This window comes from Salmo salar, chromosome 13, assembly GCF_965601325.2.
Source record: "Salmo salar chromosome 13, fSalSal1, whole genome shotgun sequence".
Classification (NCBI taxonomy): domain Eukaryota; kingdom Metazoa; phylum Chordata; class Actinopteri; order Salmoniformes; family Salmonidae; genus Salmo; species Salmo salar.
In genome coordinates this window covers 90,168,723-90,312,901 of record NC_138303.1, presented here as the reverse complement: position 1 = coordinate 90,312,901, position 144,179 = coordinate 90,168,723, and the positions used below count along the sequence as shown (strand labels likewise).

Genomic DNA, 144,179 nt, shown 5'->3' with positions numbered 1-144,179 from the left:
TTGTTTCAAGCATACAATATAGCTCAGTATTTGTATTTGTTATTTTGAAGTAGTTTTTGGTCATCTTTATAGAGGGATCCAATAATTCCAGACCCCACTGTATGTGATCAGCTGGCAAAATGTGACATTTTAGAATTTTCGAAAGAAATCAAGACTGGACAGCTGAACTCATATTGGTCTTAGACGTCACATATCTCATTTAAGGACACACTCCAGTGACTCTGGCAGGAGGCGAAGCCAAGACGAATAGTATCAGGCTCGTTGTGTTTGGGTTGTTGTCAAGTCTGCTTACGCACTGAGGAGTCTCCTTTCACAACCACATCCCACTGTACATAATTGCAAAGTGGTGACATTCACAGCTTTGGAAACCACCGCCACACCAAAGACACCTTTTGTAATCAATATGGATCTATACTTAACACACTTAAAATCATGCAAGACTCAAGGGGCAAAGGAAATGCAAGAAACTACATCCAACCATTCATGATAAAACTGCATGAAGTCTAAATCATGAATGCTCCAATGCAATAGAGAGCCAGAGATATACAATGTCATCTAGTGCCAAGTTATTGATCCAACCCAAGGCCTAGACATCTGTCTCTTTAGAACAGACTCCTACCCCAATTAGTGTGTCACAAATCCCCCAAAAAAGGCTGAAAGCTGCAAACAACCATACTGTAGAAATACCATCCTCCCCATACAACACTTGCCAGTCACATTCTGTTAAAGGTCCCCAAAGCACACACATCCCTGGGTTGCTCCTCTTTTCAGTTTGCTGCAGCTAGTGACTGGAACGAGCTTCAACAAACACTCAAACTGAACAGTTTTATCTCAATCTCTTCATTCAAAGACTCATTCATGGACACTCTTACTGACAGTTGTGGCTGCTTCACGTTGTTGCCTCTACCTTCTTGCCCTTTGTGGTGTTGTCTGTGCCCAAGAATGTTTGTACCATGTTTTGTTCTGCTACCATGTTGTGCTGCTTTCATGTTGTGTTGCTGCCATGTTGTTGTTATGTTGTGTTGCTACCATGCTGTGTTGTCATGTGTTGGTGCTATGCTATGTTGTTGTGTTAGGTCTCTCTTTATGTAGTGTTGTCTCTCTTGTTGTGATGTGTGTTTTGTTCTATATTTTTTATTTAATTTTTAATCCCAGCACCCATCCCCGCAGGAGGCTGTTTGCCTTTTGGTAGGCCGTCATTGTAAATAAGAATTTGTTCTTAACTGACTTGCCTTACCAAAAAATAAAAATACAATCCATCAAGCTGATCATTTCATATTATTCTGTAGCGTAAATCCAAGACCCTCCATTTAGTATCATATGTTACATTTCGTACCTCATGGTATTCATTTGTGGAGGATCATCATCCATTTCGTATGATTTGTGGAATTTGCAAAACGTACAATATGTTCCGAATTTACAAAACGAACAATATGTTCCGAATTTACAAAACGAACAATATGTTCCGAATTTACAAAACGAACAATATGTTACGAGTTTGCAAAACGTATAATATCTAACAATATCTAATCTAACATTAGCTAGGAAGCTAGGTGGCTGACACTAACATTAGCTAACTTGCTAACGTTAGCTAGACGAGGGTTTAGGGTTACGTTTAGGAGATAGGTTAAAGGATTACGGTTATGAGTAGGAATTGCCAACTAATTTGTTACTACTACTACTTCATTTACATTTACATTTACGTCATTTAACAGAAGCTCTTATCCAGAGCGACTTACAAATTGGTGCATTCACCTTATGATATCCAGTGGAACAACCACTTTACAATAGTACAGCTATATATTTTTGGGGGGGAGGGTAGGGGGGGGAGGGTTAGAAGGATTACTTAATCCTATCCCAGGTATTCCTTAAAGAGGTGGGGTTTCAGGTGTCTCCGGAAGGTGGTGATTGACTCCGCTGTCCTGGCGTCGTGAGGGAGCTTGTTCCACCATTGGGGTGCCAGAGTTTTGACTGGGCTGAGCAGGAACTTTGCTTCCGCAGAGGTAGGGAGGCGAGCAGGCCATAGGTGGATGGACGCAGTGCCCTTGTTTGGGTGTAGGGCCTGATCAGAGCCTGAAGGTATGGAGGTGCCGTTCCCCTTACAGCTCCGTAGGCAAGCACCATGGTCTTGTAGCAGATGCGAGCTTCAACTGGAAGCCAGTGGAGTGTGCGGAGGAGCGGGGTGACGTGAGAGAACTTGGGAAGGTTGAACACCAGACGGGCTGCGGCGTTCTGGATGAGTTGTAGGGGTTTAATGGCACAGGCAGGGAGCCCCGCCAACAGGGAGTTGCAGTAATCCAGACGGGAGATGACAAGTGCCTGGATTAGGACCTGCGCCGCTTCCTGTGTGAGGCAGGGTCGTACTCTGCGAATGTTGTAGAGCATGAACCTACAGGATCGGGTCACCGCCTTGATGTTAGCGGAGAACGACAGGGTGTTGTCCAGGGTCACGCCAAGGTTCTTAGCACTCTGGGAGGAGGACACAATGGAGTTGTCAACCGTGATGGCGAGATCATGGAACGGGCAGTCCTTCCCCGGGAGGAAGAGCAGCTCCGTCTTGCCGAGGTCCAGCTTGAGGTGGTACTTGGTTGAAAATGTAATTGGAAACACTTATCTTTTTTCTTTAATATTACAGAACATAGAAACGCAACATCTTCACATACTGTATGTTGACGTTGGGATGGTGCTGGAGATGATGAATATGAAGTTGAAAAATTGTAACGCCTTTGAGACCAATCTTTACTTATAGGTGCAAATGGATAATCCATCTTTCTCTCTAATCTGTTACATTCCTCATCATTGGCACAGAGTTGGGTTTTTACAGTCCAGCAGCAGAGAATAGATATGCTCATGAATTTATACAGATATTAGCTCCTAATCTGGTCTTATTTTCTATGTCACAGACAGATATAGCACTGCACCCCCCACAGCAACTCGCCCAAGCCTTCCCCATTTCTCCTTCTCCCAAATCCAGTCAGCTGATGTTCTGAAAGAGCTGCAAAATCTGGACCCCTACAAATCAGCCGGGCTAGACAATCTGGACCCTTTCTTTCTAAAATGATCTGCCGAAATTGTTGCAACCCCTATTACTAGCCTGTTCAACCTCTCTTTCGTGTCGTCTGAGATTCCCAAAGATTGGAAAGCAGCTGCGGTCATCCCTCTCTTCAAAGGGGGGGACACTCTTGACCCAAACTGCTACAGACCAATATCTATCCTACCATGCCTTTCTAAAGTCTTCGAAAGCCAAGTCAACAAACAGATTACCGATCATTTCAAATCCCACCGCACCTTCTCCGCTATGCAATCTGGTTTCAGAGCTGGTCATGGCTGCACCTCAGCCACTTTCAAGGTCCTAAATGATATCTTAACCGCCATCGATAAGAAACAATACTGTGCTGCCGTATTTATTGACCTGGCCAAGGCTTTTGACTCTGTCAATCACCACATCCTCATCGGCAGACCCAATAGCCTTGGTTTCTCAAATGATTGCCTCGCCTGGTTCACCAACTACTTCTCAGACAGAGTTCAGTGTGTCAAATCGGAGGGCCTGTTGTCCGGGCCCCTGGCAGTCTCTATGGGGGTGCCACAGGGTTCAATTCTTGGGCCAACTCTTTTCTCAGTATACATCAATGATGTCGCTCTTGCTGCTGGTGAGTCTCTGATCCACCTCTATGCAGACGACACCATTCTGTGTACTTCTGTCCCTTCTTTGGACACTGTGTTAACTACCCTCCAGGCGAGCTTCAATGCCAAACAACTCTCCTTCCGAGGCCTCCAACTGCTCTTAAATGCAAGTAAAACTAAATATATGATCTTCAACCGATCGCTGACTGCACCTGTCCGCCCGTCCAGCATCACTACTCTGGATGGTTCTGACTTAGAATATGTGGACAACTACAAATACCTAGGTGTCTGGTTAGACTGTAAACTCTCCTTCCAGACTCACATCAAACATCTCCAATCCAAAGTTAAATCTAGAATTGGCTTCCTATTTCGCAACAAAGCATCTTTCACTCATGCTGCCAAACATACCCTCGTAAAACGGACCATCCTACCTATCCTCGACTTCGGCGATGTCATTTACAAAATAGCCTCCAATTCCCTACTCAATAAATTGGATGCAGTCTATCACAGTGCCATCCGTTTTGTCACCAAAGCCCCATATACTACCCACCACTGCGACCTGTACGCTCTCGTTGGCTGGCCCTCGCTTCATACTCGTCGCCAAACCCAATGGCTCCAGGTCATCTACAAGACCCTGCTAGGTAAGGTTCCCCCTCATCTCAGCTCGCTGGTCACCATAGCAGCACCCACCTGTAGCACGCGCTCCGGAAAGGTATATCTCTCTGGTCACCCACCAAAGCCAATTCCTCCTTCGGCCGCCTCTCCTTCCAGTTCTCGGCTGCCAATGACTGGAACAAACTACAAAAATCTCTAAAACTGGAAACACTTATCTCCCTCACTATCTTTAAGCACCAGCTGTCAGAGTAGCTCACAGATTACTGCACCTGTTCGTAGCCCATCTATAATTAAGCCCAAACAACTACCTCTTCCCCTACTGTATTTATTTATTTATTTTGCTCCTTTGCACCCCATTATTTCTATTTTTACTTTGCACTTTCTTCCACTGCGAATCTACCATTCCAGTGTTTTACTTGCTATATTGTATTTACTTCGCCACCATGGCCTGTTTTGCCTTTACCTCCCTTATCTCACCTCATTTGCTCACTTTGTATATAGACTTATTTTTCTACTATATTATTGACTGTATGTTTGTTTTACTCCATGTGTAACTCTGTGTTGTTGTATGTGTCAAACTGCTTGCTTTATCTTGGCCAGGTCGCAATTGTAAATGAGAACTTGTTCTCAACTTGCCTGCCTGGTTAAATAAAGGTGAAATAAAATAAAAAAATGTATATATATATTTCTGAAAAAGCTACCAACACGTGAATAAGACATAAAAAAACATGATCAGCATTTGATGCACAATACGTTTGAACTCCGAACATAGTATTCCCAGATGTTTTAAATGTTTTGCTATCCCATCTTTCTATGTGTCTGCTTGTCAATGTTTTAAAGTGATAGATGAGCTATTTCTTAATTTTTTTTACCCCTTATTTATCCAGTCAATTAAGAACAAATTCTTATTTAGCTAGATGCCATGATGGACTCAGTCTAATTCTCAGGTATCTAAGTCAGGTGAAGCACCACTGACCGCGAGAGTACAGGAAATGTATCTAAAACAAGGCAGCTCTGTCTTTTATTGATTAATGCTTATTTTTTGCTAATAACTGTCTTACACCTTCCGCATAAAACTTTTTTTTCCATGGACTGTTATTGGCTGCTATCTTCTGAATGACACTGTGGCAGACATGAACCTGTTTATCTCCACTAAGACCAGCAGGACAAGGGACAAAAAGGGAAGGGAGTTGGGGAAACTGATTTTGTCCCAAATGTCAAGTTTGTAACCATACATTTTAAAATCCCATTAGCCTGTTGTCCTCAGGATCTTTATGCAAATATGTTGGGATGTCCCTGTCTTTTAGAACATAATTGCTACTAGTGCCTTGATGCCTGTAGGTTCTCCATTCCTAAGGTTCTGACCTTTCAATGCATTGTTTTGTGGTTGAACTGTGCCTCCAGAGACCCAGAGATCCTATCAGAGCTGTAGCCAAAGCTTTCCTCTCTCACCTGGGTTTACTCCGTCACACCCAGCACACTGACAGAGAATATATTGTATTTGTAATGGGCACAATGGGGATAGTGTCCACATATAACATGTTTCACACAACAATACCTAACACAGAAAGGCCTGCGGCGAGATTCCATTCTGATGCACAGAGAAGGGGAGAGACGGTTATAGGACTGAGCAGGACTTGTAGGCGTTCGGCACAAACAGTCCCTTGACAGAAAGAAACAAAAGAACATCTGCCAATTTTCAGCCACGGTCCTTCATGTGAATTTTGGCACTCAAGTCTGTAAATTGACAGGTGATAAGTTCACAGATATTCCACCTGACAGGCTGTGAGGGACAAAGAGAGGAATGACCCTTTCAACAGGTATCCTTGGACCCAATGAAGGCCTCCTCTAGGCTCCAGGCCATGGCAGGTACTCTATGGTGGGGGGTCACGTCGCTCTGGATGTAGAGACCCCACTCTAACACACACTCTGAGAGGCCAGTCAGCCTAACACACATTGACAGCTGTCATATGGTACATGGCATCATTAACACACAGACTACTAGATCTATGTCATCTTCCTTACAAGTCCCCTAAAACCAACGTGTACAGCAGGAGAGAGCCCCAAATTCATCATGACACATTTTCATCCTGAACAGGAGAGAATGAATCCTACTGAGGTTATTGCCCAGAGCAGAGGTGTCCGTCACTCAGGCCGAGAGAGAACGTCATAAAAGGCCACTAGTTTCCTGACGAGATCTCATCCGTCTCTGTGACACCAGCAGGGACAGGACGTTGAGAGTAGGGGCACAGGGGGAGGGAGGGGGCAGGGGGAGATTTTTCAAAGGAGAAGGCCTGTAGCCCAAGGGCTTGGTGTCATTTAGATCCAATCACAATCCAGCACGCAATCAAAACTGACAGGTTGCATATGTTAAAAAGCCAATCTTTGCTGCCAGCCAAAGATCCCCAAAAATAACAAAACCAAAACCTGGAAGGGAATAGCAAAAATTTCTTTAGACAAATGTGGGTTTTTTTCTCTCTGACTTTTTGTTAATCTTACCTGGTCATCCATGAAAACATACAGTTAGCCACAAGGCATGTTTGGTGGCTGAGCCGAGCGTCGGACAGTGTGGGAGAGTCGGCCCTGGGCCCTCAGCGGCCATCTTGTGTCTGTCTCAGAGGTTTCAGCATGCTGTATCTGGGTGTCTGTCTGGGCTGAGAGGATGCAGTAGCTGAGGCCCTGATATACTGAGGCAAATCTGAGTCTAGTTGACCAACTCTGCATCTAAACATGTGTGTTTGGAAGTGAAACCATGTTTTACTTCTTATAGAGACTATTACAAATAATAGTTTATTTATTTGGATAGGAACAAAAAAAATTACAAAAAAGTAATTGCACATACTGTTGTTGGACATGTGCATTTAGTATTTGCTTTCATCAGATTCATGTTTTTTTTCTGAATGTGCAAACTATATACAGGTAACTGCCAAAATAAAGGAAACACAAACATAAAGTGTCTTAATAGGGCGTTGGGCCACCACGAGCCGCCAGAACAGCTTCAATGTGCCGTGGCATAGAATCAAGATTCTACAAGTGTCTGAAACTCTATTGGAGGGATGCGACACCATTCTTCCATGAGAAATTCCATAATTTGGTGTTTTGTTGATGGAGGTGAAAAACACTGTTTCAGGTGCTACTCCAGAACCTCCCATAAGTAGTGTTCAATTAGGTTGAGATCTGATGACTGAGACACGCACGCACACCCTTTAAACCCACTATGCTCCTTTGAAACCATTCTTTCAAAGTCACTGACATCTCTTCTTCTAGCCATGGTAGCCAAAATAATGGGCAACTGGGCATTTTTATGCATGACCCTAAGCATGATGGGATGTTAATTGCTTAATTAACTCAGGAACCACACCTGTGTGGAAGCACCTGCTAAGGATGACTACCCGGAGTTCGGCTAAGGACGACTACCCGGAGTTCACCCGCCGCTTCCGGGCGGTATTCGATCATCCCCCGGAGGGCAAGGCGGCGAGTGAGCAATTGTTCCACCTGAAACAGGAGACGAGGAGCGCTCAGGACTTTGACTTGGAGTTCCGGACCCTCGCCGCTGGATCGGGGTGGAATGAACGGGCCCTGATTGATCACTACCAATGTAGTCTGAGAGAGGACTTCCGCCGGGAGCTGGCTTGTCGGGACACTATCATCACCCTGGACCAGCTCATTGATCTGTCCATCAGGCTGGACAACCTGCTGGCTGCCCGGAGGCGTTCAAATCGGGGCCTTTTTGTTCCACCTCCCAGTCCTCCTGCCCCAATGCCCATGGAGATAGGAGGGGCTGCAGCTAGGAGGACCGGAGGGGGGGGGCCTCTCCTGCGCCCACCATGGTCGCAGAGGGCACACTGCCGACCGGTGCTGGAGAGGCTCACTCAGGAGTTCAGATGGCAGGCAGAGCACCACTTCGACCCCCCAGGTGAGTCAGCACCAGCCACACCCAGAGCCCCCTGTTGGCCACATGTACGCTTCAGTTTGTTTTCCTGAGTTTTCCCCTCACTTCCAGCATAAGGCACTAGTCGATTCAGGCGCGGCTGGGAGTTTTATGGACCGTGGGGTCGCCAAGAAGTTAGGGATTCCCCTGGTTCAGCTGGACCAACCCTTCCCCGTGCACGCCTTAGACAGTTGTCGTGTCTTTGGGGGTACCATTAAACTGAAGATATGTTTATCAATTAGCTCCCTGTAATTATTATCACGCGATTAAACTGATTAATCGTTTAATTTTAATCAACTAGGAGATCGGGGCACCAAGGAGAATATTCAGATTACAAAGCTATAATTTTCCTAATATAACTTTCCTGTACTATAATATTATATTCTATTATAGTATAGGCCGATTATCTTCTGGTTTAAATGGTGTATTTTACCTCGAGTCCAGTCTCATTCCAAACGTCGTAAATTGTTGTATCTGCACGAACCCAGTCTTTACTAAAATGATCCATACATCAATTGTCTTAAAATCATTTATTTACTACACTAAGTAATTAACAGAAAACATACAAACAGTAATTATCGTCACAAAGGATTGGTAGAGGAATGTGCCCTTGTGGGCTAAACAGGCAGGTCGGCCTGTTGAACAATGGATCATAAAAGGTCAGCTGTGGCACACAGAGTTCATTAATATTAACAATTGACAATTGAAGGCTCACTCATTCGGGAACAATTGCAATCAATATATATTTACGCTCAGTGTGTCGTCGTTCTTTGTTGGAGAGTTCGGTTCTGTTGGGAAGTTTTCTCCGCGTTCTCTCTCTCTCTCGGTTAGAATGGATCTTTCAGAGCGACATTCATTAATGTCGTCATAGAATGGTTGTTTCGTTGGTCTTCGCGTTCGATGATATAATTTACTTAGCTGCAGACTAATAATTAATATCAAAGACTTGTTCTTATTCTGTCGGTATCAATAGTCTAAAAGTTAACCACGTGGTATGGTTCACTTTCAGTAGAGGAATTGGATGGTAAAACCTATTGGCCATGGAGTCGAGGCCTGGTCTGAAGAAATGTAAATCAAGGGGTGTTTTATAGTGCCCATCGAACAGGCTTGTCAAATGACGCCTGGTCCTGTATGGGTCCCTGGGGGCGTGCTCATGACTGAGCTAGACTTGGTTACAGAAATACAATTCTATCACATTACATCAGTACATAGCATCTCAATGTCTTACAAAAGCTTTATCCTTATTAATACATTCTATACAACCATTATGATGCAAGTCTCAAGCTGATGCTATTATATAAACAGTTTTATGGTAATATGGCTATATTGTCTCTTCTGAGTATCACAAAATTGTACCAAGCGGATCAGTTCGTAGCTGGATTCTTCACCAATCTTCCATACCTTCTCCAGCACACACATGTCGCTCGGTTCTCCAATTCTATGAGTTGGAAGAATTTCCTTTGTCTCTCTATGGGCCATGTGGCCAGAGACTCTACTGGAATTTTAGAGTTTTTACAACCCTTTACACACAGGGTGGATTGGGGGGAAGGTAGGTTGGGTGGTGGTGCAAAAGGGAGGGGGTCAACTTTCCTCCCTGTACCAAAAGAGGCCAACGTCATGACACAGTCGACCACTAGGTTCAGGCCAAGTGAGGGAAGTCACAGTGCCACTGGTTATGGTGACGCGGGGGGGTCATGAGGAACGTATAAGCCTGTTCCTCATTGATTCCCCGGCGTTTCTGGTGGTACTGGGAATTCCACTCACAACCCTAAGATTTCGTGGAGGCAGAGGGCTCTTAAGGGGTGGTCGAGGGAGTGCTCAGGCAGGTGTATAGGAGTTTCCATCGGTGCGACTATGGTGGAGAGTCCAGACCAAGTCTCTTCCGTGCACATTCCCTCAGAATATGCCGATTTGGCTATCGCCTTCAGTAAAACGAAGGTGACTCAATTACCCCCTCATCGACGAGGAGATTGTGCGATAAACCTCCAGGCTAACGCTGCACTTCCCAGGAGTCACGTGTATCCTCTGTCTCAGGAGGAGACAGCGGCTACGGAGACATACTTCACTGAGTCCTTGAGACAGGGATACATTCGGGCCATCCAAATCACCTGTCTCCTCAAGCTTCTTTTTTGTGAAGAAGAAGGAGGGAGGTCTGCGCCCGTGCATTGACTACAGAGGTCTAAATTCCATCACGGTGGGTTTCAGTTACCCGCTACCTCTCATCGCTACGACAGTGGAGTCATTTCACGGGGCGTGCTTCTTCCCAAAACTAGATCTCAGGAGCGCGTATAACCTGGTGCATATCCGAGATAGGGACGAGTGGAAAACCTCATTTAGTACCACATCTGGCCATTATGAGTACCTCGTCATGCCGTATGGGTTAAAAAATGCTCCCGCCATCTTTCAATCCTTTGTGGACGAGGTTCTCAGGGACCTGTTCGTTCAGGGTGTGGTGGTGTACATCGATGACATTCTGATCTACTCTGCCACACGCGCTGTGCATGTGTCTCTGGTGCGTAAAGTGCTTGGGCGACTGCTGGAGCATGACCTGTACGTCAAGGCCGAGAAATGTGAGTTCTCCAAACGAGCCATCTCTTTTCTGGGATATCGCATTTCCACCTCCGGGGTGGTGATGGAAAGTGACCGCATTGTGGCCGTGTGTAATTGGCCGACTCCAACCACGGTGAAGGAGGTGCAGCGGTTCTTAGGGTTTGCCAACTACTACCAGAGGTTTATCCGGGGCCTTGGTCAGGTGGCGGCTCCCATTACCTCACTGATGAAGGGGGGTCCGGTGTGGCTGTGGTGGTCAGCAGAGGCGGACAGAGCCTTTTGTCATCTGAGCCAGACTGAGGCTCCTGCGGTGGAGGAATGGGTACAGCGCTCAAAGGAGACCTAGAGTGCCGTCCAGGAATCCCTTAAACGGGCTGTGGGACGGCACAAGGAAAGCACTGACCGCCGCCGCAGTGAGGCCCCCGTGTTTACCCCGGGAAACAGGGTCTGGCTCTCGACCCGGAACCTGCCCCTCCGTCTGACCTGCCGGAAGCTGGGTCAATGATTTGTGGGGCCGTTCAAAGTCCTGAGGACAATAAACGAGGTGTGTTATAGGTTACAGCTCCCGTCATATTACCGTATTAACCCCTCGTTTCATGTGTCTCTCCTCAGACCGGTGGTAGCTGGTCCACTGCAGGACGCTGAGGTGCGGGAGGTCCCTCCGCCCCCCCCTGGACATCGGGGGGGCCCCGGCGTACACAGTCCGGTCCATCTTGGACTCCCGGCGTTGGGTAGGGGGCCTGCAGTACCTCGTGGACTGGGAGGGGTACGGCCCGGAGGAGAGGTGCTGTGTCCCGGTGGAGGACATTCTGGATCCAGCGCTGTTGTCGGGAGTTCCACAGCCTCCATCCGGATCGCCCTGCGCCTCGCCCTCCGGGTCGTCCTCGAGGCCGGCGTCGGTGCACTGCGGGAGCCGCGCGTCAGGGGGGTTACTCTCACAACGTCCACGGAAGATGGCGCCTTTCCCCGGTCGGGCAGTGCTCGGCGGTCGTCGTCGCCGGCCTACTAGCTGCCACCGATCTATGTTTCTGTGACTTTTGGTTATGTCTGTTTAGGTCTGCACCTGTTCTGTGTTAGTTAATTAGTGGGGTATTTAGTTTGTCTGTTTTGTTTGGGGATTTGTGTGGGATTGTTTATTGTCATGCCTTTTGGGGCACGAAGGGGAATTGTGGTTCCTTATTACGCTGCGTGTTTTAGGCATTAGGGTTGCCGGGCTGCGTCCCGTCCCTCAGTATTTTTGGAGCTGTTCTCCTCTTGTGTATATTGTGTACCCTGCCTTGTTGCAGCATTTTTCAAGGATTTATTAAACGTGTGTTTCACAGACCTCAGTCTCCTGCGCCTGACTTCACCCCTCCTGCTATTGAAGTGTTACGTGACACTTTGCTAATGACATCAGTGATCACTGTCCTACTGAATGTATTAGAGATACCAAAAATAAAACATTGATCCTCGTATGATTATGAAGACTACCGCATGTATTAGAGATACCAAAATTGAAAACATTGATCCTCGTATGATTATGAAGACCACAGTTGTGGCCAAAAGTTTTGAGAATGACACAAATATTAATTTCCACAAACTTTGCTGCTTCAGTGTCTTTGGATATTTTTGTCAGATGTTACTATGGAATACTGAAGTATAATTACAAGAATTTCATAAGTGTCAAAGGCTTTTATTGACAATTACATGAAGTTGATGCAAAGAGTAAATATTTGCAGTGTTGACCCTTCTTTTTCAAGACCTCTGCAATCCGCCCTGGCATGCTGTCAATTAACTTCTGGGCCACATCCTGACTGATGGCAGCCCATTCTTGCATAATCAATGCTTGGAGTTCATCAGAATTTGTGGGTTTTTGTTTGTCCACCCGCCTCTTGAGGATTGACCACAAGTTCTCAATGGAATTAAGGTCTAGGGAGTTTCCTGGCCATGGACCCAAAATATCGATGTTTTGTTCCCCGAGCCACTCAGTTATCACTTTTGATTTATGCCAAGGTGCTCCATCAGGCTGGAAAAGGCATTGTTCGTCACCAAACTGTTCCTGGGTGGTTGGGAGAAGTTGCTCTCGGAGGATGTGTTGGTGCCATTCTTTATTCATGGCTGTGTGCTTGGGCAAAATTGTGAGTGAGCCCACTCCCTTGGCTGAGAAGCAACCCCACATATGAATGGTCTGAGGATGCTTTACTGTTGGCATGACACAGGACTGATGGTAGCGCTCACCTTGTCTTCTCTGGACAAGCTTTTTTCCGGATGCCCCAAACAATCGGAAAGGGGATTCATCAGAGAAAATGACTTTACCCCAGTCCTCAGCAGTCCAATCCCTGTACCTCTTGCAGAATATCAGTCTGTCCTTGATGTTTTTCTTGACACCAGGCCATCCTCCAAAAGTCTTCACCTCACTGTACGTGCAGATGCACTCACACCTGCCTGCTACCATTCCTGAGCAAACTCTGTACTTGTGGTGCCCCGATCCCGCAGCTGAATCAACTTTAGGAGACGGTCCTGATGCTTGCTGGACTTTCTTGGGCGCCCTGAAGCCTTCTTCACAACAATTGAACCGCTCTCCTTGAAGTTCTTGATGATCCGATAAATAGTTAATTTAGGTGCAATCTTACTGGCAGCAATATCCTTGCCTGTGAAGCCCTTTTTGTGCAAATAAATGATGACGGCACGTGTTTCCTTGCAGGTAACAATGGTTGATAGAGGAAGAACAATGATTCCAAGCACCACCCTCCTTTTGAAGCTTACACTCTGTTATTCGAACTCAATCAGCATGACAGAGTGATCTCCAGCCTTGTCTTCGTCAACACTCACAACTGTGTTAACAAGAGAATCACTGACATGATGTCAGCTGGTCCTTTGTGGCAGGGCTGAAATGCAGTGGAAATGTTTTTTTTGGGCTTCAGTTCATTTGCATGGCAAAGAGGGACTTTGCAATTAATTGCAATTCATCTGATCACTCTTCATAACATTCTGGAGTATATGCAAATTGCCATCACACAAACTGAGGCAGCAGACTTTGTGAAAATTAATCTTTGTGTCATTCTCAAAACTTTTGGCCACGACTGTACATGACCAAAAGTACGTGGATACCTGCTTGTCGAACATCTCATTCCAAAATCATGGGCAGTAATATTGAGTTGGTCCCCCCTTTGCTGCAATAACAGCATCAACTCTTCTGTGAAGGCTTTCCACTTAATGTTGGAACATTGCTGTGGGGACATGCTTCCATTCAGCCACAAGAGCATTAGTGAGCAAAAATCACTGAAGCTGGAGTCTTATACCTCCCTCTCTAACTTTAGCATCAGCTGTCAGAGCAGCTTACCGGTCATTGCACCTAGACACAGCCCATCTGTAAATAGCCCACCCAACTACCCCATCCCCATATTGTTATTTATTTTTTGCTCCTTTGCACCCCAGTATCTCTACTTGCACATCTTCTGCACATCTATCACTCCAGTGTTTAATTGCTAAATTGTAATTATTTCACCACTATGGCCTATTTATTGCCTTACCTCCCTAATCTTACTACATTTACACACACTGTATATAGAATTTTCTATTGTGTTATTGACTGTATGTTTGTTTATCCCATGTGTAACTTTGTGTTGTTTTTGTTGCACTGCTTTGCGTTATATTGGCCAGGTCGCAGTAGAAAATGAGAACTTGTTCTCAACTGGCCTACCTGGTTAAATAAAGGTTAAATAAAATAAAACAAATAAACAAACAGGAAAATGCTCATCCAGAGGTGACGCTCCTGGTGGCCGGGGACTTTAATGCAGGGAAACTTAAATCAGTTTTACTTCATTTCTATCAGCATGTTAAATGTGCAACAAGAGAGGAAAGAAAATCTAGACCACCTTTACTCCACACACAGAGACGAGTACAAACCTCTCCCTCGCCCTCCATTTGGCAAATCTGACCATAATTCTGGCCTCCTGATTCCTGCAAAAATTAAAGCAGGAAGCACCTGTGACAGTCTATGAAAAAGTGGTCAGATGAAGCTGAAAAAAGTGGTCAGATGCTAAACTACAGGACTGTTTTGCTAGCACAGACTGGAATATGTTCCGGGATTCTTCTGATGGCATTGAGGAGTACACCACATCAGTCACTGGCTTCATCAATAAGTGCATCGATGGCGTTGTCCCCACAGTGACTGTACGTACATACCCCAACCAGAAGCCATGGATTACAGGCAACATTCGAACTGAGCTAAAGGGTAGAGCTGCTGCTTTCAAGGAGCGGGATTCTAACCTGGAAGCTTATAAGAAATCCCGCTATGCCCTCCGACGAACCATCAAACAGGCAAAGCATCAATACAGGACTAAGATCGAATTGTACAACACCGGCTCCGACGCTCGTCAGATGTGGCAGGGCTTGTAAACTATTACAGACTACAAAGGGAAGCACAGCAGAGAGCTCCCCAGTGACACGAGCCTACCTGCCGAGCTAAATAACTTCTATGCTCGCTTGGAGGCAAGTAACACTGAAACATGCATGAGAGCATCAGCTGTTCCAGACAACTGTGTGATCACACTCTCCGCAGCCAATGTGAGTAAGACCTTTAATCAGGTCAACATTCACAAGGCCGCAGGGCCAGATGGATTGCCAGGACGTGTACTCCGAGCATGTGCTGACCAACTGGCAAGTGTCTTCACTGACATTTTCAACCTGTCCCTGTCTGAGTCTGTAATACTAACATGTTTCAAGCAGAACACCATAGTCCCTGTGTCCAAGAACACTAAGGTAACCTGCCTAAATGACCACCGACCCGTAGCTCTCACATCTGAAGCCATGAAGTGCTTTGAAAGGCTGGTCATGGCTCACATCAACACCATTTTCCCAGCAACCCTAGACCCACTCCAATTTGCATGCCGCCCCAACAGATCCACAGATGATGCAATCTCTATTGCGCTCCACACTGCCCTTTCACACCTGGACAAAAGGAACACCTATTTGAGAATGCTATTCATTGACTACACCTCAGCATTCAACACCATAGTGCCCTCAAAGCTCATCACTAAGCTTTCCTGATGGGCCGCCCCCAGGTGGTATGGTTAGGTAACAACACATCTGCCACTCTGATCCGCAACACATAGGCCCCTCAGGGGTGCGTGCTCAGTGCCCTCCAGTAGTCCCTGTTCGCTCATGACTGCACGGCCAGGCACGGCTCCAACACCATCATTAAGTTTGCCGATGACACAACAGTGGTAGGCCAGATCACCGACAACGACGATACAGCCTATAGGGAGGATGTCAGAGACCTGACCGTGTGGTGAAAGGACAGCAACCTCTCCCTCAACGTGATCAAGACAAAGGAGATGATTGTAGACCACAGCAAAAGGAGGACCGAGCATGCCCCCATTCTCAACGATGGGGCTGTAGTGGAGCAGGTTGAGAGCTTCAAGTCCCTTGGCGTCCACATCACCAACAAACTAACATGGTCCAAGCATACCAAGATAGTCGTGAAAAGGGCATGACAAAACCTATTCACTCTCAGGAGACTGAAAAGATTTGGGATGGGTCCTCAGCTCCTCAAAAGGTTTTACAGCTGCACCATCGAGAGCATCCTGATGGGTTGCATCACTGCCTGGTATGCAACTGCTTCGCCTCCGACAGCAAGTCACTACAGAGGGTAGTGCGTACAGTCCAGTACATAAGCTTCCTGCCATCCAGCACATCTATACCAGGCGGTGTCAGAGGAAGGCCCTAAAAATTGTCAAAGACTCTAGCCACCCTAGTCATAGACTGTTCTCTCTGCTACCGCATGGCAAGCTGTACCGAAGTGACAAGTCTAGGTCCAAGAGGCTTCTAAACAGCTTCTACCCCCAAGCCATAAGACTCCTGAACATCTATTCAAATTGCTACCCAGACTACCAACTGAGCCACACGGGCCTTCTACTCTGCTGATACTCTCTATTAGTATCTATGCCTAGTCACTTTAATAACTCTACCAACATGCACATATTACCTCAATTACCTCGACACCGGTGCCCCCCCCCCATTGAATCTGTACCGGTAACCCCTGTATATATCCTAGCTATTGTTATTTTACTGCTGCTCTTTAATTATTTGTTACTTTTATCTCTTACTTTTTGGGGGGTATTTTCTTAAAACTGCATTGTTGGTTAAGGTCTTGTAAGTAAGCATTTCACTGTACCCAGCTAAATGAAACTAGTTCAGACAGGACAAACCGTTCAGTAAGGGAGAGGAATGGTTAAAAAAACAAATCTCACTTAAAGGGAATGTTTCCGATTATGGGGGAGGGGAGAGCTTAAGGGAGGGATAGAAGGAAGGAGAGGTTGATGCTGTTGTTTTCGGCACATGTGACAAATAAAATGTGATTTGATTTTGATTTGATTTGATTTAGTATATAAAACGAATGAAAAAATGTAGGCTATTACTGGCTATAAACTGTAAATTATTAGGTGTATCACTTTTGTATCAACTTCGATTATTTTTAATGCATTTGCTCCTAGTGTGGTTGTTTTGTTTTTAAAGTGGCAAATAAATCAAATCATATTTAAATCACAAAAAAATGTAGGCTAAGGTTTATAGATCACAATGAAAAGAGCTTGCAGCCTCTGGCTGGCTGTGTTTGGCTGGAAGGTGGAAGAACTCATTTGAGATTAGCAAAACTCCTGGCTATTATCTTTCAAATGAACTCAGGGCTCGATGGCTTGCCTAGGGCATATAGCAGTCCGCTGAGTGGAGGCTAAATGCCAGAGATGCAAAAGCGGCCTGCCGATGGCTTATAGTGGTCCTCTGAATGGGGGCTACCCGCCAGAGATGCAAATCACGTCTTGAGCGGCAAGCTCCATTCGCCTGCTGGCAGTAGGAATTTATAGCCTTGGTGGTAGCATCAGCGAGAAATAGCAAGCAAGGGGCCATTTTTTGCTATCAGAGTAGCATAAAACTGTTAGAATTGCTATTACACTGTTGTGTAATACACACTCTTTATTTTTTCTCCATTACAGAAAACCCCTTCCACCATTCCTTCCTTTTTCAATTCTGTTTGTGTGTCTGTCTTGAGTGTGATATGAAAAGCATGAATTGTATCTCCTACTGATTATTCTACATTCTCTAACCGGGACAGTTGTACCTATATTTTAAACCGGCACCTCTATCAGTGGCACTCTCTTTGGTCCGAGTGACAGCAGCAGTCCTCCTGTCATGGTGACCCTGTTTGTGAAGATGTCCTTACCAGTGGTACCAGCCAATGTGGATCCCGAGGAAGACCCCTGCACGCTGGTCCTGCCCCCCAAGAAACACTGGAGAGAGGCCCTGTCTGACTGATGCAGCTAATTTACCTAGTTTAATAAGCTATCTATGAACAATCTGCTTGTGACCTGTCCTCTCATCATGTATCACCAAATAGCTGCAGAATAAATCTAAATAAAATCACACAGTCAATATACAACAGGAATGGTCTGATATCAAATTTTAAGTTCATACCAAAAGGCTGACAAGTTTTTAGTTTATAGTGCAGTACCAGTATTCTCAAGTGTGGAATGTGCATATCAACCTCTTTTTCTTCATTTCAATAGTGCCCTCTCTAAAAGAGCCACAGTGTTAACATTTCATGCTACTCTGTGATTGCGACACACAATGTAGTTGTCTTTTCATCCTACAAGAACTCCTATTAGTTATCGCAGGACTAATTCTGTGCTCTTTATTTCCTCCTAGCTCTTGACAGAGGAGCTAGTGTGTTTTAGCTCTCCCCAGCATAGTAATAAAATCAGTGTGGCTGCCTCGCTACGCTCCGTGTGCTGACTAGAACTGGTGCAGGCGGTCTCCAAGGAGGAGCATTGATCTAAAAGCCCTCTTCCACTCATGTCTCCTCTGGGTGGATTTTCTCCTCGGCTGAGCGTGGCTTCACACTGAAAGAGCATCTCTACTGGCTTGGAAACGTGGCGGACAGGTCAACCACAAGTTCTTGCAGTCAGCAGAAAACTTCTTACTGCAGGGTCAGTGAGAGTGTTCTGCATGGTGGTCAGAGGAAGGGAAGCAGTGGGCAAAGAAGAGCTCGACTCCTGGCGCCAGAGCCCTCTCTTTCTCTCTCCCTCCCTCCCTCTCACCCTCAACCATCTACTGCTGTGGGCTGAGGCGGCTGGGGAAGCAGAAGGAGTAGGGATGGGAGAGAGAATGATATCAGCTCACACTCTGCTGTGTGTAGAATACTCACTGAGCCGCGATAAAGAGACAAATGAGAGAACTAGCACACAGAGCAGAACTCTGCACGCCTGAGCTGGATTGTGAAATCAAGCGAGGGCATACTTCCTCAGGTCTGTAAAGGTGATGACAGGAAAACTGGGATATGACTTATTGATTAAACATCATCCTTTGCATGCTGTAACGTCGAAGCGACAAAAAACCCTGTTTGTCAACATTTGCCAGGGGTCCCCATAAGAATGTTTGCCTCACAAGTGCACTCCAATTCCATAAAGCACTGTCTTGAAATATTCATTATACAGAATTTACTTTCATCATAATAACTGCAGTCACTTCAGCTTGTCTAAACGTTAGCACATAATCCTACAACAACACAGATGGCAGAGAAATACACTTAGTGAAGGCCTGTGAATAATGCATAGCTCAACAATTTCATACAGTAGGTAAGCGGTCCAGTTACAGTGTCTTACACATAAAACCGCCTAGTGTATTTTTGGGAAATTTATAATATACAGATCAGAGAGAGATGGGGCTTGGCAAATACAATGCCTTCGGAAAATATTCAGACCCCTTGACTTTTTCACATTTTGTTCTGTTACATCTTTGTTCAAAAATGGATTAAATTAATTGTTTTCCCCATCAATCTACACACAATAACCCATTATGACAAAGCGAAAACAGGTTTTTAGACATTTTTGCAAATTTATTTTTAAAAACAACAGAAAAATATGTTATTAACATAAGTATCCAAACCATTTGCTATGAGACTCAAAATTGAGCTAAGGCTTATCCTGTTTCATTGATCATCCTTGAGATGTTTCTACAACATGATTGGAGTCCACCTGTGGTAAATTGATTGGACATGATTTGGAAAGGCACACAACTGTCTATATAAGGTCCCACATGTGACAGTGCATGTCAGAGCAAAAACCAAGGAATGAGGTCAAAGGAATTGTCCGTAGAGCTCTGAGACAGGATTGTGTTGAGGCACAGATCTAGGTGAAGGGTACCAAAATAATTCTGTCACATTGTAGGTGCCCAAAAACACAGTGGCCTACATCATTCTTAATTGAAGAAGTTTGGAACCACCAAGACTCTTCCTAAAGCTGGCTGCCAAGCCAAATTCAGCAATCAGGGGAGAAGGGCCTTGGTCAGGGAGGTGACCAAGAACCTGAGTTTGCCAAAAGGCACCTAAAGGACCCATGAGAAACAAAGTACTCTGGTCTGGTTATTGTTATGTTTTTTTTGTTTTTTAACTGCATTGTTGGTTAAGGGCTTGTAAGTAAGCATTTCACTGTTATATTCGGCGCATGTGACAAATAAAATTTGATTTGATTTCATGAAACCAAGATTGAACTCTTTGGCCTGAATGCCAAGTGTCACGTCTGGAGGAAACATGGCACGATCTTTACGGTGAAACATGGTCGTGGCAGCATCATGCTGTGGGGATGTTTTTCAGCGGCAGGGACAGGGAGATTAGACAGGATCGAGGGAAAGATGAGCTGAGCAAAGTACAGAGAGGTCCTTGTTGAAAGCCTTCTCCAGAGCACTCAAGACCTCAGACTGGTTCACCATCCAACAGGACAATGGCCCTAAGCACACAGCCAAAACAGCTTCGGAACAAGTCTCTGAATGTCCTTGAGTGGCCAAGCATGAGCTCGGACTTGTACCTGATTGAACATCTCTGGAGAGACCTGAAAATAGCTGTGCAGCAACGCTCCCCATCCAACCTGACAGAGCTTGAGAGGATCTGCAGAGAAGAATGGGAGAAACTCCCCAAATACAGGTGTACCAAGCTTGTAGCGTCATACCCAAGATGACTCGAGGCTGTAATCGCTGCCAAAGGTGCTTCAACAAAGTACTGAGTGAAGGGTCTGAAAATGTGATATAAATTTTCTATTTGTAAGAAATTTGCAAAAATCTATAAAAATATTTTTTTTGTTGTCATTATGGGGTATTGTGTGTAGATTGAGGGAAAAAAAGATTTAATCAATTTTAGAATAAGGCTGATGTAGAAAAAGTCAAGGTGTCTGAATACTTTCCGAATAAACTGTATGTCCCAGAAAACCATATCAAATGCATGCATGACTACACTGCTTTCACAACACTACATAGCATTTACATAGCCTACAGTAACTATAGATTACTGTATTTTCAATGCAATTCAATGTGGTGCAATTCATCAAGCAAGGTGCAGGCTTTTCCAAACAAAACTGATCAAAATGATCAAATATTTTAACAAGTAGCTTTCTTCTGGATATACATGACAATATATTTTCAATGCAATTCAATGTGGTGCAATTCATCAAGCAAGGTGCAGGCTTTTCCAAACAAAACTGATCAAAATGATCAAATATTTTAACAAGTAGCTTTCTTCTGGATATACATGACAATGTATTTTCAATGCAATTCAATGTGGTGCAATTCATCAAGCAAGGTGCAGGCTTTTCCAAACAAAACTGATCAAAATGATCAAATATTTTAACAAGTAGCTTTCTTCTGGATATACATGACAATGTGTTGTCTGGTTATGACGTTACATTTTCTTTAGCTCTCTGACTGCCATAAGTTGCATTGCTGTTTTTTCCATCCCTTTAATAATGGAGGGTGTCAGCAGCACAATGGCCACATAAATGAAACATAGAGAAGAAGCCTTTCAGAGGCACCAGATAACAGGACGCACATGGAGATGTGAATTATTCACAATCTGTACATCACAGCCATGATCACCCCAAGGATGGTAGGTAGGGCCCAACTACCTCTACCATGTTTGGACAAGAGAGTTGTGGTATGATGTTACATTTATTACAACCTATGGACAACAACATGATTTGACCAATAAACATCAAATTACAAAAAATATGTAAATATGTCCCCAAATCAGTGTTGGAGGGGGCACTTATGTGTACAACCACAAATCCAGTAATAGTTAGGTGGGTGTTTATATTTGTCCTATTTCACACATGTTCAAGTGTGTATTATACACATGTGAATTGGAAATGTGTTTTTTGCATATCCCAACTCTGCTTCAGACACCCTCAGACAGTGGGGTCACGGCCAGGCTCTGCCATTATCAACAGCAACCCTGGAGTAATTAGGGTTAAGTGCTTTTCTCGAGGGCACATCAGCAGATTGTTCACCTTGTTGGCTCAGGGATTCAAACTAGCAACCTTTCAGTTACTGGCCTAGCATTCTAACTACAAGGATATTTGCTGCCCAATCTATGAACAACAGACAAGAGTGAATTAAGCTTTAGACAAAAGTGTCTACATAAAAACATTGTCTGTTACAATGTGCAATAAGGACTGTATATGAATTGACCTGAAAATATGAGAAGGCTTCCAAAGCATTACTGTAGTAGAATTAGCACTGATAGACAGCATGAAAGATACAAAATTATTAATCTCAGTAGCAGGACAGAACAAAGCGGAAAACAGAGTATTCATCAATGGGCTCCTATGGTAAACACACAGAATGTAAACTGAAACAAAGGAAAGTTAAATGTGAATTGTAAACTGAGGTTTTGGACGTCATGTATTATACATGCTAGCTGCTTATTATCACTGCTTTGAAACCTACACCCACCTTCACAATGATGAATTATATGATGCATAGTAATATGACAGCATTGTATGGGCAACATTTTTACAGAAATGTACAAACAAAGATGGTAGCTGAGTTGTGTCAAACAATGGCCTCTGTAGACATCTAGTGGATCATCAAGGCAATGGCCTCTGTAGACATCTAGTGGATCATCAAGGCAATGGCCTCTGTAGACATCTAGTGGATTAGCAAGGCAATGGCCTCTGTAGACATCTAGAGAATTAGCAAGGCAATGGCCTCTGTAGACATCTAGTGGATTAGCAAGGCAATGGCCTCTGTAGACATCTAGTGAATTAGCAAGGCAATGGCCTCTGTAGACATCTAGTGGATTAGCAAGGCAATGGCCTCTGTAGACATCTAGTGGATTAGCAAGGCAATGGCCTCTGTAGACATCTAGTGGATTAGCAAGGCAATGGCCTCTGTAGACATCTAGTGGATTAGCGAAGCAATGGCCTCTGTAGACATCTAGTGGATTAGCGAGGCAATGGCCTCTGTAGACATCTAGTGGATTAGCGAGGCAATGGCCTCTGTAGACATCTAGTGGATTAGCAAGGCAATGGCCTCTGTAGACATCTAGTGGATTAGCGAGGCAATGGCCTCTGTAGACATCTAGTGGATTAGCGAGGCAATGGCCTCTGTAGACATCTAGTGGATTAGCAAGGCAATGGCCTCTGTAGACATCTAGTGGATTAGCGAGGCAATGGCCTCTGTAGACATCTAGTGGATTAGCAAGGCAATGGCCTCTGTAGACATCTAGTGGATTAGCAAGGCAATGGCCTCTGTAGACATCTATTGGATTAGCGAGGCAATCTCCTCTGTAGACATCTAGTGGATTAGCAAAGCAATGGCCTCTGTAGACATCTAGTGGATTAGCAAGGCAATGGCCTCTGTAGACATCTAGTGGATTAGCAAAGCAATGGCCTCTGTAGACATCTAGTGGATTAGCAAAGCAATGGCCTCTGTAGACATCTAGTGGATTAGCAAGGCAATGGCCTCTGTAGACATCTAGTGGATTAGCAAGGTAACCGTTTTTTAGAAAGGAATGACAAACCAAAAGGAATTCATTGCAAAATAGTATCTTTGTGTTCTATTTTTTGTCTTGGGAGAGAAGGCTATCCTTTGGCCACAGAGCGAGGAGCCGCTGTCTGAGTGAGAGGTGGATGTGATTGCACCAGGTAGCCTTAGCCCTTGATCTCTGTGTAAAGTGTAGGGCAATGTCTAAATTGGTTCTCAGAAGCTGTCCTCATACTCTGCAGCAGTTCCACATCCCAGTAATGTATTGCTGTGGAAACACCAAAAACATACTGTACACAGGCACTCACATATCACTCACTACACACATTCAATTCATCAGTGTATCAAAGACCCCAGCTCAATGGATCTGGAGTCTCCTTCAGAGAGGTGTTCTGGTACTGAAAGCAATTCACAGCAGTAGACTCAACAGCATGGAAGGAGGTGCAATTCAACCAGAGAGTACACTTATCAGAGATCTGAGCTTATTATGTTAAAATGGGAGCTCAATTTGCTCTCTTACATCAAAGTGATGACCCCCCCTCACTTCAGACACAAAAGCAACACAACTTCTGAACTACATCAAGGAGAAGCCACTATCAGTAACGTCCTCAAATAACAAATCCTCAACTCTATTCGGCCCTCTCCTTTTTCAACCTTTCTCTTTTCAAACTATGATCAGTAAGGCTATATCCTTTATAAACAAATAGTAAGCCAACGGCGTGTGTTGCACCACAATACCAGGGATCAAGCTGCCTCCTTAGCCTCCCGTTGCGGTGGAAAGGACAGACTCTGGTTACCTGCTGTCCTTCTCAAGCTTGTTTGCCATTAAATATTACAATGCGTGATAGAGTGGAGGTGAATGTGACCCCTTTTCGAGCTGTCAGTCAGGGAGAGAAAGAGCGCTCGGTGGCAGGTAGGGTTACGGCCCTGCTGGAATTGGTACACACTCGGCTCCAGTTGCCCGTGACAGGGGATCACTTTACCTACGGCTGCCACATGAAATAGTCCATTCCAAGTGCCCGGCCTCCGTGATGGGATAATTACTTATTCATCACGGTGGCGAAGAAGGGGAGAGTTGTGAATGGGGGTCCTTGTCAGCTGCAGCGCAGGACACAGCTGACACAAGAGTATCTGTTACCCGTCCCACCACTCCCCCCCAGCCCAACCCAACCCTCCACCTTGGAGATGCCTGCCACAGTCTCAGCTTCAGTCACACCGGCACAGCAGCAGGCCGGGAGTCTCCTCTGGAATGTAGATTACAATCCCACATCAGAGTGAACCCTCCCATCCCAAAAACGACTGCACCCACACTAAGCGACCATCATAGATCCTCATACCACCTGCTGTTGTTCATCTCATAAATTCATGAGGTTAAAAGGATAAGATAGGGAGCATTGTGCACTGTGGTAATATCTGAGGTGATAGTGAGATGTTCAGGACATACTGGATTACACAATCCACAGAAGTGTATCTGAGGGAGGCTAATGTGGCTGAGATAAGGTATTTGCCAGTGTCCTTTACACACAGGGCTTGGTTAACAGGTTATCAGTCTGTCTTTTCACTCGGCGGAGGTAGCCTGATACCCAGTAGCTCCTGGGCTGTGAGGAGAGAAAGTGGCTCGGCCTGTGTGAGCCTGAGACCTCTCTCTCCCTCCATCTCCAGAACGGCTGTTCAGACACCTGAGAGCGGCCACGGTGTTTGGGCGGTGTGAAATCTCACACGGCCGGACGCTCCAGGGAACCTCTGGCTCAGCTGAGCTGGCACAGCCTCACAGTGGCTCCAGCAGCTCTTCTCTGGTTCCCCTGGTCTCCTCTCCCCCAGACCCCACTGCATGGCTCTCATGTGAGCCCCTCTCACAAAGCATCTGCCTGTATCCTGGGAGTCATGCACTAACCAGAAGGTGAACTCCATTCAATATTTATCACGGGGGCTTTCAGATCACTGTGAAGCCGGGCAAACGCTTTAATTAAACTGGAGCTTGCCTCAAAAGCTGCATTCAAGGATGTCAATCAGCGATAGAGGGATGGAGTGAAACCGTATCCGGCCACTTTCCTTCTCGCCGTGGCAATAAAGGGGCCAGGGCCTCGGTGCCCATTGTAACAGTCTGCCAGTCTCCAGGAACGTGTAACTGAAGTCACCCCGAGCCCATTGTACCGATTGTAAGCAATATGTTCCTCTGTGTGATGGGTGAGCACATTAACACAGATTCTTTTCACTGCAGGACTCCAGAAACCCAGGGTGTTTGTTACAATGCATTTGATTTTCAGCGACTCCTGGCATAGAGGGACAAAGAGCGACGATAGGCTTCCACTGGTCTTTTTAGTCATTTTATTACAGCATTTTCCACAACATTTTAGACCCTTTATTGTGAAAAGTGATCTATGTATTCCTATCAAAATGAATCATAATTACTGGTAATTTGTTGACATCTTGTTGAGTGTTGTAGAAAAGGGCTATGCGATACATTACTCTACTGCCAGAAAAAAAGTACAGCTTTTTTTTCTTACCCCCCAGACCTTTACTCACAAGGTAAAGCACAACCTCCCCAACCTGAAACCCCACCTCTTTAAGGAATACCTAAGATAGGATAAAGTAATCCTTCTAACCCCCCCCCCCCCCCCCTTAAAAGATTTAGATGCACTATTGTAAAGTGGTTGTTCCACTGGATATCATAAGGTGAATCCACCAATTTGTAAGTCGCTCTGGATAAGAGCGTCTGCTAAATGACTTAAATGAAATGGTAATTTGACATTTGGATTTGACTATTTCCAAGCCATTTCCCTTGATCTGTGCATGTGGTTCTGTAGATATCCAGAAGACATTACTGCTGGGCAAATACTGGCTGGATTCTGCTGCACTCCAGACAGGAGACAACAGAGCATGCAAACACAGATTAAATCAGATGGAGACTCTTGCAGTGTTAGTAAATATCCACTGGGTGGCAGGGTTGTACTGTGATCTTTATGTGGTTACCAAACCCTATCGTCCACTTTTTAGTCAAGACTACATCACCTTCTGTTTAAGGAGGGGAATGACCTCAACCTTAAGGCCTAGAATGTTCCCTGCACAGTTCACAACAGATCACCAGATGAGGCAGTTTAAGAAAAAGCAAAATGGCAATTTTATTACAGCGTTTAAATAGTTTCACAAGGGTTAAGGAATGGGTGATGGTTATATATTTAAAATACTCTATCCTGTCTAGCCGATCACCAGACCCATCCCGGGGAGCTGGAGCCTGCTTCCAACCCTCGTCCCCGCCTCAGGCATCTGCAAGGGAAATAGTGATGTGAAAAGGGAGAGAGAAGGGAAAGCACAGCAAACCAGGGCGGACTGGCCCTGGTTAATTTTTTGCCTAGTGGGCTTGTCTAACTTGTTTTTTTTAATGCAAAATTATCATTATCTGGCTAATAATAGAAGCCTCAAGGGAGGGAGGAAAAAATGGGCCGTGTGGGGGCCTCAAGAAAAAAAAATGGGCCGGTGTGTTAGAAATGTCAGGGCCGATTTTTGTTCCCTGTTGTCCCTGCAGCAAACCACAAAGAATACCAAAAAGGAGGACGCATGTAAATTCCCCCCCCCCCCCCCCACCAAAAAAAATACTACAAGCCAAGAGCATTTTGGGGCGGCAAGTAGCCTAGTGGTTAGAGTGTTGGGCCAGTAACCAAAAGGTTGCTAGATCGAATCCCCGACCTGACAGGGTAAACATCTGTCGTTCTGCCCCTGAACAAGGCAGTTAACCCACTGTTCCTAGGTCGTCATTGTAAATAAGATTTTTTTCTTAACTGACTTGCCTGGTTAAATAAAACATTTTATATTAGAATGTGCACAAAATCGCATCACTACAAAAACACCCGTGACAAAATCCCCCACCAAAACACCGAAATGTAAGCAGTGATTGGAGCGCGGGAACATTACCCCAGCTTGCCCTCCCAAGACACTGTGGGGTGGTGGCTGACTAGAAGGGAAACAGACAATCCACAAGATTAGTGCAGAGGAGCGAGAGCTGTGATAGATGAAATCTGACAGTACTTTGTTTCCGCTCCCGTAGCCAACTATCTGGGCAGCACTGTTAATTCAAGCATTGAAAACATACACCATTCAGTCACACATCTACATTGTATATATGCATACTCTAAAGGAAATAGTGTTTGGTACACGCTTTGCAAGCCCTGTACATGCACCTAGACTGGCTCCCTTTTCACCATCCCTCCTATTGGGTTGGAGCTACGAGATGAGATAAGGGACGAGGTTTTGTAACTAGATGTTGGAACATTGGTGTAGGAACTTGCTTCCATTCATTAGGGCACAAGGTGAGACCCTAATGCAGACACAGGAGGCAGATGGTAGAGCTCTGATATTTATTATAACAAAGGGAGTAGGCAAAGCCAGGTCGGGGACAGGCGAGAGTTCATAAACCAGGTCAGAGTCCAAGCAGTACCAGACAATAGACAGTCTGGTACAGAAACCAGATCCGAGTCCAAAAACAGTACAAGGGGATAGGCAGGCTGGTAGTCAGACTAGGCAGATTGGTCAGGCAGGCGGTACGGAGTCAGTACAGGCAAGGGTCGAAACCAGGAGGACTAGAAACAAACAGAGACTGGGAAAAATAGGAGCAAGGAAAACCGCTGGTGAACCAGATCAGGGTGTAACACCATTCAGCCATAAGAGCATTAGTGAGATCAGGCACTGATGTTGGGCGATTAGACCTGGCTCGCAGTCGGCATTCCAATTCATCCCAAAGGTGTTTGATGGGGTTGAGGTCAGGGCTATGTGCAGGCCAGTCAAGTTCTTCAATGCCGACCTCGACAAACCACTTCTATATGGACCTCGCTTTGTGCATGGGGGCATTGTCATGCTGAAACAGGAAAGGGCCTTCCCCAAACTGTTGCCACAAAGTTGGAAGCACAGAATCATTAAGAATGTCATTGTATGCTGTAACGTTAAGATTTCCCTTCACTGGAACTAAGGGGCCTAGCCCGAACCATGACAAACAGCCCCAGACCATTAATTCTCCTCCACCAAACTTTACAGTTAGCACTAGGCATTCGGGCAAGTAGCGTTTTCCTGGCACCTGCCAAACCCATATTAGTCCTTCGGACTGCCAGATGGTGAAGCGTGATTCATCACTCCAGATAGAGTGTTTCCATTGCTCCAGAGTCCAATGGCGGTGAGCTTTAGACCACTCCAGCCGACATTGCAGCATCCGGGTGTCCACTACAGAGGACATTTCTTGATAATCTCTTATTTAGCTCTTATTTAATGTGAAAAATGTATTACACTGTCCCGACAACTCACTTAACTATTCCTGAGATATTCACTTACTAGAAACAATTTGAATACCAAACACAAAAATTATAATTAATAATTGCACACTTATTTTCAAATTTCCATAACATTTTCTAAAGTTGTCAGGGTCATACCCCCACACTTATTATCACAGAAAAGCCACAAATGTAATCTCAAAGGGACAACAGTGGCTTGTATGGCCTCAGAAATATGACCAAGAACTGATGGGAAAAAATGTATTGCTGGGTCTCAGGAGGATCTCTTAATTGCCAAGAAACATTCACTGATGCAGTCTCAATTACCATTGGGTCTTCAATGCCACTTGCTCCTTCCACTCTTCTCACTGCCTCCAAATAGGAGACCCACTGGACAACCCTTTTTCTCACCACCTCTGTCTCCTTCAGCCTAACAAGGCAATTTGGGGATTTGGGCACATGTTCGTCAACACAGTTGCAGCATATAACCTCAGCTGGCATACACTCAAAACATTTTGAAGAATCTTAGGGTTCTTGGCACTGAAATGGCCCCCAAAAGGTTCTTCCAAGAACCCCATAGGAGGTGGGGTTCATTGAGGAACCTCCTTATTTGGTGGGGGTTCTTGCAGGCAACTGAACCATTTGGATTTGAATTTGAAAGGATTGCAGGTTAAGGCACTTAACTGAAAAATGTAAAGATCTCCTTAATTTAAGGTCCCTTGTATGATCTAAATTGATATTGTTTTATGATGATTGTTTTATGTTTTCATATTTGTGCAAATCTTTCTAAAACAGAGAATGGACACAATTCAATGGATATGAATCAACAAAGAGGTAAGAATGTAGGCTATATCCAGGCTGTATCACAACCGGCCGTGATTGGGAGTCCCATAGAGCGGCACACAATTGGTCACCAGCGTCGTCCAGGTTTGGCCGGTGTAGGCCGTCATTGTAAATAAGAATTTGTCCTTATCTGACTTGCCTAGTTAAATAAAGGTTAAAAAATAAATAAAAATAAGAATATGTTGAAGGCTAGCTGTACTGGGTGCAGATGACTGAACTGCTCACTTTTCTGTCTGTGTCTGCAGGTATACAGACAAGGAGGCATACAACGGTATGTCAATTGGTATTGGTATGTTATGCAGATCACATTTACCATCCTCCTCCTTTACCTCTTCAATGAATATCCCATAGGCCTCTACAAATTCACACTCACCCCAGATACCAAAGGTATGAATACTGTTGTGTGTTTTGTTAATCATCTGTATAATCATCTGTATAATTATATTTTGGGGATTCCCAGAATTCACCCTCTCTACACCTCTAATTAATATAACAGGAAACCTGTTCAATCACCATGCACTGCAAAATCATTCTGGCTATGGATACGGAGAACATCAACACATTAACATCAACACACCAGAGGATATACTCATTGGACTTGGGGCTCTGCTGGGAATTTACCTCATATTTAGATTTTTAAATGCTGCTTTGCCACTAAAATCATAATAAACACTGAGAACTAAAATATTTTGTTATTGTTGTTATTGTTATACATATTATTATAATTAATAATAACAGAGGGGTAGTTTAAAAATTAACCCCAAAAGGGTCTTCAAAAGGTTCTTCGAGGATCCATTAAAAGGGGTTCTTTGAAGAACCCTTTTAAACGGTTCTTTGAAGAACTTATAGGGGTTCCCCCACAGTTTCAATTTGAAGAACCGCTGAAGGATACTCCAGGAACCTTTTCTTTTTAGAGTGTACATTATTCTTCCCTATCTACATACACTGGATACATGACCAAATATTTAGCGTTTATAACACTGGAGGGGCTTATGCACAAAAGCTCTTGCAGGGTATCTCATAAAGCCTAGCTTTACATGAGAAAACAGTAATATGGACAAAATGGGTTTCCTTAGTCCATCCACCATACAGTCGACATGTACCAATCACTTCATCTACTTCTTCTGCGTACACTTCATGCGCAACCCCAAAAATAGCCCCCTTGAGAGGGGCTCTGCTTCGAAAATCCATACACAAAACATTCCAATCGCAAAGCATGCTACTTTTGTTCCACGGACACACAAAAATCTGAATAAGATCACCTCTTGTGACTCTCACCCAAGCCACCTTACCCAACGCCTCCATGATACTCTTTGAGACTTCGAACAGATCCCCCAGGTAACATTGATCCAAAACCCTCACTATAAACAAATCTAGGGAATTTCTTAGTTTCAATCACAACTTTACTTCTTTTGTTTCCTTTCTTTTTCACAACTGTTACCCACTCGTTCTCAAGCTCTGTACTCTCATCGTCACCCGACCCACCATCAATTTCCAACAGAATATCTGTTTCCGCAATCTTCCCTGAGCTCTCAAACCAAAGCAGAAATGCCTTTCAAATACTCCACACTGCCCACTCATCTAGGCTATTGGGTCTTGGGTGACTTCTATGGGTGCACTACTGTGTGGGTACTGTAGGTGTCAGCCTGGTAAACACTCATGCTGGACTGGGCTTCTTCTTTAAGGTTTTATTGCAGACCTATTGGTGTATTACCACCACCAACTGTACACTTTCTTAACATGCAACATGTCAGTGTCCTTCTGTTGACAGGGAATATTCTCTGGTGTCTCTTCTCCTACCACCATTATTTCTTCAACATCACTCTTTTCATTGACTCTTCTCACCACCGCCAGATAGGAGACATGCTGGACAGACTATTTCTATTTAATTTATTTAACATTTAACTAGGCAAGTCAGTTAAGAATAAATTCTTATTTACAATGACAGCCTACCAGGGAACAGTGGGTTAACTGTCTTGTTCAGGGGCAGAACAACAGATTTGTACCTTGTCAGCTAGGGGATTCGATCCAGCAACCTTTTGGATACTGGCCCACCGCTCTAACCACTAGGCTACCTGACACCCCTTTATTCTTGCCACTTCTCTCCTTCACCCTAACAGGGCACTTCAGGAATTCGGGCGCATGTTCGCCACCACAATTACAGCATTTAGGCCCCATCTACATACCTTGACACATGACTGTCACGGGAATTTTCGAATCCCAATGATAATAATTAACAATCAATAAGCCTTGACTAATTCCCAAGGTTTGTAAGACACTGGGTAAAGAATAATTAGGCAAAAGGTCTGTACAGTTTATTCAGAGAACGTTCTGGAGTACAATTACACAAAGAAGTTAATTTTATGCTCCCTCCCCGCTTACGCACATACCTCCACACAAACAGTAGATATCCTACGCACACCCATACACACGAACAGTGGGTGAATAGTATCCCTCCCCAGACTTCCCACCACTGTTAATCACTATCCTGCGCTGCCTGTTCCTTTCCCCCGAGATTAGGGGGACCTTGAAAGTTACTCCCTGTTGCTTCCAAGCCTCTTCAAGTCGGGACACACACACACACACGTCTACAGTTCCCTTAGGCCCACTAATCACACACACACACACACACACACATTTCTCTCCCTTCCGGGTCTCTACTAGACCTTATGGGACTTCCGTTCAGTACTTTAATTATTCATTACCCATGCTACATAACTACTAATTGGTTACGTGACAGGGTCGAATTATTTATTCATTTACCTTTATTATATAATTCTCTTATCAATGACCAAATACTGTAATTTGCATTTATCACACTGCATGGGTTTGGGCCCAAATGCTCTTACAGGGTATCTCACAAAACCCAAATACACGTGCGAAAGGAGAGACTTTTCTTTAAAAAAACAATGGAATGGATGGAGTCAGTCGGTGTGCACCAACCACTTGATCTAATTCCTCAAGTTTATCCTGTGCATTGTACGGATACATAGAAAACCAAAATAAGCTCACTTCTCGATACTCTCACCTACGCCACGTCAACCAACGCATCCACAATTCTCATAGAGACTTCCAACAGATCTCCCAGGTAACTCCATTGATCCAAACCCCTCACTCTGACCAAAAAATAATCAGCACTAAGCTTGGATTTACTAGATTCCACTATCACTTTATTTCTCTCATTTCCTTTTGTATTCGTCACTGTAATCCTTCTTACTCCCATCTCCACTCAACGCGCCATCTGATTCAAACTTCCAATACCTCCGCTCCCTGGACTGAGCTTGGGCACCACACTTAGCTTATTACAGAGTTACTACACCACATAGATCACATCCCTGTAGCAAGGACTATTTATAATCAAATTTATAACAATCCTGTTAGGTAGACTGCTCTAAAGGTTTCACTCAGTAACATGATGGGGAACAGGAAAAAAGTACTGATCAATTAGACAGACAAGGTATTGCAGTGTCTCTAGTCACCCAATTGGCAATATATCTGATCTTACCATAATATGTCTGCCGGCTCTGGGTAAGTCGTTAGGGTCAAGGCTGCATGTTAAGTGGGGACACAGCGGCCTGTGGCCAGCCAAACTGTGGTGCATCCGCCATGTGGTTCCAAAGTACAGTTCAGGTTCTGTAAAGAGTAGGACAAAGGGATAAATACACCAGGGAAAATATAAGTGATACCAGGAGGGGGTGGAGACAATCACAAGGACAGGTGAAACAGATCAGGGCGTGACAGTACCCCCCCCCCCCCCTCTAGGGACGCCACCTGGCATCCTACCTGGGCGCATACCTGGCTACCTGGCTGACCGGGGTGTCAGCGGTGAAAATCGGTGATGAGGGCAGAGTTCAGGATGTCTTTAGCCAGAACCCAGCACCTCTCCTCCGGGCCATAACCCTCCCAGTCAACCAGATTCTGGAAACCCCTGCCCCGTGGTTGAACCCTCAGGAGGCGTCTCACCATATATGCTGGCTGGCCATCGATGACACGGGGGGGAGGGATGGGCCTAGAAGCAGAAGATAGAGGACAGTGAGACAAGGGTTTAATCCTGGAAACAGGAAAGTAGGGTGAACATGGAGGGTACGGGGCAACAGCAGACGGACAGCAGTGGGACTAATGACTCTAGAAATGGGGAATGGACCAATGAAACAGGGGGAAGGTTTTCGGGATTCTACCCGGAGGGGTAGGTCCCGAGTGAACAGCCATACCCTCTGCCCGACACGATAGCGAGGAGCCAGAGTCCGGTGCTGGTCCGCTTGTCGACGATACCTGGAGGTGGTCTTGAGAAGAGCCGCCCTAGCTCTTTTCCAGGTACGCCGACAGCGGCGGACGAACATCTGGGCTGAAGGTACTTTGACCTCAACTTCTTGCTCTGGGAAGAGCGGGGGCTGATGCCCCATGTTGCATTCAAAAGGGGATAGTCCAGTAGCTGAGCAAGGGAGAGTGTTTCCGGCATATTCCACCCAGACCAATTGCTCCAGGTGGTGGGGTTACTGGCAACCAGACACCGGAGTGCTGTCTCCATATCTTGATTGGCTTGCTCCAACTGGCTGTTAGATTGGGGATGAAACCCAGAGGACAAGCTGGCTGACGACCCAGTAAGAGTGCAGGACGCCTTCCAGAATTGGGACGAGAACTGAGGACCACGGTCCGAGACAACGTCAACCGGGAGTCCATGGATACGTAAGACATTCTGCACCATAAGCTGGGCCGTCTCCTTGGCTGAAGGTAACTTAGGAAGAGTGACGAAATGGGCGGCCTTGGAGAATCTGTCCGCCACCGTCAGAGTGGTGGTGTTGCCATCTGACGGAGGAAGCCCAGTGACGAAATCCAGAGAAATATGGGACCAGGGGCAATGAGGGACAGGAAGTGGCTGTAGGAGGCCCGACAGAGCTTGCGGCGGAGTCTTGATTTGAGAAACCATGGTAGGCCACCAGAAGCGTTGACAGAGGAAAGCTTCTTCCGGTCCGACGAGTACCAGCATGACAGGTAAGCCTGGAGGAGTGAGCCCATTCCAGGATCTTAGACCGGATCGCATCAGGCACAAACAGACGGTTAGCCGCCGCTGCCCTCCCCAAACAGAAGCCATCAAACAAGAGACAGGGAGGATGGTCTCAGATTCAGAGGGAGTGTTAGAGGAACTGTATAGATGGGAGAGTGCATCCGGATTCACGTTTTTGGACCCCCACTGGGCCTGCCTGGAATTAAGGCGCTTGGCTGTGCAGAGATATTCCAGATTCTTGTGGTCGGTCCATACCAAAAATGGATGTTCAGATCCCTTAAGCCAGTGTCACCACTCCTCCAGTGCCATCTTGACTGCCATGAGTTCTCGGTTACCCACGTCGTAGTTTCTTTCTGCAGAGTTTTCGTTGATGGGACAGGAAGACACAGGGATAAAGCTTTTGGTCCTGGGCAGATCGCTGGGACAGGATGGCCCCCACTCCAACATCAGACGCATCAACCTCAACCACAAATTGACGGGATGTGTCCGGATGGATGAGGATGGGTTCTGTTGTGAACCAATGCTTCAGATCCACAAAGGCTTTGTTGACAGCTGGAGACCATCTAAATGGTACTTTGGGAGAGGTGAGTGCAGAGAGGGGGGCCGCCAGGGTGCTGGAACCCCGAATGAAATGGAGGTAGAAGTTAGCAAAACCTTGGAAACATTGCAACTGCACCCTGGACGTGGGTTGAGGCCAACCCACCACTGCTTTGACCTTTCCAGGATCCATCTGGACATTTTCCTCAGCAATGACATATCCCAGAAAGGAGATGGTAGAGAGTTAGAACTCACACTTGTCGGCTTTTACGGACAATTGGTTCTCAGAGGCGTTGAAGGACCTATCTGACATGCAGAACATGTTTTTGGGCGGCCTGGGAAAAAAACAGGAAGTCGTCAAGGTGTACGAACACAAACTTGTTTAGCATGTCCCGGAGCACATGTTTACCAGGGCCTGGATGACAGGTGGTGAGTCCAAATGGCATGACCTGGTACTCATAATGTCCGCTGGCTGTGTTGAACGCTGTCTCCTTTGTGTATCTGAACCAGGTGGTAGGCATTCCGAAGGTCCAGCTTGGAAAAAATGGTGGCCCCCTGGAAAGGTTCAAAAGCTGAGGATAGGAGTGGTGGGGGTTAACTATTCTTAATCGTAATCGTAATCATTAAGACCCTGGTATTCAATGCACGGACGCAGGGTCTTGTCCTTCTTCTCCACAAAGAAAAACCCTGCGCTGGCAGGAGAAGCAGACGGACAGACAGCCCCAGTAGCCAGAGACTCCTCTATGTACTCCTCCATGGCCTTGGTCTCCGGTCCGGATAGAGAATATAACCTACCACGAGGTGGTGTGGTGTCTGGGAGGAGATCAATGGCACAATCACAAGGACAATGCGGGGGAAGAGAAGTAGCCCGTGCCTTGCTGAAAACCTCCAGGAGGTCATGGTACTCTGTGGGGATGGTAGAGAAATCCAAGACTTAACTTAAGCCCTGAGGAGGCTGTCTCGGGGAAGGCTGCGCTGCTTTGAGGCAATGGGAATGGCAAAACGGACTCCAACCCAGGATTGAACTTGTGGTCCAATCAATAACGGAGATGTGTTTCTTAAGCCAAGAAAATCCCAAAACTACTGGAACATGGGGAGACTCAATGGGAAGCAGCTGTATTGCCTCACTGATTTCTTGAAACCCGTAGATTAACAGGAACAGCGCTGTGGGTAACTCTACCAATGGAGCGTCCGTCCAGTGCTCTAGTGTCTATGGGAACAGAGAGAAGTTGTGTGGGAATACCTAATTCAGAACTAGAGTAGCATCCATAAAACTCTCATCTGCCCCAGAGTCAATGAGCACCCGTAGAGACTTAGACTGGTCTCCCCATAGCAGTATAACAAAGGAGGAGGTGCGGTTAATGGGAATAAGAAGACTCCCAGTCTGGCTCACCAGAGTACTTGTGCCTACTATAGAGATAGGTCTCTTAACTGCGCAGGTGGCTATATAATGTCCTGCAGCCCCACAGTACAGACAGCTGTTGGAACTCAGCCTATGTGAACATTCCTTAGGCGATAATCTAGCTCTGCCCAGTTGCATAGGTTCCAGAGTATCTGACTCACCTGTCGCTGATGATTCTCGATGGAGCTCGGTGGCTTCGGATCCTCTCGGAAAAATTGCCTTCGGGGACTTCCGGATTCCTTTGAAGGTGAGCGAGCCACTGCGGATGAACGACTGTGACCCAGGCTATAACTCTCACTCCTGCGTTCCCTTAGCCGCCCATCAATTTTAATGGTGAGGGCAATGAGGGAATCGAGGTCCACCGGCAATTCCCGAGTGGCTAGCTCATCCTTTATCTCCTCAGATAGTCCGTGAAGGAAGGTATCAAAAAGGGACTCCGGATTCCAGGCACTCTCGGCGGCCAACGTGCGAAAGTCAACAGCGTAGCCTGCCACACAACAATAATTTTGACGTAAATCCAGCAGTTAATGGGCCGCCTCTCCTCCGCATACCGGAGAATCAAAAACCTTCCTCACCTCTGCCATAAAGTCCTCCAGATGACGACAAATGGCGGATTGTTGCTCCCAAACTGCTGTCGCCCAGGAGAGCGCCCTTCCCGACATTAGCGTAATAATATATGCTATCTTAGATCAGTCCGAAGGAAACAAAGATGGCTGTAGCTCAAAAATAAGGGAGCATTGAGAAAGGACCCCGGCATGTACCAGGATCCCCAGAGTATCGCTCCGGAGGAGGTAAGCAGGGGATGGTCTAATTTACTAATGGGATGGTCTAATTTACTCAACAATCAAAAACCCATATCTGTTTAGATTTCTTAATGAACCAGTGGTGTAAAGTACTTAAAAGCGAAAATACTTTAAAGTACTACTAAAGTAGTTTTTTTGGGTATCTGTACTTTACTTTACTATTTATATTTTTGACAACTTTTACTTCACTACATTCCTAATGAAAATATTGTACTTTTTACTCCATACATTCTCCTTGACAATCAAAAGTACTCGTTACATTTTGAATGCTTAGCAGGACAAATTCAAGCACTTATCAAGAAGACATGTGGTCATCCCTACTGCTTCTGGCCTGGGGGACTCACTAAACACAAATGCATCTTTCTTAAATAATGTCCGAGTGTTGGAGTGTGCCCCTGGCTATCAATACATTTTAAAAACAAAAAAAATGTGCTTTGCTTAATATAAGGAATGTTGAATGATTTACACTTACTTTTGATACTTAAGTATATTTTAGCAATTACATTTACTTTTGATACTTAATTATATTTATAACCAAATACTTTTAGACTTTTACTCAAGTAGTATTTTACTGGTTGACTTTCACTTTTACTTGAGTAACTTTCTATTAAGGATAGTATTCCCATTTTATTTGGTGTACCCCTGCCATCGTGGGTACACCAAATAAAAATGTGATTCACATTTTTTTTAAATATATATATATATATATATATATATACAGTGGGGGAAAAAAGTATTTAGTCAGCCACCAATTGTGCAAGTTCTCCCACTTTAAAAGATGAGAGAGGCCTGTAATTTTCATCATAGGTACACTTCAACGATGACAGACAAAATGAGAAAAAAAATCCAGAAAATCACATTGTAGGATTTTTTATGAATTTATTTGCAAATTATGGTGGAAAATAAGTATTTGGTCAATAACAAAAGTCTATCTCAATACTTTGTTATATACCCTTTGTTGGCAATGACACAGGTCAAACGTTTTCTGTAAGTCTTCACAAGGTTTTCACACACTGTTGCTGGTATTTTGGCCCATTCCGCCATGCAGATCTCCTCTAGAGCAGTGATGTTTTGGGTCTGTCGCTGGGCAACACTGACTTTCAACTCCCTCCAAAGATTTTCTATGGGGTTGAGATCTGGAGACTGGCTAGGCCACTCCAGGACATTGAAATGCTTCTTACGAAGCCACTCCTTTGTTGCCCGGGCGGTGTGTTTGGGATCATTGTCATGCTGAAAGACCCAGCCATGTTTCATCTTCAATGCCCTTGCTGATGGAAGGAGGTTTTCACTCAAAATCTCATGATACATGGCCCCACTCATTCTTTCCTTTACACGGATCAGTCGTCCTGGTCCCTTTGCAGAAAAACAGCCACAAAGCATGATGTTTCCACCCCCATGCTTCACAGTAGGTATGGTGTTCTTTGGATGCAACTCAGCATTCTTTGTCCTCCAAACACGACGAGTTGAGTTTTTACCAAAAAGTTATATTTTGGTTTCATCTGACCATATGACATTCTCCCAATCCTCTTCTGGATCATCCAAATGCTCTCTAGCAAACTTTAGACGGGCCTGGACATGTACTGGCTTAAGCAGGGGGACACGTCTGGCACTGCAGGATTTGAGTCCCTGGCGGCGTAGTGTGTTACTGATGGTAGGCTTTGTTACTTTGGTCCCAGCTCTCTGCAGGTCATTCACTAGGTCCCCCCGTGTGGTTCTGGGATTTTTGCTCACCGTTCTTGTGATAATTTGGACCCCTCGGGGTGAGATCTTTCGTGGAGCCCCAGATCGAGGGAGATTATCAGTGGTCTTGTATGTCTTCCATTTCCTAATAATTGCTCCCACAGTTGATTTCTTCAAACCAAGCTGCTTACCTATTGCAGATTCAGTCTTCCCAGCCTGGTGCAGGTCTACAATTTTGTTTCTGGTGTCCTTTGACAGCTCTTTGGTCTTGGCCATAGTGGAGTTTGGAGTGTGACTGTTTGAGGTTGTGGACAGGTGTCTTTTATACTGATAACAAGTTCAAACAGGTGCCATTAATACAGGTAACGAGTAGAGGACAGAGGAGCCTCTTAAAGAAGAAGTTACAGGTCTGTGAGACCCAGAAATCTTGCTTGTTTGTAGGTGACCAAATACTTATTTTCCACCATAATTTGCAAATAAATTAATTAAAAATCCTACAATGTGATTTTCTGGATTTTTTTTCTTATTTTGTCTGTCATAGCTGACGTGTACCTATGATGAAAATTACAGGCCTCTCTCATCTTTTTAAGTGGGAGAACTTGCACAATTGGTGGCTGACTAAATACTTTTTTCCCCCACTGTATATATATATACTGCTCAACAAAATAAAGGGAACACTTAAACAACACATCCTAGATCTGAATGAAAGAAATAATCTTATTAAATACTTTATTCTTTACATAGTTGAATGTGCTGACAACAAAATCACACAAAAATAATCAATGGAAATCCAATTTATCAACCCATGGAGGTCTGGATTTGGAGTCACACTCAAAATTAAAGTGGAAAACCACACTACAGGCTGATCCAACTTTGATGTAATGTCCTTAAAACAAGTCAAAATGAGGCTCAGTAGTGTGTGTGGCCTCCACGTGCCTATATGACCTCCCTACAATGCCTGGGCATGCTCCTGATGAGGTGGCGGATGGTCTCCTGAGGGATCTCCTCCCAGACCTGGACTAAAGCATCCGCCAACTCCTGGACAGTCTGTGGTGCAACGTGGCGTTGGTGGATGGAGCGAGACATGATGTCCCAGATGTGCTCAATTGGATTCAGGTCTGGGGAACGGGCGGGCCAGCCCATAGCATCAATGCCTTCCTCTTGCAGGAACTGCTGACACACTCCAGCCACATGAGGTCTAGCATTGTCTTGCATTAGGAGGAACCCAGGGCCAACCGCACCAGCATATGGTCTCACAAGGGGTCTGAGGATCTCATCTCGGGACCTAATGGCAGTCAGGCTACCTCTGGCGAGCACATGGAGGGCTGTGTGGCCCCCCAAAGAAATGCCATTAGGGGTCAATTATGGAAGACATCCTCTTCTGCAAACCATTGGAAACCAGGACAACATGAGAGGATATTTTTTAAGTCGTGGACAGCTTTGTGACATCAAATGGACTTTGGTGGTCAAGATGTGTTGGTATCTGTACTGATGGCGCAAAAGCCATGACAGGGAGACATAGTGGAGTGGTAACACGCTTGCAAGCAGTTGCTCCCGATGCCACTTGGGTACACTGCAGCATCCACTGCAGCATCCACCGAGAGGCTCATGCTGCCAAGGGAATGCCTCGAAAGACTTTTGGACATTACAGTGAAAATGGTTAACTTTGTTAAAGCAAGGCCCCTGAACTCTCGTTTATTTTCTGCATTATGCAATGATATGGGCAGCGACCATGTAATGCTTTTACAACACACATATATGCGCTGGTTATCAAGGGGCAAAGTATTGACACATTTTATTTTATTGAGAGACGAGCATAAAGTTTTCTTTACTGACCATCATTTTCAATTGTCTGACCGCTTGCATGATAACGAGTTTCTCACACAACTGGCCTATCTGGGTGATGTTTTTCTCGCCTGAATGATCTGAATCTAGGATTACAGGGACTCTCCGAAACTATATTCAATGTGCGAGACAAAATTGAGGCTATGACTAAGACGTTGGAGCTCTTTTCTGTCTGCATTAAAACCTGTTGGGGCCACCCCTTCCCGTTCTTATCCCAGTAACGGGATTGCTTGACAAGATAAATGGCGCGAAATTCAAAACAGCAAAAATCTAATAATTTACATTTCTCAAACAATCAACTATTTTACACCATTTGAAAGATAAACATCTCCTTAATCCAACCACGTTGTCCGATTTCAAAGAGGCTTTACGGCGAAAGCATAAAGTTAGATTATGTTAGGACAGTACGTAGACAAAACATTACACACAGCCATTTTCAAAGCAAGCATATATGTCACAAAAACCAAAACCACAGCTAAATGCAGCACTAACCTTTGGTGATCTTCATCAGATGACAATCCTAGGACATTATGTTAGACAATACATGCATTTTTTTGTTCTATCGAGTTCATATTTATATCCAAAAACAGCATTTTACATCGGCGCGTGACGTTGAGAAAATGTATCTCCCCCAAAACTGCCGGTGAATTTACAAAAATACTCATTATAAAACGTGGATAAAATATTAAACTATTATTCAAAGAATTATAGATTAACATCTCCTGAATGCAACCGCATTGACAGATTTCAAAATAACTTTACTGGGAAAGCACACTTTGCAATAATCTGAGTACTCTGCTCAGAAAAATACACTACGCAATACATATAGCCGCCATGTTGGAATCATCTAAAATCATAAATAACATTAGAAATATTCACTTACCTTTAATAATCTTAATCATACTGGATATTATAAGGTGAATGCACCAATTTGTAAGTCGCTCTGGATAAGAGCGTCTGCTAAATGACTTAAATGTAAATGTAAATGTAAGGCACTTCCAGGAATCCCAGGTCCACAACAAATGTGTTTTTTCCCGACAAAGTTCATAATTTATGTCCAAATAACTCCATGTTGTTCCATGTTGTTAGCGCGTTCAGTAGGCTACTCAAAATGTAGGGCGCGGGAGGGAAAAGTCACAAAGAAAAGTAAAAAAAAAATCTATTTACGTTCGTTCAAACATGTCAAACGTTGTTTAGCATCAATCTTTAGGGCCATTTTAACGTGAAACGTCAGTAATATTTCAACCGGACCTTTCCTGTGTCTTGAAAAACGTTTGGAACACAAGGTCTCATCTCACATGAATGCGCATGAACGCACAATAATGAAGTGATGTCATCCCAGGGACATCAACTTCCCTTCCTTCTCATCCGGTCTCTGTTCATCATAGACGCTTCAAACAACTTTAAAAAGACTGTTGACATCTAGTGGAAGCCTTAGGAAGTGCAAAATGAATCCTTTGTCACTGTGTGTTTCATTGGCAATGACTCGAAAATAGTACAGCCACAAGATTTTCATTTCCTGCTTATATTTTTCTCAGGTTTTTGCCTGCCATATGAGTTCGGTTATACTTACAGACACCATTCAAACAGTTTTAGAAACTTCAGAGTGTTTTCTATCCAAATCTAATATGCATATTCTAGTTTCTGGGCCAGAGTAGTAACCTTTTCAAATTGGGTACATTTTTCATCCGGCCGTGAAAATACTGCCCCCTAGCCCCAACAGGTTGGACAACACACAGGTCTATCCATCATTGTATGATTTTTTGTGTGCAAATGAACTCAAGCTTACGGACAATGTCAAATGTGATATAGTGAAGCACATGAGTGAGCTGGGTGCGCAATTACGCAGGTACTTCCCCGAAATGGACGACACAAACAACTGGATTCGTTATTCATGCCCTGCCTCCAGTCCATTTACTAATATCTGAACAAGAGAGCCTCATCGAAATTGCAACAAGCGGTTCTGTGAAAATGTCATTTAATCAGAAGCCACTGCCAGATTTCTGGATAGGGCTGCGCTCAGTTTTTCTTGCCTTGGCAAATCGCGCTGTTAAGACACTGATGCCCTTTGCAACCACATACCCACGTGAACTCGGCCCTCACTAGCATGCAAACTAAATACAGGCACAGACTGTGTGTGGAAAATGATTTAAGACTGAGACTCTCTCCAATACAATTCAACATTGCAGAGTTATGTGCATCCTTTCAAGCACACCCTTATCATTAACATGTGGTTAGTTATTCACCATTTTTGATGAACAATAAGGTTTTATATGTAAGATGGCTAAATAAAGAGCAAAATTATTGATTATTATTATATTATTTGTGCCCTGGTCCTATAAGAGCTATTTGTCACTTCCCACGAGCCGGGTTGTGACAAAAACTCACACTCATTCTTATTTTTAATAAATGTATCATATAGTGTGTGTGTTGCAGGCTTACAATGATGGCTAAAAACAACATTTGAGAGTGCACTGACCACGGTGCAGCTGGAGGTTGAATGTTTGAAGGGGTACAGGACTATAAAATGTTTAGGAACCACAGTATTAAGGTATCTATACTTTTACTCAAGTATGACAATTGTGTACTTTTTCCACCACTGGTTATTTCTGGTTGTTTATAAAAGTTAGCAGGCGAACCCATTGATTCTACTACGTAGTATACCACCCCAGGCCATACTGGACCAAACACGTGGACAGTACAAAGGTTTTCTCATTGGGCACACCTCCTCCCAGTCAGTTCCAGTTATGCCTCTTTCTGCCCTCCTCCTGATATCGTCGCGCAATCCGATTGGTCCTCCGCTGCAGCGTGAGGCCAAAAGTAAGCCATCTTCGCATCACACCATTCGTTGCTGTCAAAAGCATCTCTTGTAGTTGCGTTAGGTCATCACAGAGTGATTTTTGTTTGGAAATGCATGTCTGAACCAGAGTGAATAAATAATCACCCATCCTTTGGGATAAAATATCCAGGATTGCTTGTCGGTTTATTTCACACGGTGAGTATCTTAAGCTCATTACGAGCACACTGACTGTCTGTGTACAGTATAACGCTAACTAGCTAGCTGCCTGTATATAGCTACACCTTGCATGCCATTGTGCTAGCTAGCAAGATGCCGGTCTGACTAGCTAGCTGGATAGCCAGTAACCAACACTTTCTTATATGATACGTATTCACATCCACCAGATTTGTATTGAGACGAAGGCGTATTGATTTATTTGATTATGGTAGTTAAGCAATAACGCGACACAAAATTAGTAGCTACTAGCATGATTTGATGTAACTACTGTAGCTAGCTAACGTTAGTTACTTTGTTCGACATAGGATTCCCATCCATAAGATTCACCAGTTTTGGGCCAGTGCGGGGGAGACGTTTGTTTCCCATCATTAGAGTCAACATGGACTCGGGGGTAGACGTAACATAGTAAACGTAAATCCGGAATACTCCGTTTAGTTAGTTTCGTTTTGTTCGTATGGTATGTATTAATATGTGGGTAATCATCAAATTCGTATGCTATGTTACAAATGTCAATTTGTGAGCGATGCTGCAAATGTCAAGTCGTTGTTAAGCGCTTATGTTTATTAGGCTAGGAGTTAAGGTTAAAGGGTTAGGGTTGGGCAGAGGTTTCTACTAGTTCTGGGTACTTTTCAGCCATGTACTTTTTCCACTTAAATTAACTATGCTACTTTTTTACAATTCGCAAGGACGAAAAAAGTCAACCAAACGCTCTCCCGCATGAATGAATGATAGGAATTAACTAGGCTATTTTTCAATTCGCAAGTCAGAAGGTCGTCAGTTGAGCCCTCTCTCGTTAGAATGAACGATATGCATCTTCTAGTGATCTATTGATAGGACAAACGCTTGTCAGTCACAAAGTGAGCGATGACATGGAAACGCTACTCGTTTGACAGTCTGCTGTCTGTCACGCCTCACTGTACCTAGGTGTGTGTTGTGTACGCTGTGGTTGCAGTCAAATTTCTTTACATGGATGGAGAGGGGCATGATGTTTTTTCAATGTCTATGTGAGTCCCGTATAATGTAGTAACAATGAGTCCAAATCCACTTAGCCTATTGTTTTTTTGGCACATTCATTTATTTTCTTTTGCGTGTTTCATATGCAGCCACGGAATGCTGGTGCGTAGGCTTACTGTGATTTGATTTATGAATGGCAAACTTGACTAGTTTATAAATTGGGTTGAACTGACTAAATACAGTCTCATGTGTCCTTGCCATTCATAAATAATACAACGTAGTTATGTCTATGGTATCGTTACAGGACAAGTAAACGAAAGATCTTGTTTGTATTTTTGATATGAAGTCCATCAGCACTTTCCAGACAGACGTTAAAGTGAGTGACTTGTCAGTAGCCTACCAAATCGCATTGGTAAGAGCCATTGATTTGACTCTCTGATTTGTAGCCTTTTTGGTGATTATCTGCAGATAAATTATGAAAACATTAGATGAAGATGATGAGTCCTCCTCACTGCAGGAACAAACGGTAGGTTAGTGGAGCAATAGCCTCACTCTGGCCCAAAATATGATAAAATAGATTGAATTGTTTTAAAAGCTAATGACACTTATGGTATTTTCAAAGATATTGATATAGGTCTACTGATTTAATCAAAGTATTGACAATGGACTGCTGTTTTCAGTGTAGGAAGGCCCATGATTAACACCTGCTTCATTTTTCAGTCATACCTGTATTGCAGATAGCTGAGAATTCCTCTTAAAAGGAAGTTTGAAGCCTGTGGAAGTCAGCAGACTCTTAAAGATTTTAGAAGAAATCTCTGGGTCAGTTGTTAAACAAGTCTTTTTTGTTGTTGAATAAATGACATACTATAGTTCACTTGTTGAAATTCTTTCAATAATTTAACTGATCTTTTCTCTTAACCTGTATGGACCCAAAACTTAATTGAGCATCTCTTCTGTTTATTTTAGAGACCAATTTTTCTGTTGGTGAAAAATCAGGTCCTATTAAAAACCAACTTTATGTGAAGTTGTTGGTGCTATAGCTTGCAAAATAAACAAATGTGACTTTAGGTGACAACAAAATACTGTTTGTTTCTAACATTATAATTGTTTTCCTCAAGAAATTAAAATCTGCTCATGTTTTATTTCCTTGCCACGATACTTCAGAGTATGGCGATACTGGTATTGTGACAACACTGCAATAAAGTATTCAATAATTTCACTGTGTATTTAGGATGGAATCAAGCTAAAACACTGAAGTTGTTCGTGATGAGATTTGAACACGCAACTTCCTATCCACCCCGAACAATTGCCCTACTTTAGTTTTTGCCTTAAGTAAACTTCTTTCTTATGTAACCATATCAAACGTAAGATATCATACTAATTTGAGTGTCCCAGATTTACATTTACTATGTTATGTCTTGTCTATGATACCAGGCTGTTAGAGCCATGTTGTAAAACATAATGTATTATCATGCTGGGTTGCTATGTCTATGATCAGTGCTGTTCACTCACCTTCACTTAAATTATGTCTGTGATGCTGGGCTTGTTTTTCAGGTCCAGCAGCTAAAACTGCTGCTGATAAGGTGTGTCTGTTTTCTGGTTGCTCTGCTCATGCGCAGTTGCAGTTTCCAGAAATTATACCCCCTCAAAGACTAATATCAAGGCAGACCATGCCTCTCAAACCAGTCAACTAGCAGTAGTTGACTACGTGGTTTTGGATTGGAGTTTGTTGTAGCTATGAGATATATTACAGTAAGCACTTTATTTAAGAAGGATTGGGAGGTATTGCAATCTGTATCATTCTTTTGCAATATGAATGCAGCGTCAGCATAATTGTTGTGCAACTGAACTCACTGATGAAATCTGACTAACAGCAGCCCATGCCAGGATGACCCTGTCATCATGCTGTGGCCTGACTTACTTGAGGACTCAGTCCTATCTCCTGCTTTATAAATACATGTGGTTTTGAATCCCCTCCTCTCCCACAGCGTTCACAGCCTGCCAGGGTGGTGACAGTCCAGCCATGGCACAGCAGGACGCGCCTGCCAGTAAGACCCCTGCCCCCAACCTGGCCGTGCTGCACTCCAACTTTATCATCGGCTCTGTGTCAGAGGAGAACTCTGAGGATGAGTTTTTGGGGAAGCCAGACCTGACGCTGGGCCTGGAGGAGAAGGAGCGCTCCATATCCCCCACCTCTAGCCTCAGTTCAGAGAACAGCAGCTACGAGATGGGTTTTGACAACATTGACGGACCCCACATGAGGTCAGAACCTGGGCTTTTCTTTCTCGTTTGTGTTACCTGAGTCTCTCTGTTTGGTTTGTATTGTGTATCCAGGCATGGCAACCACACCGGTATTTAATCATAGCATGATCTTTACGGAGGTTACCGTTATCTCAATAGATTATACAAGATGGTACTGCACTAGTTTTGATTGCAGCAACAATCTGGCCCCAGTCATATGGGATGAAGAAACCTCCAATACAGACCTGTCTCCATCAGATGAGTCTGGAGGGGAGTATTCTGAAATGGCAGAAGGAGAACACTGGGTTCAGTTCAGTGCTCCCGCTTCTCTGCTGTGTGTGTGTTTAAAAACGTGGCCTGGCCAGGCCAGCTTCACACCCTGCCTGCCTGCTATAGAAGAGCTGTGTGTTCTGGGAGGACTGGCCTCCCTGCTGCTGCTGTCCTGCCAACAGCCTCAGCCCAGAGCTCTCCCTGGAGCCTGGTTTCACCAGCTCTCCTTTGTATTCAGCGGCTCTTTTTGCAGCTACTGGCACTAGGCTGTAGAGAATGGACATTGTGAATGAGTGTGGCATACATCAGACTTTATTTGTATGATTAAGTGGCAGATATGGTGCTGGCAGGAAGAATATGGCTACATTTGTGCACATATAGTAGGCTTTGGCTGTTAATTTAATGGTGTTCAGATTTGTTTCTCACTGTTTTTCTTGTTGCAAACTCTGTTTTGTGTGTAGGTTATTTGGTCTAGTGAGGTTAAGCAAGAGTATATGCCTACCTCAGGTCTGGGTTGTTGTTGGAATTGAAGCATTGTAAAAGAGACTAAGGCTGTGACAGTCATGGAATTTTGGATGACAGTTATTGGTCAGCCAAATGATTGCAGTCACCATTATAACCGTTTGAATAAAAAAAAGATATACACATTATATATTACACATTTTCTCATCATCTGCTCCTGACTGCATGTGCTCCTGCTGCAGGGAGGGGCGTGTTGCCATGCAACCTAAAACTTGTTTGCTACAACACCTTGCTTGTTTCAATAAGGAGCAACAAAGTTTCATCACGTTGTAGAGCAGGGATCATCAACTAGATTCAGCCGGGTGGACTTTTTTTTTCTTCTCTTGAGCATATTGTCACAGCTTGCAGGAACATCATTGCAAATAATTTGTATACTGCAAATTGACTGCAAGATGCCCAAATATATTAAAGTATTTATTTATTAATTAATGTATTTAATCCAGATAGCTGATGTTCTGAAAGAGCTGCAAAATCTGGACCCCTACAAATCAGCCTGGCTAGACAATCTCGACCTTCTTTCTAAAATCGTCTGCCGGAATTGTTGCAACCCCTATTACTAGCCTGTTCAACCTCTCTTTTGTATCGTCTGAGATTCCCAAAGATTGGAAAGTTGCCGCGATCATCCCACTCTTCAAAGGGGGTGATACTCTACACCCAAACTGCTACAGACCTATATCTATCCTACCCTGCCTTTCTAAGGTCTTCGAAAGCCAAGTTAACAAACAGATTACCGACCATTTCGAATCCCACCGTACCTTCTCCGCTATGCAATCTGGTTTCCGAGCTGGTCATGGGTGCACCTCAGCCACGCTCAAGGTCCTAAACGATAACATAACCGCCATCGATAAGAGACAGTACTGTGCAGCCGTATTCATCGACCTGGCCAAGGCTTTTGACTCTGTCAATCACCATATTCTTATCGGCAGACTCAACAGCCTTGGTTTCTCAAATGACTGTCTTGGCTGGTTCACCAACTACTTCTCTGATAGAGTTCAGTGTATCAAATCGCAGGGCCTGTTGTCCGGACCTCTGGTAGTCTCTATGGGGGTGCCACAGGGTTCAATTCTCGGGCTGACTTTCTTCTCTATATACATCAATGATGTCGCTCTTGCTGCTGGTGATTCTCTGATCCACCTCTACGCAGACGACACCATTCTGTATACTTCTGGCCCTTCTTTGGACACTGTGTTAACTACCCTCCAGACGAGCTTCAATGCCATACAACTCTCCTTCCGTGGCCTCCACTGCTCTTAAATGCAAGTAAAACTAAATGCATGCTCTTCAACCGATCGCTGCCAGCACCTGCCCGCCCGTCCAGCATCACTACTCTGGACGGTTCTGACTTAGAATATGTGGACAAATACCTAGGTGTCTGGCTAGACTGTAAACTCTCCTTCCAGACTCACATTAAGCATCTCCAATCAAAAATTTAATCTAGAATCGACTTCCTATTTCGCAACAAAGCATCCTTCACTCATGCTGCCAAACATACCCTCATAAAACTGACCATCCTACCGATCCTCAACTTCGGCGATGTCATCTACAAAACAGCCTCCAACACTCTACTCAACAAATTGGTTGCAGTCTATCACAGTGCCATCTGTTTTGTCACCAAAGCCCCATATACTACCCACCACTGCGACCTGTATTCTCTCGTTGGCTGGCCCTCGCTTCAAACTCATCGCCAAACCCACTGGCTCCAGGTCATCTGCAGTCTTTGCTAGGTAAAGCCCCGTCTTATCTCAGCTCACTGGTCACCATAGCAGCACACGCTCCAGCAGGTATATTTCACTGGTCACCCCCAAAGCCAATTCCTCCTTTGGCCGCCTTTCCTTCCCGCTCTCTGCTGCAAATGACTGGAATGAATTGCAAAAATCACTGAAGCTGGAGACTCATATCTCCCTCACTAGCTTTAAGCACCAGCTGTCAGAGCAGCTCACAGATCACTGCACCTGTACATAGCCGTTTGTAAATAGCCCATCCAACTACCTCATCCCCATATTGTATTTATTTATTTATTTATTTATCTTGCTCCTTTGCACCCCAGTATCTCTACTTGCACATTCATCTTCTGCACATCTATCACTCCAGTGTTTAATTGGTATATTGTAATTGCTTCGCCACCATGGCCTATTTATTGCCTTGCCTCCCTTATCTTACCTCATTTGCACACACTGTATATAGACTTTTTCTACTGTATTTTTGACTGTATGTTTGTTTGTTCCATGTGTAACTCTGCTGTATGTGTTGAACTGCTTTGCTTTGTCTTGGCCAGGTCGCAGTTGTAAATGAGAACTTGTTCTCAACTAGCCTACCTGGTTAAATAAAGGTGAAATAAATAAATACAAATTTAGGCTTCTTACGGTCAACTTGCGATATAGAAGTTATTTGCAATGATGTTCCAGCCCCCCTGACAATCCACTAAAGAAAATATATCAGCCCGTGGCTGAAACTAGTTGATGATCCATGCTCTACAACATGATTAAATATTATATTTGACTAGAACATATTCATTTCAAACCTTGATTATGTTTGCGTACGGTCACATACACTGAGTGTACAAAACATTAGGAACACCTGCTCTTTCTGTGACAGACTGACCAGTTGAATCCAGGTGAAAGCTATGATCCCTTATTGTCGCCTGTAAAATCCACTTCAATCAGTGTTGATGAAGGGGATGAGACAGATTAAAGAAGGATTTTTAAGCCTTGAGACAATCGAGGCTTGGATTGTTTATGTGTGCCATTCAGGGTGAATGGGCAAGACAAAGATTTAAGTGCCTTTGAACGGGGTATGGTAGTCGGTGCCAGGCGCACCGGTTTGTGTCAAGGACTGCAACACTGCAGGTTTCTTTTTACGCTCAAGTTTCCCGTGTAAATCACTGAATTTGGCCAGCAGGCCACCTGTTTGGGAACCGTTTTTTATAGTCCATGTTACAGCAGAAACGGACTCAACCACACAAATGCCCGGCTGTCCAGTCTTCAGTCAGCTTTTTAAAAAATATGTAAATGGTATCATGGTTATTTTATTTTCATGCTGGTTTTCATCCATAATCATCGGTTACAGTTATACGGTAATTGTGCCAGCCCTAATAGAGACTGGTGAGAGTCAGGCCTACAGTCACTCTAGCAGTAAGGTTTTAGTGTTGTAGTGGGCCAATACCCTGAAGTACATTTTCACACTGCTGTTCACCTGTCAGCTAGGCCTAACTCTTTCACACACCTCGGGCTACATTCCATAGCCATGGTTGGACAATAGCAGTGTACACACTCCTATATTAGCCTATTGGCAATCATTTGGTGGGAGGATAGAAAGAAAACAATTGAAATGTACATCAGATGTTAAGTTTAACTAAAAACATCATGCCAAAGTATTTACCTACAGTCTATTTGGTATTGACTGAGCTTTCAGACTGTTATGATGTGCCAGTTTGACAAAGAGGGAGGCATGTTTTTGTTGTTGATCCTTTTTTTTTGTGAGCAGTTGTAGTTTCACAGCTCTCCACAGCTGCCCTCTCATGTCTGGTTAGTCTTCAGGGGAGTATGTGGTGAGGGTTGATGATGATAACTGGAATTACCGGACAGTGGAAGGAGAGACTCTCCTATAGGGCAAGGGGGAGCTCAGCTTAGCTCTGTAATGGGAAGTGCCATTCTCTGGGGGGCTTCATCCAGAAGCCTCTGTCTGCCTGTCTGAATGTAGCATGCCTGCTGAGGAGGGCACAGATCTCCCCAATATCCTCATGATGCAATGCCTGCTCCTCCCCATCGTCCCACTGGCTCTCTCTGTGGGTGGAACCTAGTTTATTTTTCCCTCAGTGGAGACTCAAGAGTGTGCAAAGCTGTCATCAAGGCAAAGGGTGGCTACTTTGAAGAATCTCAAATATAAAATATATATTTTGATGTGTTTACACATGGAATCATGTAGTAACCAAAGTGTTCATTTCATAATTTTGATGTCTTCACTGTTATTCTACAATGTAGAAACTTTGGACTGAGTAGGTGTGTCCAAACTTTTGATTGCTACTGTACATTTTTATGATAGATTGTGTTATGTTTATGCTGGGAAATGGTGAACCTCATCAACTGTACACTCTTAATGCGGAAATAATGTTAGTTGTTCACACAGACCAAGCATGTCTGGGCTGCACCTGGTCAAGCAGGGACGAGACCGCCGTCGCATCGATCTGCAGAGAGATTTCACCGTGGCCTCCCCCGCCGAGTTCGTCACCCGCTTCGGAGGCAATAAGGTCATCGAGAAGGTAAGACCAGGGCTTCTTTAGCTTCTGTGGCCTAATTTTACCACATTATTGACAGAGTATTTCAGAGACTAGTCCCCCACTCACATCTCTTCCTGTCTCAGGTCCTCATTGCCAACAATGGCATCGCAGCGGTTAAGTGCATGCGCTCCATCCGCCGCTGGGCTTACGAGATGTTCCGCAACGAGCGCGCCATCCGGTTTGTCGTCATGGTAACCCCCGAGGACCTGAAGGCCAATGCAGGTGTGCTTTACATTATGGTAGCATCACCACTAGTAACAGCAGAGTGACTCTCGTCTCTACCCATCCTCTCCTAACTCTGCTTAAATAACAAGCAGACCCTCGAGGCTCCCAGGGATGGACCAGAGCAGGCTGTCTGTTGGTTTTGTCCTGCAATGCACTGGACAGCCATGCATGACCTAGTTCAGAAGAAAATGCCCTGTCTGATGGTGTAGAAAGGCAGTGCATTCTGAAAGTGCTATCATGTGTAAATAGTTTGACACTGATGGTGAGGTTTAGATGAGATGATATTGAGAGACGAAAGATCAGATTAAATGTTGGACTGTTATACAAGCTATCTTATGTGCAGAGCGTAATGGTTTTCACTCCACTATCTTCTACAGAGTACATAAAGATGGCCGATCACTATGTGCCGGTGCCAGGAGGGACCAATAATAACAACTATGCCAACGTGGAGCTCATTCTGGACATTGCCAAGCGAATACCTGTGCAGGTACTTCTAGACATTCATTTATTTAGGCCTAGAGTAGACCTTATAAATAATGATTGAACTTTCTTGTCATCTGTATTTGAACTTGTTGTGTTTATAATGCTTGTCTTGTGTCTCCAGGCTGTATGGGCTGGGTGGGGCCACGCCTCAGAGAATCCCAAACTCCCAGAGCTGCTCATGAAGAATGGCATTGCCTTCATGGGTAAGACTGTTTCCTACTGACTCTAGTTCTTTCATTCACACACAGAGCCATGGATACTGCTTTTAGCCCCTCTGTCCTGTGCCTGAGTTGGCCTGTAAGATGTGTTCTGCGCCCACTTCCAGGTCCTCCTAGCCAGGCCATGTGGGCACTAGGGGACAAGATCGCCTCATCCATCGTGGCTCAGACAGCTGGCATCCCTACCCTGCCATGGAGTGGAGCAGGTATGTCCGTGCACTGTTTAAAAAATATTTTTTTTCTTTAACCTTTTATTTAACCAGGGAAGTCCGTTAAGAACAAATTCTTATTTACAATGACTGCCTACCAAAAGGCCTCCTGCGGGGACGGGGGCCTGGGATTAAAAATAAATACATTATAAATATACCGTAGGCCAAAACACACGTCACAACAAGAGAGACAACACTACATAAAGAGAGACCTAAAACAACAACATAGCACCAACACATGACAACACAGCATGGTAACAACATAACAACAACATGGTAGCAACACAACATGGTAGCAACACAACATGGTAGCAGCATAAAACATGGTACAAACATTATTGGGCACAGACAACAGCACAAAGGGAAAGAAGGTAGGGACAACAATACATCACACAAAGCAGCAACAACTGTCAGTAAGAGTGTCCATGATTGAGATAAAACTGTCCAGTTTGAGTGTTTGTTGCAGCTCCTTCCAGTCGCTAGCTGCGGTGAACTGAAAAGAGGAGCGACCCAGGGATGTGTGTGCTTTGAGGACCTTTAACGGAATGTGACTGGCAGAACGGGTGTTGTATGTGGAGGATGAGGGCTGCAGTAGATATCTCAGATAGGGGGGAGTGAGGCCTAAAAGGGTTTTTATAAATAAGCATGAATACTTCTGATGTCTTAAGAAGTAAGTGTGTTGTCAGACTGCTCCCATAGTGTGTGGGTTAGGCTTGGGCAGTATACCGTATACCTGGGTATTTTGAAATACCCACAGTGCATATATTTTTATTGAATAATTGTTTTCACAAAAAATGTAATTGAGCTAGTCACATGGTGTTTGTCTCAAAGAGCACACAGAGCAAACAGAATTTTTGTGATGTGATGAACCAGTCTGAGAAAGGGGATCAAGTTACACTTGAAATTCACTAGATACTAATGTTTGGCAGCTGAATATCTTATAAGTTAACTATCTAAGATGTGCCAAATAAATATTTTCCAGCTCAGGGCTATGCATTTGGTTTGCTAACTTGCTAGCTATAGGTGGCTAACTTGCAAGATCAAGCTTCTTGGTTACACCAGAGACAATCAATCCCCTCCTGGATGAAGTGCAAGTAGCCCTTCGAGTTAGTTGTATAACTTTATGAGCTGAGTTTTCCGTGCTTGCAATTAATTTATGTTCACTTGCATTTATTAGCATTTAGCTAGCATCCGCTATGGGAATTCGCTAGTACTTTGTTTGCATTTGTTAGCATATTTTTTGGGGGGCGGTGAAAGAAATAGAGCCCCTTGTGTGCACTGCCGGTAATACTGAACACACTGGTATGGTACAGGAATGGTATGGAAATCTGGATACGGTCCAACCCTAGTGTGTGTGTGTGTGCGTCTCAGGACTCACAGTGGATTGGACAGAGAGTGACCAGAAGAAGAGGATCATCAACGTTCCCCCTGATCTGTATGAGCTGGGCTGCATCCATGATGTGGAGGCAGGACTGAAGGCTGCTGAGGTGGTGGGCTACCCCGTGATGGTGAAGGCCTCCGAGGGAGGTGGAGGAAAGGGCATCCGCAAAGTCAACTGTGCTGATGACTTCCCCAACCTCTTCAGACAGGTGAAGTCCAGTTTAATTCCAGTATCACTAGAAGGTTATGATGAGCTAAACTACGTGATCAGTATGTGTATAATTATCTAAACTACGTGATCAGTGTGTGTATAATTATCTAAACTACGTGATCAGTGTGTGTATAATTATCTAAACTACGTGATCAGTGTGTGTATAATTATCTAAACTACGTGATCAGTGTGTGTATAATTATCTAAACTACGTGATCAGCGTGTGTATAATGCCTTCTCTCCTTGGCTCCTCAGGTCCAGACCGAGGTTCCAGGCTCACCCATCTTCGTGATGCAGCTGGCCAAACACGCTCGTCACCTGGAGGTCCAGCTCCTGGCTGACCAGTACGGCAATGCCATCTCCCTGTTCGGCAGGGACTGCTCCGTACAGCGGCGACACCAGAAGATCATAGAGGAGGCGCCCGCCACCATCTCCACCTCAGACGTGTTTGAGGACATGGAGAGGGTATGGCACAATTTGTGCTATTGGATGGAGACATTACTATGAGAAGAGCTATGCCAATATGTTTAATTTGAGAGAGACTATGACCAGAGGGACTTGTTGACCTGTGGTTAAGTTGCTGGGTTGTGACTGAGTGTCTATTCCTCACTCCTCAGTGTGCAGTGAAGCTGGCTAAGATGGTGGGCTACGTCAGTGCTGGCACAGTGGAGTATCTCTACAGCCAAGATGGCAGCTTTTACTTCCTAGAACTCAACCCTCGTCTGCAGGTGGAACACCCCTGTACTGAGATGGTGGCCGACGTCAACCTGCCTGCTGCACAGCTACAGGTCTGTGTGTCTGTTTGATTTTACTATCCTTGTCGGTACCAGAAGTCTTCACAAAGATAGTAAAACAAGGACAATTTGGGTATTTTAGGCTTAGGTGTTAGGTTAAGGGTTAGGGAAGCTAGGATTGTGAATGGGAATCAATTGTTTGGTCCCTACAAGGATAGTAAAATAAATGCGTGTGTGGTGTCCTGCCCTGCTCATGTTCAGTCTGTTGTACATCTCTGTTGATTAGCCACACTTCACTGTTCTCGAAGGTGAGTTTTATCCTAGGCCTCTGTCTCCATGGCAACTGGCTAGGTTAGAGCGAGCTAAGCTACTCCGCAGCGTGTAGACGGACAGAGCTATTGCTGAAGAAGGCAGGCGTCTGTCTGTGCTGTGGGGGAGGGATCTGCTCTCTGTCAGCCTCTCTGCAGCACAGACACGATCTAATCTCACTAGGCAGGAAGGTACAGACAATGGGATACAACAGCGCTTGGACTCCTGTGTGAGTTACACAGAAGTCCAGGCAGGAAGAGTCCATAGGAGAAAGTTCATAACCGTGTTCTAAGTGAGAGAAAAATATCTGTTTCATTCAAGATACAATGTTCCTCATATCAGCCAAGTAAAACCCTAGCTACCGTTTAGGAAATAAAAGGGATATTTTCCTTTGATAAAATTGTTAATAATGATCATGTCACTTCTAAACATTGTACTTTTCTCATTTCTTTAAAGTCCAATTAGTTTGACAGAAAATTCTTAGTTCTACAGACTATAATGATCTTCCTCCTCAGATTGCCATGGGGATCCCCCTGCACCGTATTAAGGACATCAGAATGATGTATGGGGTCCAGCCCTGGGGAGACTCTATGATTGACTTTGAGGGTCTGTCCACGGCCCCCTCCCCACGTGGACATGTCATCGCTGCCCGCATCACCAGTGAGAACCCGGATGAGGGTTTCAAACCGAGCTCGGGCACGGTGCAGGAACTGAACTTCCGCAGTAACAAGAATGTGTGGGGATACTTCAGTGTGGCAGCGGCCGGAGGCCTGCATGAGTTTGCAGACTCCCAGTTTGGCCATTGCTTCTCCTGGGGAGAGAACCGAGAAGAGGCCATCTCGTGAGTACACACGTGTGTGCGCACACACACACATTAGAAATAGTCATGTAAAGTTTGTTGTCAGTAACACCCAATGATGTACTGTATGGTAACACCTCTCCTGTGTGTGTGTAGTAACATGGTGGTGGCCCTGAAGGAGCTGTCTATCAGAGGAGACTTTAGGACCACAGTGGAGTACCTCATCAAGCTGCTGGAGACTGAGAGCTTCCAGCACAACACCATCGACACAGGCTGGCTGGACAGGCTCATCTCAGAGAAGATGCAGGCAGAGCGTCCTGACACCATGCTGGGCATAGTGAGCGGGGCGCTCCACGTAGCTGACGTCAACCTGAGGAACAGTGTCTCCAACTTTCTGCACTCTCTAGAAAGGTCAACACTGTTTTAAGCATTGACGAATGTTACAACTTTAGTCCAGCGAGAAGCTGCAGTGCTCCAGTGACTTTGGGATTGCTATTGATTGTGACCCTACACATCTCTACACACCATCTCTCCCTCCTCTCTCCCCCTCTACAGAGGCCAGGTGCTGCCCGCACACACCCTTCTCAACACCGTGGATGTGGAGTTGATCTATGAGGGTACTAAGTATTGTCTGAAGGTGACACGTCAGTCCCCCAACTCCTATGTGGTCATCATGAACAGCACCTCTGCCGAGGTGGACGTCCATCGCCTCAGCGACGGGGGCCTGTTGCTCTCCTACGACGGCAGCAGCTACACCACCTACATGAAGGAGGAGGTGGACCGGTAGGATGGAAGGAAAGAAAGTGTTCTTTATTAAATGGAATATTGAGGCGGTAGACTGAAAGAGAATTTCTCCCAGGTACCGCATCACCATTGGGAACAAGACGTGTGTGTTTGAGAAGGAGAACGACCCGTCGCTGCTTCGCTCGCCCTCGGCAGGGAAACTCATCCAGTACACCGTGGAGGACGGGGGGCACGTGTTCTCTGGCCAGTGTTACGCTGAGATAGAGGTGTGTGTGACATATGGTTGAGGTTTGGTTATATAGGTAAGATGTGGTTTGGCCATGGTCACACACTCCATTAGTGGAGTGAACAGGCATGTAAAACCGTGTGTTTGTGTCTCTGTTTCAGGTGATGAAGATGGTGATGACTCTGACGGCGCTGGAGTCTGGCTGTATCCACTATGTGAAGAGGGCTGGTGCTGTGCTGGAGCCTGGCTGCGTCATCGCCAAGCTGCAGTTGGATGATCCTGGCAGGGTACAACAGGTCAGTGTGGCAGGGTGTGTCTGACACTGGAGAATTTAGCAATATTTGACTAAATATGCTCCTTGTATTTTGTACTGGAAATATGGATTAGGTATACAGAACGTTCCATGTGAGACTTTAGAAGTATTTTGTAACGTGCGTGTCTCTCAGGCGGAGCTGCACCACGGGGCCCTGCCCGTCATCCAGGCGGTGGCATTGAGAGGAGAGAAGCTCCACAGGGTCTTCCACAGCACCCTGGACCACCTTGTGCACATCATGAGTGGCTTCTGCCTGCCTGAACCCTTTTTCAGTGGAAAGGTAAGTTGTCCACTACTACTGTACATACAGACACACACTAGTATATGCCCAACAATGTAAAAACTAAAGATGCCAATATTCTGTGTTCATACGTTAATCTGTTTTAAATTGGTAATATTGTGTGTTTCCCCAGCTAAAGGAATGGGTGGAAAGGCTGATGAAGACTTTTCGGGACCCCTCCCTGCCACTGTTGGAGCTGCAGGACATTATGACCAGTGTGTCAGGCCGGATCCCCCTCGCTGTAGAGAAATGCATCAAGAAGGAGATGGCCCAGTACGCCAGCAACATTACCTCTGTGCTCTGCCAGTTCCCCAGTCAGCAGGTACACACACACACACGTTGTATTATTCATGTTGGTTATTACATTCTTTATGGTTATATGGAGAGTGCATTGGGAATACACCAGACTGATTGTGTATGTTCTTTGGTCCAGATTGCCAACATCCTGGACAGTCATGCTGCCACTCTGAACAGGAAGTCGGAGAGAGAGGTGTTCTTCATGAACACTCAGAGCATCGTACAGCTGGTGCAGAAGTGAGTCCTGCTCTCAGCTTAAGGGATTTAAATTGCTGATGATAAATACACATACTGTGTTCACACTGATTCTCTCTGCCAGACCATGTCCATGTTGTCTCTGTCCAGGTACCGCAGTGGCATCCGTGGTCACATGAAGGCTGTGGTGATGGACCTGCTCAGACAGTACCTCAAAGTAGAGGTCCAGTTCCAGCATGGTGAGGAACATTACACTCTACTGTGAACATTTGCAGGCTATGTTAAGCAATGGGTATCCTGGGTTGGTATAAGGGGAAAAGGAAAGGATGAGCCTTTGTTTTTTAGTCCTGTTGGTCTTTGATTTATAAATAGGATTCAAAGGTCTTCTCTCAGGACTGCAGTTGCTCTATTTGTCCATGTGAGAGCACTGTTAGACAACACACATTTCATTTGCGCCTTACTTTGAGCTCCGTTTGATTTTCATTTTCCTCTGAATCCTGTATACTGTGTGTGTGATTCCAGGACACTATGACAAGTGTGTGTTCACACTGCGTGAGGAGAACAAGGGCGACATGGCCAACGTGTTAAACTACATCTTCTCGCACGCCCAGGTCACCAAGAAGAACCTCCTGGTCACCATGCTCATTGTAAGTCCTTCCCTCTTTAGAAATACGTTGGTCATGATTAATTCCTAAGTGTTTGTGTGACACAGTCAACTGACTGTGTGTTTTCCTGTTTGTCTAAGACCAGAGTTTGTGTGTGTGTTGTAGGACCAGCTATGTGGTCGTGACCCCACCCTGACTGACGAGCTGATGGCCATTTTGACAGAGCTCACCCAGCTCAGCAAGACAACCAACGCCAAGGTGGCACTGCGCGCCCGCCAGGTCAGCACTCATCACTTCCTGTCTCTCTGAAGGGTCTCTTCCTGTTTTTGTGATTGATCAGGATATGAGTTGTCATCTTCTCACTCCCGTCTGTTTCCCCCTCAGGTGCTGATCGCCTCCCACCTCCCCTCCTACGAGCTCCGCCACAACCAGGTGGAGTCCATCTTCCTCTCTGCCATCGACATGTACGGACACCAGTTCTGCATCGAGAACCTGCAGGTAGGGACAATGGCCGTTGTTTACTTTTTATTGGCATTTCTGAAGGCAGTAAATTGAGGATCTTTGTTACTTTTTCACGGCATTTTCAAGATTCTGAATTCTCTCCCGTTCTTTGTAGAAACTGATCTTGTCTGAGACGTCCATCTTTGATGTGCTGCCCAACTTCTTCTACCACAGTAACCAGGTGGTCCGGATGGCTGCCCTGGAGGTGAGAGGAAGCAGACCGTGGTTTTTGGATTCAAAGCCACCGTAGCTGGTTGCCCAGAGAATTTAACCGTATTTGCCAATGAACTAAGAGGGACATTTCAGGGGATTAAAGGTAATGATCCACCACTATAGCCAGATCTCTACTGTGTTAACTCTCGTGTCTGTGTTCCCCATCCCAGGTGTACGTACGTAGAGCCTACATCGCCTACGAGCTCAACAGCGTCCAGCACAGACAGCTGAAGGACAACACCTGCATCGTAGAGTTCCAATTCATGCTGCCTACCTCCCACCCCAACCGGTACATACACACACACACACACACACACACAGCAGATGGTTCTATATGGGAGGTGGTTCTACGGTGCTTTCGGAAAGTATTCAGACCCCTTCACTTTTTTACATTACAGCCTTTTTCTAAAATTGATTAAATTAACTGTTTACCTCATCAATCTACACACAATACCCCATAATGACAAAGCGAAAACAGGTTTTTAGACGTATTTTTGCAGATTTATTAAAAAATAAAAAACAAACCTTATTTACATAAGTATTCAGACCCTTTGCTATGAGACTCGAACTTAAGCTCAGGTGTATCCTGTTTCCATTGATCATCCTTGAGATGTTTCTACAACTTGATTGGAGTCCACCTGTGGTAAATTCAATTGATTGGACATTGATTGATTGGATTTGGAAAGGCACAGCGCTCCAGAGATCCTCTGTGTAGATGGGAGACCCTTCAAAAGGACAACCATCTCTGCAGCACTCCACCAATCCGGCCTTTATGGTTGAGTGGCCAGACGGAAGCCACTCAGTGAAAGGCACCTAAAGGAGTCTCAGACCATGTGAAACAAGATTCTCTGGTCTGATGAAACCAAGATTGATCTCTTTGGCCTGAATGCCAAGCGTCAAGTCTGGAGGAAACCTGGCACCATTACTATGGTGAAGAATGGTGGTGGTAACATCGTGCTGTGGGGATGTTTTTCGGCAGGGACTGGGAGTCATGATCGAGGGAAAGATAAACAGAACAAAGTACTTGATGAAAACCTGCTCCAGAGCTCTCAGGACCTCAGACTGGGGTGGAGGTTCACCTTCCAACAGGACAACGACCCTAAGCACACAGCCAAGAAAACACAGGAGTGGCTTCGGGACACGTCTCTGAATGTCCTTAAATGGCCCAGTCAGAGCCCGTACTTGAACCCAATCGAACATCTCTGGAGAGACCTGAAAATAGCTGTGCAGCAACACTCCCAATCCAACCTGACAGAGCTTGAGAGGATCTGCAGAGAAGAATGGGAGAAACTCCCCAAATACAGGTGTGCCAAGCTTGTAGCACAATACCCAAGAAGACTTGAGGCTGTAGTCACTGCCAAAGGTGCTTCAACAAAGTACTGAGTAAATTGTCTGAATACTTATATATGTGATAATTCAGTTTTGTATTTTTTTAAATAAATCTGCAAAAATGTCTAAACCTGTTTTGGCTTTGTCATTATGGGTTATTGTGTGTGGATTGATGGGGGAAGAAAACAATTTAATCCATTTAGAATAAGGCTGTAACGTAACAAAACGTGAATGGGTCTGAATACTTTCCCAATGCCCTTTATATGGGAGGTGGTTCTACATGGGAGATGAGCACTAACAGAAACCAGAGTCTAAGGAGAGTACTGTCTTTCACCATCTCCAGAAGGGTCCAGTTCTCATCCATGGTGTCATGCTTCTTTTACCCACATTCCACTGTGTTCAACCCCTGAAAAACACTCATGTATAAAAGCAGGTGTTCTGTGAGAGCTCAAATACTTTCTCTGGTTTACAAAAAATATGTGAGTGGAAACTGTAACTAGTCTTCTGTCAGCATAAGATTCCCACTTTTGTCGATCTGTCCACTGGATGACTACAAGATTTACATATTCTGAAGATATGTCTCATCTGTTTCAGTAACACAAAACCAGAGAGCAACTCAGGACTTGTACTGTACATGTTCAGCGTTTGTGTCGACTGTTACAGATCCCAGATACATAGATGTTCTGTGTGTAATGTTGTGGATGATCATGTTTTTGCTTCTTGCTGTTGTGCCCATGTACAATTTCATATGGCTGATAAATAACTGTGAGCCAGTGTGTTGACCCCTCAGACATGAGAGATGTTGTAACCATCTCCCATTGACTGCTATGCTCAGATTGTTGCATGCACCTGCTTTCACCTATTTTAAAATGTTTAACCCAGTTGCATTAACCAACCATGATTGCCTTCCTCATTGGAACTAAGCTAGCTGCGTGCATGTCTCCCACTTCGGGAATGAACCGATACCCTGACCAAAGAATTGGCTTCTAGGGAGGTTTAGGACTATTGTTGCATTTCTGGAGGATCAATCCTAGAGTACAATGTGTATGTTTATGAGACAATACATTTGCTGTATGACAGTGCTCTAGGGTGTCACATTTAATGTCTTGTTGTAAAAGGGACAGGTTCTGACACCACTGAACATCCAGCCCATGTGCTGCCAGCCATTTGTAATACATTGTTAGTTCATGAAGCCCTTGAAGTCAACAATAAGGCCTATGTCATGAGAGATTGTGTTACTCCCTGACAACCTAACAAATTATAACAATGTTCAAAAATGTACCATATGAGACGCCAACCATATCCACAATAGTCTCACACTCGTATGTTTCACACACACTTCTCTGAGCCCTGACTGCTTCCTCCAACTGATGTCTGCCTGCCTAACTAACCAATCAGTGTTGTTTGATTGCAGAGGGAACATCCCAACTCTAAACAGGTATAGTACACATTCTTGTTATTGCAACCAATATGTAGACCTCAGTGGAGGCTGGTGGGAGGAGCTGTAGGAGGACGGACTCGTTGTAATGGCTGGAATGGAATAGGTGGAACGGTATCAAACATATGGAAACCACGTTTGACTCCGTTCCATTTATTATATTCCAGCCATTACAATGAGCCCGTCCTCCTATAGCTCCTCCCACCAGCCTCCTCTGGTAGACCTGAGACGCTCTAGACTAGAAAGCAGCATGGTCAACAATCTGCAGAAAAACGTACTGAAAGCCTTAATGCCTGCAACATTTAGAATTTAATCGAATTGTAATTCTACCATTTACACTTAACAAAAATATAAACGCAACATGTAAAGTGTTCTTTTTTTTCATGAGCTGAAATTAAAGAACACAGAAATGTTCCATATGCACAAAAACCTTATTTCTCATTTTGTGCACAAATTTGTTTACATCCCTGTATGAACTGTAACACAGTAAAATATTTTAAATTGTTGCGCATATATTTCTGTTCAGTGTGGGTGTAGATTATATATATAGATATATAGATATATAGATATATAGATATATAGATATATATTTATATTTAGATATATTTATATATAGATATATATATATTTATATTTAGATATATATATATATATATAGATATATATATAGATATATATATATTTATATATATATATATTTAGATATATATATATATATATTTATATATATATATAGATATATATAGATATATATAGATATATATAGATATAGATATAGATATATATAGATATAGATATATTTATAGATATATATATATATAGATATATTTATATATAGATATATTTATATAGATATATTTATATTTATTTATTTTTTACTGCGTTTTGTGGCAAGACAAGATAACGTTGGGCATTATTGAAATGTTTGGCTATACTGCTTGTTCTGTAAAGTGTTACAAGTTATCCCAAAAATAAGTCTGATTTTTACAATTGGAGCTGAATATGTTTGATCATGGATCATTTCCTAAATCAATGGTAACAGCATGGCATGATGCAGCATACTGAGATTCTGTCTTTCTGTGGGTGTATTGTCAGTGTATGTACGCTACATTGTGTGTATGCAAATCATGGATCTTGTGCTGTTTTCCGGTGAGAAATGGGGAGTCAGAAGATGTTGTTGGCTACATGTACATTTACTGTGTAATATTCTGGGACAAAATGTTATCAAATAGTGCTCTGTGTGAGATCAGATGCCCTGTTTTGCGTGGTGCTAGCTGTGTTCTGAATGTGCTGCCTGCTACTGTCCTGTCCTCTCAGGAGACTGTCTGCCCTGCCCCTGCCTCTTCTACTTAAGCCGGTGTCTGTGGACAGTAAAATACAGGACACTAAAGCACAGGATGATAAAACAAAGGATGATTCTAAAACGGAGGAGAATAAACCTCCAGATACAGATGACTCTGTGGACAGGTTGGGCCCTATAGCAGCCTCTAGGCTATATATCATTCTGTGGGCTAACAGGCTACTTTCTGGGCTTAACCTCTCTAAACGGGGACTTGGCCTCTGTGTGGAGGGGAGAGGAGGACCTCTGAATACTAAAAACACCTGGGGGAACTTTGGGTCTTTCTACTATGTTTGGCTGAGGGAAAATCTACAACACTTCCATGTCCGCTAACATTATACAGATGTGTTCTTCTACATAATCTACAGTACCACTTAGCGTTTGAACACTGCTGCTGGGCTGCTCCATGAGTATTACATCCAGATCTATAAGAGGCATATTTAGTTCTTATATTCCGATCCTCATTCACTGATCTCTGTGAGAACACGGTGCTATATTACTGTTAGTTTGGAAGTGAATAAGGAGTCAATGTTCCTTCTGTCCCAGCAGCTTATCAGAGATAATAAATACTGGTGTGTGATAGAAGTGGCTGGTGGGGGGCTCTTAAAGGTGACTCTCCTTTGGCCCAGAAATGGGCTCTGCCCTGCTCTGGGTGGGTGAATGCGTTTGCTGCAGGACCCCGGTCTAATGGCTGTCTGTATTGTGATCCCAGGATGTCGTTCTCGTCCAACCTGAACCACTACGGCATGGTGCACATGGGCAGCGTGAGTGACGTCCTCCTGGACACTTCCTTCACCCCACCCTGCCAGCGCATGGGAGCCATGGTCTCCTTCCGCTCCTTCCAGGAGTTCACCAGGTGAGGGCTGGGCTCTTTGACCTTTTCAAAATCATTACATTATAACTTTATTATTATCCCACATTGGGAAATGGCGTTATTGAATTAGAGCTGTAATACTTAGATTTTACCTTAAGTGTCTGTTTGTGTGGTGTCTAACCGTGGTCCTTTCCACTCCCTCAGGAACATTCAAGACGTGATGAGCTGTTTCTCTGACTCTCCTCCTCACAGCCCCACCTTCCCAGAGGGAGGGAACCCTGTGCTCTATGGAGAGGAGGACACCAAGGTCAGAATGTTCTGCTTGCACTGATTCTGAGGTGTATTGCAACACTAGAGTATTGTGACAGAGAGAGCCCTTTGTTCAATGCTACAAAGTAGAATGACCTTGCTTTTCTTCACACAGTCGCAATATTCACGACTGAAATGATTGGCACCCTTGATAAAGATGCGCAACAAAGACTGAATTAAATAAATAATACAAATACTGAGCTATATTGGATGTCATTTTTTAAAGAGATTGTTAATACACTTGCTCAGAGAAAAAGATTTTGTTGAACAAGTAATGTGTTATTTTCTCAAAAGTAGTGGTCAAAATGATTGGCACCTCTGTTTTCAGTACCTGTGGTTTGAATTAAAGGGGGGATTCGATCCCGCAACCTTTCAGTTACTGGCCCAACGCTCCTACCCGTCAGACTACCTGCCGGGCAGTCCATGAGTGCAGACTAAGGATATCAAGGATATGGAAAGATTATGTATGGAGGAATGGTCTAAGATCCCTCCCAATGTGTTCTCTAATCTCATAAAACATTTTAGAAAAAGGCTGTCCCATTATCCTTGCAAGGGGAAGGTGCTGGAGTATTGAAAACAGGGGTGCCAAAAATGTTGACCCCTATCTTTTTGGGAGAAAATAAGTATTACTTGTTAAACAACATCTCTTTCTCTGAGCAATTGTTAGTATAAAATAATACATTTTTCTAAACAAATTTGAACTTACAATATAGCTCAGCGTTTGTATTGTTTATTTCATGTAGTATTTTTTTTGCTCATCTTTGGTTGCGTTCCCCTGCTCAGGCATTGCATGCATCAACCCTTGATTGTGTGCCATGTCATCGACAGTGTCATCGACTGACGGATTGCTGTAACGTGTTTAGCTTATACATAAAATACCTATCCAGGCATTGTAAATCTGGCAGGTGTCAGCAACACCTAGGCAGAGGAACGCGCCCAATATCAAGGGTGCCAATAATTTTGGTTTTGACAACTTTCTCTTTGAATTGTATGACTGAGGTTTGCCTGCATATGTTTGTGTCCCAGAGTATCCAAGATGAGCCCGTTCACATCCTCAACGTGGCCATTAAGACTGACAGTGACATCGACGACGACGGCCTGGCCGCCATGTTCCGGGAGTTCACCCAGTCAGAGGTCAGATGAGCCTTTCAGGAAATACAACTGGACGCATTGGCATTTTAGTCATTTAGCAGACACGCTTATCCGGAGTGACTTACAGGAGCAATTAGGGTTAAGTGCCTTGCTCAACGGCACATCAACAAAAACAATTCACCTGGTCTTCTTGGTGACTCAAACCAGCAACTTTTTGGTTACTGGCCCAACGCTCTTAACCGCCATGCCACCTGCCTCCCAGTTGCTCACACTTTCTCTTCCTCTGTCTTTGTTCCCCAGAAATCCCTGCTGTTTGAACATGGCATCCGCAGGCTGACCTTCCTGGTAGCTCAGAAGGTGAGGACTAAGATTCCCACTCCCCTACTCTACCCTCGGTTTTCTAAGCAACACTCTGCCAATCACCGTCAACTATCTTATCTTAATCACAGTGATACTGGTTGAATCTCCAGACATCCAGACGGCACGAGAGAGTCACTTTTTTAATTTGGAATGGCCTATAATTTGACTACTTTGTATCTCAAATTTGGCTGTTTTGTTTGCTTGTTATCTTTTCCCTCTCTGTATCCATGTCTTGCCTTTGCTGTGGTGTTTGTGCTGACAGGATTTCAGGAAGGCGGTCAACTATGAGGTGGACCAGAGGTTTCATGTGAGTAGCCTGGGAGGATGTGGATGATGACTGAAACAGTACAGTTTGTCTTCCTGTATTGTCAACTCTTTCCTTTAAGCACTCAAAGTAACTTTTATATTCTGGGAGAAAATGAAAGCATTTGAGCCTAAAGACATTTGGGTAAATGCCAGGTTCCCTTCTCTCTCTCTCCCCGCATCGTGACTTCAGCCCTTTGACTCTGTCGTCACTAGTTAAAACAGCCACAAAGTCATCATAATGGCTAAACCCTGCTCATTTATACATTTTATTTTCTTAAAATCTGATTTTAAACCTAAGCTTATGCCTAACCTTAAATTAAGACCAAGAAGCCAATTTGGACTATCGCTGTGGAATCTGACTTTGTGGCTGTGTTATCTACTGGAAACCCTTTAAGAGAAGAAAGGGTCCCGATGAGAGATAATCACTGCCATTGGTGTGGCTGCCCTCGTTATGTGGGTTGGTGTGGCTGCCCTCGTTATGTGGGTTGGTGTCTCATACAGGGGAGACACATCCTCTGAATATTTTTATTTATTTAACTAGGCAAGTCAGTTAAGAACACATTTTTATTTACGACAGCCTACAACAGCAAAACCCGGATGACGCTGGGCCAATTGTGCGCTGCCCTATGGGACTCCCAATGACAGCCGGTTGTGATACAGCTTGGATTCGAACCAGGGTGTCTGTAGTGATGCCTCTAGCACTGAGATGCAGTGCCTTAGACCACTGCGCCACTCGGGAGCCCGAGTAGCCAACCCTCTTCAGACTACACTGACCAGTGTATTCACACATATTAAATCGTGTATTCTCTGTTATAGAGAGAATAGGGGATGTGATGTACTAACACCATTGTGTTGTCATCAAATAAGTCCTCTATACAGGCTTGTGGTGGGCATACTAGAACACAGCTCTCTGACAGCTCTCTTGTTATCATGTACACATGGAGTTGATGAGTGTTTGCAATTAGGCCAGTATTGTTTCGGCCAAGTGGGGTACGATCATCAAAGACAAACCTGCCAACCAGGCTTCTAGCTTGAGCATTCAGAAACACAAAGCACTCCCTGTTGGAAAGATAATGTTTTATTCATTGGTTCAGATGTGACTGCTGCCTGTTGCGGTCTGTCATTATGTAAAAAGGCAGTTTTGGGAAAATACACTGTAATTTCACCCTCGGACACCAGGCCAAATAGGAGATCAGGGCTGTTGAATGTTAAACAGGCTGTTGCTGATCACAGACTGATGCCATAGTGTTCCTCTTCAAGCTCACAGCAATTCACATGATAGCGCTCATCTAAGCTTATTGAGGGAGAAATGTAGACCCTTAGAAGGAAATGTAGCCGCTTAGTCTTGTTAGAATGTCGCTGTCATTTTCACTTGCAGTCATTGGGTTCTCTAGATGTCATGTCTATTTTTAGTCTAGATGGTTCTGTAACTTTAGGTTATTTTCACACTTGGTCCCTTTCAGACAAAACATTTTTTAACCCAGTGCAGTACGCTTAATTTTTTGGTGGAGTGTACAATCCAAAGGAACTCCGATGCCTCAAAAGAGCCCCCAAAGCGAACCAAACTGAGAGTGAGGGTTTTTTCACATATAGTCCTCTTTAAAAAAAAAACAATCTCAGTCCTCTTTAAAGTGAACTCTGGGGCAAAAAACAGCAAAATAACTCTTATCTTTGTATTCACATTGCTATCTAGAAAGGAACCAAAATCTTTTTCCAACATTCACTCAATGCACTCTGTGTTTTTACAATGTGCAGGAAAAGCCATTCCATCAGAACATGTTATCAGACAGCTAAATATACCTACTTACATTTTGGAAGCTTATTTTGGAAGCTTTTAACTGCGTTTAGTTATGAGACAAAATACTTTTAATCAGAAGATGCTATTAACAGGTTTGAATAGTGTGAACATATTTGGTGATAATAGGGCACAAATAAATTCTAGCTCTTAAAGGGGCAGTAGCCTACATTGGGTGTACAATTGTCAATTAGAGCATTATTTAATCTGCAGTTATTTGCGAATAAACAGTTTATGAAGCTCTCTTAGCCTATAGATCACATATCACAAACAAATCTGAACCTGCACGTTATCATCTTCTCTCTTTTGTGGTACCAATGTGAGGGGTTATGGCAGGGGAGCGGTGTTGCAGTAGTCTAGTGTGAGGGCTTATGGCAGGGGAGCGGTGTGGCAGTAGTCTAGTGTGAGGGGTTCTGGCAGTCTAGTGTGAGGGGTTCTGGCAGTAGTCTAGTGTGAGGGGGTTATGGCAGTAGTCTAGTGTGAGGGGGTTATGGCAGTAGTCTAGTGTGAGGGGTTATGGCAGTAGTCTAGTGTGAGGGGTTATGGCAGTAGTCTAGTGTGAGGGGTTATGGCAGTAGTCTAGTGTGAGGGGTTATGGCAGTAGTCTAGTGTGAGGGGGTTATGGCAGTAGTCTAGTGTGAGGGGGTTATGGCAGTAGTCTAGTGTGAGGGGGTTATGGCAGTAGTCTAGTGTGAGGGGTTATGGCAGTAGTCTAGTGTGAGGGGTTATGGCAGTAGTCTAGTGTGAGGGGGTATGGCAGTAGTCTAGTGTGAGGGGGTATGGCAGTAGTCTAGTGTGAGGGGGTATGGCAGTAGTCTAGTGTGAGGGGGTATGGCAGTAGTCTAGTGTGAGGGGGTATGGCAGTAGTCTAGTGTGAGGGGTTCTGGCAGTAGTCTAGTGTGAGGGGTTCTGGCAGTAGTCTAGTGTGAGGGGTTCTGGCAGTAGTCTAGTGTGAGGGGTTCTGGCAGTAGTCTAGTGTGAGGGGGTTATGGCAGTAGTCTAGTGTGAGGGGTTCTGGCAGTAGTCTAGTGTGAGGGGTTATGGCAGTAGTCTAGTGTGAGGGGTTATGGCAGTAGTCTAGTGTGAGGGGTTATGGCAGTAGTCTAGTGTGAGGGGTTATGGCAGTAGTCTAGTGTGAGGGGTTATGGCAGTAGTCTAGTGTGAGGGGTTATGGCAGTAGTCTAGTGTGAGGGGTTATGGCAGTAGTCTAGTGTGAGGGGTTCTGGCAGTAGTCTAGTGTGAGGGGTTCTGGCAGTAGTCTAGTGTGAGGGGTTCTGGCAGTAGTCTAGTGTGAGGGGTTCTGGCAGTAGTCTAGTGTGAGGGGTTCTGGCAGTAGTCTAGTGTGAGGGGTTATGGCAGTAGTCTAGTGTGAGGGGTTATGGCAGGGGAGCGGTGTGGCAGTAGTCTAGTGTGAGGGGTTCTGGCAGTAGTCTCTAGTGTGAGGGGTTATGGCAGTAGTCTAGTGTGAGGGGTTCTGGCAGTAGTCTAGTGTGAGGGGTTCTGGCAGTAGTCTAGTGTGAGGGGTTCTGGCAGTAGTCTAGTGTGAGGGGTTCTGGCAGTAGTCTAGTGTGAGGGGTTCTGGCAGTAGTCTAGTGTGTGGTGCGGGAATGACAAGCGACCCTGGGGAGCTTTGTGTTCACATTGCCCTAAAAAAAGGGAACTGGACAGGGGATTTCAAGCGAACCAAACTCAGACCACCTTTCAATGGGTTTGCTTCAGGGGCTCTTTTGAGGGGTCTGAGTTCCATTGGAGTGTTCATACTGGATAAAAAATGAAGCCAACCACACCGAGTTCACAAAAATTGTCTAAAAGAGACAAAGTGTGAAGAGGACTATATGTGAAAACACCCTTAGTTGCAGCGTAGCAGGGATCCTTGAATTCCTGGACTCAAAGCCCTAACTGTCATTCTTAGCCAGTCTTAACCAGTAGAACTGGTAGGTTGGCAACGTGTGTTCTTCGTAGCATGAGAATCTGTTTAACTGTACTCTCTCTCCTCACCTGTCTGTCTCCCACACAGAGAGAGTTCCCCAAGTTCTTCACCTTCCGATCCAGAGACAAGGTTAGTGTCTTCACACTGTGTGTCAATATGAACACTGGCTTTATGGGCTACCATCAAATAATAGGGAATGGTCTGCTCAGTGGTAGTGGTCAATAAACGGGTTGAATCCATCCCAAAAAGATAAGGGAATTCATATTTGAAGTGCAAACACAGACTGAATATATTACTGAGATGAAAGATGAGCCCAAATGACCATGTTTCTCAATGTGTAGACTAGAGTTACAGTGGAAGAGGTAAGCCAGTTTCAACTAGGCAAGTGTCAATTTCACATAATGACTACAATTGAGGTGAGGCAATTTGAATAAGATGGTTGCAGAAGTACCTTCCCACTGTCCTTGCTCACCCCTTCGTTGGCACTGAAAGTCTCTCCAACATGATCAATGATGGCTCATCCCCTGCCTAGGCCCCTGATAGGCTCACTACAATGGCACCACAAACTCATTACCGTAATTATCTGTTTAATGACGTCTCCATTTAAGAGAAATTACACCCATTAGCAGGCTGAGATTGCCTTTGATTTAATTTACTTAATGCAGTGTATGGCTGGCGGGCACCCTCTACTCTTATACAAACCCAATGCTCCTGAAACAGCCAAGTTCCCTGAGTTCTGCAGCTATTAATATTGGGGATGATGGTAGAATAGCCTTAACTGGATAAGTCATTTCTAGGCCTTGAGGAAAGATCATTCCCATCTCTTGAACCCTCATTGGTTGGTGTGACCGTATCTTGCTGTGTCCTGCTGTCTGACGGTGTCTTGTGCGACTGCCTTGCTATGTAACGAATTGTCACCATGCGTCTCCAGTTTGAGGAGGACAGGATCTACCGTCACTTGGAGCCAGCGCTGGCCTTCCAGCTGGAGCTGAACCGCATGCGTAACTTTGCCCTGACCGCCATTCCCTGTGCCAACCACAAGATGCACCTTTACCTGGGCGCTGCCCGTGTGGAGGTGGGCATAGAGGTCACAGACTACCGCTTCTTTGTCCGGGCCATCATCCGTCACTCAGACCTGGTCACCAAGGTGAGAGCAATAATGACACACTGCTTTGTGTGTGTGTGTGTTTTGATTGTTCTACCTGTTCAGTTTGTCTATGAAAATGTGTCCCTCTCTGACCTCTGCTTCCGTCCTGCGTCTCATCTCCAGGAGGCGTCTTTTGAGTACCTCCACAATGAGGCAGAGCGTCTGCTGTTGGAGGCCATGGACGAGCTGGAAGTGGCCTTCAACAACACCACTGTACGCACCGACTGCAATCACATCTTCCTCAACTTTGTCCCCACCGTCATCATGGACCCCTCCAAGGTCAGTGGCAGCACACCCAAGACCTGTACATGCACTGTGTACATTGGTTTTGTACATGTTTGTACACTGTACATGTAGTGATGTGTTTTGCTATTGTATATGTTGATAACAAACTTCTCTCTGTGTAACCATGCTCAGATTGAGGAGTCGGTGCGCTCTATGGTGATGCGTTATGGCAGTAGGCTGTGGAAGCTCCGGGTCCTGCAGGCTGAGCTGAAGATCAACATCCGGCTGACGCCCACAGGCAAACAGATCCCCATCCGCCTTTTCCTCACTAACGAGTCAGGCTACTACCTGGACATCAGCCTGTACAAGGAGGTCACCGACTCCCGTACGGGACAGTTGGGGCCTAAAGACCGACAGGTGGGGCGCTCGCACGTCCCTCACGCCCCACACTCCCATCCAATCACAGGCCGGGGAAGCAGCTTCATACATAATCCTCAGCTCCCAGAATGTACCTTTTAATGGGCCACTCTTGGTTCTTGCTCAAGTATTTTCAAGTTTAGTTAAGAAATAAATGACATGCCAACTGTGGATCAGTCAGTCCACTGTGTAAAGTGGAGCTGAGGGTTCTATAAGTGGTCTGGCCATCCTGTTGGACAAGACTAGCAGTGATCATGATATTTTCCTTTTATATAGGAGAACAGGTAAGTTACAGCCATCTATATGTCATCCCATTCCAGGGTAAATGATTCATAAATCAAATGGTCATAGGCAGAGAGCATATGCAGAAGCTAAGAGTGGTTAAGAAAAATAATACCCCCACTACTACAGTCTGTGAACCATAGTTGAGAGAGAAATACTGAAATGTAACGCTTCCCATTTATATTCTGGGCAGGTACCTTTATTCATTTAATGAATCTGGGTTCTATTTTGGAGGTGGTAGATGGTGCTAAGTGAGGATCCGGTGCATTGAGCTTAGCCTTATTCGTTAACACTTAAGCACCGGTGACACCAGACCTATTCTTACCTTATGCTACTGTAGGTCCATGACAAAGTCTCAATAGCCAGATGTGTTAGATTAACGCTTTTCTTAAAAAATTACTTCTATTGTGTTCTCATTCTGAGGAGTCGATATGCTCCTGTCTCCAATGTGAAAGGACCGCTCAGGTTGCCAGGTCTGGTCAAAGAACCTAATCAGACGGATGTGCGATGTGCACAGCTGATTGGGATTTTAAAGAACATGGTCTCCTATGTAGATAGAACTGATTCCACAACTCTAAACACCTTTCTCACCATTTCATGTTTATCTTGGAATACGGTCCATGCCTGATGTCTGTCCTCATTACATATTGGGTTCTGTGTTGTTTTTGTAGATGTGTGTGCTGCAAAGGGCATCTAGTGTCTGTGTGTGGGGAGTGACTCTGAGTCCCCTCTCCTCCAGATCATGTTCCAGGCATATGGGGACAAGCAGGGTCCTCTACATGGCATGCTCATCAACACCCCATATGTGACAAAGGACCTGCTGCAGTCCAAACGCTTCCAGGCCCAGTCCCTGGGAACCACCTACGTCTATGACTTCCCTGAGATGGTCAGACAGGTACGGGCCGTGACACAACGGCCCACAGTGGTCTCCGTTGATGGTGTACATAAAAACACATGATTGTATGTTTTTATTTCATTTAACTAAGTAAGTCTGTTAAGAACACATTATTATTTACAATGATGGCCTACCCCGGCCAAACCTTAACCCGGATGACACTGGGCCAATTGTGCACTGCCCTATGGGACTCCCAATCATGGCCGGTTGTGATACAGCCTGGAATCGAACTAGGGTCTGTAGTGACGCCTCTAGCACTGAGATGCAGCGCCTTAGACCACTGCACCAGTCGGGAGCACTGTTTGGGGTCAATTGCATTTCAATTCGGTCAATTCAGGAAGTTAATTGAAATCCAATGCATGAAATGAAGATTTCACATTGTAAAATAATGGGAAATGTCCAATTCATTAATTAAAATGTCTAACCTGAATTGAAATGTAATTGACCTCAACCCTGCATGTTATCACTTTCCAGTAAGGTTGTTATATTAAGAATGAGCAGCAGTCCCTCGTGTCTCTGGTTCCTCTTTCCTCCAGGCTCTAAAGAAGCTGTGGCAGTCCACCAAAGCCTTCGCCCATCTGCCCAAATGCCCTCTGCCCTCTGAGCTGCTCACTTTCACTGAGCTGGTCCTGGATCCACAGGGACAGCTGGTGCAGATGAACCGTCTACCAGGAGGGAACGAGGTGAGAAGTAACTCCTTTTAAAGTTGCAGTTCCATTTCTGATCTGTAGGTGTCTCTGTGTTTCTTTGGCAGGATTGTTCAGTAGCTGTTTGCCAGGTTATTGTATTGCATGGGTATTGTCTTTGTGAAAATTCATACAACAGTAATGTCTCGACTACATAAATGAATGTGTACCTGTGTGTGTGTCCCTCTAGATTGGCATGGTGGCCTGGCGGATGACCATCAGGACCCCGGAGTACCCGGCAGGGCGTGAGATCATTGTGATCAGTAATGACATCACACACAAGATTGGTTCGTTTGGGCCGCAGGAGGACCTGCTGTTCCTGCAGGCCTCAGAGATGTCCAGGGAGAGTGGCATCCCTCGTATCTACATCTCTGCCAACAGCGGTGCCCGCATCGGCCTGGCAGAGGAGATCAGACACATGTTCCATGTAGCTTGGCAGGACACGGCAGACCCCTACAAGGTCAGCTGGCAGAAGGGGGCATGGGGGTGTAGACCTCTATTGAAGAATTGAAACTCTATTTTGATTTGGAGATTAGTGTTGTAGGTCTCTTAGCAGATGGTTCTATTGTGATGCTGTTTTGTACTGTAGGGATTTACTGTTGTTTTGTCTGTATTGTTGTATTCCATTGGGGACCACGTTGGAAACAAGTGATATTTGCTTTAACGTGGAATCCCCTGGGTTGTACTCGGTGCATCTTTTTTTCCCAATAAATTGATTTGATTGATTAATCTACCCATGCCCGCCCCTCGCAGTCTGCTGATGCAAAGTCTGTTTCTCTCCCCAGGGCTTCAAGTACTTGTACCTGACCCCTCAGGACTACAAGAAGGTGTCAGCCCTGAATTCTGTTCACTGTGAACACATAGAGGATGAGGGAGAGTCCAGGTGAGTCCAGACATTACCCTTCAGCCATATTATTATTCACTGTCACCCTATTCAATACAGATAATACATCCAGCTCACTGGATTAGGCCAACGGAGAAACTGTAAATCAACAAATTAAGAGAGTCAATGGACTGTGCATGAATACACATGAAAAGCCCCTTGTACAATGGGAGAAATGGAATAAGGTTGAAGTGATGATTTCCACCGAGAAAAGCGTGATGTCTGACTGAGCCTTTCCTTGTTCAGGTACAAGATCACTGACATCATCGGGAAGGAGGAGGGTCTGGGGGTGGAGAACCTGAAGGGCTCCGGGATGATTGCTGGAGAGTCCTCTTTGGCCTATGACAAGGTCATCACCATGAACCTGGTACGCACTGGATGTACCGACACACACAGGCCTATGCACAGCACTTATAGGAATGGTGGACTTAACACCTCTTTAATTCGAAACTGTCTTTCATGTCGAAGTTACTACTTAAAGACAAGCTCCGGAACTATGACTACTAAGTATATTTTTAAACATGGATTCAGACGTGATGGATGTGTCAATGTGTAGTTCGTACATGTAGAATATATGAGCAGAATTACTGTCTTACATCAATTAGCAAAGAAATCCTTATATTGAAAGCGGATGTTTTTCTGGAAGCTGTGACGTGCCATTTTCCCCCACGTGGGCCAGCCCCTTAACAATTCGAGTTCTAGCCAATGGGTTTCAGGCCCTAGCCATTTGAGTAACAGCTAGCAAGATGCACACACAGCAGAGAGAGAGAACAATGACGTGGTGCACGTATATCTGCAGATATGCACTTTTGGCTATTTTTAGAACTACTGGCTGAAAAGTATACAGAAGTACCGGAGAATCTGAGGATGGCAACTCTAAGAATTGGTTTACCCTGATCACTGACATGCACTTGACCAGTGGTTTCCTAACCAGGCTGTGTGTACTTCTCTCTTCAGGTGACTTGTCGAGCAATCGGGATCGGAGCCTACCTGGTTAGGCTGGGTCAAAGGACCATCCAGGTGGAAAACTCCCACATCATCCTCACTGGGGCTGGAGCACTCAACAAGGTAAGGGCCAGTATCACTCACCCTGTCCTAGCTGTACCTCATGGCACACAAAACTGAAATACTGAGAGAGATTCTGCTTGGATGCAGTGTTCAAATCAAATCAAACTTTATTTGTCACATGCGCCAAATACAACAAGTGTAGACCTTACCGTGAAATGTTTACTTACAAGCCCTTAACCAACAGTGCAGTTCAAGAAGAGTTAAGAAAATATTTACCAAATAAACTAAAGTAAAAAGTACCATAACAACAACCAGGCTATATTCAGGGGGTACCGGTAATGAGTCAATGTGTGGGGGTACAGGTTAGTTGAGTTAATTTGTATATGTAGGTAGGGGGGAAGTGATAATAGATAATAAACATTGAGTAACAGCAGTGTACAAAACAAATGGGGGGGGGGGGGGTCAATGTAATTGGCCATTTGATTAATTGTTCAGCGGTCTTATGGTTTGGGGGTAGAAGCTGTTAAGGAGCCTTTTGGTCCTAGACTTGGCGTCCTGGTGCTGCTTGCCGTGCGGTAGCAGAGAAAACAGTCTATGACTTGGGTGACTGGAGTCTGACAATTGTATGGGCTTTCCTCTGACACCGCCTAGTATATAGGTCCTGCATGGCCCCAGTGATGTCCTGGGCCATACACACTACCCTCTAGCGCCTTACCAGGCGGTGATGCAACTGGTCAGGATGCTCTCAATGGTGCAGCTGTAGAACTTTTTGAGTATCTGGGGACCCATGCCAAATCTTTTCAGTCTCCTGAGGGGGAAAAGGTGTTGTCATCCCCTCTTCACGACTGTCTTGGGTGTGTTTGGACCATGATAGTTCGTTGGTGATGTGGACACCAAGGAACTGGAAACTCTCGACCCGTTCCACTACAGCCCCGTTGATGTTAATGGGGGCCTATTCGGCCCGCCTTTTCCAGTAATCCACGATCAGATCCTTTGTCTTGCTCACATTAAGGGAGAGGTTGTTGTCCTGGCACCACACTGCCAGTTCTCTGACCTCCCTATAAGCTGTCTCGTTGTTGGTGATCAGGCCTACCACTGTTGTGTCGTCAGCAAACTTAATGATAGTGTTGGAGTCGTGTTTGGCCACGCAGTCGTGGGTGAACAGGGAGTACAGGAGGGGACTAAGTACACACCCCTGAGGGGCCCCAGTTTTGAGGATCAGCGTGACGGACATGTTGCGTACCCTTACCACCTGGGGATGGCCTGACAAAGTCCAGGATCCAGTTCCAGAGGGCGGTGTTTAGTCCCAGGGTCCTTAGCTTAGTGATGAGTTTTGTGGGCACTATGGTATTGAACGCTGAGCTGTAGTCAATGATCAGCATTCTCACATAGGTGTTCCTTTTGTCCAGGTGGGAAAGGGCAGTGTGGAGTGCGATTGAGATTGCGTCATCTGTTGGGGCGGTATGTAAATTGGAGTGAGTCTAGGGTTTCCGGGAGGATGCTGTTAATGTGAGCCAGGACCAGCCTTTCAAAGCACTTCATGGCTACTGACATAAGTGCTACGGGGCGGTAATCATTTAGGCAGGTTACCTTCGCTTCCTTGGGCACAAGGACTATGATGGTTTGCTTGAAACATGTAGGTATTACAGACTCTGTCAGGGAGAGGTTGAAAATGTCAGTGAAGACACTTGCCAGTTGGTCTGCGCATGCTTTGAGTACACGTCCTGGTAATCCATCTGGCCCTGCGGCTTTGTGAATGTTGACCGGTTTAAAGGTCTTGCTCGCATCGGCTAACGAGAGCGTTATATCAGTCATCCAGAACAGCTGGTGCTCTCGTGCATTCTTCAGTGTTGCTTGCCTCGAAGCGAGCATAAAAGGCATTTAGCTCGTCTGGTAGACTCGTGTCACTGGGCAGCACACGTCTGGGTTTCCCTTTGTGGTCCGTAATAGTTTTCAAGCCCTGCCACATCCGACAAGCGTCAGAGCCGGTGTAGTAGGATTCAATCTTATCCTGTATTGATGCTTTTCTTGTTTGTTGGTTCGTCTGAGGGCATAGCGGGATTTCTTATAAGCGTCCGGATTAGTGTCCCGCTCCTTGAAAGTGGCAGCTCTAGCCTTTAGCTCGATGCGGATGTTGCCTGTAATCCATGGCTTCTGGTTGGGATATGTACGTACGGTTACTGTGGGGACGACGTCGTTGATGGTGGTATACTCCTCAATGCCGTTGGATTAATCCCGGAATATATTCCCGTCTGTGCTAGCAAAACAGTCCTGTAGAGTAGCATCCGTGTCATCTGACCACTTCCGTATTGAGCGAGTCACTGGTACTTCCTGCTTTAGTTTTTGCTTGTAAGCAGGAATCAGGAGGATATAATTATGGTTAGATTTGCCAAATGAAGGGCGGGAGAGCTTTGTATGCAGCTCTGTGTGTGGAGTAAAGTTGGTCTAGAGTTATCATTTTTTTCTTCCTCTGGTTGTAGTGCAGTGTCTGCGAAGGGACATTGGTTCTTTGTCTGATGAATAAAAGGTATATTCAGCTGTAGTACTCACCACCATGCATCACTAACAACAAGACTACACATAATTAAATGAACCATTTAAAAAACGGATACCGTGAAGGGCATTTTATACTCGTTTAATTGTCCTGTGTTTAAAAAAAAAAAAGAATAGGCGATGTTCATGTGTGCTGTGCTCTCATCTGTGACGCACATAGATTGTTCCTTAGTTCATGCAATTAGCGCATCTGCATTTTAATTTGGAATTTCACTATTAATATGTATTACTCGGTCATGCCATTTATTTTGCAGTTAATTTGAGGAAGAGGACAAAGTGTGTGTAGTTTTGTTACTGTATTCTGTAAGGATAGAGCGTTAGCCATTGGATAGCTATCCCGTAAGAGAGCTCCCTCTGAAATAGTATGGAGGCAGGAAGACTGCATTACGTCTGAATCTAACAATGCAAATTAAAATGGTGTTTTCTGATCACATATTATTCTCTCACTCAGTGTGCAGTTTTCCACCTCAGTGATCAGGCCTTTTTCGCCCTTGTTCTGTGTTTGAACCCCCCCCCTCGTCTCCCCAGTCATTCTGCTGCAGTTCCTGGTGGAATAATAGAAAGAGAAGCATCAAGTTGTTGTTTGCATAGAAATAGCAGCGTGATGCCTGAGGTTGCTGCTGGGGCGAAGGACATTCATATCATTTGTCTCCAATTAGAATGAAAAGTTTTGCTGAGGCAGATTGTTTTCTCTCTCTCAGGGCTCCACTAGCACTGACTACCCACTGCTTTCCCCATCTCCCTGCCTCCGTCTCTCTTCCCCATCTCCCTGCCTCCGTCTCTCTTCCCCATCTCCCTGCCTCCGTCTCTCTTCCCCATCTCCCTGCCTCCGTCTCTGCATTAACATGACTTTATAACAAATTACATGACAAATCGCCGCATGACAAAACACAACATGCGCCTTTCCATTTGCAGGTTTTGCTGCAAGCTCGTGTGTGTGTGTGTGTGTGTGTGTGTGTGTGTGTGTGTGTGTGTGTGTGTGTGTGTGTGTGTGTGTGTGTGTGTTCGGATGCTAGAGAAACATCAGAAGATTATGTAATATATCACAATTTTACAAATGTATTGTGTTACAGTAAATGTTTAAATAGGAAACTATATAGATTTACTGAGAAATGTATACATCTACCAGTGCAGCGGTAAATCTATAGTTTTCCCCAAATGGATGTCACAATGATGGACCGTCCATTCAACAATAATATGGCAGAAAAATGTACCTAGACATTCACTATAACCTTGCCTTCATATTATATCCCCATAGACTCCCTGGTTCACCAAAGCCGTAGATACAGTCTGTCATCTAAAGACACTCATTTCATTCACTGATGGACATCTTTCTCCTATTTGTATGGTGACTGGATAGTAACTACTGGTACAAATATCCCAGTGGGCCACTAAAAGAGCCTACGTCCCTCTCTCGTGCCTCCACCCTACCTCTTTTCTCCCTCTGCTGTGGAATGTTAATGAACCAAGGCCCAGCCCGGTGGCACAGAGGCCCTGTGTCTGCCTGTCAAGGTGACTGCAATGCTTCCCGGGGCCACGGGCTGGCCTGACAGCTTTAGGAGAGCACCCAGGATTTGTAGCCAGGGACATATCCATTAATGGGAACAGAGAAAGTAAATGATGGTGAAGAGGTGAGAGCTGAGTGATCAACGAGCACCTCTGTGTTTTACGGAACTGTGTCCCCTGCACCGCTGTGTGTGTGTGTGTGTGTGTGTGTGTGTGTGTGTGTGTGTGGAGGTTAATGGGTCCATGCCATCCTTCATTAGCCTCTCACACCAGGAGAGACGCACAATATACACGCACACATACAGGCAGTCTCATACACATGCTATTCACTGTGTGTTTTTGTGTATGCGTGTGCATGCTCATAAACCGGCTGTGAGGCAGTGTGCGGTGCGGGCGGGCAGCTCTTTGTCACAGCTCCTGTCGATTGTGTCGGGGAGGAGAAACCTTGGGTATTAATTCACTCTGGAGGTTACAAATAACCCCTGGGAGGGAGAGAGCTGGATGCTAGCGGACCGCCGTGATGCAGTGATCCCTAGCCACCGATCGACAGTATTGACGAGGCTGTGCGGTGCCACGGTGGAGAGCAAGGGGGGTCCCTGTCCCCTTTCAGATGTGTGTGTCATCCTATTGATCCACAGCCCCAGGGACCAGAGCCCTGGTGACACCACCCTTTATCCTCAGCCCTAAGCCTCAAAGGGCTTGGTTCACTATGCCCTGTAGGGAGAAGAATGGGTGTCTCAACATAAAAATACCCATTATTGTATTTAAAAAAAAAAAAAAAAAAGGTTTTACCTTTATTTAACTAGGCAAGTCAGTTAAGAACAAATTTTTATTTTCAATGACGGCCTAGGAACAGTGGGTTAACTGCCTTGTTCAAGGGCAGAACGACAGATTTGTACCTTGTCAGCTCGGGGATTCAAACTTGCAAACTTTCGGTTACTAGCCCAACGCTCTAACACTAAGGCTACCCTGCCGCCCCACTATCTAGTGTCTACATATGGTTGGCGGTCTCTTGGCTTGTAGTTTATAGGGAAATTGGCTTACATAGTTTGACACTACCAAGGAAGAATTAGCGATTATTATACAGAATGACATCACCCCCCTCTTCTTTCCCGTAGGTGCTGGGTAGAGAGGTGTACACCTCCAACAACCAGCTGGGTGGGATTCAGATCATGCACAACAACGGTGTGACCCACAGCACTGTGTGTGATGACTTTGAGGGAGTCCACATGCTGCTGCACTGGCTCTCCTACATGCCCAAGGTAAGCATCAGCTCTTACTGTCAACATGTATTCCACTGTCCATTCATTTAGGCTTAACCAATGCAGATGTACCTTTATGCTGTTAGCTACTCACAGTGAAGCTCTGTTAAATTCAGAGGCAATGTTTCAATTTTTTTCTACGAGTTCTTGAATGTTTGTCCCCAATAGGACCGATCTAGTCCTGTGCCCATCATCAATGCCAAGGACCCCATAGACCGGCTGGTGGAATTTATGCCCACCAAGGCTCCCTATGACCCCCGCTGGATGCTGGCAGGACGCCCCGGCCAAAGTAAGTAACCCTCTTTTTTTATTTTTTATTTTTCCTCAGAGATTAATATTTCTTAAACATTTTACAGTACCCCACAAACGAGAAATAACTGCTTTTCACTTCCAACATATTGTAAACTTTGTACCTCACTCATCACCAACTCTATCTAATCTTTCCATCGGTGTGCAATAAAGGATCCTGTTATTCTCTTGTTATTGTTATTATTATAACAATAATAACAACCTACGTGTACAGTAGTCATTCATCCTCGTATCCAGTCTGCCTCAGCAGGTGTGAAACAGCAGCTGATTGTCATTTAAAGGTTGACATGTGATTTGCGCTGCTATCATTTTGGGCAGATCTCCATGAGGTCAGGGGTTAAACTAATTCCTGACTGTTAGAGAGGGTTATAGGCTTGCTGTAGGGGGGATATTCCTCATTCAGACACTGTGAGAGACGCTGTGAATCCTGGGCTCGCTGGGTGGATGAAGAGGTGGAGATAGCAGGGGAATGGATGGCTTAGGTTTTACATGCATGGTCAGGCCCGAGCAGATTCCATATCAGTGTAATTACAACTTTGGGCAGAGGAAGAGACTGAGGGGTGGTGCGCGAGGCAGAGCAGTCCATGTCTTTAGCTGTGATGAGTGGGGAGGCTTAATTGAATGGTAACCTCTTGGACTAGCCCTGTCGCTCTGTCTGCCAGGAACAGCAGAGCTGAGCAAGGCTCTTTACAGCCTCATCCGTCTGAAGATTGGAGATCTCTGTTCAAAATATAAAACAAACTCTGCTTTTGGCCGCATGGATATGACATGAGTGTATGGTCAGCATCTGGAGGGAAAAAATGTATTTTTCTGCCAAATAAGGGCAAATGGTATTTCTCATTTACAGATGTTTACTTTGTAATAATCAAATATTAAAACTCTCTCTCGCTCTCCTCTCTCTCTGTCTTTCTGCAGCTCCAAAGGGCCCGTGGCAAAGTGGGTTCTTTGACCATGGCTCATTCATGGAGATCATGCAGCCTTGGGCTCAGAGTGTGGTGGTGGGCAGAGCCAGGTAAGGAGCCACATCACTCCACTATTTCTAAGCAATATAGACACACTATTAGTCCTTTGTCAAACATACCAGAGCATTAAGACCAAGTCATTCTCGTGTGTCCGCAGAGCTTCAATGGTCATCTTGGTTATAGAACAGAATCTTGTTTGAACCATGCAGGAAATATATTAAGTGGCCTGAGATCTTTCCTCTGAAGGTCATGCAAGTCGATCTACATTCCCCTCTAGCCCTTTTTTCACATGAACCCGTGGATACCATTTTTATGCATCTGTGTCCAGCATGAGGGAATTTGAAGTTAGTTTTGCGAGCCAATGCTTATTAGCTTAGCACAAAGGGTAGAAGTCTTTGGGTACAGCTAGCATGTGCTAGTTAGCATTGGCTCGCGAAACTACCTCTAACTTCATACTGGATGCAGATACATACATACAAATGGTATCCATGAGTTCATCTGACTCTGGGAAGTAAATAAAGGGATTCATTGCCAAAATCCCGAACTATCCGTTTAAGAGGCACTTACTATAGTGATTTTGTTTTTATTTAAGCTCTTGAGATGGGGAAAACATACTTTTTAATAAGTTGAACATGTACTCTTTATGACAGAATGTTCAAATGAGGGGACATGTTTTTATTTATTTTACAAAGTTACACTACCCAAAAGGTACTCGTTTGGTGGAACGACCCTCCTATCAGCCCTCAGTGTCATAGTTGTGTGTCCTGTCCTGATATGACCCTCTTCTTTCTCACAGGCTAGGTGGCATACCTACTGGAGTGGTTGCTGTGGAAACTAGATCTGTGGAGCTGTCAATCCCAGCCGATCCAGCCAACCTGGACTCTGAAGCCAAGGTAACATCCTTTCAATACCTACAATATGTTGTGTCCTAATTCAGATTGTTTTACATGAACACAGAGAAATACACACACACTTACTGTAACCCTCTGTTGTCCTATCCTCAGATCATCCAGCAGGCAGGCCAGGTGTGGTTCCCTGACTCTGCGTTTAAGACGTCACAGGCCATTAAGGACCTGAACCGCGAGGGCCTCCCTCTCATGGTGTTCGCCAACTGGAGGGGCTTCTCTGGAGGCATGAAAGGTACCAGAAAACAGATGTTTTCTAAATATCTTAGTTATACCTGTGTCTGTGGGTTTTCAGTCTCTGATATAAAATCCCACTCCTGTGCCTCCCACAGACATGTATGACCAGGTGCTGAAGTTTGGAGCCTACATCGTGGATGGGCTGAGAGAGTACCGCCAGCCTGTTCTGGTGTACATCCCTCCCCAGGCAGAGCTCAGAGGAGGGTCCTGGGTGGTCATAGACCCCACCATCAACCCCCGCCACATGGAGATGTATGCTGACAAGGACAGTCGGTGAGTTTCTCTGAACATAACCCAGGTGGTAAGGGTAATCAAAAACACATCTGCCAAGCTGATCCTCAACACTGAGGCCCCTCAGGGGTGCGTGCTCAGTCCCCTCCTGTACTCCCTGTTCACCCACGACTGCGTGGCCAAGCACGACTCCAACACCATTAAGTTTTCTTACAACACAACAGGCCTGATCACCGACAACGATGAGACTGACTATAGGAAGGAGGTCCGAGACCTGGGAGTGTGGTGCCAGGACAACAACCTCTCCCTCAATGTGAGCAACACAAATGAGCTGATTGTGGACTACAGGAAACGGAGGGCCTAACAGGCCCCCATTAACAACGATGGAGATGAAGTGGAGCGGGTTGAGTTTCATGTTCCTTGGTGTCCACATCACCAACGAACTATCATGGTCCAAACACACCAAGACAGTTGTGAAGAGGGCACGACAACACATTTTCCCCCTCAGGAGACTGAAAGGATTTGGCATGGGTCCCCGGCTCCTCAAAGTTCTACAGCTGCACCATCGAGAGCATCCTGACCGGTTGCATCACCGCCTGGTATGGTAACAGCTCGGCATCTGACCGTAAGGCGCTACAGAGGGTAGTGCGTGCAGTCCAGGACATCACTGGGGCCAAGCTTCCTGCCATCCAGGACCTACAGTTGAAGTCGGAAGTGTACGTACACTTAGGTTGGAGTCATTAAAACTCGTTTTTCAACCACTCCACACATTTCCTGTTAACAAACTATCGTTTTGGCAAGTCAGTTAGGACATCTACTTTGTGCATGACACAAGTAATTTTTCACAGACACATTATTTCACTTGTAATTCACTGTATCACAATTCCAGTGGGTCAGAAGTTTACATATACACTAAGTTGACTGTGCCTTTAAACAGCTTGGAAAATTCCAGAGAATGTCATGGCTTTAGAAGCTTCTGATAGCCTAATTGACATCATTTGAGTCAATTGGAGGTGAAATCAGCCAAGACCTCAGAAAAACAAATTGTAGACCTCCACAAGTCTGGTTCATCCTTGGGAGCAATTTCCAAATGCCTGAAGGTACCACATTCATCTGTACAAACAATAGTACGCAAGTATAAACACCATGGGACCACGCAGCAGTCATACCGCTCAGGAAGGAGACGCATTCTGTCTCCTAGAGATGAACATACTTGGTTTGAAAAGTGCAAATCAATCCCAGAAAAACAGCAAAGGACCTTGTGAAGCTGCTGTAGAAACAGGTACAAAAGTATCTATATCCACAGTAAAACAAGCCCTATATCGACATAACCTGAAAGGCCGCTCAGCAAGGAAGAAGCCACTGCTCCAAAACCGCCATAAAAAAAGCCAGACTACGGTTTGCAACTGCACATGGGGACGAAGATCGTACTTTTTGGAGAAATGTCCTCTGGTGTGATGAAACAAAAATAGAACTGTTAGGCCATAATGACCATCATTATGTTTGGAGGAAAAAGGGGGATGCTTGCAAGCCGAAGAACACCATCCCAACTGTGAAGCACGGGGGTGGCAGCATCATGTTGTGGGGGTGCTTTGCTGCAGGAGGGACTGGTGCACTTCACAAAATAGATGGCCTCATGGGGAAGGACAACTGTGGATATATTGAAGCAACATCTCAAGACATCAGTCAGGAAGTTAAAGCTTGGTCGCAAATGGGTCGTCCAAATGGACAGTGACCCCAAACATATTTCCAAAGTTGTGGCAAAATGGCTTAAGGACAACAAAGTCAAGGTACTGGAGTGGCCATCACAATGCCCTGACCTCAATCCTATAGAAAATTTGTGGGCAGAACTGAAAAGGCTTGTGTGAGCAAGGAGGCCTACAAACCTGACTCGGTTACACCAGCTCTGTCAGGAGGAATGGGCCAAAATCCACCCAACTTATTGGTGGAAGCTTGTGGAAGGCTACCTAAAACGTTTGACCCAAGTTAAACAATTTAAAGGCAACGCTACCAGATACTAATTGAGAGTATGTGAACTTCTGACCCACTGGGAATGTGATGAGAAATAAAATCTGAAATAAATCATTCTCTCTGCTATTATTCTGACATTTCACGTTCTTAAAATAAAGTGGTGATCCTAACTGACATAAGACAGGGAATTTTTACTAGGATTAAATATCAGGAATTGTGAAATACTGAGTTTAAATGTATTTGGCTAAGGTGTATGTAAACTTCCGACTTCAACTGTATATACTAGGCGGTGTCAGAGGAAGGCCCCAAAAAATGATCAGACTCCAGTCACCCAAGTCATAGAATGTTCTCTCTGCTACCGCATGGCAAGCGATACCAGAGAGCCAAGTCTAGGACCAAAAGGCTCCTTAACAGCTTCTACCCCCAAGCCATAAGACTGCTGAACAATTCATCAAATGGTCACCCAGGTTATTTACATTGACTATTTACATTATCTATGCATAGTCACTTTACACATTACCTCGACTAACCTGTATATAGCCTCATTATTGTTTTTTTTTCATTTACTTTTTGTTTTTAATTATTTTATTTTTATTATTTGGTAAATATTTTATTAACTCTATTTCTTGAACTGCATTGTTGGTTAAGTAAGCATTTCACTGTAAGGTCTACTCCTGTTGTATTCGGAGCATGTGACAAATATAATGTGATTTGATTTAGCAAAGCACTTTCCAAACCAATTTTTGCTTCTACTACTGTAATAGTGTTCAGTCAGTGATGTTAGGGTGCTGTGTTGAAGACGTCCTCTGTCTGTTCTACAGTGGTGGAGTGTTGGAGCCAGAGGGAACAGTAGAGATCAAGTTCAGGAAGAAGGACCTGGTGAAGACTATGAGGAGGGTAGACCCGGTCTACATGGGCCTGGCAGAGAGACTGGGTGAGTAAGATGCTCTCGCTTTTTTCCTATATTCTCTCAATCACACAATGCCGTTCTCTTTTGCAAATAATCAACTCTTTCACAACTGCTCTTCTCTCTTTCTCATTCGCTCTCTCTTTCTCATTCTCTCTCTGTGAGGGAGGGATGGTAATATCTAGCGGAGTATGTGTGCTGTAATTCCCTGTCACTCTTGTTCTTTATCTGAGGGTGATCGTATCGTCCCTGCTCTGTTCCCTGGGGAGATGTGTCAATCACGGCAGGGCCAGATCAATCAGCAGGGCCTGCTCTCCCCCCACCCAACCCAGGATTATTGATTGTCCTCTGGGCTCACAGGAGCACCATGGAGCAATGGGCCAGCGCCGGGCCTCTAGGGGCTGTGGTGGGGATGCTGACCGATTGGCTCTGACAGAAATCAATCTCTGCTGACAGGTAGCACAGCAGCCAGAGGTTCTGGAGAACAGTGTAGCAAAACAGACAGTGAAACGGAGAGCTGAGCTGAGCCTGCACTCAATCATAAAGAACCAACCAACTCCGGGATAATGAGTGGCGCTTACACACTATTGCATAAAACCAACACCATGCTAATGGAGTGTAGCTTCTTACCTAAACACTCCTGTTGTCATACACTCCTGTTGTCATGCGGTCATCACCGTTAACTCGGACATCATCCAGCCTCAGCACAGGTCAATTCCTGCCAGTCTGCACAGCGCGATATCAACCCAGAGCATATCGGACTGCTTTTTCTCTACCACATCTCCGGATTCCTACCGCAAGCTCCGAACCTTTACACCGGATCATTGCAGCTAGCTAGCTGCGATCCGAGTAGCTACTCCTGGCTAACGTCTCTGTCCCGACGCAAGCACCAGTTAGCCTGGAGCTAGCCTCGAGCTAGGCACATCGCCCGGCTAGCTGAAGAGGTCCATCATCCAATTCTTGGGCTACAATAGCTATTTTGCCAATTGGCCTGGACCCTTTTACTGCCGACACAGAGCCCCGCCGATCCATCACGACTGGTCTGCCGACGTAACTGTCCGAGGGGGTTTCAACAGGCTCTTCCGCTGCGAAGTCCCCCTGAGGCCCATTTGCTAGCCACGGCCCGCTAGTTGTCTGAATCGCTGTGACTCCAGCTCGCCTAGCTACTCACTGGACCCTATGATAACTCGGCAACACATGCCTCTCCCTAATGTCAATATGCCTTGTCTATTGTTGTTTTGGTTAGTGATTGTCTTATTTCACTGTAGAGCCTCCAGCCCTGCTCAATATTCCTTAGCGTACCCTTTTGTTCCAGCCCCCCCCCCCCCCACACACACATGCGGTGACCACACCTGGCGTAAATGGTGCCTCTAGAGACAAAACTTCTCGTCATCACTCAATGCCTAGGTTTACCTCCACTGTATTCACATCCTACAATTCCCTTGTCTGTACATTATGCCTTGAATCTATTCTTCCGCGCCCAGAACCCTGCTCCTTTTACTCTGTTCCGAACGCACTAGACGACCAGTTCTTATAGCCTTTAGCTGTACCCTTACCCTACTCCTCCTCTGTTCCTCTGGTGATGTAGAGGTTGACGCAGGCCCTGCAGCCCCTAGTTCCACTCCCATTCCCCAGGCACGCTCATTTGTTGACTTCTGTAACCGTAAAAGCCTTGGTTTCATGCATGTTAACCTCTATGGGCACACAATAGATGGCATCATGAGGAAGGAAAATTATGTGGATATATTGAAGTAACATCTCAAGACATCAGTCAGGAAGTTAACCTCTCTCGGTATGTGGGACAAAATCGTCCCACCTAGTCAACAGCCAGTGGACCTTACAAATGCTATAACTTCAATTTCTCAAACATATGACTATTTTACACCATGTTAAAGACAAGACTCTCGTTAATCTAACCACATTGTCCGATTTCAAAAAGGATTTACAACGAAAGCAAAACATTAGATTATGTCAGGAGAGTACCCAGCCAGAAATAATCACACACCCATTTTTCAAGCTAGCATATAATGTCACAAAAACCAAAACCACAGCTAAATGCAGCACTAACCTTTGATGATCTTCATCAGATGACACTCCTAGGACATTATGTTATACAATACATGCATGTTTTGTTCAATCAAGTTCATATTTATATCAAAAAACAGCTTTTTACATTAGCATGTGACATTCAGAACTAGCAAACATACCGAAAACTTCTGGTGAATTTACTAAATTACTCACGATAAACGTTCACAAAAAACATAATTATTTTAAGAATTATAGATACAGAACTCCTTTATGCAATCGCGGTGTCAGATTTTAAAATAGCTTTTCGGCAAAAGCACATTTTGCAATATTCTGAGTAGATAGCTCGCCATCACGGGCTAGCTAATTTGACACCCACCAAGTTTGGCGTTCACTAAACTCAGAATTACTATAAGAAAAATTGGATTACCTTTGCTGTTCTTCGTCAGAATGCACTCCCAGGACTTCTACTTCAACCACAAATGTTGTTTTGGTTCAAAATAATCCATAGTTATGTTCAAATATCCTCTGTTTTGTCCGTGCGTTCAGGTCCCTATCCGAACGGTGATGCGCAGACACATGTCGTGACCAAAAATTTTGAAATATTCCATTACTGTACTTCGAAGCATGTCAAACGCTGTTTAAAATACATTTTTATGCGATTTTTCTCGTAAAATAGTGATAATATTCCGACCGGGAGACGTTGTTTTCGTTCAAAGACTCAAATAAGAAAATGAACTCTTCACGTGCATGCGCGCCCCCGTTTCATTGTTCTCAGATCGACCACTATCCAAATGCGCTACTGTTTTTCAGCCAGGGACTGCAGAGTCGTCATTCCCCGTTCTGGCGCCTTCTGAGAGCCTATGGGAGCCTTAGAAAATGTCACGTTACAGCAGAGATCCTCTATTTTCCATAAAGAGGCTATAGAAGGCCAAGAAATGGTCAGAGAGGGCACTTCCTGTATGCAATCTTCTCAGGTTTTGGCCTGCGATATGAGTACTGTTATACTCACAGACACCATTCAAACAGTTTTAGAAACTTTAGGGTGTTTTCTATCAAAATCAAACCATTTTATGCATATTCTAGTTTCTGGGCAGGAGTAATAACCAGATTAAATCGGGTACGTTTTTTATCCGGATGTGAAAATACTGCCCCCTACCCTAGAGAGGTTAAAGCTTGGTCGCAAATGGGTCTTCCAAATGGACAATGACCCCAAGCATACTTCCAAAGTTGTGGCAAATGGCTTAAGGACAACATTTACATTTAAGTCATTTAGCAGACGCTCTTATCCAGAGCGACTTACAAATTGGTGCATTCACCTTATAATATCCAGTGGAACAACCACTTTACAATAGTGCATCTAAATCTTTTAAAGGGGGGTTAGAAGGATTACTTTATCCTATCCCAGGTATTCCTTAAAGAGGTGGGGACAATAAAGTCAAGGTACTGGAGTGGCCATCACAATGCCCTGACCTCAATCCTATAGAAAATTTGTGGGCAGAACTGAAAGTGTGTGTGTGAGCACGGAGGCCTACAAACCTGACTCAGTTACACCAGCTCTGTCAGCAGGAATGGGCCAAAATCCACCTAACTTATTGGGGGAAGCTTGTGGAAGGCTACCTAAAACTTTTGACCCAAGTTAAACAATTTAAAGGCAATGCTACCAGATACTAATTGAGAGTATGTAAACGTCTGACCTACTGGGAATGTGATGAACGAAATAAAATCTGAAATAAATCATTCTCTCTACTATTATTCTGACATTTCACATTCTTAAAATAAAGTGGTGATCCTAACTGACCTAAGACAGGGAATTTTTACTAGGATTAAATGTCAGGAATTGTGAAAAACGGAGTTTAAATGTATTTAGCTAAGGTGTATGTAAACTTCCGACTTCAACTGTGGGTGTCTGGTTAGACTGTAAACTCTCCTTCCAGACTCACATAAAGCATCTCCAATCCAAAATTAAATCTACAATCTTCCTATTTCGCAGAAAGGCCTCCTTCACTCATGCTGCCAAACATACCCTCGTAAAACGGACTATCCTACCGATCCTTGACTTCGGCGACATCAGTTACAAAATAGCCTCCAACGCTCCACTCAGCATACTTGATGTAGTCTTTCAGTGTCATCCGTTTTGTCACCAAAGCCCCATATACTATCCACCACTGCGACCTGTATGCTCTCGTTGGCTGACCCTACATATTCATCGCCATACCCACTGGCTCCAGTTCATCTATAAGTCTATGCTAGGTAAAGCCCCGCCTTATCTCAGCTCACTGGTCACAATAGCAACACCCACCCATAGCACGAGCTCCAGCAGGTATATTTCACTGGTCACCCCCAAAGCCAACACTTCCTTTGGCTGCCTTTCAGTTCTCTGCTGCCCTTGACTGGAATGAATTGCAAAAATCACTGAAGCTGGAGTCTTGTATCTCCCTCTCTAACTTTAAGCATCAGCTGTCAAAGCAGCTTGCCGATCACTATACCTGTACACAGCCAATCTGTAAATAGCACACCCAACTACCTCATCCCCATATTGCTACTTATCCTCTTGCTCTTTTGCACCCCAGTATCTCTACTTGCACATCATCAGCACATCTATCACTCCAGTGTTAATGCTCAATTGTAATTATTTTGCCTCCATGGCCTATTTATTGCCTTCCTCCCTACTCTTCTACATTTGCACATAGATGTTTCTATTGTGTTATTGACTGTACGTTTATGTGTAACTCTGTTGTTTTTGTCGCACTGCTTTGCTTTATCTTGGCCAGGTCGCAGTTGTAAATGAGAACTTGTTCTCAACTGGCCTACCTGGTTAAAAGTGAAATAAAAAATTCAAACAATTCTGTCAATAAGGAAGTGTAGCCCATCCCAAATGTTCAGCATCACATTGACACAATGTCCTTGGCATGTTAGTTTCTGATGTTACATAAATGTTCTTGGCATACAGCTGGCTTGAATCATACCTCCGTGAATAATCCCTGCCTCACCATAACCTGCTCAGTATGGTTTGTGTTGTAACCCTTCTGCTCATTTTGCTCCCCCTCCCCAGGTACCCCAGAGCTGGGCCCGCCAGAGAGGAAGGAACTGGAGACCAAACTAATGGAGCGGGAAGAGTTCCTGTTACCCATCTACCACCAGGTAGCCGTGCAGTTCGCCGACCTCCACGACACCCCGGGACGCATGCAGGAGAAGGGCGTCATCACGGTGAGACGACACTGTCACAGTCACGCTGAAGCGAAAGTGATCACAATAGAGATTGTGTCAGAACACTATCAAAATGAAGGGTGCAATAGGGTCCCCCACAGCAATATGAGAAGAAATGTTAGTTTTCTTTGATAAAATCTAACTCATACACACACACCATGTCTATGCAGTATGTGAGTAACCAAGCCTGTATTACCCAGGATGCAGTAGCCTGGTACAGTTGATGAGATGCCTAGGGAATAGTGTGTTCCAATCTCTCTCAGGCTGTGAGACGTGTCTTTATAATTATCTGCTGATGACCCGGACCATCACCTCAGCAAGCACAGAACAGCCCCAGGCAGGATTCCAGGCTCTCTATCACACACACGCTCACACACTTGAAACACACACTCGTGTACGCACAATGGGTTACTTCATGAGAGAAGACTGCTGGGGCATTTCTGTATAAGAGACGACAATCTCTCTGACACTCTCGATGCATGCAAATGTAACAGCAAAATCATCTCTGATGGATGCCTGCAAATGCAACAGCACAATAATCTGTGATTGACAGACACACAGATTCCCATTAGAATACCAAGGACCAATGGATTTCTCTGGGGGTCTCTCTTCCACTCAGTGGCGATTTTTAGCATGAAAATCTTGGTGGGGCAACCCCCCCCCCCCCCCCCCCCCCCCAATAAAGCTGTCCCAACATCAGAGCTTTATTTCCAGCACCATGGAGGGAATCCTTACCACCGCTACACCTGGCTATCAGTGGATCCTTGTCTGGCAACGAAACAATTCATTCAGCCTTGTTTACTACCTTTTAAAAAAACATAGCTGATATGGCTGACCATATCTCCCTGGCACATTACATCATTTATGCAGCAACTTATAAGACATTGTTATGCGCGGCGGTTACAATTCCGAGTTGGATGACCGTTCAAAACATATTTTCCAATCCAACTTCCCAGTTGCAAAGCTTGCGGTTAGCCACTGTCACCGATTCCTTCCAAACAACTCATTGTTGAATTTGCGATGTCCAACTTGTGTAATGTTTGGTCGATGAGCACAAAACGTTTTATCTTTATTTTCTCTTCATTATTTCTCTTCATATGACAAGGATTAAAAAGGATTTGCCAGTAGACTTGATTCATGACGATGACTGCTAGCTAAGATTGTGAAAGTAAGATGTTGACATGATCAGTCCAATCAAAGCTACTGTACATATAATGTGATTTGATGTCATTTCTGTGGCCAATGACCTTGAGCCTTCTTGGAAGGGCACTTGTTATATAACTCTATGGTAAGACCCAAAGGGCTGACATTTTGGATGTACTAAAAGACTGAAGCTAGGCGATTGCACAAGGTCCCCATGAGTGACAGAATACTGAGCCAATCACGGTGCAACGCTCCTATTTTCTGCTTGCCCGCCCCACCACCACAGAAAGCACTGAGCTAGGCTGAAACGCCTGCATTTTGGAGCTGCCTTAATCAAGAAATCGGAAAAGAGACCGTTGTGGTATGCGGCTTTATTAACTCAATTCTATATATTTTTTTCAAAATTGCTTTAAAACTGATATGTGACACGTATTAATGCCAAAATATTTTTTTTTTAAATTGGCATGTAGGTCTCAAAGCAGGTGGGGCTCAGCCCAAATAAATGACAGGACACCACTGCTTGCACTCATAAGTTCTCATATCATGATGAACAAATATTTTATTCAGTTCAAAATAATAAAACATGTATGTAAGTAATGTCAGATATTAGACAATGTTTTGGTGAATAATTACACATTATACGATTCTATTTAAATGTTAAAAGTACAGTGTCAGCTAGTATGGCTTGTCTGTGAGATATATCCTCTCTGAAGCTCTGGTGTGTGTGATTGGTTTCCCAGGACATTCTGGAGTGGCGGACGTCACGTCACTTCTTCTACTGGCGCCTGAGGCGTCTGCTGCTGGAGGACACGGTCAAGATGAAGATCCAGGTGGCCAACAGCGAGCTGACTGATGGACAGATCCAGGCCATGCTGAGACGCTGGTTCGTAGAGGCTGAGGGGACCGTGAAGGTGACTGTCCACTACCCGCTCCTCTACTTTCCTTAAACCAGCCCACCACAGCACCGAGACACTGACGGTCACTGTCGGCTAGTTTATTTATTTATTTAACCTTTATTTAACCAGGTAGGCTAGTTGAGAACAAGTTCTCATTTGCAACTGCGACCTGGCCAAGATAAAGCATAGCAATTCGACACATACAACAACACAGAGTTACATATGGAATAAACAAAACAGTCAATAATACAGTAAAACAAAACAGAAAGTCTATATACAGTGAGTGCAAATGAGGTAAGTTAAAGCAATAAATAGGCCATGGTGGCGAAGTAATTACAATATAGCAATTAAACACGGGAATGGTAGATGTGCAGAAGATGAATGTGCAAGTAGAGATACTGGGGTGCAAAGGAGCAAGATAAATAAATACAGTATGGGGATGAGGTAGGTATATATATGGGCTATGTACAGGTGCAGTGATCTGTGAGCTGCTCTGACAGCTGGTGCTTAAAGCTAATGAGGGAGATATGAGTCTCCAGCTTCAGAGATTTTTGCAGTTCGTTCCATTCATTGGCAGCAGAGAAATGGAAGGAAAGACTACCAAAGGAGGAATTTGCTTTGGGGGTGACCAGTGAAATATACCTGCTGGGGCGTGTGCTACGGGTGGGTGCTGCTATGGTGACCAGTGAGCTGAGATAAGGCGGGGCTTTACCTAGCAGAGACTTGTAGATAGCCAGTTGGTTTGGCGACGAGTATGAAGCGAGGGCCAACCAACGAGAGCGTACAAGTCGCAATGGTGGGTAGTGTATGGGGCTTCGGTGACAAAACGGATGGCACTGTGATAGACTGCATCCAGTTTGTTGAGTAGAGTGTTGTAGGCTATTTTATAGATGACTTCACCGAAGTTGAGGATCGGTAGGATGGTCAGTTTTACGAGGGTATGTTTGGCAGCATGAGTGAAGGATGCTTTGTTGCGATATAGGAAGCCGATTCTAGATTTAATTTATGGATTGGAGATGCTTAATGTGAGTCTGGAAGGAGAGTTTACAGTCTAACCAGAGGCTGCAGAGTATATATCTATACCGTCCTTTACAGTATCATAATTAAAGTCTGGTTTTAGTCATTTTCAAAACAAATACATTCCGATCAGTTACATTTCAAACCAGGAGTTGTGGTGTCTTGGATATGGCTAGGTAGAACTAACTTGAAGTGATGGTGATAGAAGAGATGTCCCTTAGCCCAGACATCTGCCTTCAGGGCTGACTAGAAAAAGCCCAGCTCCTGAGGTACACTGAGAGTATATCTTTAGAAGCGGCCGTCTTGTTAGCTTAATACATTACTCCAATCAGGGCCGGCTATCTTAAGCTACAATTAATCCGAGCCCTGGCACGTGCAGATAGGAGTGCGACACGCTGTTTCTTAATTAAAATCAAACGGATAAAAAATGATTAATAAGGGCATTAAATGTTCTTGCGGACTACAAGCAGGAGCGCTCTTAAAATGGCGTGAGGTCACGCCCTCCCAATCTGCCTAAGCCCCCCCCCCGTCTGCCTTTGTTTGGGATCAGAGACTGGCTGCGCTCATGAATAGGGATCTCTCTATCAGGTCCAGTCAAAAAGGCATCAGTGGTCTGCTTTGTAGCTCTTTCACTTCTGATAGGATATTATTTTCATTTATTTTTTTATTTTTTTCACTTTCTTGCTTTTCTAGTTCAAACAAGCAAGGTTATGAGAAAATTATTGTAGTACTCTCCTGCTCGAAAATGGGTACATTTTAAGGCCAAAAAAAGTAATCTTCCTCTCTTCTCTCTGTATGTGTGCAGGCGTATCTATGGGACAGCAATGAGGAGGTAGTGGAGTGGCTGGAGAAGCAGCTGAAGGAGGAGGAGGGGGCCAGGTCTATTGTCGATGAGAACATTAAGTACATCCGCAGGGACCACATCCTCAAGCAAATCCGCAGGTGAGACAGCCTGGGAACTGGGAACTTACTGGCCTTTAGATGTCCGGTAGCAGTCAACTCAAAGCCTTGTATAGTACCATATGTTTATGCAGTGGGATATTTCCTGGTGTCAGGAAAGTGCAATGTCACTGATTCCCACATAATCAATTTATTCCATGTAATTCTTTGTTTTACTGTGCATTGCCTTAATTTCACTCACAATCTCTCATCTCTTTTCTTAGCCTGGTCCAAGCCAACCCTGAGGTTGCCATGGATTCCATCGTGCACATGACCCAACACATCTCCCCAACACAGCGTGCTGAGGTGGTCCGCATCCTGTCTACCATGGATGCTGCCCCGGCCGCCACCTAAGCCTCATTTATACCTGGTTCTAACATGCATCCTTTGTCTTGATCTTGTCCACATTCTGATCTTGTCCAGATTTTTAGAGCGGTATAGATTATTGTGATCATATCTTCCTGACCACCTCCGGAGGTAGTCAGGGACCCATTTGTATTTGGATATCAATCCATTGTAAACAGATCTGGATGGTCAATCCATTTAAATCATTATACCGGTCTCTAAAACCATTGACAGGTAGCTCCATTGACTTATCGCCTCCTTAATTGTCTTACAAAAATTATATATATTTTTAAAGATTATCTGTCACATAATTTGCATACAGGGAGGCACCAAGAAATCTGGTTGGTGGATAAGAGACACATTTTACTACCATGTGTAGATCAAATTGTATTTGTCACATGGGCTGAATACAACAGGTGTAGACTTTACTGTGAAATGCTTACTTATGAGCCTTTTCCCAGCAATGCAGAATTAAAAAGTAAGAAACATTAGCAAAATAAAAAGAAGTAATAACACAATCAATGAACAATATCGAGGCTATATACAAGGAGTACCTGTACCGAGTCGATGTGCAGGGGTACGAGGTAGTTGAAGCAATCAGGAAAGATGAGGGTATCAGCAGCGTGTGTGTGTGTGTGGGGTAGAGCAGTGAGTATGCAAGAGAGTCAGTGATTTTATTTTTAATTAAAACAATTTTTTTATAAAAGGGTATTCATCAGAGGCAATGTGGGCACAATCAGAATGTGAATATGATCCGGACAAAGGACCCACGTTAGCACCAGTTATAAACCTGAGGGCCTCTCCTCTCAGCCTGGCCCCACTGTCTCCGGTGCACTGCACCCTGGCACTGCCCCTGTGGAGGAACAGTGTTGGAAACTGGAGCTGGAGGAGCGAACATGGCAGCTGACGAGTTTGTGCTGTTACTGATGAAACTGTTGGCAATGATTCGGGGGGGGGGGGGGGAGAGCGGAGACACACAGGGACTGATGTCCAGGGTAATGAATTTACACAAGTCTTACAGAATGTGTGTTCGTGTTGATAAACTCCTTCCTAATATTGAGTTGCAACCCCTTTTGCCCTGAGAATAGCCTCAATTTGTTGGGGCATGGACTCTACAAGGTGTTGAAAGCATTCCACAGGGATGCTGGCCCATGTTGATTCCAATGCTTGCAACAGTTGGCTGGATGGCCTTTGGGTGGTGGACCACTCTTGATACACACGGGAAACTGTTGAGCATGAAAAATCCAGCAGCGTTGCAGTTCTTGACACACTCAAACCTGTGCCCTTGACACCTATTATAGCCCGTTCAAAGTCACTTAAATCTTTTGTCTTGCCCATTCACCTTCTGAATGGCACTCATACAGTCCATCTCTCAAGGCTTAAAAATCCTTCTTTAATCTATTTCTTACAATTCATCTACACTGATGTGAAGTGACAATAAGGCATCATACTGTAGTTTTCACCTGGTCAGTCTGTCATGGAAAGAGCAGGTGTTCATGTTTTGTACACTCAGTGTATCTAATAGATGTGTATATGTAAGTGCAATTTGAAAAATGATCAACAAAGCAGAGACCAGACACGATATGCTTGTATAGCTAACATGAATGAGGCCAAGCTTAGGGACGACACACTTGACCAAAGTGGAAGCAGCTCTTCATCCATTTGCAATCATAAAGAGCCTCTGTACTATGGGACAGGAAAACATGCATTGGGTTTTGGGGTGTTTTGATGGTGATCTTGATAATAAAATGGCAGCAGATTGCTAGGAGGGTTCACTAGGGTGGGGGGGGGTTAGTACACATTTTGGAGGGAGCACTTATTTACTGCTAAAAACCCAGGGTAGTGCATGGCGCTACCGGGGCATTGTGATTGGGAAAGTGGGCCGATCTGCCCTGGGCCTGGAGTGCGGGAGAGAAGAGTCCAGCAGGAGGAGAGGCCTATTCAGACCAACCACACTGGCCCTGGGGTGAGCCAAGGGCAGGCAGACACACGCAGACACACGCTTACTTACATTAGGCTTTAGTGCAGCACAGCTTGCTCTATAGTATACTAAAAGTCTGACACACAAGCAAACACTATCAATGGCAATTGTTGCCATAATGGTTAAGAATGAATAGTTCACTTACTGTGGGGTATATTTTTGGCAATTATTGTGGCTTATTCCCACCAAAAAACATGTTCAAAATGTGTTTTTTCTGTATTTGTTTTGTTGAAAATGTGAAACATTTAGGTGACTAATTTATTAAATGGCAATCATGTTAAAGAGAACTAGGTACTGTACGCTGGAGTAATACAGTCAGTATTACAGGTGTGTTTTAAAATGTTCACTGTAATTCTGAGTTAATTATTGATCAGCAGTTCTTTCCATGGAGTCATTGGGATCAGGGTTTGCTATAAAAAATAAAAAAAGTTTGCTTGCTCACTCAAACTCTAGGCCCGATTACTAAAACATTCAAATGTACAAAAAAGTATCTGAAATGGAGCACACAACAACTGTCATTTTATATAGTTTAATAACCAGTGGTGTAAAAATACCCCAAAACACTACTTAAGTAGTACTTTAAAGTATCTGTACTTTACTATTTATATTTTTGACAACTAATGTACTTTCTACTCCATACATGTTCCCTGGCACCCAAAAGTACTCGTTACATTTTGGATGCTTAGCAGGACAGGAAAATGGTCCAGTTCACATACTTCAAGAGAACATCCCTTTCCATCTACTGCCTCTGGTCTCTGGCGGACTCACTAAACACACATGCTTTGTTTGTAAATGATGTCTGAGTGTTGTAGTGTGCCCCTGGCTCTCTGTAAATAAAAAAACAAGCTGTGCCGTTTGGTTTACTTAATATAAGTAATTTTAAATGATTTATATCTTTACTTTTGATACTTAAGCATTAACCATACTTTTATTCAAAGTAATATTTTACTGGGTGACTCACTTTTCCTTGAGTAATTTTCAATTATGTTATCTTTGCTTTTACTCAAGTATGACAATTGGGTACTTTTTCCACCACTGTTAATAAAAGATAGATATTGGTCTCCACTAGGCTGATGACATACAAGTGTATACTAAGGTCAAACTTTAGTCCAATCGTGGTCTGGGGTGGTCAAGCTGTTAGGGCCACTGGCTTCAGCACGCACATATGGGCCTACCATGTTCTGGCACAAATACAGTGCATTCGGGAAGTATTCAGACCCCTTGACTTTTTCCACATTTTTGTTACGTTACACCCATTTTAGAATAAGGCTGTAATACATTATTTTCCCTCATCAATCTACACACAATACCCCATCATGACAAAGCAAAAACAGGTTTTTAGATTTAAAAAAATTGTGTATAAAAAAACAAAAACATTTGAACTATATATTCACGTACTGTACCAGTAAAAAGTTTGGACACACCTACTCATTCAAAGATTTTTCTTTATTTTTACTATTTTCTACATTGTAGAATAATAGTGAAGACGTGAACTATGAAATAACATATGGAATCAAGTAGTAACCAAAAAAACTGTTAAATCACAATCGATTTTATATTTGAGATTCTTCAAAGTAGCCACCCTTTGCCTTGATGACAGCTTTGCACACACTTGGCATTCTCTCAACCAGCTTCATGAGGTAGTCACCTGTAAATAATTTCGATTAACAGGTGTGCCTTGAGTTAATTTGTGGAATTTCTTTCCTTAATGCGTTTGAGCAAATCAGTTGTGTTGTGACAAGGTAGGGGTGGTACACAGAAGATAGCCCTATTTGGTAAAAGACGAAGTCCATGTTATGGAAAGAACAGCTCAAATAAGCAAAGAGAAATGACAGTCCATCATTACTTTGAGACATGAAGGTCAGTCAATCTGGAACATTATAAGAAATTTGAAAGTTTCTTTAAGTGCAGTCGCAAAAACCATCAAGCGCTATGATGAAACTGGCTCTCATGAGGACCGCCACAGGAAAGGAAGACCCAAAGTTACTTCTGCTGCAGAGGATGTTCATTAAAGTTACCAGCCTCAGAAATTGCAGACCAAATAAATGCTTCACAGAGTTCAAGTAACAGACACATCTCAACATCAACTGTTCAGAGGAGACTACGTGTATCAGGCCTTCATGGTCGAATTTCTGCAAAGAAACCACTACTAAAGGACACTATTAAGAAGAACAGACGTGCTTGGGCCAAGAAACAAGAGCAATGGATTTTAGACCAGTGGAAATCTGTCCTTTGATCTGAGTCCAAATATGAGATTTTTGGTTCCAACTGCCATGTCTTTGTGAGACGCAGAATAGGTGAACGGATGCTCTCCGCATGTGTGGTTCCCACCATGAAGCATGGAGGTGATGTGATGGTGCTTTGCTGGTGACACTGTCTGTGATTATTTAGAATTCAAGGCACACTTAACCAGCATGTCTACCACTGCATTCTGCAGCGATATGACATCTCATCTAGTTTGCACTTAGTGGGACTATCATTTGTTTACCATTTGTTTTTCAACAGGATAATGACCCAACACACCTCCAGGCTGTGTAAGGGCTATTTGACCAAGAAGGACAGTGATGGAGTGCTGCATCAGATGACCTGGCCTCCACAATCACCCAACCTCAACCCAATTGAGATGGTTTGGGATGAGTTGGACAGCAGAGTGAAGGAAAAGCAGTCAACAAGTGCTCAGCATGTGGGAAGTCCTTCAAGACTGTTGGAAAAGCATTCCAGGTCAAGCTGGTTGAGAGAATGCCAAGAGTGTGCAAAGCTGGCATCAAGGCAAAGGGTGGCTACTTTGAAGAATCTCAAATATATTTGGATTTGTTTAACACTTTTGGTTACTACATGATTCCATGTGTTATTTCATAGTTTTGATGTCTTCACTGTTATTCTGCAATGTAGAAAATAGTAAAAATAAAGAAAAACCCTTGAATGACTTGGTGTGTTCAAACTTTTGACTGGTACTGTAAGTATTCAGACCCTTTACTATGAGTCTTGAAATTGAGGTCAGGTGCATTTGTTGTCCATTGTTCATCTTTAAAATGTTTCTACAACTTGATCTGGGTCCATGATTTGGAAAGACACACACCTGTGTGTATATATATATATATATATATACTGCTCAAAAAAATAAAGGGAACACTTAAACAACACATCCTAGATCTGAATGAAAGAAATAATCTTATTAAATACTTTTTTCTTTACATAGTTGAATGTGCTGACAAGACAATCACACACAAATAATCAATGGAAATCCAATTTATCAACCCATGGAGGTCTGGATTTGGAGTCACACTCAAAAAGTGGAAAACCACACTACAGGCTGATCCAACTTTGATGTAATGTCCTTAAAACAAGTCAAAATGAGGCTCAGTAGTGTGTGTGGCCTCCACGTGCCTGTATGACCTCCCTACAACGCCTGGGCATGCTCCTGATGAGGTGGCGGATGGTCTCCTGAGGGATCTCCTCCCAGACCTGGACTAAAGCATCCGCCAACTCCTGGACAGTCTGTGGTGCAACGTGGCGTTGGTGGATGGAGCGAGACATGATGTCCCAGATGGGCTCAATTGGATTCAGGTCTGGGGAACGGGCGGGCCAGTCCATAGCATCAATGCCTTCCTCTTGCAGGAACTGCTGACACACTCCAGCCACATGAGGTCTAGCATTGTCTTGCATTAGGAGGAACCCAGGGCCAACCGCACCAGCATATGTTCTCACAAGGGGTCTGCGGATCTCATCTCGGTACCTAATGGCAGTCAGGCTACCTCTGGCGAGCACATGGAGGGCTGTGCGGCCCCCCAAAGAAATGCCACCCCACACCATGACTGACCCACCGCCAAACCGGTCATCCTGGAGGATGTTGCAGGCAGCAGAACGTTCTCCACGGCGTCTCCAGACTCTGTCACGTCTGTCACGTGCTCAGTGTGAACCTGCTTTCATCTGTGAAGAGCACAGGGCGCCAGTGGCGAATTTGCCAATCTTGGTGCTGCGGAAAAGGAGGAGGTCAAAGTGTAACCGATGTGAAATGGCAAGTTAGTTAGCGGTGGTGCGCGCTAGTAGCATTTCAATCGGACGTCACTCGCTCTGAGACTTGAAGTAGGGTTTCCCCTTGCGTCGCAAGGGCCGCGGCTTTTGTGGCGCGATGGGTAACGATGCTTCGTGGGGTGTCAGTTGTTGATGTGTGCAAGGGTCCCTGGTTCGAGCCCGGGTTGAAGCGAAGAGAGGGACGGAAGCTACACTGTTACATCAGCACATTCAACTATGTAACGAAAAAAGTATTTAATAAGATTATTTCATTCATTCAGATCTAGGATGTGTTATTTTAGTGTTCCCTTTATTTTTTTGAGCAGTGTATATAAGGTCCCACAGTTGACAGTGCATGTCAGAGCAAAAACCAAGCCATGAGGTCGAAGGAATTGTCCATAGAGCTCCGAGACAGGATTGTGTCGAGGCACAGATCTGGGGAATGGTACCAAAACATTTCCATCACAACCCATATGTTTTAAGGTAAATTAGTATATTATGTATAATTTACATTGATTGATTTGTTTTAGATTCGGATATCATATGGTTGTTATCATAATTTCACAAAAAGTTTAGGTGGAAATATCTTATTTTTCATGATGTTTTCAGCTGTGACCAAGGGAAGTTTATACATTCAGGGATAGGGTTGAATTATTAATATTAGGAAAATCTTAAAAATCACTTAAAACAATATTCAATACAAAGTCATGTACAAATGTGTTAAATAAATTGTATGATATTTCATTTTCAACTAAAATGGATGTTTAATGACGATGGAAATTACCTTTGTCTCTGGCTGTCTGGGGAAAATGACAAATATATAAATTCCTAAATAGTAAGATCGCAGCCATTATCAGATATTGTTTCTGGACAAATCAAAGACAATTATAATACTGGTAAAATGGTGTTTCAATAAGTTTTTATTTCTGAAAGTCAGCAGGGCCAAAGTGCCCGAAGTTGCAGAATCACCCAAATAGGACATGAATAAAATAATAATAAGTTACACAAACATTCGTTTTCATTCATACAAAGCGTCACGTGAATTGCCACAGTAGATTTGCCATGGTAAATGAGGAAATATTGTACTTTTTTATATTGTAAGGAATGCTTGTAAAAATGAATAAATCCCCCTTAGGGCTCTATCCAATCTATTCAAACTAAAGCTTTACAGATTCCGTGATAAAAATGTAAAGGTCATTTCCGTTTGAGGCGACATATGTAGCGTTTACAATGAATTTTACAATGAAGTCTCTGCTAAAGCAGGAACACTACTCTTTACATTTGTGTCGTGCTGTAAAGCTGAACTTCTGCGATGCGGATTGAATAGAGCCCTTAGTATGTTCAAAAAGGACACTACATTGTTCCGATTACAATACCAACCAGAGGGCGAACATATCTTGAAAGACGTTGGTTGCAAGCAGGACTAACTTTAAGGTAACACACACATTTTAGGGAGCGGTAATTAGGTGACCAATAATGGTTGCAACTGGATATCAGCTGTGCGGGTGAATTTAGCATGTAGGCCTATTAATGTTTGAATGACATCAACTGGCGATAATCTAGTGTTACTTGATTATATTCCAACCCGTTAGCCTATCCATTGTCACATAATGGAAGGTGTGAAAAGGGCTTACCAAACTCGGTCCTTTGCTGAACGAACGCCACAGGACTGGTCACTAGATCGCCCAGCACTCATGAGGCTTGGAGCCGGAGCGCGCTGCTTAGACCACTGCGCTATGGCAATTCACAATGCTCTCTAGCAAGCACTAAAATAATACTGATACATAAGCACGTCGTTTTTTATTATTTTGTTTTAAACCTACCCGAATCACAGCACTAACATTAAGGACTCACTAACCTTAACTGTTAACCTTTGAGTTGTGTGATGGGGTCAGTGACTGTAACCGCAAGTCCACACAGGCACTGAGGTAACCGAAAACATTTATTCTACCTATTGCTTGCTTCCAACATATAAAACCATTGATTAAAAATAAATCCCTAACGAAAAATACATCTACTCCTTAAAAATATGTAAATTTATAGTTAACAAAAATATAAACACAGGATGCAGCAATTTCTAAGGTTTTACTGAGTAACAGTTCATTTAAGGCAATCAGTCAAATGAAATACATTAATTAGGCCCTAATCTACAGATTTCACATGACTGGTAATACAGATATGAGTCTGTTGGTCACAGATATCTTTAAAAAAAAGGTAGGTGCGTGGATCAGAAAATCAGTTAGTATCTGGTGTGACCATTTGCCTCATGCAGCACGACACATCTCCTTCTCATAGAGTTAATCAGGCTGTTGATTGTGGCCTGTGGAATGTTGTCCTACTCTTCAATGGCGTGCGAAGTTTCTGGATATTGGTGGAAACTGGAACATGCTGTCGTACACGTCAATCCAGAGCATCCCAAACATGCTCATTGTGTGACATGGCCGGTGAGTATACAGGCCATGGAAGAATTGGGACATTTTCATCATCTAGGAATTGTGTACAGATCCTTGCGACATGAGGCGGTGCATTATCATGCTGAAACATGAGGTGATGGCGGCAGATGAGTGGCATGTATCTCTGTGCATTCAAATTTCCATCAATAAAATGCAATTGTGTTCATTGTCTGTAGTTTATGCCTAGCCAGCATGGGCTACTTTGTTCACAACATTGACATCAGCAAACCGCCCGCCCACACGACACCATACACGTGGTCTGCGGTTGTGAGGCTGGTTGGTCGTACTGCCAAATACTCTAAAACAATGTTGGAGGAGGCTAATTTTAGATAAATTAACATTCAATTCCCTAGCAATAGCTCTGGTGGACAGTCCTGCAGTCAGCATGCCAATTGCACGCTCCCTCTCAACTTGAGACATCTGTGGTATTGTGTTGTGTGACAAAACTGCACATTTTAGAGTGGCCTTTTATTGCACCGAGCACAAGGTGCACCTGTGTAATTATCATGCTGTTTAATCTGCTTCTTGATATGCCACAACTGTCAGGTGGATGGATTATCTTGGCAAAGGACAAATGCTTACGAACAGGGATATAAACTAATTTGTTAAGAACATTTTGGAGAAATAAGCTTTTTGTGCATATGGAACATTTCTGGAATCTTTTATTTCAGCTCATGAAACATTTGACCAACACTTTACATGTTGTGTTTACTGTATATTTTTGTTCAGTGTATTATAATCCACATAAAAATCTCTTCATGGCAAAGTGACGGTGGCCTAGCCCCTGGAGAAATAGATCATCCATGATAGATTATCACACCACCATCATACTTCAGCAATTCTGCCAAATGCAGTGAGAGAAGTATAATACTTGGGAAAAGGCATTCTGATTACTCTGAAATGATATTCTCTTCTCATACCTCAACCCACAGATGATCAGAGGCATTTTTTAAAATTTATGGGCTTTTAAACTTCAACCGTTTTAAGAGGGATGAGACGAATCAAACAAATAGTGAGGAATCCATCTCATCCCTTTAGTTTTTTTCCTGTCTCACTTTCATATCGTCCCCTTGGCTCCATCAACTCTATTACCATCCTACCAACAAATATGTAAGACAAATTGAGTTGCATACACCCAATACCCATCACAATTACGGGAGACCCAATAAGAAAATGAGTCATTTGGTGGTATAATTGGAAATGCGCCTTGCCTGGCCTCTCCGGTCTCCCAGAGGGCTTTGCTCATTTGTAGAGGCACGCTAGGCTGGCTAATTCCAGCGCTAATCACTGACAAACTGCAGCATCAGACCCTTCCTCCACTACTTCTACTGGAGCGGAGAGAACAGGATTGTTTGGAGAAAGTTACGAGGAATTGCTTTGTTAGGTTTGGCATGGCTGCTTGTTAGGTTTGTAAGTGTTTTTTTCCCACACAATAAGTTTAAAAACAACAATACATTTAATCACCAACCTACTCTGGGGGGGTTAATTTCCCTCCATTGGTCAGCAGACAAAATCACCGGACAGACATAAAACGGGGATAATAGAAACAACTTTTTATAGATTTATTTTTATTTAACCTTTATTTAACCAGGCAAGTCAGTTAAGAACAAATTCTTATTTACAATGACGACCTACCAAAAGGCAAAAGGCCTCCTGCGGGGACGGGGGCCTGGGATTAAAATAAATACAATATAAATATAGGACAAAACAAACATCACAACAAGAGAGAGAGTTTGAGTGTTTGTTGCAACTTGGCAAAAAAAATAAAAAAATCTGATAGTATCAAAATCACATCTTTAAACCTAATGAAGAAAACCGTATCTTGAAGTCAATGAGGCAGATTCCAAACCAGTCAGGTCCATTCTGAACTAACATCTAGACTGGTGCTGTTCATAAGCCTTTAGAGGAGAGGACCAGACCACAGGAAGAGGCATGTGTTTATCTCCTGGGTTCTGCCTTCTGTTCTGCTGTGCATCTCTCCTACTAGCTCAGAGCATGTCACTCCCGTATTGCACCTTCAGTAAATTTTATTTTTTGTATTTTTTATTTAACATGGCAAGTCAGTTAAGAACACATTCTTATTTACAATGACAGCTTACCCCGGCCAAACCCGGACGACGCTGGGCCAATTGTGCGACCTCCGTATGGGACTCCCAATCACGGCCAGATGTGATACAGCCTGGATTCGAACCAGGGACTGTAGTGACGCCTCTTGCACTAAGATGCAGTGCCTTAGACCACTGCGCCACTCGGGAGCACAATGTGTTCTTCCCGAATAGTGAGCGATACAACTCAGTCCTACACCATCAAGGAGAAAAACCTATTAAACATCACTTTTTTCAAAAACAAGAAGCATGGCAAAATTATGATCAAACCTGGCTTTCGCCACAGACTTAACATTTTAATGTGACAGAAGAGGAAATCAGCAGATGACAGAGGGATGAGACAGAAAAGAAGGAGAGGTCTCAATCATGCATCGGGAGCAGGAATAATTCCACATTCATGCGTCTCAATGACTTGACGGTACTTGAGAGATAATGCCAGTGACCCAGTTGCAGGATTCCAATTAGGGAGGTATATGCAATAGGCCAGATGAGACAGAGCAGGGTCTTTACGGAGCCCAGTGCCGTCTGATTACGGCCTGAACACAAGTGTCTGTCACTGTCTGTGACAGGCCTGTCTATGACAAAAAGCAGACCAACACAGGCAGGCAGGGAGGGAATCAGGGAAAGGCCCCAGCTGCTCTCAATCTACATCTTGCTGGGCTGCCTCCTCCTTCCCTGACCAGCTCAGTCATTTCAATCAGTCAAATGTTCCAGCTAAAGTGGCTCTACTCAGATAGATAGGCCAATAGAGCCTAATTTTGAGACAGGGCTAGTTTTGTTTGTGTACGACTGTCTGCACATAGACCACAACTGTTTTCTACATCCATAAAACATAATGTTCAGCATTTACATACAAATGTACAGCATGTGAAGCCTGTGTGCGTCTGTCTGCATATGGAATAGACACTAGATGGCAGTATGTGATGCCACCAGAAATGACATGTCTCCGTTAATTGTGTTGAGATTATTAGAGAATCAAGGGAGCCAGTTGACCTGTGCTGCTCTGATCTGAATGCAGCCAGTCATGCCAGAACTGCTGTGGGTCCACTTCCATGGGAAAAGGCAAAGGACCCGACCAACTATAGGTAGCCTAGAGGTAGAGTCCCTGAGACATCACTGCAGAACATGAATGGGACAACCATTTCTCCCACACTGCACTGCGCTTTACTGCAGTGGTGTCAAACAACCTATAGTTTGTGTTGGCCAGGGTAGAGAAGTAACCACTCCTACAATAGCATGCTATACAGATTATAACCTACTACAAATCTGTGTGTGCACTACGGCATAACAGTCAGTGCAGGGTCCCAGTATCTGTGTAATGTGTTGTGTTAAAGAGGAGCCTTGTGTTGCTCTCAGGGGGCAGGGAGCCAACGTGTCTGTCAGCCAGCCACAGGGGCTTAATCCCCAATCCTCATTTGAAATGCGCCACCAGGGTCAAGGATTACAATACATTCTGATCATCACCACATAATGCATAAATTCTCATTCTGCCTGAGCTCGGTAAATATCAGCTGGGGAATACTGAGGAGCGCCGGGAAGACAGGGAGGAGGAGAGGCTCAGAACCCAGCCTAAAATAGGACTGACTGACTGTGTGTCTCTGTGTGTGTGTCTCTGTGTGTGTCTGTGTGCAAGGGAGAGAAGACGAGAGACGAGGAACAGGGGAGCTGAAGTGTGGTTGGAGGTGCAGCCTGCCTCAAATTGCATCTCCTATATATTACATGCAGAAATGTGCCATGATGAATGTCTAAATACCTTCTAGAGGACTTAAATGTGCACAGGTGTGCAATGTGCATGAAATATATGCATGACACTTGCATGTGTGTGTCAAGAGTGATCAAATGCACATCATTTAGTGGGTGCAGGGCCAGAAAAAGTCAGTATAAAATAAAAAGAGCCCACTCACTCATCAGCTCCACCACCTACCTTTATTAATAAACAAACAGCGTTTAGATCCTGCATTGTATGTGGGACCTGTCTGTGACAGCCCCCCTCCCCCCTCACATTAACATTCATGGAGCCAGTGGAGCATTGCGGGCTGCATCCGTGAAGCCAGCGCAACGTTGAGATACGGCGGTGGGGGAGAGAGATAAGAGGGCCGGGAGGGAGGGTGATATAGAGGGTGAGGAGGGTTGTGCTGGGGCATTCATTCCAAAAGGTCACCCAGTGTGTCTCTCTGAGAAAGGTCAGTGACCAGCCTGATGCAACGGCCATACATCACCATTATTACTGTAGGCCATTAATTGCTATGGAAATGAGGTGGGCTGTACATACAGCAGGGCAAGGTCACGCCATTGGTCAGTTATTACCGTGTTTAAAATACCTGTCATCTCACAGTAAACACAACCTCAGCCTGCACTACCCTACCTACCTACAGTATGTACTGGACGAGGACAGCTAAGGAGGACAGTCAGGGGACTAGACATCTACTGTCCTCTGTCTCCAGTGTGTGCTTGGAATCAATATGGGCTCACTAGCAAATGGAAGACTACAACACTCCTACTACGGCATTTGTAAACTCACATAATAGGACAATCAGCAGTCTATACATTACAACTGAAGAACCTGTTCATCTCATTTAGAAATCACACTGACCAACTACAGGCGATGGCAACAAAAAGGCTAAAAGGGGAACAACGTCTGTGTGCGAGTGCAGGAGAGCAGGCGAGCAAAGCAGCATTCAGGGATTTATGGGAGGGTAGCCGTTATAGGGACAGCCATTCCAGGTTTGTGAGTGAGGCTGTAGTGAGTGTGTCAGATGGCTGTGACAAGAAGACAGGACAGAGGAACACTGAGCTCTGTGACTTCCAACCCCAAGATAGAGGAGGTGATAGGTTGAAGAACAGGTCAATATTGGCATGTCAGTGAAGAATGCTGCCTTTACTCGTGTAATGCGTGAACAATAAGAGACTCGCCGTGCGTCATCATTCATGGAGCTGAGGTCGATGGGGGCCATGATGTTCACCAGTTTACTGTGGATGTGGAACCTAGACAGATACGCATGCAAGAACAAACATCATCAAAAATATTTCAATTATGTTGTAAATCACTCTGGATTAGAGTGTCTGCTAAATGACTAAAAGGTTAATGCAATGTACATATGTGTAACTGTGGTTTGTCCGTTAATAAATGTGAGTATGAGTCCATGTGTTAGTTCAGTGTGCCTGATAAACACAGAGAAATACAACGGGCACAAAAGGCCCCAAATAAAAGGCAGACCTTTCCACTTACAATAAATGGAGAAAACAAATAACGTAATTGCAATTTTATATATATATTTTATATATACATACATATATATACACATATATATATATATATATATATATATATATATATATATATATATATATATATTATCTTTTTATAGAAAATGTCCCCATCTGTTAATGTAAATTCCATATATATATATATGGAATTTACATTAACAGATTGGGGACATTTTCTATAAAAAGATAATTGAAATAACTGAAAGGACTATAGATAAATCAGCATTAGAGGAGGTGAAATCTATTTGTTTTTAGGGTAATACATGCTGTCATTGGGGCCTCCACGGACAGAGAAACACAGATTGTTCTGCAGTGGATGCTAAAAACAGACCTACTACACTTAATACTGCTAACGGACATAAATGGAACAAGACGTACATGGAAACAAGGGCACTCAATTATTGTCAGAGTTTTAATGTGGAGAAAAGGAAATATTCTAGTGAATCAATATTTCCTCACTATATACCTTCGCTGTTCCCTCCATTCAACTGACTTTGCGGCGCTTGCTTGCCTTGTTGGCCACTTTCTTTTCGAACTTATTGCGAAGCTTCTGAATGGCTAGCCATTGTCTGGAAGAGTAGGAGAGGAGAGGACGAGAGGTCCCCTATCAGACAAAGCCTAGAGGGGTAACCCCAGATCTCAGCACCACACACACAGACGCATGCACACACACATATCACTCACCTCCCCATAGCCACCTGGTCGTTGGGGTCTGCAGCACTTGTCTTGTGTTCAATAAGCACCCGCAGAAGCTGTTTTAAACAGAATAAGGTGAGCGGGCGGAAAGAGACCAAAAGGGGAGACTTAGTGTTTCGTCTGTCTGTGCGCATATGTGTGTGGGTGTGTGTGTAGATATATTTATCCCCCCTGCTCATTCACCAGAGTACAGAGCTCCCTCTCTCCCCCTCCTCCTCTCTGCCCTAGCAGCAAATCCACTCACTTAACCTGGACTTCTTCAACAGCGTCAGCCTAGCAGCCAACCACAGAACCTAGGCCCAGACCAGCCAGGCTCTGCCAGAATGAACCACCGCTGGGCATCAGTTAGAAGAGTAACACAGTGCCAGGACCCCAGAGGATCATCAGCACTGGACCTCACAGTACAACATCTTAATGAGGACAGTTCTTATTGATTCACACTCCATTCACACAACTGACTCTGACTACACATAACCCCACACAGCCCCACATTACAGGGAGTAGTTTCATTACTCAGCCCTGTTCCTTTGTGTTCCCCCCAGAGAAAATAACGTCTCGTCTTGACTGACTGGACCATTTGGTTTTAAAAATCGGCCACCATACAGCCCTCTCCCTGACCCCTATCAGGAGAGAGAGAATCTTCATTAATGTCCCCAATTAACCCCTCTGGCTCTCCCTCTATGGGGCTCTCTCTCTGTATGGCCAGCTTCCAGGCTCTGAGACAGGGGAAAGATAGCGAGAATGGGCACTACTACCAAGTCACCAGCAACACAAAATGCACACTACAGTGTGCATGTCCCCATAGCTTTCCTCATCCTTGATCAGGACGTAGGTTAGGAATGTGCATATCTTGCAGTTCCTTGGTGAATGTAACTGTTAAAGCTCCATTGGTGCTACATAATGACTCTAATCCAGTGTGGGAGTGATCGCTCTGTTCACAGACATGGTTAATGACTACGCCTCAGCTGTACTGAGCGCTGTAGAGAGAGCCATTACAGTACTATAGGAGTCAGCATCACACACACAAACGCACAACAGTGATTTATGGCATGCACAGAGTTGCTGACTAAAAAGGTTTCGGTGGATGCAAAGATCAGTCTGGCTCTGGCCTGCTGTGCGAGGTTAACCACATTAAAACCATGTATTACTGGAGTATTACTGGAGCAGGCTTAGTCCCACAGGGAAAGGCTCTGAGCTACACTTCCGGAGCCCTCAGACTGGGGGAGACTGGAATGACAGGACGGTGTCCTCTGAAGGACCAACTATAATAAGAAGGGGGAGTCTTGGTAGTTCACGCGACACAATGCAGATCCAGGCACCATTCCCAAGAGCACAGCATCGCTTACTCCTTATATGCTGCCTGTATTACGCGTCCACTTTTGTAACAAAATGGAAGTATGGTATCAAATAATAGATATTTTTAGGAATGCTTCAGCCCTTGTGTGATGATTGTTTCATGCAGAAGGGTTGATATTTACCTTGTGAAAGAAATCATCATCATCAAAGATCTCCTCGTCCAGGTCTTTCAGACGTGTGTTAGCTTTCAGCAGCTGCTCTGTCCCCTGAGAGAGAAGAGAGAGGAAGAGGAGGGGGGGGGGGGGTGAGAACGAGGTAGAGAGGGGGAGAGAGAAAGCTCTCTGTCATGTAGCGATGCAGGAGGTGAAGCCATAAACTCCAGATGTAGCACCCCAGATAAACAGGCTGCTCTCCAGATAAAGTGGCACCTCTGGAGGAGGAAGAGGGATGGCTGAGCTGCGCGGGTCCTAATCTAAAACTGCTGAAACAACCCCTCTATCTCCCGTAATGTATTTAACAACCTACAAATGCTCCTTGCTTGAAATCATTTTGGGCCGTGACATTGCCTACATTTCAGGTTAATAAAGTTCAGATGCTGCATTTGCTGACTAGATTAAGTTAAGATACAGAGCTTAACGTATCTCACTCAGTTAATGCTGTAACAGATGAATGCTTAACAAACTAGAAGGAATCTGACTGAAGAGGGGTTTCATGGTGAAAGCTCCCACCAGAAATATATTCTTAAAAAGGGCCAATGCAGCTGTTTTTATCTCAATATTAAATCATTTCTGGGTAACAATGAAGTACCTTATGGCCTAAACTCACCAAAGGCGAACGTATGAGGCATGTGTGTGATTTATTTTAGAATGCATTGTTTTGAATTATTATGACCCAACCGAAGTAGGGCGGGCGGGTTGTCCGCTTTTACGTCTCGCTCAATTAGAACGTGTCTCTATTTTTGCGTTTTATCGCTGGCGCTGCAGTCAAACATTTTTATTTTAATGTTGTCATTATGTAACGCCCTGGCCATAGAAAGGGGTTTTTGTTCTTTATTTTGGTTAGGCCAGGGTGTTACATTGGGTGGGCGTTCTATGTTCATTTTTCTATGTTTTTGTATTTCTTTGTTTTGGGCCGTGTGTGGCTCCCAATCAGGCACAGCTGTAGTTCGTTGTTGCTGATTGGGAGTCACACATAAGTAGCCTGGTTTTCCTTTGGGTTTTTGTGGGTGATTGTTTCTGTTTAGTTTTGTACCTAGCAGAACTGTAGGCTGTCGTTCATTTTCGTGTTTTGTTTAAAGTGTTTCTATTAATTAAATATTGAATATGAACACTCATCACACTGCGCTTTGGTCCCCTACTTCCACAGACGACGGTCGTTACAGAATCACCCACCAAAAAACGGACCGAGCAGCGGAGGAAGGAGCAGCGCAAGGAGAAGAACCAGGAGAGGAGCTATCTGGAATCGTGGACTTGGGAGGAAATCCTGGACGGTAAAGGACCATGGGCTCAAGCTGGGGATTATCGTCGCCCGCAGTGGGAGATCGAGGCGGCGAGAGCTGAGAGGCGCTGGTATGAGGAAAGGGAGCGCAGCAGGCACGAGAGGCAGCCCCAACATTTCTTTTGGGGGGGGGGGGGGGGGGCACACGGGGAGTGTGGCAGAGTCAGGTTGGAGACCTGAGCCAACTCCCCGTGCTTACAGGAGGCAGTGCAGTACTGGTCAGGCACCGTGTTATGCGGTAAAGCGCACGGTGTCCCCAGTACGCGTTGATAGCCCGGAGCGCTACATGCCAGCCCCCCGCAAGTGCCATGCGAGAGTGGGCATCGAGCCAGGACGGATTGTGCCAGCTCAGCGTGTCTGGTCTCCGGTGCGCCGTTTCGGTCCAGGCTATCCTGCGCCGGCTCTGCGCACTGTGTCTCCAGGGCGCTGGAGGGCTCAGTTCGCCCAATGCCTGCTCTCCGCCCGTGCCGGGCCAAAGTGGGCATTCAGCCTGGAGTAAGGGTGTCAAGGCTAAGGACCAGAACTCCAGTGCTCCCCCACAGCCCGGTTTATCCTGTGCCTCCTCCTCGGACCAGGCCTCCAGTGGGTCTCTCCAGCCGGGTCTATCCTAGCCGGCGCCGTAAGAAGGCCCACCCGGACCCTCCCCTTCAGAGTCAGGTTCAGCACCTTTGGGGGGGGGGGGGGGGGTGTACTGTAACGCCCTGGCCATAGAGAGGGGTTTTTGTTCTTTATTTTGGTTAGGCCAGGGTGTTACATTAGGTGGGCGTTCTATGTTCATTTTTCTCTGTTTTTGTATTTCTTTGTTTTGGGCCGTGTGTGGCTCCCAATCAGGCACAGCTGTAGTTCGTTGTTGCTGATTGGGAGTCACACATAAGTAGCCTGGTTTTCCTTTGGGTTTTTGTGGGTGATTGTTTCTGTTTAGAGTATTTCCTAACAGGACTGTTTTGCTGTCGTCTTTTGTTCATTTTTGTAGTGTTCTCTTTTTCTAATTAAATTTCAAGATGAACACACGTCCTCCGCTGCACCTTGGTTTCATTACGACGACACACCTTACACATTATTACATTTTTTTTTTAGCTCATTTGAATTGGAAGAGCTAGCTAAGGGTTGAGGGGGGTGAGTCCTGGGCCAGGACTCACCCTGGGCCTCCAGTGGGCATTCAGCCTGGAGTAAGTGTGTCAAGGCTAAGGACCAGAACTCCAGTGCTCCCCCACAGCCCGGTTTATCCTGTGCCTCCTCCTCGGACCAGGCCTCCAGGGGGTCTCTCCAGCCGGGTCTACCCTGTGCCTCCTCCCAGGACCAGGCCTCCAGTGGGTCTCTCCAGCCTGGTCTACATGCTAAATTAGGCCAATTCATCCACTTTTGGAAACACAACATTGCTCTCAGCAAAGATTATTGGTGATATGGACTATCCTGCTAGCATACAGTCACTGCTCTGCCTGTCCCATTCTTTCCACCCGCCTCGCTCTGCTTGCTCCACCCGCTCACTTCTGGTGAGTTTAACTTCTTAGCAATTTCTCAAGCAAGAATTATGCTAGGACTGTCTGGGAATGGTCTGAGTGGGGAAGGGATAACTGAAAACTAGCTGTTATTGGCAGAGTGGTCTGGAACGCTCTTTCTTATTGATCTATTAGCTAATTTTACAGCCTGGTGATGTCACCAGGCAGGCCAAAACTCCATCCCACCAAAACAGGCTGAAATTTCAGGTGGTCTTTTCAAACAGCTCTTACACTAAAATGGAATTATCATCATTTTCACAATGTCACAGTATTATTCCAATCTCATATTGTGGAAATGTATATAAAACACAGGAAACTCCTGTCTTTGACTGCACTGGGTCTTTAACTAAAGTGCTTCTTGCACAGTTAAGTTTAGGGGGGTGAGTTCTCACTAGTATGGTAAAAGGTTACCAGTGCTTGATATTAACTAGCAGGACAGATTTTTTACTTGTCCAAAAGTCACGCCCCCCCCCCCCCCCCCCCAAAAAAAAAGGGAACTGAAAATTGTGTTGTATGACCCAAGGAACCACTTTACAAACTAAAATTAGTTATTAGGCCAATTACCATGAGACAAAAATGTAGGCTATCCTCTGTCTATTGGCTTCTCTGTATATTCAAGCCTGTCTCAAAATACAACACTTCCCTTTTAAGGCTCTTCTGGAGGATGGTTGGCCACCCTTCATAGCCTATAAAATATTGCAACATTAGATTACAAATACAACTAAAAACTTTTCGTCTATATAAAAATAAATGTACTAATTGAATCAGGGATCAAATGGCTAAAGTAGGCTATTTCAAAGCAAGGTAACTAAGGCATGTTAATATACAGTGAGGGAAACAAGTATTTGATACCCTGCTGATTTTGTACGTTTGCCCACTGACAAAGAAATGATCAGTCTATAATTTTAATGGTAGGTTTATTTGAACAGTGAGAGACAGAATAACAACAAAAAATCCCAAAAAATGCATGTCAAAAATGTTATAAAATGATTTGCCTTTTAATGAGGGAAATAAGTATTTGACCCCTCTGCAAAACCCTTGTTGGCAATCACAGAGGTCAGACGTTTCTTGTAGTTGGCCACCAGGTTTGCACACATCTCAGGAGGGATTTGTCCCACTCCTCTTTGCAGATCTTCTCCAAGTCATTAAGGTTTCGAGGCTGACGTTTGGCAACTCGAACCTTCAGCTCCCTCCACATATTTTCTATGGGATTAAGGTCTGGAGACTGGCTAGGCCACTCCAGGACCTTAATGTGCTTCTTTTTGAGCCACTCCTTTGTTGCCTTGGCCGTTTGTTTTGGGTCATTGTCATGCTGGAATACCCATCCACGACCCATTTTCAATGCCCTGGCTGAGGGAAGGAGGTTCTCACCCAAGATTTGACGGTACATGGCCCCGTCCATCGTCCCTTTTATGCGGTAAAGTTGTCCTGTCCCCTTAGCAGAAAAACACCCCCAAAGCATAAGGTTTCCACCTCCATGTTTGACAGTGGGGATGGTGTTCTTGGGGTCATAGGCAGCATTCCTCCTCCTCCAAACACGGCGAGTTGAGTTGATGCCAAAGAGCTCCATTTTGGTCTCATCTGACCACAACACTTTCACCCAGTTGTCCTCTGAATCATTCAGATGTTCATTGGCAAACTTCAGACGGGCATGTATATGTGCTTTCTTGAGCAGGGGGACCTTGCGGGTGCTGCAGGATTTCAGTCCTTCACGGCGTAGTGTGTTACCAATTGTTTTCTTGGTGACTATGGTCCCAGCTGCCTTGAGATCATTGACAAGATCCTCCCGTGTAGTTCTGGGCCGATTCCTCACCGTTCTCATGATCATTGCAACTCCACGAGGTGAGATCTTGCATGGAGCCCCAGGCCGAGGGAGATTGACAGTTCTTTTGTGTTTCTTCCATTTGCGAATAATCGCACCAACTGTTGTCACCTTCTCACCAAGCTGCTTGGTGATGGTCTGGTAGCCCATTCCAGCCTTGTGTAGGTCTACAATCTTGTCCCTGACATCCTTGGAGAGCTCTTTGGTCTTGGCCATGGTGGAGAGTTTGGAATCTGAATGATTGACTGCTTCTGTGGACTCCCTTTAAGAGTGTGCTCCTAATCTCAGCTCGTTACCTATATAAAAGACACCTGGGAGCCAGAAATCTTTCTGATTGAGAGAGGGTCAAATACTTATTTCCCTCATTAAAATGCAAATCAATTTATAACATTTTTGACATGCGTTTTTCAGGATTTTTTTGTTGTTATTCTGTCTCTCACTGTTCAAATAAACCTACCATTAAAATGATAGACTGATCATTTCTTTGTCAGTGGGCAAACGTACAAAATCAGCAGGGGATCAAATACTTTTTTCCTTCACTGTATAAACTTGTAGGGCTAGAATATTCCGGTTTCAGGGTAGATCTATTGACAGCATTGGACCGTACAAACCCTGTTTGCTGACCAAAACGTTGCTATAAATAACTCACTAATTAGCATGGAATATCAACAAATGAGTACACACGGTTACGTGCTTTGATCTCAAACGCTCACAACCAGGGAAGATTGGCAGGCTGCTCCTGCCTGTCAATGCAATACAGTCCTACTTGATGCGCTCTGCAGAAATTGGGAGAACAGCAATACATCGCATCCAGAGGACAAATGATCCAATTCTGATCCAATTCTGATCAGAGAAATTGTTTGATATTGTAATTTTACTTGCCGCGGACAAGCGTTAATGTCGAGCCCTGTTTACAGTCAAAAGGAGGACACGTCAATACACACACTCTCAGGCTGCTTTCGCAAAAAGTTACCCATCCTATATCCCTCTGCAGTGGTGGTCTCAGGTAGGGGGGCTGTGGCCTCTAGCTTGCCCAGGACTCCGTACTCTGAGCGTCTGGTCTGGGTGTGTCTAAGCAGGCTCTTCTTGTCCATCAGCACCTGTTCCACCTGGGTGAGGATGTTTCTGTCAAACGCCACAAAACCCTGAGAGAAGAGATAAAGAACAGTCAGAAACAATACCTTAACTCAGTTTGTATTATTTTTATTTCACCAAACAACAACACAGAGTTACACATAAACAAACGTACAGTCAGTAACACAATAGAAACATCTATGTACAGTGTGTGCAAATGTAGAAGATTAGGGAGGTAAGGCAATAAATAGGCCATAGAGGCGAAATAATTACAATTTAGCATTAACACTGGAGTGATAGATGTGCAGATGATGATGTGCAAGTAGAGATACTGGGGTGCAAAAAATCAAAAAGATAGATAACAATATGGGGATGAGGTAGTTGGGTGTGCTATTTACAGATTGGCTGTGTACAAGGACATCCCAGCCGGCCAAACCCTCCCCTAATCCGGACAACGCTGGGCCAATTTTTCACCACCTCATGGGTCTCCCGGTCATGGCAGAGAGGTTTTGAACTCACTTTGTTATTGGTCTATATCAACTTATACGGCCTGGTGATGTCACCAGGCAAGCCATATCAGGAAATAACACAGCAAATGTATTCACACTTTTTCAGTGTTAGTTTCATCAGCTGTTGTACAATATGATACAAAACACAGGAAGAAAAAAAAGTTTGACTACACTGGGCCTTTAAAGCCGGAAGTAGGTTGGAATTCCAGAGCATTTAATGTTAATCAGGAGAGTGGTCCATGTAGCAGAGTACAACGTGTGCTGTCTGTGGGTGTGGAGTGTGGAGGAGAGGCAGTGCTGACCTGTGTGCTCCCCAGGTCTTGCCCAGGGAGATGGGCCTAGTGTCTGGGTTCTGATGGAGCAGTTGGTCCTGTAGCTCCAGTGGAGACTCTGGAGAGCGTTCAGGGCTTTGTGACCTTACAAAACATCATAGAGAGAACATGCTGTCAAGATGTAATATACTAACAGAGATATGGGAACCAAGAGGGTAAAGATAGAGGGAAACATGCTATGAATATGGTGTTGTCTGAAGTAAACTAAACATTGGTCTTTGTCAAACTCTGAAATGACGATTAGTAATAAATATGATTACACATTTTTTATGAATTAGGGAAGTATGAGTGTAAATGGCATAATGGTGCAAGTCAAATCCTCAATATTAGCTGGGTGGAAAAGGGAAAATAATAAAACAAAGTTATGCCGCATAACAATAAAAAATATAACTTCACTTGTCCAACCAATCTACAGAAAGTATTCCCCCCAAGCATAAAATGTTTTGGAGCAGATCTGCCTCGGCTGTTGTTAGTCCACATCTTGTCAACATCCATTAAAACATGCCACAAATCCTCGAGACTTTGCCCTCCAAATCACAGGGCGTAGGAAAAGAAAGGAGGTGAGCAACACTTATGATTCCGTCCTCTTCAACTTTAATCAAAAGTACACTGGCACGTTGGAGCCCCCTCCTTCCCTTTCATAATAATGGGCCGCTAAAAATTCAGGAGGCAGGCTCCACATCAATCACTCGCCAGATTTGAGTCCAATGTAATAAATATGCAAATGAGGAGAAGCCAGTGTCTCGTAGCTTTGAGATCAGCGCGGGGAGAAAGAAAGGGAAAAACTGTATTAATTGCCCATGGCCAGAGGAATCCTATTACTGTGGGCATTGATTATAAAATTGTGTGAGTGATTTTCATGAGGGAGGTGGACTACCATCACGCCTTGAGAAAAATAGTATTAGAAGAATCACGACAAATCTGTCAGGTTTAAACAATAATGAGAGAAAGGCAAACCAGCGTTTCACATATGATTCCACTGTGGAAACACAAGGATTAAGATATTCTTATAAGAAAAGACAGAAAATATGATTTGGTTATGACATTCTTCCTGTAGTGATGTTTTTACCGACAGCCAAGCCTACTTCAGATTCTAGTCACATAGTTTGAATTATTTTCTACCCACCAAATACTAAACCATAACACTAGCTCCAGCCTTGTCCACCAAGATTAAAAATTAATGTTTCAAATGCCATTGCGTTTAAAGTAACTTATTTTACGCACTAACAATCACTGCATATGCAGGCAAGCAATACTAATTTTCTAAATCTGTGTCTGGGAGATAACATGTCTAGACAAAACATTCAGTACTATGACCACATCATTTACTGGGTTGTAAACTTTGTAATGTGTGTTTTTGTGTAATTTCCCCTTTTTTCTCTCAATTTCCCCCTGGGGATCAACAAAGTTAAATTAATTTCATATTCTTGGTAGCTGTAAAATAAAATGTACTGTTTAAAATATAACCAGAAACAATGCACTCACTATTCTTCAACGCTCCAGCAAACTCTGCTCCACCCCTCTTCTTGAACTATGGGAAGGTATGTGGTTGTGGCAGCTTATTGGCTGTCAGAAGAGCTTTCTGCATTTTAATTTGCCCCTCAAGTAGCTGGTCCCAAAGAGCTGTGAAGATTCAATAAAATAATGACGAGGTTGTCTGCTGAGAAAAAGAGATGATAATATGTGCTTAAGTTGGTTCATCATAGAGAAGAATATATATTACACATAGCAGGTCTATCAAAATACACACCAAGTAGATCTTTCCAAGCTTTCCCTTTCTCCGCCTCTTCATCCACCTTCTCTTAAGAGAATATCATCACAGCTCCCAAATCGTCAGCTTCATCCTCCATCTCTTCATCCTCATCTTCCTCGTTCTCTCCATCCTCATCGCCACTTTCTTCATCATCATCCTCCTCTTCGCTCTCTCCAAAGTGATCCATCCCCTCTGTTAGCTTATGTAAGTCTGTCTCTGAGGGAAGTGTGATGTCTGTCTCCTTCCGCTTAGATACCAAGCTTTTCTTCTTAGCAGTGTCACTCTCAATCTCTTCATCATCATCATCCTCTCCATCTTCAGCCTCTCCATCCTCCAGATCAGCATCATCAACATTGTCATCTTCAGCTTTCTCCTCGTTTTCATCATCATTGTCCTCGTCCTCATCCTCTCCTAAAAACCCACATCGCAATAGAATGATAAGACCAGTATTCAATATTACATTTGAAAAAAACTAACAGATGTTCATTAATAACCATACGGCGATAAAATGTAGCATTTCTAACTAATGCAAGCAGTTAAGGCTGTAGATGGCCTTCCACTCAGCAGCTGAATAATAGTAGTGCATGCCGTGTACACAACAGCTTAATGCTGTAATCAGTTGTCTTCTAAGTTTAAATTGATTAGCTGCATGGCCCGTGTTTGACTTGCAAATCTTTGCCTTAATCAAGGCATTTTGTTTGGATAAACAGGGATTAGCTTGATTAACAACAATGCAATTTCCCCATTTAATAGCCCCCAAAAAAAGCCCACTTGAAGATGTAGGCCTAAGCTATTCTATGTTACATGCTTATTGTAATTAAACATCTACACATTATATGACAATACACAGCTGAGCATAGATTAAATTGGAAATAAGGAACCTACATCAATCTTAAAGCTACGGTATCTTGTTCACCAGCAATGTGTTATGGTAATAATTATAGGAGACATTAACAAGCTTATAAGAGAATCCAGTGTGGCGTAGTAGTTTATTTTGAACTGAATGATGGACAGTTACTTAATGTAAAGGTGTCCCTTGCAGAACCACAAGAGGGCAGAATTCTACAAAAGACCATTTTCAAATGCAGTGCCTTGATGAAATTGCTTTTGAAATGCATTCTTCCTTCCTCCCGTCCTATTTATTAATTTTTTATTTCACCTTTATTTAACTACGCAAGTCAGTTAAGAACAAATTATTATTTACAATGACGGCCTAGGAACAGTGGGTTAACTGCCTTGTTCAGGGGCAGAACGACAGATTTCTACCTTGTCAGCTCGGGGATTCGATCTAGCAACCTTTCGGTTACTGGCCCAACGCTCTAACCACCTGCCGCCCCAAAAGGGTGAGCATGTATCCTAAGGGTAATCATGTATCTGATTAAATAAGTAAAATCATGGTTACTACCTTATCGTTTCACTAATCCAACCTTGTCAAATCAATTCCAGGGATAGAAGGAAAAAAATATGCATTTCAAGTCCTTGAACCCAAACTACCAGCTCTCATCAACTTTCTTGACAGGTTCCTTATTTCCTTTTCCCTGTGGTCATTTGCATTGATTATCCAACATATATGTTTAACATTATTATAAATGACACCTTCATGTTCCAACTCACCAGAACCTTCGATCTCCTTTAGCAGGTCTTTACGAGAGGTTGCCTTGCCCAGGTACCGTTTGTCTGTCTCTTCCAGCAGAGTTATTGCTTTCTTCCGGAGCCCACTCAAGGCAACCACATCACCACCCTCAAATGCCTCTACCACCTTGGCTTTCGTCTCTGGGAGGTATCCAAACAGTGAGATTGAATGATTGAAAACTGCACATTTATAGTCATATCTGTTCAATATACAAAGTGGCTGGCAATAATAGCTTACTGTTCAAGAATTCTTCAGGAGAAAGACAAGTCAAGTGGAATAACTGACAGGATATTGCCCCTCTCCATAAGGTCATGTCAATGTTGATTTGTATCTTCAGCATCGAGCCGACTTCCTAGCAATGACAATGAATATAAGAGGTTTAGAGAGATAAGAATACTAGCTAGTGAAAATATTAAAATTGTCATCATAGCTGGCTAGCAGCACCAGTAGCAGAATCATGTTATTGGAACTGGTGCAGTGGGTGTCCATCCTACACCGTGCTCAGTTTGAAAACCTCACAACAAACACGTCTATGTGGATGGTTGCCAGTACTGTTGATAACTTTTGGCTAACAGGGTGGTCATTTTTGAGCATCACAATCGTTTATAGAGGATTACAAATAGTGTATATATTTATCATCCCCTGGATCCGTGAACTTGGGCAGAGGATTTAATAAATCCTCGAGCTGTTGTGATTTGTGGCCAGCCATAGTTCCATGCGCTCACAACTCACACGTGTTAATACCTACGTCATCAAAAGGCGACTCAATGATAAAAATAGAATAACGAAATAGATCTGCTACAGTTTAACTTCAAGCAACCGGAGGTTGTTGTTTAGACTATTGATTTTGGATTATTAAAATAATTAAACCAGATAATGTCGGGTGGACGAATACTATCCGACTTAATTGTAGTTCAGCATAATACACCGTAAACCCTGCAGGTAAAGAAGGTTATAATAAATGGTAAATGAATAATATAGTTTCTAATATGTTGTAGGCATACTTCTATAATTAGTGCCACAGGGTTGTGCCTGCAATTTTTTTGGTGCCAATTCATACATGTATGATCTCATTATCATATTTAAAAAATCTTATTGAATTTGAAAAATGTGTAGGTCTACCGTTATATCACATTTTCTTAATTTATAGGCTTCGTCTTCCTCTTTCCAAACTCTAATCCCCTTATAGGAAAGGCCTGTACCTGCTCAGACATCCTCATGTCAATTTATCTGATGATGGAGAGCTGAGCAGCATTGTAGACATGGATGTGGACTTCTGTGTACTGTAGTCTAATCAGTGAGTGGCTTCTGTACATCAGACACACCCAATGTCAGGGATTTAAATAACATAACACTAGGGCCTAGGGGCAGTTGGGTAAACTGTACTTTAGGTATACTGTTTAGAAATCAAGAAGTGTGCAGAAGGTGTGTTAGAAGTGAGTGAAGAAAGAACAGTAGCGTCCATCTTTTCAACCTGAAAATGTCCACCCCTTAATCGTTAACAAAGCTTGCAGGTTTTTTTTACATGTTTTATTATACAGTGAATGGTCTAATATGCACTAGAGGTCACATAATCATATGAGAGTTGATATTTCAAGAATATAGCAGCTGCTGGTAGCATATTTGACCATCAATGTTTAATCATTTGGACTTTCATGTAAAGACACAAAATAAAGCCTTTCGGACACAATAGACAGCCTCATTATATAATTAACTATAATTTAACACATTCTGTTAAAAATGCTACTATGTTTCTTGTAGTATGTTCAGCAATTGATGATGCAAAGCACTAACGAATTGTGCTTTTATCCTTATTTGGCGACTGTCTATTTGTGTTTTTAAATGTTCTTCAAAGTAAACACAATAATACAAACTAGCACAGTGAGGAACCATGACCATGATATAAATAGAATAAATACAAAAGTTTGGTTTGTTGCTTGAACGATGTTCACATCTGAATCAAGAGGTTTCAAACAATGCTCATATTCAAACCCCTGAAGTACTGTAAATATATACGTAAACAGTTGACTGTTCTACTGTATGTCCACCTCAAACCATTGTCCATAGATTTTTAGAAGGTTGACTTCATCTTCAAATTCAAGTTATTTTCAATTAAATAAAAGATTATACAACTTTTTAAAGTGTTCCTTTTGAAGGCAAACTCTAGGATTTGGCAAAACACAGAAATATGCAGAGAAACAAAAACAAATTGAGAAATAAGCATGACTACCAAAGCCATCATAAAAGCTTTAGGTAAAAAATCATTTTTATCTGATATGGTAGACCCTCTAAAAGCATAAGTTATGCTGAACGCTTATACAGTATTCACCATTATATGACTGCTTTGGAGTCTGCACTGTTACTGTGTGAATCTTTAAATACTACTGCAACAATCAAAACAGCAGTAAAGGTAGTTAGAGACAAATAATACATGAAATGTGTATATATTATTATATATAAATTAATTGACAAATAAATAAATAATATAAATTAAAAGGGATACTCGCTCAGGACTTCAGTTGCCTCGTAAGTCAATAGTTAGCCTTGGCTTCATATAATGTCCTGTGGGCTACCAGACAGTGCCTTCGCTCATCTCTGAGGAGGAGTGTGACAGTTGGTTGCTGTATCCACTGCCGTTGATGGACAGTGAGGTGAAGGGGGTGCTGACACCACACATCTCACTGGAGATGCTGTGCATTGACCCGGGTCCATTGGGCTCTGGGCTAGGCGAGTCCACTGGATGGTGAGATATGATGTCAGTGAAGCACTGCACCTCACCAGATGGGTGGTGCCCAGCCAGGTGATGGTCCATGCCCCCTAAAGGGGTGCCAGCGGGGCCAGAGGAGAAGCCTAGGTCCACTGGAGTCTGGGCCTGCAACAAGGGGGGGCCTTGGGTGTAGTACTCAAAATTCCCTCCAGGTCCATAGTATTCACTCTGATAATCTACAAACATATACACCAGAATTATTATGGGAAATGCTTGTGTGGTGAAAATAAAAACTAGAATAAAATGCATTGTACCGGTACAATGCCATTTAAATGTCATTTAAATTACAAAAAAAGTACAACTATTACATTTCCAGTAGTATAAAGGGTTAATTTGCCATAATAGTGATTTGGAGGATGACAGTATTGTAATTAGACTTAAAACAATGACAACTATTGCCTATTTCTTTCTCTTCTTTTTTTTACTTCATCCCAAGAATGTTTAAATGTAATTCATACAGTAAGCCTAGACCTATTGCCTTTTTTATGCATTAAAACACCTGTGAATTATGGGTGATATTGGGAATTTAAATAAGGTAAAGGCCTGTGCATGGCGCTCATAGTCAAAATGCATTTCTGATGATCTTTAAACACAAATGTGTTATTTGGGTGGACCATGGTGAATATAAAATACCTTACCACCATAGTATGAGAAATGACCGTTGGGGATCAGCTCCCCGGGTTCGAGTCGGTCCACCAGAGTTCTCATTCTCCTTGGACTGCGGAAGAACGAGTGCCTTCTCGCCCCCAGTGCACTCAGCTGCTTCATGCGCCGCTCTTTAGACCGACGATTTTGGAACCAAACCTGCACACCACAAATGACATGGAAATAGCTGTTTGAAATTGAGTTTTCAGCCCCGGTCAAATATCTATTTTGTGCATCAGAAATGTGTGCAGCATCTCGAGGTCCCAGATCTGATGACATGTTGTGAAATGCCCTTTTAATAACCATGACGTGATTAGCCTATAGGCCTATACCTCTAAATGGGTCCTTGGCTCAACTGTCAAATGTTTAATGATCTTTAACCCAGTTTATGGTATGTTTTGTGAATACCAGGGACTTAACAACCAGAGACCCCCCCCCCCCCCCCCTTTGAGAAAACAAAGACCTTTGCATTGATATGTATAGACTATAGATAGCCTAGAGGTCATGGTGTGAAAACGTTGTGATGTCATGACAATATGTGCATCTGCACCACTTTCGTGGTAAGCAATCTGCATATCTTGCCATCTGCCATTATTGACCTAGGTGCAATTGAATTGAAAGTACTTTCTCACAGACCCGTATAAGAATACTGAAAATAAGCATATTTTTTATTGTTCATGTGATACAGACCTAAGCGAAATGGACTCTTACCTGGATCACTCTCATGTTGAGACCTGTCTCCTGCGCCAGCTGTTCTCGAATGTGTCTTGTGGGTTTTGGCGTGGCCGTGAAAGCAGCTTTGAGGACCTCAAGTTGCTTGGCTTTTATAGTGGTTCGAGGCCCACGTCGTTTCCCCCCTACGTTCTGCTCATCGTTTTCATTGCTACCCACCTCTTTATCGGATAAAGGCCCGATTTCCGAATCTTTACCATCATCCTGGGGGTCTTGGGAATCTGGAGATAGACTTGGGTCACTGCAGGTCGTGACTGTGAGATGGAAGAAACACGAAATGAAATGTCTTTATAGCTTATTCATGAACGAATATACAAAAAATAATCGACAAGAATACCATATCATTAGGGTATTATTAGGCTATTATTAGGCCTATTAATATTGTTATTATTAGTATTATGCACTAGACATATTAGCCAACTACTTTAAGACATTATTATTGGTGATGATAACATGAATTAACAATCAATTGTAATCCTTATAATAATATTTTAATCGTCATCAACGTCATTGTTTAGATTTGTACTGTTATTAAACCTATCAGGATACTGTTATCATAACTATTTTCGCCCCCCCCCCCCCAAAAAAAAAAATTATAATATTTGTTTATAAATGGAATATAAAACAATAGCAAAAAGCAGAAAATAATGATTCACAAGAAGCTATATAATTATATAATATATATAATTATATGGTTGAAAATTGGGATTTGGTTCAAGTCATGTTCCATACCTGAGAGGAGGGTTGTGTCCTTTCCGTTGCTGTTGCTTAGGTAGTCCTCTTTACAAACAAACTTAAATTCATCTAAAATGTACATTTCCTCTCCAGTGGATAGCTGTTTGTTACACATCATGCACGTGAAACAGTTCAGGTGAAACACTTTGCTCTTTGCTCTTCGAACCAAATCGTTGGGCGAGATTCCCTGGGCGCAACCTCCACACTTTGTGCCAAATCTCCTAAAAGAAAGAAAGCAAAAAATAAATACCATCATTGATTAAACAAAGCAGGGCTGACAGTGTAGCAGCAAATATCCACAGCAAATATTCACATCAGATTATCAATAACATGAAAACATTTTTGGCAACATTATAGATGTGTACACGAAGGGATACGCGTTTTTCATGACACAAAATATTTAATTTTCAGTATTTTGATGCTTAATATATTTTTGATGAGATTCCAAGTGAATATAACTATATATCAATGTCGTAGGCTTTTTCTTTTCAAGTTTGTTTGTGAATCTGGAAATTACAGGCTACACTGATGTTGGGCCTGCACTAGTTTCAACCAGTTATTTAACAACCATAAATATAAGATAATAATTATGTTTTTTAGGCTAAATACATTTTTATAAATAAATATAAATGTATCTTATATTTAGGCCTAGGTTTACGTGATATAGAACTATTATTAGGCTACCTAAAACTATAATTCAAGAAAGGCCACGCCGTTTATTATTAGGTTATTGCATGGAGAGAAGTCAAACATGCATAAAAAAAACTGTCCATTATTGAAATACATCCTATTTAATGCTTGAAAATAACAAAGACACAGTTAAATGTTCAATGTTGCAATGTAGCCTATATTTATGTAAATAGTTGTGTATTTAAATAGTTAACAAACGCATGTTTGTGATTGCAGTGTGGGTTTTCTCAAGATGGTTTATTATTTAAATCCACTTATCACGTTTTCACTAGTCTCAGCAAACAAACGGGTGTGCGCCGACTGATTGAACGCAGAATACACTTCCGTCTAGAATCCTGGCATAATTTTAATCCCCGCGGCTTGTTTGACAGCCTTTCCTTGTAAAGAAAGGACGTTTTTCTTAAATCCGTCACAGAACATGGTGATATATGCTTATAATGTATCAGTTTTTGGTGGATTACCACTCATAATCTGGGTATCCTGCCTCTGGTTTGTTCAATTTATGTCGCTCATGAGGATAGATTAAACAAGATTGACAGTAGGCATATACCCCTGTTGCAAAAAAACTATCTTGCAATAGAATTGTATAATTATAAAACTTGCATTTCACATAATCTGTTGTTCATTTGCATAGTTCTGCTTAATTGGATACCCAGTAGAAGCTAAAGCTCTTCTGCATAATATTGAATGGCGTGTGCCCAGGTGTGCTTACCTAAAAAAGTCGTTTTTGCAGTACAGTCTCCCTTCCCGTGAAAAACATTTTTCTGTCAAATTGCATTTACAGTCACAGCACTGTACGCACTTGATGTGCCATGGTCTGTCCAGAACATTGAGTAGAAACCTGTCCAGAATAGGTCTTTCGCAGCCGGCACAGTGAACCATATTTGGATAATTCCAGCTATTCCAAGTGAATGTCTTTCTTTTTTGTCCCAAACCAAAGCGATGTGTCTGTCTCCTTGGTCGCTTTGTTGATTTAGAGAATGCCCTGCTCTAGTCCACTCCTACAATCCAGAGCATGCAGCTCATCCAGACGAATCTCTCAACAGTGAGCTAGCATCATCATATCCCTTGAGCTCAAATATTATTGCATTCCTCTTGCATGGACAGAACAAAACTTGGCTATAAAAAATGGTATCAAAAAACGAAAACGAACAAATAACTTAACAAAGTGAATACATTTCACAAGCAAGAATGCAAACTTGAGAGCAGCAAGGCCTCCGCTTGTCCATCAATATGAGCCAAGAGGTGCGATAGTAGGCTAATGATTTTGTGAATCTGAACAAGGCATCATGCCACTACAATTACGCACGAATACATAACTGCCACACAGCCGAATAATTATTGGCAAAGCCGAAAGTTAACAGAAATATGATAAAAATCTGTTCAATTTCTTGTCGATTCTATCATAATCCTTCTATTCTTCGAGTATGATGCACTCTTTAGTCCAAGCTTCAGTATCCGTACCTCTGAAAGCGCACGAGCTAGCCTTATTACGAGCCTTCTGACGTCATGTTGAATCGAAACCTATCAGCAGCTTGCTGTTGGAGTGGCAATTACTATGCCTGCTAAACTTGCCCGACGGACAGACTAAGGACTAGGGAACAGAGAACGACTATTGCCTCGTATCTTTGAAACGGTCGTATTGTTTTAGAAACTCGTAAATTCCAACTCGATACAGCAGGCATATAGCATATTCCAGGTCGAAGCACAGCTAGGGTCTCCGGATAGGATACATTTAATAAGGTACAGTATTTCATGAAAACAACAACATTTCTTGTAGTTTATAGTCATTTTGGCAGAGGAAACTAAGTTCGTTTACATCTAACATTATTTATCTGAAATTGGAAATATCATTTATAAGGCTATCATTATGGATAGGCCTTCCTTATATCATGTGTTTGCAGGTCTTAGGGGAGGAGACAAAGTGAATGACACGGACGATCTAAAGTTCACAGATCGATTAATCAAACGGAAATGCGTCTCTGACACATGCATGGATATTTAGATAGTTCAATCAGAAACGTACGGATAAACACCCAACATATGTGACTGACTTGTCACTTTATTTGAAAGGAAACCACCACCCTCAAATGTGGAAGAAGGGCAATGCAAAACGATAGAGTTAGGTTAACTTGCAATTATAGAGTTTGATGTTGTCAGACTTGGACGATAATGATGATGATGAAGATGACATATATTTTATAATTACAAAAGTGGGCTGTTAAACCCCATGCACATTAAGAATTCGTTTGGATGTCTTTGACAGACATTAAAAACTCACAAACAGATTTTTAAATGAATTGTCTTAATTTATGTTTCACTCTATGGCTCTTAATTTCAAACAGGACAATATGCCTGTCTAATAGTATCTGGCCCTGTATATGGTACGCTTACTTATTTCCTTATTGTGTTCTTCATGTTTCTTCTTATTTCTCGTGTGTTTTTTGTCTAGTATTTCATTTTTATTGATTATTGCATTGTTGGTTTTGAGTTTGCAAGAAAGGCATTTCACTGTACTTGTGCATGTTACAATAAAAACTTGACACTGGATGTTTTTCATAGAATAAACCAATTTTAACCTCCAGAAATGTACATGGTCATTTATGACTGTGTTTTGATATCTTAACAATTTAGAGTAGCCTACATTTTCGCTAACTAGAGTTGAACTAACATAATTGTTATAACCTTATCAACAATTATAACAGTTTGTCAATTATTATAGTCAATTATTATTCACTATTTAGGCCTACTCTGTATGCAGGTCTACATTTTATTAGCCTACATTGTTTTCCAAAGTGTATTTTTATAATACTGTATTAAAGCAACATAGCGAACGAGTAGGCCTGAGAATAAGACTGTGGAGCCGTGACAGAAATGACAAATCATCATGACTTCATCATCTGCAGATGAGGGGAGGGAAGGGCTCTGGGAAGTCTGAATACAAGCTTTTTACATAGATTAATGTTTCCCTGCGCTTATTCCACATTTTGGGTGAAAGGGCAAGGATAATCATTATAATATCATGTCTAGCGATAGGCGCTCCCTGAAAGATATTATCGCGCAGTGGGCAATGCACTTGGGACAGTCTGCGGGGCTGGGAACATGGAGATAGCGGATTTTCATGCCCATTTTCTCCCACCGGCCACAGCTCTGCGTGCCGCTGATATCTGTTGCCCGGGGAAATGTATAAACAATCAACCGTGTGGACGACTGAAACTGTTGTGATATAGTCCCATTCAGACTCTAAAATATAAATCCAGGTCTTTTCTTGTAGGCCTAGCTCCTCATATGATTTATTTATTTGTATATATGCAAAGCAGGCTTCCCACTGGGCACAGACGTCTATTCAACGTCTATTCCACGTTGGTTCAACATAATTGAATTGAAATGACGTAAAAACAACGTTGATTCATACAGTGTGTACCCAGTGGGTTTATAGGCCATGTTGGGCCCAATTGAGCCATTTTTATCTCAATGTCAAATAATTTCTGGTCAACAATTAAGTACATTTAACATTTACATTTAAGTCATTTAGCAGACGCTCTTATCCAGAGCGACTTACAGTAGTGAATACATACATTTCATCCATTTTTTTTTTTTTTTGTACTGGCCCCCCGAGGGAATACCTTACTGTGATTGTTTTCAATTCAAATGGTCAAAAAGAGCAATTTCTAAAGCAATAATTTTGCTAGGACTGTCTGGGAGTGGTCTGACTGGGAGGGGAAAATTATGTGTTATTGGCAGAGAGGTTTGGAACTCTCTTTCTTATTGGTCTATTAACTAATTTAAACAGCTCTTACACTAAAATGGCATTATCATAATTTTCACAATTTCACACTATTATGTCAACCTCATAGTTTGGAAATATATATATGTTTTAAAAACACAGGAGAATCGTTTTTTGACTGCACTAGGCCTTTAAATTGATCAAATACAGTTTATCATAACTCGGGGGGGGGGGGGGGGGGGAATTCAGGTTGGAAAATTAGATTAAGATTAATTAAATCCGTGAGGGAAAAAAACTGTATTTGCATAGCAACCACTGAGTCTTCAGAAAAAATAGAGCCACAAGAGAACTGATTTCATTTAGGTAGATTATAGGGTGGCTCGCGCATGAGAATCACCACAATCTATTCCGTTCGTCTGATTGTCTTCATAGCCTTTTGTGTGCGCAAGTGCAGCTCTTGTTGAAGATAGAGCCACCACCCGTGGACGGGTTTAATTTTATAGCGCATAGATCAGGAGAGAGGCAACGCTTTACTTTCGCCAGAGAGAGAGAGTTCACCACTGCCTTAAGGTCTTATGTTGGGGATATGCCAAGCAGATGAAAATAATGGCTAATGCATAAGCAAAACGCGGTAGTCCCTGCACTGCGCACATTGAGATAGCGTATGGTCCTTATTTAGGGTCCTTACCGTGCATGTGCGAGGCCCATGCATTTTGAAATCACGGATGTAAATTGATAGTGTAATTCTAACGCGCACACACACACACACACACACACACACACACACACACACACACACACACACACACACACACACACACACACACACACACACACACACACACACACACACACACACACACACACACACACACACACACACACGCCATACAAAAATATATAGAATAGGCCTAATTTTGAATACACAACAGGTTTACAAATTCAGCAGTCAATAATTAATAGTCTAAAATTAAAATAGACGTTTCGGATAAGTATTTTCATGCCCGTGAAAAATCTTTTTTCTTGCCCTAATAATAAAACCATTGGGTTAATTTGTTTCCTATTTTTGGACCAATCATCCCTTGCACACAGCGTCTATTCAAATGACAATGTGGCTGTAGCTGATGGATGGCTGAATGCTGAAGTCTACCTCCTCTATCCTATACCCAGAGGCTGTGAGAATCTACAAATCACCCAAAACACAGTACACATAGGCCCCATCATTTCAAACACATTGTTGTTCCCCTGGCTACTTAATTTTGAATAGATGTGAGATGCAGGCAGAGAACAGGCCTGAGCAGAGGGTGATGGGAAAGACCTGGCTGTCAGACCTGCTTTAAGTACCAAAACACGCAATGCATGCAGTTCTTATATGCTTTCAAATGCAATATTATTCATGAACATATGAAGATCCTGTTCCCACAAATGATCTGTTGATGAACACATATCATCAAAAATAAAGGGCTACATTTCAACTATATACAAATATATACACTGAATGTACAAAACATTAAGAACACCTGCTCTTTCCATGACATAGACTGACCAGGTGAATCCAGGTGAAAGCTATGATCCCTTATTGATGTCACTTGTTAAATCCATTTCAATCAGTGTAGATGAAGGGGAGGAGACTGGTTAAAGAATGCGTTTTAAGCCATGAGACAATTGAGATATGGATTGTGTATGTGTGCCATTCAGAGGGTGAATGGGCAAGACAGAACTCAATATTAGGAAGGTGTTCCTAATGTTTGGTACACTCAGTGTACAGTTAGGCTACTAAGTTGTTCAATTCCAAATTCACCCTTCTCCACCAAACTGAAAGACACCGATCTCTCTGCATCGCAAAGCCCAATAATACTACCCTTCTCCTTATCCATACCCCACTACCCTCTTACAATACCCTTTCCACTCCCCCTAGAATCCTAATGTTGCCCCTCCTTTGCCCCTGTAGAAAACTCTGCATCACAGTAGGTTATTGTTACTAGGACTAATCAGATTCTTCCCCAGAGTGAGCGAAGCCTCCTTTCCTGTACCACTCTGATCATTCTATTTCACCAGGGAATGTCTCTACTACAGGGGTATTCATCCGGAGTTACTGCAGTGGGACCGTGGAAAAGTATATACCATTTTTTTCCCTATGTTTTTGATGATATGAATATCTCTAGCAACAACAGAATAAAGACATTTTGAATGACATACCGACAGTAGAAAAGAGGAGAATATCTTATTTCTAATGATGTCAACTTTATTTCCTAATATTGAGCAAATTACTCATTGGAGCCAATTACACTTACTGAAGAATCTGACAAAGGCTTTGAAAAAGCACCCATGAATAGGCTACTAGTGCAGCAAGTGTTGCTCGCTGCTGGTAAGCTTTCTTGACTTGGACTTTATTTTTTGCCAACACATGGCTAACCTTTGTTTAACAGCTGCTCTTAGCTAAAAGGTTTTTGGAGTTACCTTTCCGGCTAATAGGCTTAGATTTTACACTTCCTCTTCCAGTTCTAATGTGAGGAGGTCAAAATAATGAAAAATGATCTAACAAATCTATTCATTTTAAGATGTTGATTAGTTCTTCTTGCCATTATCATTCACCTGATGATAACATAGGATGGGGGCCCCTGGGAAAGAAATGGTTGAAGACCCCTGCTCTAATATGTCCAGTAGAATAAGTAAGAATTCCTTCTCCCCTCTGTTTCTGTCCCTATCACACTACTCTCTATCCCTGAGAATGTTACCCAATTGTTGGGAGAGAGTGTCTGATACAGTGTGAGCTGATGTTGTAAAATACTTATTTGCTAGCCACCATGTGGTTCTGTATACATAATATTTTCAATACTACCTACCTAAATACAATAGGTAGGTAATGGCATTTCCATGAATTATCCATTAATCAATGTTCCATTCTGCTGAGGATCGTGTAGCTTTGTCTAGCTCAACAAAATGTTAATTGTTGGACATAAAAAACTGTAAAACCCCAGAAAATCAGCTCCAAGTGATTTTAATTTGGGAAATCTGTTCCCAAACATTTCCACTTATAATAGAGAGACACGTGATCTTACACAAATGTAAGCAAGGTTGGAAATGATTATGTTTTAGTCAAATATTATATCTGTTTGGGCTTCTTGCAGTCAATTTGCAGTCTACTTGTATTTTTATTTATTAGGGATCCACATAAACTGCTTCCAAGGCAGCAGCTACTCTTCCTGGGGTCCAGAAACATTAAGGCACTTACATCACACATAAAACAAAAGATAGCACAGTACATCATACAACATAATTACACAACTACATATCTACTCTACAAAGTGTATAACACCATCATACAACAATATTACAATATACATGTGTAGAGTGCGTGTTCTAGCGTGTGTGCGTATGCGTGTGTCTGTACCTGTGTGTATCTCTTCACAGTCCCCGCTGTTCCATAAGGAGTATTTTTATCTGTGTAGTACTGTGCGCCTCCCATAGTCTGTTCTTGACTTGGGGATTTTGAAGAGACCTCTGGTGGCATGTATTGTGGGATATGCATTGGTGTCCTGGCTGTGTGCTAGTAGTTTAAACAGACACATCGGTGCATTCAGCAGGTCAACACTTCTTACAAAAACAAATCAAATCAAATGTTATTTGTCATATGCGCCTAATACAACAGGTGGAGACCTGACAGTGAAATGCTTATATACAAGCCCTTAACCAACAATGCAGTTTTAAGAAAAAAAAGTAAGAGATAAGAATAACAAATAATTAAAGAGCAACAGTAAATAACAATAGCAGGGCTATATACCCCCTGTATATAGCCCTGCTATTGTTATTTACTGTTGCTCTTTAATTATTTGTTATTATGTACCGGCACAGAGTCAATGTGCGGGGGCACCGTTGTCGAGGTAATTGAGGTAATATGTACATATAGGTAGAGCTATTAAAGTGACTATGCATAGATAATAACTGAGAGTAGCAGCAGCGTAGGGGGGGGGGGGGGGGGGGGGGGGCAATGCAAATAGTCTGGGTAGCCATTGGATTAGCTGTTCAGGAGTCTTATGGCTTGAGGGTAGAAGCTGTTTAGAAGCCTCTTGGACCTAGACTTGGCGCTCCGGTACTACTTGCCGTGCAGTAGCAGAGAGAACAATCTATGATTAAGGTGGCTGGAGTCTTTGACAATTTTTAGGGCCTTCCTCTGACACAGCCTGGTATACTGTAGAGGTCCTGGATGGCAGGAAGCTTGGCCCCGGTGATGTACTGGGCCGCACACACTACCCTCTGTAGTGCCTTGCGGTCGGAGGCCAAGCACTTTCCATACCAGGCAGTGATGCAACCAGTCAGGATGCTTTCGATGGTGCAGCTGTAAAACCTTTTCAGGGTCTGAGGACCCATGCCAAAACTTTTCAGTCTCCTGAGGGGGAATAGGTTTTGTCGTGCCCTCTTCACGACTGTCTTGATGTGCTTGGACCATGCTAGTTTGTTGGTGATGTGGACGCCAAGGAACTTGAAGCTCTCAATCTGCTCCACTACAGCCCCGTCGATGAGAATGGGGGCGTGCCCGGTCCTCCTTTTCCTGTAGTCTGCAATCATATCCTTTGTCTTGATCCTGTTGAGGGAGAGATTGTTTTCCATGCACCCCACGGTCAGGTCTCTGACCTCCTCCCTGTAGACTGTCTCATAGTTGTCGGTGATCAGACTAACTTATTCCTTGCCACCCATTCTAAATCAAACTGCAGCTCTTTGTTCAGTGTTACATTGATTTCACTCGCTGTAGTAGCTGATGTGTATAATGTTGAGTCATCTGCATACATGGATCTGGCTTTAGTAAAGACTTGAAAAAGTAAGGGGCCTAGACAGCTGCCTTGAGGAATACCTGATTCTACCTGGATTATGTTGGAGAGGCTTCCATTAAAGAACACCCTCTGTGTTCCGTTAGACAGGTAACACTATATCCACAATATAGCAGGGGGTGTAAAGCCATAACACATACATGTTTTCCAGTAGCAGACAATGATCGATAATGTCAAAAGCTGCACTGAAGTCTAACAAAACAGCTCCCACAATCTTTTTATCATCAATTTCTCCAATATTCAGTCATATGTGTAAGTGCCATACTTGTTGTCCAATGTCCCTCCTTATAAACATGCTGAAAGTCTGTTGTCATTTTGTTTACAGTAAAATAGCATTGTATCTGGTCAAACAATATTTTTCTCAAAAAGTTTATTAAGGGTTGGTAACAGGCTGATTGGTCGGCTGTTTGAGCGAGTAAAGGGGGCTTTACTATACTTGGGTAACAGAGTTACTTTTGCTTTCCTCCAGGCCTGAGGGCACACACTTTCTAGTAGGATTAGATTGAAGATATGGCAAATAGGAGTGGCAATATCGTCCCCTATTATCCTCAGTAATTTTCCATCCAAGTTGTCAGACCCCGGTGGCTTGTCATTGTTGATAGACAACAATCATTTTTTTAACCTCTTCCACACTCACTTTACGGAATTCAAAATTACAATGTTTGTCTTTCATAATTTGATCAGTTATTCTTGGATGTGTAGTGTCGGCGTTTGTTGCTGGCATGTCATGCCTAAGTATGCTAATCTTGCCAATTAAAAAATAATTAAAGTAATTGGCAATATCAGTTGGTTTTGTGATGAATGAGCCATCTGATTCAATGAATGATGGAGCTGAGTTTGTCTTTTTACTATAATTCTTCATATCATTTATCTTTGTTTCATACTAGAGTTTCTTCTCTTTATTCAGTTTAGACACATGATTCTTCAATTTGCAGTATGTTTGCCAATTGGTTGTGCAGCCAGACGTATTTGCCATTCCTTTGCCTCATCCCTCTCAACCATACAATTTTTAGATTTCTCATCACTCTATGGGGATTTAACTGTTTTTACAGTCATTTTCTTAATGGGTGCATGCTCATCAGTAACTGGAATAAGACATTTCATAAATGTGTCAAGTGCAGCGTCTGGTTGCTACTCATTACACAACACAGACCAGCAAATATCATCAACATAGGAATCACAACAAAACTTATTGTATGACCAGTTATTCACTATATTAGGTCCAGCCTTTGGAACTTTGGTTTTCCTAGATAAGGCTACTATATTGTGATCACTACATCAAATGTCTGCAGCATTAGTAAAGATGTGATCAATACATGTTGATGATTTCATTCCTGTGCTGTTTGTAACTACCCTGGTAGGTTGACTGATAACCTGAACCATTTTGCAGGCACTGGTTACAGTTTGAAGCTTTTTCTTGAGTGGGCAGCTTGATGAAAGCCAATCAATATTTAAATCACCCAGAAAATATACCTCTCTGTTGATATCACATACATTATCAAGCATTTCACACATATTATCCAGATACTGACTGTTTGCACTTGGTGGTCTATAGCAGCATCCCACAAGAATGGGCTTTAAGTGAGGCAGATGAACCTGTAGCCATATTACAGTATTTAACATGAGATCCTCTCTAAGCTTTACAGGAATGTGGTTCTGAATCTTTCACACCCGCGGCCCAACGATGGTACTGTACTTGAAATAAGTGGCCACTTTTTGGAATCTTTCAGTGCTAGAATCAGTTCTTTAAAATCCATTTTCAGAAGTTCCGAGCTAGCCCTCCTAATGTCGTTTGACCCCACATGGACTACGACAGCGTCAGTTGCTGACAGCTGTCGTAGAACGGTCAGAAGCAGCCTTGTAATGTCCTTTACTCGTGCTCCAGGATAGCATAGGGTTTTTTCCCTGGGAACCATGATGTTTCTTACCATAGAACTGCTGATGACAACAGCTGTTGCAATGGCTGAGGAGGTCCGGCCGTTTCGCCTCGAGTGGTTTCGCAAACCCCTTGAGGACCGCGGGGTGGTGGGGCCCGATGGACTCGAGCCAGCTGTAGTATCCATCATGGATGATGAATGGGCCAGAGTCTCAGATAACCTCACGGTCTGTTGAGGATGGAAGCTCTGAGGATCTGAATCTGAGGTAGAAGCCATTGGAGAGGAAGACAGAACAGAGGACGAAGGCACAGGTACCTCCGGATCCGATCTGAAATCGGAAGCCCCCAGGGATGAAGGCGCCGGAGCCTCTGCATCCAGGGTGGCAAAGCTTATTCTAGTCTGTGTCCGGTCCGGGCTTAACATCTTCAAGGAGGCCCCCGTTACCAGAGGACACTGTTTTCCCCAGTAGCTTGTGTAGGTTCGCTAAGTGTTTGTTAAGAGTAGCCACTTCACCCCTGTAGTCCTCTGCAAGCAAACAGTTGGAACAGTCTAGAAATTATTTGTGAATATGTTCCGACCCCTGACCATCCACTCAAAAAGAAATCGGCCCCCTAGTTGTTAATCCCTGCTGTAAACATATTAGTGATCTCCATTCACTCAGTCTCCCATTTGAAATGCAACAAACACCAATATGAGAAATATCACAATGAAAGAAATCTGTTGCAACATGTCAATGGAAAGTGAAAATGATTTGCTTGGTTATATTGAATGCTGCTGTGCGGTGGGGCTGGGAGCCTCCAGCCAGGTTTGTGTTCGTTCCTCTGTGAGGGCGAGGTGTTGATTTGAAGCCTGGCCCAGTGCACATGGTCTCCAGCACCACTCCAACACACAAGAGGTCTGAACAGCTCTGGAATCAGGCAGGGTGCACGTTGTTTGTTTTAGACTCAGAAAGCATCTCATTAGTGCGTGCTAATTGCAGCTAATTGTCTCTAACGAGATGAACAGGCAACCCGGTGGGATCATTCATACAAATAATTTGTAGGAAAAAATAAATGACTAGATGCTAATTGGAGCCAATTAACGCTGATTACGCAATACTGGAATGTGGAAGTAATAGATACAAATATTAAATAGCAAAGAAGCTGAAAATACACAGCATATAATAACAGCCTAGAGCTGCCTGACCCTTTGTAACAAACTGATTCTCACCTGCATGTACAGCATTTCACCAGCTGTAGTTGATATAACAAGCAAACTCCTGTTGCTCTCTCTCTCAGCTGATTAATCAGAGACTCTCCTACAGTGCCAATCACACTTCACCAGAGATTTATCCATTCATCAACCACCACTCTGTTCTGAACTACAGAACGGCTTCACTGTAACATTGCAAAATTAAGGGCTCCATTGTGCAGCACCTCAAACAATGGGAAGTGATGTATATAAAAAGAGAGAGAAGAGGAGCGAGCGGGTGAGACTATATCCTCTCACTTGTTGCAGAAACAGGGCTGGGTGACGGGACAGATGGTTCAGTCTTTGTTGTGGGCAAGCTTGTGGCTCAGCCGGCTGTGCTATTCCCAAAGAGAGGTGACAAATAAAGATATGAACACTTAATAAAACAAAGACATGCCACTCATAGTGAGTGCATAGAGTGTAGGCTATTCATAAAGAGGCAGTTAGTCCTTGAGCATGGGATAGCTGACAGGCACTGCTGAGACAGAATTTGAAATCAGCACCACCACTATGTGGACAGCTCCATTACTGTGTCCAATGTTGTGAGAAGGCTCTGTTCTGACTAAATCAGACTCAAAGTGGTTGAGAACAAAAATACTACTAATTCTAATCAATGTAATCATTGAAATAATTGAACCCCATAAAAGTAAGACAAGCTGATATGTTTTTATTGGAATTATCTCAACATGCTTGTTACTGTAATGTCAATTGATAGTTAAATTTTTTGACACCATTGTCTGATTTTTAGTTAGAGTGGAAGCAGGGTAAATAACACAAGAGGTACCAGAAGGCTACACTGAGAGAGTTAAGCAAGGTTTAAGCCTCCTGACACCACAACACCTGCACCTCCTGTCCTCTCAGCAAGCAGCGCCGAAGGCCATTGAGAAATGACACACTTCAGCAATTTTTCAGGGCAGGGAAGTGGGGCAGCACTAGACCCCTCAGTGTAGCACTCAGCACGTAGAGCACTCAGCAAAACCAAAACACACCACAACAGTCCTTGAACACCTTATGTACATGCACAACACCTATAGCTAGGTGAAATATATGCACATGATTTTTCTGTGTTTCCCTTCCCAATCATCTACTGAGGTCTTCATCTTATCCAGTTGACTAGTGATTGTGTACCTGCTTAGTGCCTGCCCAGCTGGCAGTGGTTGGTCTGTGTGTGCCAGCACATTGTGACTGGGGAGGGCAGGGATAGGAGTGGTGGAGCTTTCAGGTATAACAGTGTTCTTCACCCTGCCAGTTACGGCCCAACCCCAACCCCACAGAGCAGGGGCTTCTGGGAGAGCCCGTCAATGCCAGGGCCAACAGCCACAAAGAGAAGAGGCTTAGCTGTAATCCGTATCGACCGCCTTTCCCCTTGTCTGCCAATTCATATCATGGATTTGTCTCGCTCAATGATGTGCCTTCATCAAGACACCCCCTGTTAGTCCATACCATTGATAGTCCTTAATGTCACCATCATCATTTAGGACTCTGCCAAAACTACCACAGAGGGAGAGGGAATGGTGCAGACAAATATGCATTTACATACCAAAACCACCAAGGGAGAGTACAGCACATTAGGTTAATGAAGCAGTCTTCAGTGTCTCTAATCAAACAGCTATGCTCACTATGGTGGGGAATCATTCACACAGATCATGGTGCAGTTTTGTTATGGAATATACATTAAAGATCATGATTTCTCAGCTGACCCTGAAGATTGCATTGAGAAACTGTTAGGTTTTGCAGGCTTACAGGCTATGTGACATTATTAGTTCATACAATAACCTACCATCCAATATAAGGCAATATTAGGTCATAAGTAGTCATTTATATAAATAATTAGTTCAAGACAGGCAACATAATTTGAAACCTCAACTTATTTTTATTTTTTTTATAGATGTTAAATGTGTGATTTTTTTTGATACGATGGTAAAACATAAAGCAATTTGACAAATGTAATAATGTTAGGGAAAAGAGAGAGTGGTAACATGAGGGAGGAACCAGGCAGTGCGACAGGGGTTGTGTGAGTGATGATGAGAGAGGGTTAGGTAGAGGACAGGGGACAAGGGAGAGGAGGAGAGGGGCTCCCCCAGGGGGAGAGGATGCCTGGGGGCCTTGCAGTAAGAGAGCCTTAGGGACAATGTGCCTGGAGCCCAGTGATGATGGTGATTGATACAGGCACAACTCAGACACCCCAGACGCTCAGGCAAATTAAAAGGCTATTTTGTAAAGTTGTAAAAGAGCAGAATGGCAGAAGGTCCTCCCCACCCCACTCTGTCGCGCTCACGCTGCGGCTTCTGTTTGGTCTCTTTAGTGTCATCAACCCCTCAGGGAGAGGGGCTGTTACACGCCTTTCACTCACACTCACACTGGCCACGTCTGTGAAGCATGCCATGCTGCCTCGCTCTCTGTGTATGTGTGTGCATATGAGAGAGAGAGATGTTGAGGAAGTATGTCAAATCTGAATGACATCATAGTAGAGTAACACTCAGTAAAACAGTAATACATTTTGCTAATTAGAATTCTGCCATGTTTTGAGTTATATCGTTTGTCATCTGTAAACACAGTCAATATGCCAATATCAGTCAGGCATTTCCTCTCAGTTTCATGAATCCATAAACACAATAACCCAGTCTATATGAGTAAAGTCTCAGCTTTTGTAAACCATAAAGAGGAACTTACCCTGAATTACTCTCTTAATTGTAGATCATTTGCAGATCATTTATCCTCAATTTGAATTGAATTGACCCATGTGACCTGAGGACGTACACAGGGCCTGGATGGCTGCCCTGGCTGTGAGCAGCGTGTTTGGGGAGAGGAGATAGAGAGACAGCCTGTGTCAGGGTGGAGGTGCAGCCTACAGGGAGGACATACACAGCACAGGTCAAACTTGTGTCAAGTGGGGAGTGGAGGCCAGCTGAGCTGCCCTGCCCCATGCTTTGTGCTCATTTAAACAGCCATGGCCAGATACCGGGGAAGTGTGATGGGGTAGTGGAGAGCTCTATGGGGGCTTGACGAAGCTGGAGGGCATGTGGAGCCTGGCCAACAGGACCTGGGGTAAGAGGGACCTGTGGTGTGTTCCTGTCCAGAACACATGCCAACTCTCACACAAGCAAATCACCTACTCCATATGCCCAACCTGTCTGGGTTTAATGCTCCTCTCAGATCATCTACACAGACATCATGGAAAATATCCCTCAAAGTATGAATGTTTTCATTTTGCCAAAATTATTTAGAAGGCTTTCATTACTTATTGCACTAATTCCATATCGAATCATTATGTTTTCTCTCTTTCATATCATTGGATTTCTATAAATGATTTAGGATTCTGTTATGGAAATTACAATATGGCTGTAAGTTCTGGCTATACCCTCACTACAAACTATGATTTTTCTCCATAACTAGGGTCAAGCAAACCCCATGACTATTTTGACATATGACATAAAATTATCATTGACATTTAATGATCTGATGGGTGACAAGTATGACAGAGTAAATAAGGCTTGACATGAAAAATCACAAACACTTAACATTAACAGCTATCCTTACTCTAACGTAGGGTTCTCCAACAATCTACCCCTAAAATTTGTTTCAACAAGTCAAAATACGTTTCTATTTACTCCTCAGATACCCTAAAATGTAATTAATCTATAATATTTATTTCGGAAAGAAGTATGTTCAATAGGAAACCGATTTTAGCAGGTGCGCAATTCCTTTATTGCACACGAAGACACAGATTTCCAAGTCTGTGTCCTCATACTAAAACTGTTGTTTCTTATTCGTTTTTGAAGTTAAGCCTGAAACATTGAACATAGACTGCTGACACCCTGTGGAAGCCATAGGAATTGCATTCAGGGAGCTATTTTACAATATTTCTAAGAGGATGGTCTCTCAAAAAAACCAAATTCAGGTTGGTTTTTCTTTGAATTTTCTCCTACCATACCTATTGTGTTATATTCTCCTACATTATTTTAACATTTCTACAAACTTCAAAGTGTTTTCTTTCCAATGGTACCAATTATATGCATATCCTGGCTTCAGGGCCTGAGCTACAGGCAGTTTACTTTGGGCATGTCATTCAGGTCGGAAATTGAGAAAAAAGGGGCCTAGCCCTAAGAAGTAAAAAAATAAACATGTTGTTTCTTTCTAGCTTTCAAATAGGCACATTCTTCTCTTCTCCCCTGCAACTCTTCTTCAGGTCCTTAGTCTACAAGAGAAAGCAATTAACATGTTTTCTGGCAATATAACTGTT

General features: G+C 43.7%; 3 protein-coding genes across 10 annotated transcripts; 1 reads left to right on the top strand and 2 right to left on the bottom strand.

Annotated features, from left to right (window-relative positions):
• The first annotated feature begins 43,686 nt into the window (after positions 1 to 43,686).
• acaca (acetyl-CoA carboxylase alpha) lies at positions 43,687 to 99,605 on the top strand. Of its 8 annotated transcripts, none has more exons than XM_082960431.1 (52): positions 43,687 to 43,874; positions 46,838 to 47,111; positions 52,008 to 52,140; positions 52,242 to 52,380; positions 52,761 to 52,870; positions 52,988 to 53,069; positions 53,192 to 53,290; positions 54,665 to 54,882; positions 55,140 to 55,349; positions 55,502 to 55,672; positions 56,443 to 56,768; positions 56,883 to 57,137; positions 57,282 to 57,509; positions 57,586 to 57,736; positions 57,858 to 57,992; positions 58,143 to 58,289; positions 58,423 to 58,611; positions 58,723 to 58,823; positions 58,932 to 59,020; positions 59,304 to 59,428; positions 59,552 to 59,665; positions 59,771 to 59,884; positions 60,003 to 60,092; positions 60,271 to 60,389; positions 62,844 to 62,867; positions 64,185 to 64,334; positions 64,919 to 65,062; positions 65,225 to 65,327; positions 66,356 to 66,463; positions 66,722 to 66,778; positions 67,044 to 67,088; positions 70,900 to 70,941; positions 71,744 to 71,959; positions 72,083 to 72,238; positions 72,377 to 72,601; positions 73,623 to 73,778; positions 74,315 to 74,461; positions 74,655 to 74,924; positions 75,250 to 75,347; positions 75,594 to 75,714; positions 76,305 to 76,415; positions 81,533 to 81,676; positions 81,845 to 81,965; positions 82,901 to 82,997; positions 83,744 to 83,840; positions 83,952 to 84,087; positions 84,185 to 84,362; positions 87,113 to 87,225; positions 92,279 to 92,433; positions 94,317 to 94,487; positions 96,295 to 96,431; positions 96,653 to 99,605. In XM_082960431.1, the coding sequence occupies exons 2-52, from the start codon at positions 46,873 to 46,875 to the stop codon at positions 96,780 to 96,782; spliced, it is 7,236 nt and encodes a 2,411-aa protein (XP_082816557.1). In that variant the 5' UTR covers positions 43,687 to 43,874; positions 46,838 to 46,872; the 3' UTR covers positions 96,783 to 99,605. The 8 variants fall into 8 exon arrangements, with proteins under 8 accessions (XP_082816557.1, XP_013993571.1, XP_082816559.1 ...); XM_014138096.3 differs by having other exon boundaries at positions 51,996 to 52,140; XM_082960430.1 differs by lacking the exon at positions 43,687 to 43,874 and adding an exon at positions 45,575 to 45,668 and having other exon boundaries at positions 51,996 to 52,140.
• A 7,468-nt stretch (positions 99,606 to 107,073) lies between these two features.
• Positions 107,074 to 123,044, bottom strand: LOC106568108 (protein AATF). The gene is given in 13 exon segments (XM_082959747.1): positions 107,074 to 107,119; positions 107,460 to 107,519; positions 110,240 to 110,314; positions 111,085 to 111,162; positions 111,278 to 111,345; positions 112,768 to 112,844; positions 118,377 to 118,548; positions 119,240 to 119,376; positions 119,379 to 119,402; positions 120,804 to 120,941; positions 121,069 to 121,482; positions 122,686 to 122,940; positions 122,990 to 123,044. Coding segments are annotated over 13 exon segments (1,599 nt in total).
• A 1,272-nt stretch (positions 123,045 to 124,316) lies between these two features.
• On the bottom strand, positions 124,317 to 129,740 carry LOC106568084 (LIM/homeobox protein Lhx1). The gene is made up of 5 exons (XM_014138094.2): positions 128,986 to 129,740; positions 127,581 to 127,804; positions 126,828 to 127,102; positions 126,110 to 126,275; positions 124,317 to 125,647 (listed from the first exon to the last, which is right to left on the bottom strand). Exons 1-5 carry the CDS (start codon positions 129,153 to 129,155, stop codon positions 125,274 to 125,276), a joined length of 1,209 nt encoding a protein of 402 aa, XP_013993569.1. The 5' UTR covers positions 129,156 to 129,740; the 3' UTR covers positions 124,317 to 125,273.
• Between the last annotated feature and the right edge of the window lie 14,439 nt (positions 129,741 to 144,179).

Coding starts and splice junctions, on each gene's coding strand:
- acaca (XM_014138096.3), top strand. CDS start 46,873: ATGGCACAGCAGGACGCGCCTGCCAGTAAGACCCCTGCCCCCAACCTG. Junction 59,429..59,551: donor TCCTGGTCACCATGCTCATT/GTAAGTCCTTCC, acceptor TGTGTGTTGTAG/GACCAGCTATGTGGTCGTGA. Junction 76,416..81,532: donor GGGCTGGAGCACTCAACAAG/GTAAGGGCCAGT, acceptor TCTTTCCCGTAG/GTGCTGGGTAGAGAGGTGTA.
- LOC106568084 (XM_014138094.2), bottom strand. CDS start 129,155: ATGGTTCACTGTGCCGGCTGCGAAAGACCTATTCTGGACAGGTTTCTA. Junction 127,805..128,985: donor TGCAAAAACGACTTTTTTAG/GTAAGCACACCT, acceptor TCTTTCTTTTAG/GAGATTTGGCACAAAGTGTG. Junction 127,103..127,580: donor GGACACAACCCTCCTCTCAG/GTATGGAACATG, acceptor TCCATCTCACAG/TCACGACCTGCAGTGACCCA.